General features: G+C 40.9%; 1 protein-coding gene and 1 pseudogene across 1 annotated transcript; both read right to left on the bottom strand.

The window, feature by feature from the left end:
- Window positions 1-79,411: 79,411 nt before the first annotated feature.
- Window positions 79,412-89,973, bottom strand: LOC124722400 (annotated as a pseudogene).
- A 1,774-nt stretch (window positions 89,974-91,747) lies between these two features.
- LOC124721671 (ATP synthase mitochondrial F1 complex assembly factor 1) lies at window positions 91,748-143,975 on the bottom strand. Its single transcript, XM_047246744.1, has 7 exons — window positions 143,679-143,975; window positions 133,903-134,056; window positions 127,035-127,097; window positions 108,923-109,021; window positions 108,292-108,387; window positions 98,026-98,130; window positions 91,748-92,164 (listed from the first exon to the last, which is right to left on the bottom strand). The coding sequence occupies exons 1-7, from the start codon at window positions 143,825-143,827 to the stop codon at window positions 92,009-92,011; spliced, it is 822 nt and encodes a 273-aa protein (XP_047102700.1). The 5' UTR covers window positions 143,828-143,975; the 3' UTR covers window positions 91,748-92,008.
- Window positions 143,976-144,179: the final 204 nt, after the last annotated feature.

The following is a 144,179-nucleotide window of genomic DNA, read 5'->3' as shown; positions in this document are numbered from 1 at the left end:
TAAATCTTCTCCAATTTCCAAGCGATCACGAAAGCTATCCAACACATACTAAGTATTAGTTCGCTATTCTGCCGTCTAGCGGACAACACACTTCAATCAGCTACACTCCTACACTCCAACAGGCCTCTCCATTCGGACAGCTCCTACAGTTAATGGGAAACGTGAATCATTCCCCTGGTCACCGGCGCTGCACGCCAAGCACGCATAGACAGAATCGTACTAGGAAAAAAAATCAGCCTCATATATATTTTATCCTTGTACTTACAAGTAAATGCTACGATTGAAGTCTCAGTTGAATGACATTTGACAGTGAGTGAAGTGTCAGAAGTACACCCTGCTGATGGCTGTGGCTCTAGAAATAGAAATATCGGTACCATTGTTATGACTTTCCTTTTGCTATCGCAGTACTCCACGTCAAATCCATATCTTCCTTACGAGTGGACATTCTAATTTCCTTTGCACATGCCAGAACACAAACAAATACTTTGTAAGCCTGATGCTCTAGACAAACATATCATGCACACCCTACTACTAAGTATAATACTTCGTCAATAACTGACTGCTGGCGGTACGAAATAATACTGACCGAAAATCAACGATGGATGGACATGTCACCTAAGTTTTTCCTGCGAGTGCTACCACCGTGTCTTAGAAAGGGAGGCATAATCGTCTTACAAAAAGCTATATTTAAAAAAAAAGAACACAACCATCACAAGTGATCTTGGTTCTACAGGTGCACACAAGTATCCATGTTAAAAGCTATACCGGCTTTATAAATCCACATATGGCATTATGTATGAATGATATGGCTTTTCCAGACAAATACCATGACACGGAATATAGATGGTGATCGCCAGAGTGTATATTATCAGACCAGCAGTGCGGTTACACGTCGCTGACGGTGCACCCACATAATAAAATTACTGAATTTTGAAAGTGATTCGGCTAAGAAGCGTGGTATGAAACCAGTATTTGCAACTCCCTCACACCACCGCCACTAGATATTTCTCCAGTATTTGTAATGCATTCTATCTCGATACCATGTGAGAGATTCTACAATGTATCCACTGAGTTAAAGGCGGTGACTGATTGAGAAGGATCACAAACAGTAGTAGATGGTGTGATGATTGAGGTAGTAAGAAATGTACATTAGCTTTTCAGATATCTAGTGTTACACTTTCGGTAGAAATGATGTCTATGATTTGGAGTCATGTCTTTCCATTCGACCACATACTTTTGTTGGATCCTATGGAGAAGTCCTTTAATGATTTCAGCCACTAGTGAATCATATTTCTGGCACTCTCATATCTCGAAACGAACCACCTTTCTCGAACCCATCTGCTACAGTAAAATTCCAACATGGTTTTAGGTAGTCCTGATGCATCTTGCAACTACCCCTCAGACTCTGCATTTCCGTCCCTGCAGCCTTGAGCATGTGATCATTCAAATGTAAGTCGGAACTGAGTAGAAGTCGCAGAAAGCTATATCTACCACTTTCTTCAACCCATGTAGAAACAGGCAAAGGTGAGTTACTGCGACAGAATTGTGTTTTGACCATTTGATGGAAACGAAGCCTGCTCCTGCAACACAAGTTAGTATAAAAGACAGTGTGGGAACTGATGGAAGGACGTGGATTTTGCTACTGCATTGTAGTGCTTTTCCAAACTACAAGCAGATACTCCAGATTCTCGTCCCTCAGGGCCCATTCACATCTATCATCCCAACATTCTATCATGTTTATTCTGTACCATCCACCAGAGAAAAATTATGAACTATAAAATCTGCACTAACTTCATCCAATAGAGAAATTGATAAGATTTTTACCGCATCTCTTTCCTCCCATACATCGAACGCAAATACCGCATGCATGCCAGCATCAGGCACACGTGACGATCCTATTAAATATACAGGTAATGATTCACTGCACGGACCAGTTTAAAGTTTCATCACCTGTACTGTAGGAGGGTGACTGTATCCCACAGACTATATTGTCTTATAAGATACGCTCCCTGTTACCCTGTGTCATTGTTTGAAACATTGTTTTTTCTGCTGTAACACACTTTGTACACTGACATATATTCTGTTTTTCCACCATAACTTCGAGGTCTGTGTCAAGTTCTGAACTGACATTAACACGTTCTGATCCATTGCCTCCCGCAGAAAGCTAGATGTCGCACGGTGTAAATCATGTTGTTACTGCAGCTACCAAAACACGCCACACAAACTGAATTATTTTAAATAAAGGACAGTTACCACATAAGGAATCTGGAAGAAATTGGCAGCATTGAGGAGAGTTTCCAAACTGCTGTCCCATTTAAACTTATCTGTCACAGTGACGGAATAGCTGACGGCTCTGCGTTCCACATCGACTGATTCTTCACATTGCAGTCATGTACGCGATCACTGTTTCAGTGTTATCCATCCCCAGAAGGTGATGTCCCTCCACCAAAACTCTTTCTCCAACTCAAACAAGCGATGTCATTCAATCATTATGTGGTAACCAACAGCGTACCAATGCCCCCCCCCCCCCCCGCACTGTCTTTGACCAGCCCACCCTGCAACACCATCACCGATTTAATCTGCAGCTGAGCAGAATTAGACCTCTACATTCCGCATCTCATGAATAAATGGAGCTAGCCAATTCCAAGTACACAAGATTTCTCCAGATGTGCCCATGTCGAGGAGGTTAGCAGATCTTATTGGTGTATAGTAACAGATTTGAAAGTGTTGTGATGTAATAGCAGACGGTTAAGAAGAACAAGAAACGGGTGATTTTTATGCATGATGGAGCTCCGGATGGAGTTCGAAGCATTTTACGTAAATCAACTATGCTATCAACTCTAAAAGTGTGTTCTAGAGTCTAGGACCAGTACCTGGGAGGTATGGGTAAGAGAGGCCGAAACACAAGCACTCCTAAGGCTACAACATCCCGCACTTAAAACAGGCTATCATGTTAGATGGCTTGAGTTTCTGACCTATCAGTCGTGTGGAATGCAGTGCTGTTAATGTTCCAATGTAAGAAATATATTTCCAGGGGAGGACATACATCCTTCTTGCAGGATTCTCTACGATAAACTATGATATCAAACCGTAAAAGAGGGAAAACTACTTCCTTAAAACAGTAGCTCTGTGTTATACATACACAATATAGCTTTCCAAAGATGTATAGCGTCCACTGTCCACATCTGATCACGGTTCAAAAATTATACTACGCCCACATCAGTTCCATATAAAATGATCGTTAGTAACGGAGAATAGGTGTTGGCAGCTGTACTACGTTTACAAGCAATTTTAGAACACGGAACGAGAGGTTATGTCATCATTGCATGGGTAGAACTGACATTAAAAAATCGATAGAACTGCGGAAAATACGTAAATATTGATGGAATATACACCAAAATGCAGGGGAAATTGAAGTACTTGCATGTCTTCTGCTTGGCGCAGAACAATTTGTACATGGGAACAAGCATGCGATAACAAGAGGAATGCGAGAAAATATCGACATGGGTCTGAAGGGAACCAGGAAAACAGTCACTTTTCTTTTCCATCGAGACAGCATTCTACTGCATGTCTATTGAGGTAACAGTGATACACACGAGTTGACTACTGTATTTGACGCTTTTCAGGAAGACTGAGAACCATCTGCCTCTAAACTTACTTGCATCTGAGTTAAAGGGTGACATAGAGTGGATGGATTGGTCGGTTGAGATGGAGTTGTAACAAGGTACGATTTAATAGTAGACTGATGATGCACTCTAGAGAGATAGAGAAGGAGAAGTTGCTGCATGTCATTCGACCATTTTTTTCCTGACGTTCCATCACGATGAATCAGTTATGTGACATAGCCTGTGTTCGACTTGTATACGACCGTTTTTTCTGTGTGGGTATTGTAGCAGTGTCTACTTGCGATCGTTAACAGTAAACCTCTCGGTCATCAGAGGACTTCCATCTCACACGTGATGAAACGTGACACATTCCTCTAAACGAATGAAGATTTATGCGATTTACTCCATTCCCCTGTCGCATCTTAAGTGTAAAATCAATACTTCAGTTTCACAACTAAGTTAGCAATAAATGTTTGTGAGACACTGCAATCCCCTGTGTATACATCTGTCAAGCAGATGTGCTGTTTACAGAGTTAGTGGCAGCATGACTTGTAATTTCACATGTCGGACGCCGCAGCCATGCGTTTATGTGTTTCCTTGCAAGAGGTATTCCCCGTTACTAACAATCATTTTATATAGGACTGATGTGGACATAGTATAATTTTTGAACCATGATCAGATGTGGACAGTGGACGCTTTACATCTCTGGAAAGCTATATTGTGTATGTATCACACAGAGCTACTGTTTTAAGGAAGTAGTTTTCTTGTTTTACGGTTTGATATCGTAGTTTATTGTAGAGAAACCTGCAAGATGGATGAATGTCATGCACTGAAGATATATTTCTTACATTGGCATATTAAAAGCGCTGCATTCCACACGGGTGATAGGTCGGAAACTCAAGTGATCTAACATTATAGCCTGTTTTCAGTGCGGAACGTTGTAGCCTTAGGGTTGTGTGTGTTTATGTCCTCTCTTACCCAAACCTTCCGGGTACTGAACCTACTGATACTTTAGAGTTAATAGCGAAGTTGATTTACATAAAATGCTTTGAACTCCATCCATCTAGAGCCCCATCATGCATAAAAATCACCCATTTCTTCTTCTTCTTAACCCTTTGCTATTACATCACAACACTTTCAAATCTATTACTATACACCGATAAGGGCTGCTAACCTCCTTGATATGGGTGCATCTGGAGAAATCTTGTGTACTTGGATGGGCGAAGACTCGGCTAGCTCCATTCATTCACAAAACACGGATGTAGCAGTTTACTTCTGGTCAGCAGCTGCAGATTAAATTGGTAATGGTGCTGCAGGGCAGGCTGGTCAAAGACAATGCGGGGAGGGGGGGGGGGGGACATTTCAGTCTCTAATTCTATCCTAAGACTGCGAGAATCCTCTGTGACTCCCATCCGCATAGAGATAGACTGTAAATTATACACTATGCTCGAGGTGCCAGAAAACTCTCTGGTATACTTTGTTGATTTATGTGTTCGACAATTAACAATGAATGGACATACTGCACAGTCAACTATCTACATTCGCAATGATACAAAGTAGAGAGGGAGATGTTTAGCTATGATTCTGAAATTCGGAAACATGCTGTCGCATCTTTGCTCTGTGTTGGAATTACTGTAAAATTGATAAAATTGTTCATACTATCAACTGCGATGCTTATTATTAGAGTACATCGATGGTGTCTTTTCCATCCCATCTGTCCATTGATACGCAATTGGTTACCACACAATGATTGACTGACATCACTTGTTTGAGTTGGAGAAAGAGTTTTGGTGGCTGGACGTCACCTTCTGGGCATGGGTAACACTGAAACAGTAATCATTCACATGACTGCAATATGAGGAATCAGTCGAAGTGGAACGCAGAGCCATCAGGAACTCCGTCACTGTGACAGACGAGTTTAAATGTAGAGGTCGTCAGACACTTTCGGACAGTAGTTTGGAAACTCTCCACAACACCGCCAACATCTTCTAGCATCCTTATGCTGTAATTTTCTGTTATTTAAAATCATCCATTTTGTGTTCAAAAATGGCTCTGAGCACTATGGGACTTAACTTTTGAGGCCATCAGTCCCCTAGAACTTAGAACTACTTAAACCTAACTAACCTAAGGACATCACACACATCCATGCCCGAGGCAGGATTCGAATCTGCGACCGTAGCGGTCGCGCGGTTCCAGACTGTAGCGCTTAGAACCGCTTGGCCACTCCGGCCGGCCCAGTTTGTGTGGCATGTTATGGTATCCGCAGTAACAACATGATTTACAATGTGCGACGTCTAGCTTTCTGTGAGAGGCAATGGATCAGAACGTCTTAATGTCAGTTTAGAACTTGACATAGACCTCGAAGTCGTGGTGGAAAAACAAAATATATGTCAGTGTACAAAGCGCGTTACAGCAGAAAAAAAACAATGTTTCAAACAATGACACAGGGTCACAGGGAGCGTCTCTTATGACACAGTATAGTCTGTGGGATACAGTCACCCTCCTACAGTACAGGTGGTGAAACTTTAAACTGGTCCGTGCAGTGGATCAATACCTGTATATTTAATAGGATCGTCTGCTGTCAAGAGGAGATATTATCTGTACATCGATCGGTGTCGGACTGCAGCAGGAATCTTAATATTTAATTGTAGTTACACTGGTAAATATGTTCCTGTTTCCCAACATTCTTGCCGGCCGGAGTGGCCGAGCGGTTCTAGGCCCTTCAGTCTGGAACTGCGCGACCGCTACGGTCGCAGGTTTGAATCCTGCCTCAGGCATGGATGTGTGTGATGTCGTTAGGTTAGTTCTAAGTTCTAGGGGACTGATGACCTCAGATGTTAAGTCCCATAATGCTCAGAGCCAACCCAATATTCTTGTGAATCTTGTACGTATTTGACGATCTATGGAGAAGTTTTGCAGGGTTAAACTGTCAGTGCAACGTAGCGATCTGTACAAAATAATGTTACCACTGAAAGTCTCGTCTGCAGAAAACAATGGTAGATGGTGCTCCCACACTGGCAGCAGCAGCATCAGCAGTTTGACAGGTAAATTCAGTGATGAATGGGCTGTCCAGCTGGGATCGCTAGGAACAATGCACCGTATGCTATTCTGGGGAGAACTGGAACATATCTCTTGGCCCTGGACCCGCACCGCAATTATGCGTCGGCGTGCCAGCAACGGTAACTAGGTGAACGCGTATTTCGACAGGAATTTCTCAGGTGTCAAGTATGAAAGAGATGCCGCCGCCTCATCCTTGTGGCACCCGAACAGATACCTTGGCATCACATGGCAACTGACGACTGAGTCGTCACTTCGCGAGGAGCCGCTGGTGCTACCGGACTCCAACGCCAGCGTCGGGTATCGGGTGGCGAGATGTGTTTTTTACTAGCGAGATTTTGTTTAAACTATATTCCATATCCCCAAGCAAGAGGCTGAGGGACGCTCTAAGGGCGAACAAATTTAAAGAATTCATTCAAAAACTCACGCAAACAAGACCTCTGGTGACAACAATGAAAGACGTTTGCATACAAACGGACCTATGTGAAGAAAACGCTCCCTCTCCTCCCTGCTGGGGACCTAGGTCGAACCAAGAGCATTCTCGACCACGCAGGCATCCTGTACTTGGGAGTTCACAACCTCACAACAAGGAATTAGTAACCACCGAACAGGTCCAGTATAACGAAGTGAGCAGCTCAGATTCATCCTCTGACTCACCATCCCAGAGAGGACTGGGAATTGATCCCCAACGAATATACCCCAACCTGGAGCATGCATTGCAACTATCAAGACTAGAGGAGCCGGCAATCCTCACTGCTGCATTGAGACATGTGGTACGTGTCGGCCACGAGTATGGTAGAGATGTCACCGTTCCAGTAATGCAGGCTGTGGACAGAATCCAGCTCAAGACAATGAATCTCCCCACCGATTTCGGAGCCCTGCGAGATCTAGTAAAAAAGGTTTTCGAAAGAAGAAATGAGAAATTTGACATGGAAGAATTATACTATCAAGCAGTAATATCTAATGGCAGAGTAGCCCACGACTGGTCCAAAAACTGGCCAAAATCGCATATTCATACTTACTTCCCACGTGAGCCAACTAAACGTGGGTCAGATAAACACCCACAATAGTAAACTAGTCTTGCAGGAACTCCGGAAGGTGGTGGAAGAGAAGAGTCTAGATGTACTCTGTTTACAGGAACCGTACTCCCAAGCGGGGCGGATCCCATTCATGGCTGCCAATTGGCAAGTAATACACTTTGACATAGAGCCAAAGCTGCAGTAGTAATTACTAAACTAACAGATCATTTAGAGCCACAGTCCTTGCGCAGTTTTCGGGCGAACACTGCAATGTCGTGGAACTGCAAACACCTACAGGAGTGTTATACATTTCCAATATATACTTCCAATATGGAAGGGAAATAGATGAGTTCTTGGAGACACTCACGCAAGTCGCCACGGCATTGCGGGGGCGCAGGATGCTCGTGACGGCGGATATAAATGCTAAGTCCCCCCTATGGTTCAGTGGCACGCACAACGATCGGGGGCTAAAGGCTGAGGAGACAATCATGGCATTGCAACTGGTGGTTGCCAACCAACAAGGGAACCCCCCCACCTATTCTGGAGGCGGGGGAGAAGGCACAAACATTGATGTTACGTTAGTAACACCAAACCTTATTACAAAAGTCAACAACTGGAAAGTGTGGGACAGAGCAACCACCAGTGGTCATAACCTGATCACATTCACTATTGGGGACAGGGAGTGCCACTGGGACATGGGGTGGGAGCTGCAGCTCAATTATAACAAGACCAACTGGGACCGTGTCGTGGAAGAGTGCAACATCCCGACATTGCTGGAGGGTGACGAAAACGTGGAAGAGTGCGCCGAAGAACTGGTACAGGCGATCACCAGGGCGGAGCGAGCTGCTGTACCAACCAGGAGGAGAGCCGTTGCGGCCACCCCCACACCATGGTCGGTCGAATTAGGACAGATGCGCCAGGCTGTGAGGAGGGCGAGGAGGTACTACCAGCGGAGTGTCGTCTGGAGAGAAAAACAAAGATGGCTGCAGATCTATAGAGAAAGTAAGGACCAATTTCAACAGGAGCTTAGGGCAGTCAGACTTAGAAGCTGGGAAAACTACGTAAAAAGCCAATTGGCTACAGATCCATGGGGAGTCCACCGTCAGGGATGGGGACCAGATGACGGGCATGTGGCAGGAAACTGCTGAGGCCCTCCTTCTGGTTCTGTTACCTGACGATGTGGAGGAAAACGAGACAGAAGAACAGAAAAGAATAAGGAGAGAAGACCGAAGGGACTACAACAATAACATTAGAACCTACCCCTTCTCTGAGGAGGAGGTTGCTGTCCAGATCAAGGCCCTCAAAAGGGGAAAAGCTCCTGGCCCGGACGGCATTACTGCGGAAGTGGTGCAATTCCTTGCCCCCCAGCTCGTAGCTCCTCTCACTAAGATATACAATGAGTGCCTGAAACTCGGGAAATTCCCAGAAATATGGAAGAAGGCAAATGCAATCATCATCAAAAATGGTCCAGACAAAGATCCCACAGAAATTAAGTCTTACAGACCCATCTGCTTGTTAGACATACTGGGCAAACTTTTTGAGAGGCTACTGGCAAACAGGCTGACAGCACACCGCATGCTGTGCGGGATGAGTGACAGACAATTCGGTTTTCGGTCTGGGCGTTGTGCGTCTGACGCAGTCGCCCTAGCTGCCGAGGTCTGTGGCTCCACCCCGCACAAGTATGTCGTCGGCATCATGGTGGACATCAGTGGCGCCTTCGACAACCTGTGGTGGCCCTCACTCTTTTCCTGCTTGCGGGAGAAGAACTGCCCAGGGCAACTATACGGCTGTCTGAGGAGCTATTGTGCAGACAGGGAGGTCTGGCTATCGGCCCCTAGCGGCATAGTCAGGAAGACTGTGACCAAAGGATGTCCTCAAGGCTCTGTCCTAGGACCTCTCTTTTGGGACATCAACATGGAGCCACTACTTGAAGACCTAAAGAACTGTGACGATGTGCTAGAGGTCATAGCATACGCTGACGACCTCCTCCTGCTGGTCGGCAGCCGAAGCCGCGAGGACTTAGAGCCGAAAGTGGAGAGAGCCTTAACCGTACTTACATCATGGTGTCATAAAAGCAAAATGACGATTGCGCCCAATAAATCCACATACCTACTTCTCAAAGGCCAACTGGTCAGAAACCCCACTGTCAGAATTAATGGCACACCAGTTCTTCGGCGCCGCGAGGCCCGATACCTGGGTGTAATCATCGATGAGAGGTGGAACTTTGCATCACACATTGATACTGTAGCTCAAAAATCTTTGGTTTTATTAAACAATCTCATTGGAATTGGTCATAAGCGGTTTCACCTTCCACCCAATTTAATCAAATTATACCACAATAGTATCTTGACCTCAATAGTAGGATACGGATCAGGAGTCTGGGCACACAGACTCACGAGGGTCATGCCTGCCATGGCCGTAAGAAGAGTGCAGCGGAACATGCTTCTACATTCAGCAGGGGCCTACAGGACAACACCTGGGGGAGCGCTGTTAGTGCTAATGGGGATCTGTCCACTGGACATAAAAATTCGTGAGCAGGCCGCTTGGTACTGTGCGAAGAAGAACAGGGACAAAATCAGGGAGATACTTGGGGTTTATGCTGGGGATAAGTACGCCATCAAAAAGAGAGGGATCGAACTGTGGCAGGAACAATGGAACAATGAGGATGCGGGACGCAGAACTTATGAGCTGCTACCGGATATAGAGGAAAGGATAAGACTTATATTTTTCACACCTACGAGAGGAATGCTGCACTTTCTTACTGGACATGGACCATACCCAACATATTTATGTCGGTTTGGGAAGCAGGCTACACCAGCGTGTGACTGTGGTGCAGTACAAGGTACCCCAGAACATGTGGTGTATGAGTGCCACCTCTTCGATGACGTAGCCCATGATCTAAGACAACAGCTACCAAATAATGACACGTACCACTTATTAAGACACGACAATACTTTTAACACCCTAAATAAACTCACTGATGAAATATCCAAAAAAGTACTTAAGAACTTTTTAAGGGACAATCATCAGTAAAGGCAAAAACTTTTCACCGACTTAGACTTCGTGTACCCTTTCTGTACCGCAGGGTAAGGACTTGGCCAGCCGCTTCACGGCTGGAAACCGCCTTGCCCTGGACTAGGAGGGAGGGGGGTACATAAACACCGGACTGGAACGCACACTGATTATGACATATGTAATTAAATTAGATCAGATGTAGAAGATAGGACAACATTTTAGAATAGACTGCAGCGATACTAAGTGAAGGGCCAGCTCAGTGCCAGGGGCATGCCCACTGGGATTAGCTCAGTGGGCCTGGCCAAGACCCAGTAGGTTTATAGTAGCACTGGCACACCTGTAACGCTGCAGGTAGCATGTAGTTTCCTTGTAGATTAAGTAGCTTAGAACCTCATAGAGGTAAGATTAGAGTAATAACAATAATAATAAAATTACCTGTAGTGTAGAAAGATAGCTGCATTTTCTCTGTATCATTATTAGGACCCACTAATGTAGTCAGGTAGTGGGTTATTATGTATAATGTAATGAATTGAATAAAGATTTTTTTTTTAAAAAAACTATATTCCATCGATTTCACCGACCAATAGGATGCTGCGAATTAAGAAAAACTACCCCATACAATTGAAGAATATCGACTTAATAAATTTGCATAAATGTTTTTTATATCAGCGTGATGCTAGCGGTACAACAGTTAAGGGGATGGTGTGCGTGAGTGGATGATATAGAGCAGGTTAAGTGCAGAACAATAGGTTAATTTGCCTAATTTTTATGTAAAACGCTGGACAATAGTTTAAGGGGTGGGTGACAACGAAGAATGCGCCAGAAATGGCGTTCAAAAGCATCTGAAATTCGAAAGTGTAGTAGAAAATGGTGGGAGGGCAAAACTAACTGTGGTGTCACCGCCAGACACCACACTTGCTAGGTGGTAGATTAAATCGGCCGCGGTCCATTTAGTACATGTCGGACCCGCGTGTCGCCACTGTGTAATCGCAGACCTAGCGCCACCACAAGGCAGGTCTCGTGATACGATAGAGCACTCGCCCCAGTTGTATGGACGACCTAGCTAGCGACTAGATGTGCGAAGCCTTTCTCTCTCATTAGCCGAGAGACAGAATAGCCTTCAGCTAAGTTAATGGCTACCAACTAGCAAGGCGCCATTAGCCTTACAGTGATTGTAATTAAAGTCTCCTGTGTATAGTCAAGAGAGATGTACCACAATTATTGATTAAAGATAAGTATTAATCCAGCTACGTACTTTTCTTCATAGCATTAATTACGTAGCCTGTTCCAGTACTTCACGCCCGTCTGCGTTAGTCTAGCGTGCATTTTCAGCCATCTCGATCTACAAGGTGTTGGCCCAGCTGCCAACACATCACATGGCGACGAGTCTACAAAGGATCTTGTGTTTTAATTTGCCCTAATTTATTTGTGTCATGGCTTCGCCACATTCTCCAGATGTACTGTCCGAATTTTATCGCTTGCGGAATCAGCAGACACAGGCGTTATTGGATGCCCTTGGACAGCTCGTCCAGGGTCAACGTGCCATTCAAACCGATGCGGCCGCCGCCGCTTCACCGGTACCGCAGCCACAACCTGCCGTTGCACCACCATTTCGAAGTTTTGATGAAACCCACGAGACTTGGCGGGAATGGTCCCGCCAGTTTGCCTTCCACCTCGCCGCCTACAGAATTCAAGGTAATGAGCGGCAGCCGTTTTTGCTTTCTTGTGTCGGTGTGTCCACCTACCGTGTGATAGTGAAATTGTTTCCCCGACGCGACGTAGCAACTCTGTCCTACGAGGAAATTTTGTCTGCTTTAGATGCCTATTTCAAAGAAACAGTTAATGTGGTTGCAAAACGGTATACGTTTTTTCGTACAAAACGTACGGCCGGTCAAACTAATAGGGAGTGGGTAGCAACATTGCAAGGACTTACTAGGGAGTGTTCTTTTGACTGTGACTGTGGTCTTTCTTATTCAGATACAATGGTACGTGATGCTATTGCACAGAACGTTTCTGATGTTCGCATACGGGAGCAAATTTTGAAACTAGTTAATCCCTCCCTTCAACAAGTGATAGACATATTGGATAGACAAGACACACTTGACTGTGCTCAGGAATCTTTTGAAACTTCGCCAGCAGTGTGTAACATTAACCGGCCCGCCGGGCGAGCTGCGCGGCCCGGTCAACTGCCCTCGCGCAAACAAACGCAGCTGCCGCCGCGCTATAAACCGAGTGTGCCGCGCCAGCCCACAAATGCAGTGAAATCATGCCCGCGGTGTGCTACTAGACATTCGCGTGAACATTGCCCGTCACGCCAAGCTATTTGCTTTTTCTGCAATAGGAAAGGACATGTTCAAAGTGTTTGCCAGAAAAAGCTCCGATCAGACAATCACAATCATTCCAGGCCCTTTGCTTCGCGCCGGAATCGAACCAAGGACACTCAGGATCGTGGACCTTCGCCCATGGACATTCATGTCGTTAATTCCACTTCGTCCAGTGCTACTTTCTCTAACAGTGACTGTGTTCGTCCCACAAAAACTCTGCGTCGACGTCGCCGGAACTCACGTCAATTAGCAAGTGATTCTGTACCAGTGTCTGTTCAAATTGCACAAAACAGTCGCTCTTGTCGTCGGCAGGACAATAAACTTTTTGTGGACTTAGACTTTGAAGGCAAAGTGATACCATTCCAGCTCGATACCGGAGCTGCAGTTTCATTGCTCAATCACGACACGTACAAACAACTGGGCGCACCTCCGTTGCGTGCCGCAACTGTTCAGTTAAAAAGTTATTCCGGACAGACAATTCCTGTGTTAGGGCAGTGCACTCTTTTTGCAACATATAAAGGACAAACAAAACTTGTGTCGTTTTACGTTCTTCGTTCTTCTTCTGCAGTGAACTTGTTTGGCTTAGATTTATTTCAGTTGTTTAACATATCTATTGAAAATCAGGTCCTATCAGTGAATCAAACTGTGCCTTCCGACAGTGTTTCTCGCTTATGTGACGAATTTGCAGACATTTTTGCACCAGGCTTAGGTTGCGCTAAAAACTATGAAGCACATTTGGAACTGAAGGTCAACGCGCAACCGAAATTTTTCAGAGCGCGCAATGTTCCCCACGCATTGCGTGATGAGGTCGCAAGAACATTAAACGATCTAGAATCACAGGGTGTAATTGAACGTGTGCAAGCTTCTCTCTGGGCCTCACCCTTAGTAATTTTGCCAAAACCTTCCGGAAAATTGAGACTTTGCGTGGACTTCAAGGCCACAGTGAATCCACAACTAGTGACTGCTACTTTTCCTTTGCTCCGCCCGGAAGATCTTTTTGCTAAACTGTGCCCGGGAAAATATTTTTCGAAGTTGGATTTAGCCAATGCGTACTTGCAAATACCTGTGGACGGCGAATCCCAGCGCGTATTGGTGGTTAACACGCATCTTGGATTGTACAGGTTCAAAAGACTGCCGTTCGGGTGTGCATCTGCCCCTGCATTGTTTCAGCAATATTTACAAACTATTTGTGCGTCGGTCCCTACTGCAGCAAACTATCTGGACGATATAGTGATCTCCGGACAGACAGAAGAAGATCATCTTGCGAACCTACGAACGTTATTCAGGTCTTGCAACAAAATGGTCTTCGCTTGAGGAAGGACAAATGTGTGTTTTTTGCTCGTGACTTACCATACCTGGGCCATGTCATCAATGCCCAAGGCATACATCCGAGTCCAGAGCACCTCCGTGCCATACAAGATTTACCTTCCCCTCGCAATGTGAAACAGCTACAGTGTGTGTTGGGTAAAATTAACTATTATCACAAATATATGCGCAATGCCTCTTCCATTTCAGCTCCGCTTCATCGCTTACGCCGTAAAGGTGTTCCGTTCGTCTGGACGACGGAATGCGAACGCGCCTTTCGCCAGTTGAAATTGGCGTTGCTTTATAATACTTGCCTCACGCCTTTAGATCCCCAGAAACCCCTTTTGTTGATGGTAGATGCATCGGATTTCGGGATCGGTGCTGTGCTTGCGCACAAAGTTGGCTCGCATGATCGCCCTATTGCCTTTGCGTCCAAATTGCTCTCGTCTGCGCAACGCAATTATTCCCAGATAGAGAAAGAAGCTTTGGCTCTCGTGTTTGGTGTTACTAAGTTCCATGATTTCTTGTATGGTCGTCACTTTACCATCATCACAGACCACAAACCTTTGACATCGCTTTTTCATCCGAACAAGCCTGTGCCTCCGCGTACAGCGCAGAAATTCATTCGCTGGTCTATTTTCCTCTTGCAGTACCGCTACGATATCTTGTATCGGTCCACTGCTAAGCACGGAAACGCCGATGCGTTGTCCCGTTTGCCGGTTGCTGAGGATAAAGCATTCGATTCTTCCGAACTTGCTTGCCTGTTCATTGATTCGGAAACCGATGAAGTGGTCGAATCGTTTCCGATTGATTTTCGTCGTGTAGCTACAGCCACAGCTGCTGACCCTGTCCTTGCTACTGTTTTGCGTTTTGTTGCTACGCAATGGCCTTTGTCAAAGTCTCGGATCGAGGATCCGTTGGTTCGCCGATTTTTTGCTCACTGGGAGAGACTTTTTGTTCGACGTGGTGTTTTGTTGTTGCGTTCTGATAATGATCAGTCCCGAGTCGTGGTCCCACGTTCGTTACAGTCCTCTGTTTTACGGCTTCTTCACCAAGGACATTGGGGTATAGTGCGAACGAAACAACTTGCTCGTCAGCACTGTACTTGGTTCGGAATCGATGCTGCGATTACGAATATGTGTTCTTCTTGCATGGCGTGTGCCGAACAACAATCCGCACCGCCGCGGAAAGTCTTTGCATGGCCAAAAGCCACTTCCCCTTGGCAACGCTTGCACATTGATTTTGCTGGTCCATTCTGGAATGCTCGATGGTTGGTTCTGGTCGACGCCTTCAGTAATTTTCCTTTTGTTGTCCGGATGTCTTCCACGACGTCCTCCGCCACCATCCAAGCGTTGTCTGCTATCTTTTGTATTGAAGGTCTTCCGCAGACTATTGTTTCCGACAATGGCCCACAATTCATGTCCGCAGAATTTCAGTCATTCTGCCAGGCCAATGGTATTCAACATCTGACATCCGCGCCGTTTTCGCCTCAGTCAAACGGTGCCGCTGAACGATTGGTCACAGATGTTGAAATTGAAAGAGTCGCATTCTCGGGAGGACGCATTGTTGCTCTTTTTGTCTTCGTATCGCTCTCAGCCCCGCGATGGTCGCTCGCCGGCTGAGTTGCTCCATGGTCGTCCTCATCGCACCTTGATGTCTTTGCTGCATCCGCCGCATCAGGTTCCTGTGCAGCGGCAGACTCCTGCTTTTGCTCCAGGCGACGTTGTATTTTATCGCAACTATCGAGGTTCACGGCGTTGGCTCGCAGGGCGCATTCTTCGCTGCCTCGGCCGCGCGATGTATTTGGTTTTGGGGGCCTCTGGTGAGGTGCGTCGGCATCTCAATCAGCTGCGCCTCTGTCGTCGCACGGGTTCTGCCGCTCCCTGTCTGCTTTCAGCGACGGTGCCGTCCGGTCAGCGCCCTGGGGACCCATCTACTGGCTCGCCTCATCCCCAGGTGTTACCGACGATGCCGTCCATTTTGCCCCATGGCGACGCGCCGCCGCCGCCGCCGCCGCCGCCGCCTGTTCTCCCGCCGGCGCTGCCCGCATTCGACGCTTCGCTGCAGTCGCCAAGCGCCTCCCAGGGTCACGCGCCGCCGATCGCTTCCCGTGACCAGCTGTCCTCCGCCATGGAACTCCCGCCCGCTCCGGACCACATGACGTCATCGCGCGTCGGCTACCCCGACGCAATGGAGGTCGACCCTTCGGCCCCTCCTGTCTCTTTACGGGCACATACACCGCATGTTGACGTGCACCCTGGACTAGGTTTTCAGGCGTTTCCTAGCTCCCCTCGGACTGAATGGCCGGGTGCGGGTGGCACGGCCTCGCCTGTTGTTAGGCTCCCCACCTCATCGCATACGTCAACATGGGGTCCTCCCCACGGCGGGCGGAAGCCTTATCTCACGACCGTTCGCCGATTTGCGGGGGAGGAATGTGGTGTCACCGCCAGACACCACACTTACTAGGTGGTAGATTAAATCGGCCGCGGTCCATTTAGTACATGTCGGACCCGCGTGTCGCCACTGTGTAATCGCAGACCTAGCGCCACCACAAGGCAGGTCTTGTGATACGATAGAGCACTCGCCCCAGTTGTACGGACGACCTAGCTAGCGACTAGATGTACGAAGCCTTTCTCTCTCATTAGCCGAGAGACAGAATAGCCTTCAGCTAAGTTAATGGCTACCAACTAGCAAGGCGCCATTAGCCTTACAGTGATTGTAATTAAAGTCTCCTGTGTATAGTCAAGAGAGATGTACCGCAATGATTGATTAAAGATAAGTATTAATCCAGCTACGTACTTTTCTTCATAGCATTAATTACGTAGCCTGTTCCAGTACTTCACGCCCGTCTGCGTTAGTCTAGCGTGCATTTTCAGCCATCTCGATCTACAAGGTGTTGGCCCAGCTGCCGACACATCACTAACAACTTAATTTGGTATCAAAGGCGGTACAGTAGTTTAAGGAAATGGGGGTGACATGGAAAACCACTTACCAGAACAATAGGTTAAGTGCTGACAAAGGCCCAAACATTAGTTTAAAACTCCCAGAGTACGGTGACGAACATTAGGTTATGCAACATGTTTGCCCCATGTAATTGCTTCTTACGAGACCTACATATTTCCAAACAGCAGAGAATGATGAGCAAGAGAAATCCCCCCCCAAACTGATTTTTTTATAAACAAACAATAGACGCTTGAATTCCCTGTTATGACATCCTCTCCACCAATTTCCATGTATTCTATTCACTGCCTTGAATCCTCTAAATTGTTGAAATAAACAATATTCCACACATTGTCTAAATTGTTTAAACAATATTCCATACACAGCAATCGATTTCCCTCCAAATGACCGATCAAGTGAGTCTTTTCCCGCCATTTTCCGAGATGGAGGGTGGGAGGGAAGGGGGGTTTACCAGAGGGGGGGAGGTTAATTAATTTAATTAAGTGGGCAATCAAATTGATAAGAGTGAGAGGGGCCTATTCCGACAACTCAGACCTGAAAGTGTACCTGTAGCAGTGAGGGAGGAGGGGGTTGTGGGAGGGGGAGGGGGTGCGGAGGGGGTGCGGAAACAATAGGTTAAGTGCCTGTCAATCAAAATGAAGGATCTACTACTACCGGGGACTGTCAAACTGGCCCTTAGTAGTGTAGCGATCCGGCAAAAATTTTCTGTCACAATTTCATTTTATTGGTTACACTGAGACGATTAACATGTAAACTTTCTTACCTTTTATTACTGTTAGTTGTTTATTTCCACTCTGATACTCTGTGCCTACGGATTTCGCTAATAATTATAAAAGTTGATCATTCGCAGTCCGCAGCTCGTGGTCGTGAGGTAGCGTTCTTGCTTCCCACGCCCGCATTCCCGGGTTCGATTCCCGGCGGCGTCAGGAATTTTCTCTGCCTCGTGATGACTGGATGTTTTGTGATGTCTTTAGGTTAGTTAGGTTTAAGTAGTTCTAAGTTCTAGGGGACTGATGACCATAGATGTTAAGTCCCATAGTGCTCAGAGCCATTTGAACCATTTTTTGATCATTCGCACACCCAATCAGCCACATAAACAAACAGCGATTGGTATTCACCCATTCGTGTTTTATTTTGCTTAGCTCGTATAGCCCCGTCCCCTTTTGTCTGCTCTGCGGGAAAGCTTTTTATTTCTAGTTGCCACGGGGATTCCCCTGGCAGAAATATCACGTACGGTATGCACACATTCAAAAGTCAACTTATGATTCGTTCAGAAATCACTTAGAATGCGTTCAAAAATATTCAAAACTAACAGGGGTGCTTTTGCAAATCATATAAATAATCAATAGATTAACGTGCGCTAGATGCTAGGCGCTTTGTGAAACAGGGTTTTTTCTTCAACAATATGAATTTGGCGCCGCCTGAAATTGCCGCCGGAGCAGATATTCCGGTTTGCCTTCCCCCCCTCCCCCCCGTTCTAGATCTGGCCCTGCTTCTAACGTTTTGAAGTTGGCGACAATGCCCTATCTTTGAGCTCTCCGTAATATTGTCTTTCAACACAATAACGTAAGACCTCATATTACCTATGCCGTCCTGACCTACCTTGATTCAGATAGTGTTCAATTGTTGCCCAGCCATCGCGTTCTCCAGATCTCTCACCCACTGAAAATATCTGGTCATGGGTTGCCAAGAGACTGGCATGCAACCACCTACAAGCCACTACGATTGATGACCTTCATTATAAAGCTGAAGCAGCCTGGGAAAAGTTACCAGTATGCGTCAACCAATCTGTCTGTCTCGATGCAAAGCTGGATTACAGCTTTTGTTCCTGTCAAAGTTGGCAGTTCTGTGCAATACATATTGCTTTATGTATAACCCTGTATCATGTTCAAATGTAATCATTTGCTTTTTGTACTATACTGTATACACATAATAAGTAAAACTTTCGTTATTTGCTATCTTTCCTTTTTTCAGATTTAATCCCTGTGAGCACCAAAAACAAGAAGAGAGCTCCATAGGCAAAGAATTACAGGGCAAGCTGGAATTCCAAAACATCACATCAGTGATGCAAATGCCCACAAGAGGAAAACGTGATGCGGAATCCATAAAAACTGGACTATGAAGCAATGGGAGTATCTCATTTCGTTGGATGAGTCTTGTTTCACGCGTTTCCAAGTTGTGGCCGAGTTTACTTTCCGAGAGTGACACATTGCGGCGGTTTGGTTAAGATTGGGCACCCATATCATATTATGTCATGAGCGCCATGGTTACTTTGTAACGTCACATTACTGCCAAGGATTATGTGACTGTTTTGGCTATGGTACAATGTATGCTCCCCAGTGGCTAAGCTGTGTTCCAAGAAGACAGAGCCCCTATTCACACAGCTCCCATTGTCTAGAACTGGTTTCCTGAGCACGAGGATGACTTGTCCCATCTCCCCCGAGCACAACAGTCACCAGATCTCAATATTATTGAGCCTTTGTGGTCCACTTTGGAGAGAATGGTGCGTGATTGGTAGCCATCTCCATCGTCGTTCCCTGAACTCGCATCTGTTTTTCGGGAATAATGGTATAAGATTCCCACGAAAGCCATACAGGACCCTTATTCATCCATTCCGAGACGACTGCGAGCTGTTTTGAATGCCAGCGGTTTTCCTACGCTGTATTAGGCGTGGTAATGTGTTGTGCTTTTGGTGTTTCCATATTTTTGTCCACCCCGTGTATGATGATTAGGCTGGAACTGATAGGGGTGAAAGTAGACGATATTAAAGGCGAGGACATTCCTGTAAACATGGGTCCGGAAACATGCCGTTTCTGAGATAACTGCGAATGTCTAGTTACAAGCCGCCATAGGGTTCAGTATTAAATATTGTACAAAAGTATCTGAAATGTTAACTTTAAAAAAAAAAAAAAATAACCCCATCTTATTGCAGACAGTTTTCATCTCTGGACCATGGGTTGGGGATGTGGTAGGTACAATGGTGCTCAGGTATATTTTGCTGCTGTTGTAAGACGGTATCAAACGTGCTAGTATGGTCGAAGATGGATAGGTCTAGCAAGGCCTCTATACCTTGGCCTTCAGTGTCATCTGAACTCAGTCCTCTGTATTTTTCTGACTGGAGTCATCTCAAAACTGTAGTGTATAGCACTCTCGTTAGTAAGGTTGAAGAACTGCAGCAGCAGATTGTACCATCTTGTCAAGATTTACTAGACGGTTCGGGGACGTTTGAAAGAATTCTTAACTCACTACAAAGAAATGTGCAGCATTGCAGCCAAAGGCGAGGACAAAATGTGGAACACCATTAACATGTAACGATCTAAATCAGTGCTGCATATCGCGTTAAGGTAGGTCGTAAGTGAAATTTGAGCCCAACTATTTGGGGACTTAATCAAGAAGTTTACATTTCAAGTATGAGGGTATGCTGTAAAGTAATACCTCCGAATTTTTTATGTGAAACCTCTCAAAAAATTTTTAAGTGAAACAAACTTTATTGACATTCTACATTATTCTTCATATGTATATATTTATTTAACAAAATAGTCACTCTGGCGACGAACACTTCTCGCAACGAGAGACCAGTTTGTTGATACCGTCACTGTAGAATGTTCGACTTTGTTGACAGAGCCACAACCTCACCTCTGCTTGCACCTCTTCATCACTATCGAAGTGAAGTCCTCGAAGGTGTTCTTTAATTTTTAGAAACAGATAAAAATCGCCGGCCGATGTGGTCGAGCGGTTCTAAGGGCTTCAGTCTGGAGCCGCGCGACCGCTACGGTCGCAGGTTCGAATCCTGCCTCGGGCATGGATGTGTGTGATGTCCTTAGGTTAGTTAGGTTTAAGTAGTTCTAAGTTCTAGGGGACTGATGACCTCCGATGTTAAGTCCCATAGTGCTCGGAGCCATTTTTTTTTTAGATAAAAATGGGATGGGGCCAAGTCGGGACTGTGCGCAGGATGACCTATGATAGTGAACCCAAGGCATCGAATTGTTGCAGATGTCACAGCGCTCTTGTGTGTTCTGGCATTGTCATGCCGAAGGAGAGGGTTCTCCATGTGTAGATGAACTCTTCCAATTCGAAACTCGATTACAGCACGCTGTTTCTTATGCACAGACAGAGTTACGTTACACACTGCCATGTTACACGCTACAATTTGGGGCTTTCTAGAGGCAGAAAGCTGCAAATATGTAAACATGAAAAACAAAGATGTAGAATGTTACCAACGTTTGTTTTATTTAAAAAGCTTTTACAGTTTCCACATAAAAAATTCAGAGGTATTACTTTTCAACACGCCCTTCTACTTCTGCACTATCTAGGCAATATTTGGTGCTGAAGTCAGTGGCAACTCGTAAACATACATTCGCACGGTTCGTTTGCGGATCCATGTTTACTGAAACGGTTATGCTTCTGTTGTCATACACTTCACGCATCATGGTTTTCGCTGTGTTACTCTCTATAAACTTTTCAGTACAAAAGAGTGCACGTTGCAGCCTTGCGAACAAGGAAATGCTACTGACTGAGTACCGTAGCGGGCACAGTGAGCTATATCTTTCAAGAGATGCAAGCGGCTAGCCTTGATTGACAGACTGAAGCGGAAACCGGTAGATAAAGACAACGCAACAGTGCGAGAAGGTCAGCGCATGTTTCATGGCGCAGGTGTACGAAGCACTCTGAATACGGAAGAGGTAGATGTCTCTCTACCTCTTGTGAATGACTCCAGGTTAAACCAGTTAGACGTCAGGTACAGAATACCCAATCCCTTACTGGAAGCAGTACCTCCCATTTTCCGTATGCCGTTACATGGGATGACAGTATTAAAGCGGAGCGCGCCATCACCCCCCCCCCCCCCCCCCGCCAAGCCACTGCAGCCGCCTCCCACCACCTCTTTCAAAAAATGGTTCAAATGGCTCTGAGCACTATGGGACTTAACATCTGTGGTCATCAGTCCCCTAGAACTTAGAACTACTTAAACCTAACTAACCTAAGGACATCACACACATCCATGCCCGAGGCAGGATTCAAACCTGCGACCGTACGGCTCGCGCGGTTCCAGACTGTAGCGCCTAGAACCGCTCGGCCACTCCCGCAGGCCTACCATCTACAAAAAAGCATATATTTACCCAATTATGTTTCGACATCTAAATGTAATGCTCTTTGGGTCTCGACCTTTTCTTTTTTTGAAATATCATACAACTTTCATGGATGTTTTTCTGGGAATATTTTAGGCCTAAAAACTTTAACATGTGCACTTTATTTATTTTGTTTCGATTGCTCACCAGAAATTACGTTACTTCTGAAAGTGGGTTTCTAGAGGTCGGCTTGTTTTTTAAGCCTTTTATCGTTTGACAGCAGGTCATTTGCAAAGTAGTAGTAAAGAATTTCTTATTTTTGAAAATACTGAATCGTGAGTAGTAGTTTGTGTCCTGCATTTATGTTTTTCATCCAGTTGTACATCTTCGATTTGTTTTCTTTTTCTATTGTAATTACACACACAGTTTTCCACCCATTTTTATACTCCACACTCACCTGTTTTCAAACGATTTCTACACAAAAACGATATTTGAGAAAACACCTATGGTCGCCGAAATAACATAGCGGCCCCTGAATTTTCCTGAATCTCGTTTCGTGTAAAAATCGCGTGAAAATGGCAAAAAGTGCGGTATAAAAATGTGTGTGTAACGGTGTATACAATTACAACAGACAAAGAAAACACCCCAAAGATACGAATGGACGAAAACCCTAAATAGAAGACATACACAACAACTATTCACAAAAAAGTATTTTCAAAAATAAGCAAATTCTTTACGAGTACTGTGCAGATAATATGCTGTCAAGCGATAAAAGGCATAAAAACAAGCCGACCGGGTGAAATCCACTTTTGCGAGTAATGTAAAATAAATGAAATGTAAAATAATGTAAAATAAATGAAATGTACAAGTTATAGTTTGTAGAAATAAAATAGAAAACAAGCATGAACTTTGTACGATACTTTACAGAAATAAATCGAGACGCACAAAAGATGATACACAGCCGTCGAAAAACGTTCGGGTTAACAGAAAAAAATATATATTGCGTTTTCCAGAAGGCGAAGTTTAAAAACCCAAATTTAATTCGCAAACACGGGAAAAGACGTCAATACGAACTTCCAACCCAGCATAATTAGTATCTCAAAGCCATGCCTTTCTCTAATTTCTTCATTTCCTCCGAATTGATATGGATTCCGGAACGTCGAGTAGTACTCGAATATGGATTGCATGAACATGTTGCAAATGCTTTCATCGTACAAAAGCTACACATTTCCGAGCCTGCCCAATGGTTCGCAGTTTGCCTTTTATACTGCAAGATTCACAGAGTCGCTGCATTTCAGCTCCCATTGAGCCTTCAACTTTTACCTTTAAACGAAGTCATTGTTTCTAGCACTACATTCTAGCAGGACTACTTCCTCTCGTTATTTGGCGTATTTTGTGTTCAAAGAGCGTTGACAGTCATCGCACCAAGAGCTGATCCCCCCCAAATCCTCCTGAACGTCACAGCAGTTCTCACGAGAAGTCACCAGCCTCTGCGATCAATTTGTGTGACGCCTTTTCCGCTTACTGATTTGTGGCAAAGCTTAGACACCTGTAACGCTAGTACATAGTACTAAGAAAGTCTTCTACATTTGGTGCTCTGCGGCTTGTAGAAACTGTACAGTGTCATATTAATAATTAATTATTTGACATAAGCTGCTTGGTGGTAGCAGTTTATTATTTTACCGGACAAGTTTCGTGCGTTGCCCGTCACTGACGTTATCTGTACTGCAAAAGACGCATATTTCTTATAAAACGTTACTTACAGTGCACACAGTGGTGTTTTAGGCACAAGTGATTTTTCGAATTACTGCAATGTGACTTGCCTTACACGAATTTTCTAGTGTATGTCATTGATAATATTTCGTAATATTCATGTAATAATGGTTCAAATGGCTCTGAGCACTATGGGACTTAACTTCTCAGGTCATCAGTCCCCTAGAACTTAGAACTACTTAAACATAACTAACCGAAGGACATCACACACATCCATGCCCGAGGCAGGATTCGAACCTGCGACCGTAGCAGTCGCGCGGTTCCAGACTGTAGCGCCTAGAAACGCTCGGCCACACCGTCCGGCCATGTAATAATACGATAATATGATTTATATAGGGTGAACCACCTTAAAGTTGCACCGCAAATATTACGAAATGGAAAGTATTATTGACGTGCGGTTTTTGCGTAATAGACTGGTAGTCAGGCGTTCGTATTGTTAGCCAATCAACAGAGTGTAATAATACTTAAAAAGTGTATTTTTTGTGCAAAAATGCACTTTTTTAAATGTAACAATGCCTATTGCCATTATCGGCATAAAAGTAGGGTAAATTAGAATGTCACTGGTGTTTGTTGCAGGATTCTAGTGTGAGTCGTTTACGAAATATCGTATTTTGAAAAGTTGCCAAACTGCCACTTGTATAATACTTGTGGCAGCAAACACTAAAGGACAGCACAAGTGCATACGCTGGTTATGTGGACTCTGGCCTCTAACGAGATAACTGACCATCACAGGTTTTGTTAAAAATGACCACCGGCAACGGCAATACACGCTTCCAGTCTGGTGGAATGACTGCTGCAACAGTTGCTAGCTTTCAGCAGGATTGTCTGAGCAGACTGCAGTAATACGTCGTTGCATATCATCGGTGTGGTTGATGTGTCCTTGTAGACAGCGCCTTTCAGCTTTCCCCACAAAAAAAATCTACAGGCTTCAAATCCGGGGAATGGGTCGGCCAAGGTAAAGGTCATCTGCGTCGAATTCAACGATTTGGAAACAATTTGTGAAGACATGCTGTAGTACTTTGTGAACTATGGGCTGGACAGCTATCATGTTAGTATCACAGGTTCCTTCTAGTCTGCATAGGAACATCTTCTAGCATCCATGGAAGATGGTCCGTTAGTAGGCTGCGGTGCTTGTGTGCGTTCGGTGTTCCGTCTATGAAAAATGAGCCTATGAGGTGATGGTTGACTGTCCCACACCACACACTTACTCTCCATAGACGTTGACGTTCCACCTGACGAAGCCAACGGGAATTGTCAACAGACCAGAAGTGCATGTTTTGGCGTTTTACCTGGACATAATTGGCAAAGGTGGCTTCATCACTAAACTAGATACATTATACATCTTCTGTACTCTGTCTTACTGCCCGCCTACAGAAGTTAACACGAGTCTCATAATCGTTTCCATGCATCTCGTGATGGAGACATGTGATAGGGGTGAAACCTATGTCGCTGGAGATTGGGTAGGACACTTGCCTGAGTCATGCCACTTACTGTTGCGATTGCGCGGGGGCTAACGTGCAGATCAACAGCAGCAACAGCAAAAACATTTATTTCACCCTCTTCTGTCGTCACTTGTTTCCTTCTGTTACTTTGCGTAACTACCACTTTCACGTAACTGGTTGAAGAGATAGATAAATAGCTGCCGAAATGGTTGACATCTATTACGATATCTTGCCACATACCGTACAAGAACGAACTGCATTCTTCCTACGTTCTCCAAACACCATGAGCGAGTCGGTTATTTCTGCATTGGTAAATCACATCGTTCACTGAAGGAACACTCAAGCACACTGTAAGCAAACGTAATAGCATCGTTCCTAGAAGCTACACAGGTTGAATGACACAAACCAGTGTCGGTGCCCAAACTTTTCAAAATATATCTTTTAAACGACTCGCACTCGAATCCTGCAAAAACCACCACTGACTTCTAATTTACCCTATTTTTAGTTTGTTAATATCAATAGTCATTGTTCCACTTAAAAAAGTGTATGTCTGTAAAAAAAGTACCCTTTCTAAGTATTATTACAATTGGGTTATTGGCTAACAATACGTGCCCCTAGATATCAATTCATGCTGTGAAAATCGCACATCAATATCATTTTCCATTTCCGCAATATTTGTGGTCAAATTTTATGTGATTCATCCGGTATATACATATATGCAATATTGTCATTGGCAAGTGCTGTATAGGAAAAGATTATGGTCCTTACGACAAATGAACGTTGGCGACAGTAGAACCGTTCTGTAGTCAACTTCATATGCACGTTCTCTAAATTTTCTCAATAATGTTCCGCGAAACGGAGTACACAAAGCATCTCTATAATACTCGTGTACTAAAATGGTTCAAATGGTTCTAAGCACTATGGGACTTAACATCTGAGATCATCAGTCCCCTAGACTTAGAACTACTGAAACCTAACTAACCTAAGGACATCACACACATCCATTTCCGAGGCATGATTCGAACCTGCGGCCGTAGCGGCAGCGTGGTTCCGAACTGAAGCGCCTAGAACCACTCGACCACTACGGCCGGCACTCGTGTACTAATCGAACCTATAGGTACCAAATCTAGCAGCCAACCTCTGAATTGTTTCGATGTCTTCCTTTCATCCGACCTGAGCAGTACTCAAGGATGTGTCCCACTAGTGTCCATACGCGGTCTCCTTTTACAGATCAATAAAATTCTCCCAATAAACCAAAGTCGACCATTCGCCTTCCCTACTACCGTCCTTACGTGTTCGTTCCATTTCACAAATCTTTGCAACGTTGCGCATAGATATTTAGTCGACGTTACTGTGTCAAGCAGCATACTGCTAATGCTATATTCCAACATTACCACATTGTTTTTCCTACACATCATATCTAACTTACATCTTTCTACATTTTAAGTAAGCTGCCATTCACCACACCGAATAGAAATTCTGTTTAAGTCAGCCTGTATCCTTCCACAGTCACTCAACAACGATACTTTCCGTATATTACAGCGTCATCAGTAAACAGTCGCAGATTGTCAGTGTCCCAATCCATCAGATCATTTACGTACACAGAAAAAAGAGCGGTCCTATCACACTTCCCTGGGGCACTCTTGAAGATACCCCTGTCTCTGATAAACACTCTCCGTCGAGGACAACGTACTGAGTCCTAAACGTAACCGCCCGGGAGCCGTGCAGCACATTAAGTTCAAATGTTCAAATGTGCGTGAAATCTTATGGGACTTAACTGCTGAGGTCATCAGTCCCTTAGCTTACACACTACTTAACCTAAATTATGCTAAGGACAAACACACACACCCATGCCCGAGGGAGGACTCGAACCTCCGCCGGGATCAGCGGCACAGTCCATGGCTGCAGCGCACATTAGGTGATGGTGTTAGGTCGTCGATGTCAGGAACAGGCCGTACAGTCACCCCTGCCGTAGCTCCTTGGGGCGCCCGGAGGCACTAATGATACATCTTTAACAATGAAGCGTTTATTGTTCCAATATACATTGTTCTCTTCATATCCGCCAGTAATAGCGGCGTGCAGAAGGGCACTAGCCACTCCGGAAGTACTGACACCCGCGCTAAGGTGTCCCTTCTTCCCCGCCTTCAATATTTTTGAGCGCTCACCTTTCAGCATTGTTTGAATAATTCTAAAACACGTCTGTAAAAAATTTTGTTGCTCTCGAAGCATTGTAACCCGCGCCGACTTGATCACGAACTCGCTTGAGCAACATGATCTTTCTCATTGTTCACAGATGTCGCGCTGACGTCACTTCAGTTAATTGTACGTCCACGTGCAGTGCAGTCAGTTGTTTATTTGTTAACGATCGTATTACACGTATTTTCAAGTCGCTATCTAAGATGTCACTTCAATCACACAATGCCAAGAAGGTGTGTTTTTAATGGGAGATATTAACTAAAAATCTGGACACAAATTTCTATCAAACAGACAATGCTGGAAGTTTTATTTTATAAAATAAGGTAAATAAAATTAACAGTTAGGGAAAGTGCTATTTTTTTTTTTTGGTCGTGAGTGCGTTGTATTTTGGGAGAAAGCAAGAATTCCGGTAAGAGTTATTGACCATTGAAACTTCCTGGCTGATTAAAACTGTGTGCCGGACCGAGACTCGAACTCGGGACCTTAGCCTTTCGCCGGGAAATGCTGTACCACTTGCCCGCGAAAGACAAAGGTCCAGAGTTCGAGTTTCGGTCCGGCACACAGTTTTAATCTGCCAGGAAATTTCATATCAGCGCACACTCCACTGTAGAGTGAAAATTTCATTCTAATTATTGACCATTGTTCACAAAAACTTATTTATTTGCATTTGGACTGCTGGAAATTGCAAAAGCAACGCAGAAATGTCTAAATGTGTTTGAGCCGTGAAGAGACGTTTATAAATAATTTGGACAACTTATGTGATACTGCACGTGCCATTTCTCTACAAATATTCCAGTTGGAAATAGACAGGATGTTTCTGCTTAGACAATGAGAGCCAGGCCGTAAAGACTAACTTGCAGGAGTAGACCAAATGCTTGTGGGTAAAGTAGAAAGGACGGGGCAGAGAAATTGGAAGAAAAGAAAAGGCAAGAGAAGCAAAAGTGCACAATGGCTACTTCTATATCTTCTGCTATACTGCCTTCTTCGTCATCTGAAGAATCAGATAAGGCACTTTCAAGTTCAGATGAAATTGACGTTAGTGATGCTGAGCTTTTAGAACGTACTTCTGAGACTAGTTGACTGGAGCCTGCTGCAAGGCGACGTACCAAAGATTTTACTACTGAAAAATTAGTGGCTGCTTTGGATAGATGCTAGCTGAGTGTAAGAGATTTCGTACATATTCTTCAGGTAACATGAAAGACACTTGGTTGCAATACTGAAGAGCTCTGTGTTAATAAATCTTCCTATCGTATAATCAAGCAGAAGAAGAGAATCGAGCGTTCGGTTGCAACAAATTCAGCTTGCAGGAATGATATCCCTGCTGGTAAACTGATTGCAGCATTAAATGTCAGATACTCAAAAGAAGAAAGAAAGACTTCCAGTCATTGTTATATTTGTGGACAACTCATTGGCTTTCCAAAATTACGCAATGGTTCTGGTAAAGCGCAAGCGAACGCTGTTTGGAATGCATTAACGTACTAAGTTGTTGAAGACAATGAACAAATTCTCTGCTGCGACATAACTGCTTTAAACACTGGCCGTCTTTATGGAGCATGCATCTTACTTGAACACAAATCGGGCAAGCAGTTGTGTTTTCCTTGCCATCATCACATACATGAACTTATTTTTGAAAATTTTGTTTCAATGTACAGTACGTGGTGTAACAACCAGTCCTGACATACCAGTTCTTAAACATCTGAGAGAAAACTGGAAAAACACCGATGTCAGTAATTTTCACACTCGTAAAAAGATTATGGATTTGTTTTTTAGCTTGTCAGAATTTAAGGAGATGTTAGACTTTTACGAAAGTGAATGAGATATACCAACTGTGAGAGGTGATTACCGTAATCTCATAGAGCTCTGTGTAATATTTCTGGGAGGAGACTTTGGAAAAAAAACTGAAAATATAGCCTCATGGAGCAATGCATCAAGCAAGATCGGTGGCAACAGCAATTTATAGCTTAAAAATGTTTCTACTATGATCACAACTTGAACTAGAAAACGCACTGAGAGATGTCTTTCTTTTCATTGTAAGTGTTTATATTAGACTGTGGCTTCAGTGCAGTAGAAATGTAAAAGCTCCTCATCTCGATTTTTGCTTCTTAAAACATTTTAAATTATATGAAAGAGCAGCTTCCACCACTTCAAGAGCAACTATAAGGAAATTTAGTCATAATTTGTGATATTTGTGAAACAGTTTCTTATCTGTCTTTGTCTCTTTGATGATGTAGACATACAAATCAAAATCAAAATGGTAGCAAATTTGTACAGAGGGAATCTAGAAATGGAAAAGAGATATATTCCTTTTGGTAGAAAATTGGATTTACCATTAATTATGCGGTAAGGCTAATATTATCCTGATTACCATTTATTACTGATTTTAATTCGTTAATGTACATCTCATAATCCACTCTCATCTTCATTTCAGAAAAAACATCAGCCAGCTTCGTGTCAAACAAGATGAGAGTTCTGTTCTCTCGTCTCAAGATTATGGATAATGGTTTTATTCAAGAATACCCTTCGGCGTGGACGTACAGCACTTCATAATTAGACACTAAGAGAATAATAATGAGTCAGAAGCTGTTAATGACACTGCTAAAAGGTATGTTACATCAATGTAACAGTTTAACGAACTACTGACCATAGATGAGAAGTAAAAGCAATTTGTATTACATTTTGTTCAAGAACATCGTATACTGGTAACCAGGTGGTAAGAAAAGAAACACTGAAAAGAGAATATTCGCAAGAACACTAAACTCATCATAAAAAGAACAAATGTATTTAATTTTCATGATTTCATGCAGTCATCAATAACATTTAAAATGACTAAAAACTGTAAAACCTAAATGGGTGAGCATAAAATTTTTCGAAAAATTTTTTTGGAAAAATAAGGAAACCCTAACCTGCACACAGAACCGTCTCGACCACTGCAGCAGTGGACACTCCTACTCAGTTCCCTGCAATGTCACAGCACGTTGGCCACAGCCTCAGGTGTTAGTTTCTGGGGGCCTGCGTAACCAGAGTGCTCTCATTAACATCGCAGACAGCATTCCAGTAAGCTCCCACTGTCTCTGCATGGAGTGTGAGATGCCGGGTTGTGTCACACTGCGGCCTTCGACAGGTGGAAGGCCCACGGCATATGAGTACGTCTACAGTAACGGAAGGCAGGTAGCAGCTGCAGCATGCCCCTCCATAATGACAATTGTTAACTGTTCTGTGGCCTCATTGGTGAGGCATCCAAAAGGCCTAATGGTGGATGTCATCCACAAATTCCTATCAGTCTTCACTCGAACAGTAGCACTGTGGCTTGGAGTAGCAAAGTCCTCTTGCTGTTTCATCAGAGTTTGAAGACATTCTCTATGAAAAGAGGATGGATTGATCCACGTTCTACCTCCAGGTTAATAAGCTGTGAACTGACCACAAGTAGATCAAGTCACTGGATAGGAGTAATATGCAAGAATTATCTTGTGTATGTGCTGTTGTGAAGTGACAATGACATTACTTGCCCTGCTTTTCTTGACTGCTCAGCTTTATGGATACTTCAGCTGTAGATGAAAGGTGTCTTAACTTTGCCTTTTATAAGCAGTGGTGGACATATTCTCTAGTGCTGGTGCTCTGGATAGCCATTCTTACATCAGATTTAGGTCTTGTTGCTTCACTCTCCACGGTCAACACAATGACTGCATCCTCCTATTTCTCTGGACACACAGTTTCTACAGTGCGTAGCAATGAACTCTGTCTTATAGCCGTATTACATGTAACATCAGCAGTCCTTCCTTGTTGGAATTCCCCCTGCCTGTTGCAAACTGTCCTGCTTTGCTTGCCTCTTGTGTTGCAAAATGAAGACTTCTAAAATTCTCTTATTTCGGGATACTGCATACTACTTAAAATGTCCTTGAGCCACTCACATTTCAAGGAATCTATTCCATATGCTCAGACCTTCGTTAACAGTCTACATTGGGACGCCATGTCAAATGCTTTTTGGAAATCTAGGAATGTGGAATCTGCTTGTTGCCCTTTATTCGTGGTTCGCAGGATATATGAAAAGAGGGCAAGGTTAGTTTCGCATGAGCAGTCTATTCTACATCTGTGCTGATTTGTGGACAGAAGTTTTTCTGTCTCAAGGAAATTTACGTGGAACAGTCACATTAATGTGAGCACCATATATGTTCGACGTCAACTTGCAATAACCAGTCACAGACGGCAAGTGGCAGCACCAGTAGTGGAGGCTATATAAGATGGGTCAAGGGGGGACATGGAAGACAATGCAATTGTTGTCGTAACGCGGAAATGGAGCAATTTATCTAGTATCAAAAAGGGCTTAATCACTGGCTTTCATGCCAAGGATGGAAACATTTCTGCAATGGCTATTTTTGTAAACTGTTTGCGTGCTGCCATGGTTAAAGTATACAATGTGTGGCAGAATGGCATTATCCAAAACCGGGGCAGAGACAACACTGATGAACCATGGGTCATAGATGACATGAGTGAACCACAACTGCACAGACGTCTATGAGCGAATAGACGTGCAAATGTTGATCGATTGACTGTCAAGATGAACTGAGGGGCTGTCAACAGTGTCTGCTCACTGAACGTTGAGCGAATGTTGTTGCATATTGGCTCCCATAGCGGGTGCCTGGTTCACGCACTCATGCTGACTGGTGTTCATCGGCGACGAAGGTTGGATTCAAATGGTTCAAATGGCTCTGAGCACTATGGGACTTAACAGCTATGGTCATCAGTCCCCTAGAACTTAGAACTACTTAAACCCAACTAACCTAAGGACATCACACAACACCCAGTCATCACGAGGCAGAGAAAATCCCTGACCCCGACGGGAATCGAACCCGGGAAACCGGGCGCGGGAAGCGAGAACGCGACCGCACGACCACGAGCTGCGGACGACGAAGGTTGGAATTTGCATGGCAATACTGCAACACGAGGTCCACCGGGTGGACAGGAATGTGTCACACAGCTTGCAGCATACATGCGTGGTTTGAAGAGCACCATGATGACTTTATCATATTCCCCTTGGCACCAAACTCCCCAGATTCAAACTGACCGAGAATCTATAGGACCACCTCGATCTGGCTGCTCGGGCCGTGGATCCTCAACCGAGAAACCTAGTGCAGCTGGTCGGCACGGCTCCACATTCCTGTCTGTACCTTCTAGAGCCTCACTTACTCTCTTCCAGCACGTCTCGCACCTGTCCATGCTGCAAAAGGTGGATACTGAGGCTTCTGGCAGGTGGTCACATCAATGTGCCTGGACAGTGTATTACATTAGAACTTATTATATGCTCAATAATTCTGCAGAAAACCGATCTCTCTAATTCTGTGGTCGTTCTTTTGCACTTCTTATATACAAGTCACCTACACTGTTTTTCCAGTCGTTTCTAACTCTATGTTGGGTAAGAGATTCGCAATAAACGCTATGTAAGGGGCCAGTAACAAAGAGTACTCTCTGTAAAACAGAAATGGGATTTCATCCAGACATTACGACTTCCGTGTTTTCAATTCTTTCAGCTGTTTCTCAGCGCCACGGATACCGACTGCTATGTCCTCTATAACGGAGGCTCAGAGACAGTCAATCGACAGCGTATTTGTGCAATTTCTCTCCTGCATAAATGATTTCTTAAACTTCAGATTTCTTTTTGCTGTCGTCTATAGTCACATCACACTGGCCGGCGAGTGACTGGATAGAAGCCTTCGATCTGCTTAGTGATTTTACATAGGACCAGAATTTTCTCGGGTTCTCGGCAAGATCTTTCGCAAAATTATGGCGGTGAAAGTCGTTTCCTTAGTGCATCGATCTTTTTATAGATGCGCATATTTCTACAAACTTTGGACAGTCTATATCTCCACGTTCTCTTTTGAACTGAGAATGCTATAATCCCCGCTTCCTCAGCATTTTGTAAATGTTCTTACTAACAAGGGGAGGCCACAACGTTTGGAATGCAGATTTACTGCAAACTTCGTACACTCGTAGTACTCCTTGAGGACAACAAAATGTGTAAACAGTAGTGCGTACTTCTCAAGCGTTATTGAGAAAATCGCAAGATAATTTCGGTCGTCAAATATATACCTGTGCGTGGCCATTTTTATCAGGAAGCTGTGGCAGCCGAGTGGTTAGCGTTCAAGCCTCGTATTCGGTGGATCACTGGATCGAGTCCCATTCGTCAGTTTTTTTTTATTTTCAACACAGTTTCTGTACTATTTATATTACAATTGATATAATGGAAAATACGTGTAATCGGATGAACTTCTATTAAATTTACAATGTTATTTGGCAGTCTACAAATTTATAATATCACGAATAATTTAATACTCATAACTATAGACTAGAAAACAACCAAACGCATAAAGTGATACTGAAAATGTATGATTGTCCGTGTCTTCAAAATTGTTCGTATTTAATCAAAAGAGAACGAGAAATTGCTTCTCGTGAAGACGCTATTAAAATATACTCGATACTGCATGACCAATTATCAGCGCCGATATTTAAGGAAATACTGCGTTATGCATGGTTTGCTTCTAAATTATCGGCTGAAAGAGAGGTTTTTGAAAATGTTAACGAAGTTTGTTTTTCCACGGAAAACCTCAAAAGACCTTGCGTATGCGGAAACACAGCATTTATTCAACGCAGCTGGTGCCGTTTAACTTTGTTTTCCATGTTTTTACGAAACATACCATCCTGCAACTTGTACTCCTAATGTCGAAAGCGACGATTAATTGTACATCTTTCGAAAGTCGTCTGTGCCGGTCAAAACTTGGAGGTAACAAGTAGTTTCGGGCTCCTTCCAAGTATAAGGGATTGCTCAAATCACGGACAAGCATACATTTTCAGTATCACTTCATGCGTTTGGTCGTTTACTAGTTATGAATATTATATTATTTGTGATCATAAAAATTTGTAGACTGCCAAATAACATTGAAGATTTAATAAAAGTTCATCCGATTGCACGTATTTTTCCCATTATGTCAATTGTAATATAAATAGTAAAGAAAATGACTGTGTTGCAATTTAAAAAAAAATTACGAACGGGACTCGATCCAGCGCTCCAGCCATTACGGTGCTTGAACGCTAACCACTTTTTTTTTCATTCTGTTCGTTGTTGTGTTTGGTAGTTGCGGACGTCACATGACATCCGCGTAAGTTCGTTGTTGATCCTTTCACTCAGTTTTTTTTTATTACAGAAACGAACCAGCTCTCTGACCGAACACTCTGAGCTACCGTGCCGGCACCACTCGGCTGCCGCCGCTTCATGGTAAAAATGGCCACGCACAGACGACCGAAATCATCTTGCGATTTTCTCAATAACCCTTAAGAAGTACACGCTACTGCTTACACATTTTGTTGTCCTCAAGAAGTACTACGAGTGTACGAAGTTTGCAGTAAATCCGCGTCCCAAACGTTGTGGCCTCCCCTTGTAAGTCACGGCGGGTCTTTTCCGTACTTAATCCACTTATTCGATGGGTACTTCTATTGAGCACCATTTACATCAGTCTGAAATTTGCCCATAATTCCTCTACGTCCATCATATTGGAACTAAATGATGTCCATTAGGATACTAACAACTGCTTATCTGTTCTTCCAGCAAAAATTTTCTTCTAGCTCTCTTGATGGATTTATTAACTTTGACAACCGTCCTCGCTATTGTAATGGAACTGATCAGTGCTGTTGTTTTTGTCACGTAGTCTACGATATTCACATTAACTTGATAACATGATCGAACTGAATCAAAATCATAACTTGGTAATTATTGTAAGTCTGAATAACATAACTTAGTCTTACATTTTTACAAACAGAAACTACTCATAAGAATTGACATAATATTTATTTTCAGAAGTCGCAATTATCTTCCATACTTCAAATTAATTAAAAATTATAATCATATTTCAAATTATCAGTGTCAATCTATTATTTGTTTTCAGTAATAGTTTGACAATATTTGAAAAAGAACTTATTGCGTATTAATTTCTTCGAACGTAATATCGATGCATTGCGACTTTTTGTATTACATCTTTGTTTCAGTCGGTCAGGTGTTTGTCATTTATGGAGTAATAAATTGGCTGTCATAGAGTTGCTATGACACTGTTATGCTAAAATGAATGGACTGTGCCGGCCAGAGTGGCCAAGCGTTTCTAGGCGCTGCAGTCCGGAACCGCGCGACCGCTACGGTTGCAGGTTCGAATCCTGCCTCGGGCATGGATGTGTGTGATGTCCTTAGGTTGCTTAGGTTTAATTAGTTCTAAGTTCTAGGGGACTGATGACCTCAGCAGTTAAGTCCCATAGTGCTCAGAGCCATTTGAATGGACTGTATCAGAATGGAAATCGATTCGCGACATTATACTGAAATATGAGACGAAGAAAAAAAAAGGAATGACGAAGAAATGGAAATCAGCAGTGTTCAAATTTTTAAGTGCAACCCTGATCGTACCATCTAGAAAATTATTGCTTCCAGTGAGCCATGTTTTCAGTGAGCCATATTTTCTAATAAGAGCCACGAGAACCAGATGAGAACATCTTAGTTTTAAGTATTATTTCGAACTTCTTTCTCACATAAAATGCCTGCACTGACTTAGAGCTATTATTCCTAAAAATTGCACATGAGCAATTGGTTTATTGTTTAGGAGTAACTGAGGGAGAGTTTGTAATACCGTGACATCATGATCACTAATTCCTTTCCGTGTACGAATACTGCCGATGAGGTGAGGCTTGTTTTTAGCTATAAGTTCAAATATAATTCCATTGTGTATGGGCTGTTGAATTATATGCTCTAAACAGTTTTCGGTAAACGTTTTCAGAACTGCTTCACAAGACTGTCTCTCTGTCCGTACCATTTATAACCCATAGGCATCCCATTCTATTCTCGGTAGAATTTCGTCCAAGTAAGGCGCATACCTGTAATGACAACGAGCACCAAACGTTTAGAGGCGTTGCCTCAACATTATGTTGTTATTCGTTTTAAAGCTCAGCAATTATAAATTTATTGTTTGTTAGTGTTATTTGCAATCATCCATTAATATCGAGTTGCTGTTCTGCCAGGCGTCACTGATTATGTGGTAATAGGGATTTCAAATTAATTACAGAAGAAATCCATGAGGTATTATTAAAAATAGTGATACCGTGAGAATGGTAGTGAGTGTGTGTTAATTGTTGATCTCTGTGGTCGTTTTAAGAGTTCGTTCAGTTCCCAATACGGAATTAAGAATGCTGCTAACAATTATGTCGTCTTATAGAGCTTAAAATTACTGATCTTGTTGGATTACCTTGGTCTGTAAAGGAGCCTAAAGTTTCTTATTTGATAAGACACTTGAAATCGTAGAGGCAGGAAGCGTCTTAAAATTGCCTTAACAATCTGATAACCGATACCGGCTTCGCTCAGCTTGTAACTCTGGAAAGTAACGTAACACCGTTAACTCAGCAGTCCCTACACGCTTGAAAATCTTTAAACGTTGAGACATTTTTATATCCATTTCGACATCGTTAATTTACGCTGCAGGTCGAAGTGGGGAGGCACTATTCCAGTAGTTTCTGCCAAAGACTTTCGAGTAAGGTTAAGCACTAAGGATAATGCCATCGTCATATTCCATTAAAGAAGGCAAGATTCATTTCGCATAGAAAGGTTATCACGTAATGAGAGAGAACGGGAAAACGTTGAAAAGCACAGTGAGCTATGAAATTCAAGTTAGTTGTCTGGGATTGTGTGGCCTTTAACGTTCCGAAGTTCAGCCATCATGTTCCAACGTACTGGTACGAAAAGTGTTTGCTGCGTGCTGAAAAACGTTAAGTTCTATTCAGTATCAACTCTGAAGCTGTGACCGGACATTTGTTTCTTTTCTTTTTATGCTGCTCTTAATTTTTAGCAGTTCTGCGGAGCTTAATATTAGCAGACTTAGGCTGAAGTCACAGTGGCGTCCACATCGTGGGATTCCGCCTGCCACTGACATCGGCCGAAGACAACCTATCTTTTCAAATCAATGCACCTGTATGTGCTCGAACTCAGTGCAACCGATCTCAACGGCCGAACATACAAATTTCGGACGATGGTCGGCGGAACTCAAATCCATTAGTTTTCTGTGGTCGAAACGACCGACATTCCCGTGGACTGTGAGGATTTTTTTCTAAGTTTAGTACTAGAAAGAAGACGTTTGTAGGATCCCGAGGATGAGAAATATGATATCAGGGATATGTCTCTTAATCTATGGTCTGAAATCGCTACGTTATTGGCAACCACAAATTTCGAACAACTTAAGTAATTAATTAACGTTACCTTGTACGCGGTCGAGTCACACTTATCTGGCCACCGCTTGTGTTCGACGTCAACGTGTAGGAACCACTCAGACGACAGGTGGCAATGCCAGCAGTGGAGGGTATATAAAGCACGTGAAGGGGATGCGGGGAAGAGTGCAGTCGTTGTTGTAACGCGAAAACGTAGCGATTTACCTGACGTCCTAAAGGGAACGATCGGTGGCTTTCTGGCCAAGGGTGGAAGTTTGCAAACCGTTCGCGTGCCGCTGTGCTTAAAGTACAGGGTGAGCACAAAGTCTTGGCCTGATTATAACAATTTATTACAGAATAACCGTTTGACATAATAATTTACATTTGATGCCATTACATAGGTTAGTGTTACTAGTTTTTTTTAAGACCATTTCCGTTAGTAAACCTCAACGTGTGCTCCCTTGGTAGATCGGAGAATTTCGAGGAGGTATTCCAGTTCCCACCAGGTGTTTCGTAACATGTGTTCTGCCACATTACCCACAGCAGCATGTATCCTCACCTTCAGTTCGTCGACGTCACCAACTGGTGTGACGAAGACTCTGTCCTTGATATAGCCCCCCCCCCCCCAAAAAAGCCAAGGGGCGTAATGTCTGGAGAGCGGGGTGGCCAGGGTGTTGGACCGTTCCTTCCAATCCACCAATCCGGAAATGTTTCATCCAGGAAATCACGCACTATCAAAGCCCAGTGGTGGTGTGTTTTTTTTATGGGGGGGGGGGGGGTGCTCCATCTTGCTGGAAATTTATCCATGGTTGATATTCTTCTAACTGTGAAGCTTTGGTAAGGCGTGATTTCTTGGATGAAACATTTCCGGATCGGTGGATTGGGAGGAACGGTCCAACACCCCGGCCGCCCCGCTCTCCAGACATTACGCCCCTCGACTTTCTTTTCTAGGGCTATGTCAAGGACAGAATCTTCGTCACACCAGTTGCTGACGTCGACGAACTGAAGGCTAGGATACAAGCTGCTGTGGGCACTGTGACAGAACACCTGGCAAGAACTGAATACCGCCGCGACATTCTCCGAGCTACCAAGGGAGCACACGTTAAGGTTTACTAACGTAAGTGGTCTTTAAAAAAACTAGTAACACTAACCTATGATTTCGTAATACTCTCAGAAAACCTGACAGAAGCAGTTACTCAAATAAACATTCTGGAAAAGTTAGCAAACAGAACTGGTCTGAAAATTTCAGCTGAAAAAACAAAATTCATGACAAATATAAAAAATGCACCAAAATACATAGAAACACAAATAGGTAAAATAGAGCGAGTAAATAAATTTAAATATCTTGGAGAAACTATACAACAGAACGGACTAGAAAAATCTGCAATAGATGTAAGAATTAACAAAATGGAAAGAGCATATGGTTTGACCAAAACTATTTATAACAAGAAATGTATATCTAGAAAAACAAAACTGAAACACTACACCACAGTGGTACGACCAGAATGTTTATATGGATCTGAATGCCTAACGATGAACTATAAAATGGACAAACTAGAGGTACTGGAAAGAAGGATTATTAGAAAAATAATGGGTGCAATAAAAACTGCAGATGGTTGGAAAATAAGAAGTAATGAGGAGATCTACAAAAATATAGAGTAAATATCTGAAGTAATGGCCAAACGAAGATTAACCTTTTTTGGACATCTCTACCGAATGGATGGAAATACACTAACAAAACAAATACTCCTATATTTCTGGAAAAAGAAATCGACAATAGCATGGATTACAGAAGTAAGAAAATATCTTGAAAGAAACAGCATCAAAGAATCAGAAATAGCAGAAAGAAACCGTTTTAAAAACAAAATACTAAATTTGGAAGGCTTCCAAAGCAGAAGAAATAAAAAATCGGTAACAACATGGACAAAATAAAGGAAGAGACTTCATGGGGAGAAAATGAGGGAATATAGGAAAAATATGAAACAACAACAAAGGAAGAAGAGGAACTGAAGTTGTTAACGTGATCCTAGTTGGTCAATACGATAGCAAAAAAAAAAAAAAAAAAAAAAAAAAAAAAAAAAAAAAAAAAAAAAAACCCCTATGTAACGGCATCAAATGTAAACTATTATGTCAACCGGTTATTCCGTAATAAATTGTTATCACCATGGCAAGACTTTGTGCTCACCCTGTATACCATGCACAGCAAAACGGGGCTATCCAAAACCTGCGCCGAGGCAACTGTGGTGCGCCACGAGCCTCAGATGGCAGGGGTGAGCCATGGCTGCGGAGACGTGTACGGGCGAATAGACGTCCAACTGTTGAGCAACTAACCACCCAGATGAACCGAGGGGCTACCAACTGTCTCCTCAACGAACGTTCGGCAAACGTTGCAGCGTATAGACCTCCGCAGCAAGCGCCTGGTTCACGCACTTATGCTGCCGATGAAGGCTGGAATCTGCATGGCACTACCGCAACTGGACGTCTGCTGAGTGTCGAGAGGTGACCTTTTCAGATGAATCACGTTTTATGCTCTATTGGACGGATGGCCGTTGACCTTTCCTGGGTGACCTCGTTATTCTGGAAGGCACAATGCTAGGCGCTCAGTCAGGAACCGCGCGACTGCTACGGTCGCAGGTTCGAATCCTGCCTCGGGCATGGATGTGTGTGATGTCATTAGGTTAGTTAGGTTTAAGTAGTTCTAAGTTCTAGGGGACTGATGACCACAGCTGTTAAGTCCCATAGTGCTCAGAGCCATTTGATGTCTACCAATTATTACTCGCATTCGGGAGGACGACGGTTCAATCCCGCGTCCGGCCATCCTGATTTAGGTTTTCCGTGATTTCCCTAAATCGCTTCAGACAAATGCCGGGATGGTTCCTTTGAAAGGGCACGGCCGACTTCCTTCCCCATCCTTCCCTAATCCGATGAGACCGATGACCTCGCAGTTTTGTGTCCTCCCCCCAAATCAGCCAACCAACCAATTATTACTATTACTTACTGGTGTTTTCATGCTATAAGTGAGGTGATTGTTGTATGAGGTGGTTTGACGATGTGATAAAGGTGTTTCCAATGTTCAATTCTTTAAGTTTTCAAAGCATCTTACTCTACAGTCTATGTTTATCTGTCACACATACGCTGAATGAAAATCAAGGAAGGTTAATTAACGTATGTCTGTTTTGCTAGTTTATTTGAATTGTGCAGAGTGTTTATAATACTGTATTTCAATGTCACCACAAACCATCTCGAGTATGTAACAGAAGATATGTGTTCATTTCATATATTTGTAAAATTTGTCTAGTTATTCGAATAACTGAGGAAAGAGTCTACAGTGTTCGCCACGTTTTTTCCAGTCAGATCTAGGTTATAATCTTCATGATCTAGTCACATTAATGTGACCACCTGTTAAAACATGAATAACTACCTCTTGCATTGTAGACATGCAGGAAGAAAGTCAGTGAGGTTCTCGAACGTACTGATCGGGATGTGGAGCCATGCCGACTCCAGTATCGTGGCCAGCTGCTCTAGGTTTCACAGTTGAGGACTCACTGTGCGAACAGCCCGATCGAGATGGTCCACGGATTCTCGATTGAGTTCAAATAAGTGAGGCTTGATGGCCAGGTGACTGTTGTGAACTCATCCTGGTGCACGTACAGCGTGAGATTGTGACACGTTGCCTTGTCCTGCTGGTAGATGCCATCGTGACAGGGAAAAACAAACTCCATGTGGGAATGGACATGGTCCACAAGGGTATGTGTATACTTGGTTTGATCCATTGCGCCTTCCAGAACGACGAGGTCACCCAGGAATCCCACGAATCTGTCTCCAGAAAAGAATGCGCCCTCACTGTTGCAGGGTGTTGGCTTTGAGGTTTCATGCCATACATGCCAGCGGCTACCTTCGCAGTGCAACATAAAAAGTGACTCATCTGAAATGGCCTCCTGTCGCCACTCAGTGAACGTGTAATTGCGGTGATGACGTACAAATTCTAGCCTTCGTCGCAGATGAACTGCAGTCAGTATAGGTTCATGAGCCACACACCTACTGCAGAGGCCAATACTCAGAAACATTCACTGAATGGTCGTTCATCTAAGTGGTCATTTACTCAACAATTGCATGTCTCTACGCCCGCACACATATCCAAAGCTATCGTTAACCCCTGTCGTCTATGGTCCTTGGTGCACCACTGTTGCCTCGGTGCTGGTTTTGGATAGCACCATTTTGCCATGCATGCTATACTCCAACCACTGCGGCACGCGAGCAGTTTACAAACTTAGCCGTTTTAGAAATGCTTCCACCCTTGGCCCGAAACCCAATGATCATGACGTTTTGGACGTCAGATAAATCGCTAGGTTTTCGCATTACAATGACGGCACTTTTTTCTTAGTCTCCCGACATGCTTTATATCCCTTCCACTGCTAATGCTGCTCCTGCTCTGTGTGAGTGGTTATTGCACGCTGACGTCGAAATTAGGCGGTGTTCACTTTAACGTGATTATCCCGAAGCCCAAGACCAACTGCAGATTGCCCATCGAATGGTATACAGTGCCAACATAAATCTGATTTTCAATATTTCGCGTAATCATTGACCAAATTTAAAATGCTGTCATAATCTACTCATTAAGATGTCTACTCTTATGTTAAAAGCCTAACTCAATAAGACAAGTATTATAGTTAAAAACTGCGTTTTTCTTGAGGTAGCGTAAATCTCGGCTCGCAAATACCCGAACTTCACTCACCAAGTGTTTGAGAAGGTGAGCAGTTAGCGACTTCCAACAAACTTTCCACATAATTTTAGACCTTTACTAAGCTTTTTCTCGCGGCCACGTCCCAACAAAATTATGAAAGGAAAAAAGTTTGTTGCTTACTACGTTTTCGCTGTTCTGCACTGAAACTTCAGAAACAGACATGACGTATTAATTTACACACACACCAAGAAAAGTTTTATATCACTCTGGTTCCCAGAACTCCTGAAGATAGACGTTGACCGTGGATATTGTATAACAGACACAGTCCCTTTGTTCAGAATGTCACTAAACCCTCCCAAAGATGTAAACAACCATGCATGAGCAGCGCCTTTTAGACGGAGGGGGTCCGACAGCCGATCACTTCGTCATTCCACCAGGAAGGAGATACACGGCTCGGATTATCTGTAGTTCAACAATGCCTAAACGATCAGTACCGTGGTTCGATCGCGTCCACATTGTTACGTTGTGCCACGAAGGGCTCTCAACAAGGGAAGGTCCAAGCGTCTCGGAGTGAACCAAAGCGATGTTGTTCAGTCATGGAGGAGATACAGGGAGACAGGAACTGTCGATGACATGCCTCGCTCAGGCAGCCCAAGGGCTACTACTGCAGTGGATGACCGCAGTCGTGTGAAGTTAGCACCCCTTTTTCGAGAAATATAAATTTTTTTCAGAGTTCTTGATAGATATGGCATAGTTCTAGAGTTCTTTGTACAAAATTTCAATAGTTCTGCAGAATTTAGCGAAGAAAACAACAATATTCGAAAAAATTTTCGTATCGAAAACGTTCTATGGCAATTTCCGCAAAATGTAAATAAGTACAAGAGTTCTGAGCACAGTTCTGAACAGAGCTCCAAGAGTTCTTTCGAAAATCCAAGTAACATTTTTTTGTGCAGCTAATAGTTTACGAGATAATTGCATTTTAATGAGAAAATCTTTTCACTTACTGTGAAGTTGGCACCCTTTTTTTTAGAAATATATATTTTTTTCAGAGTTCTTGATAGATATGGCATAGTTCTGGAGTTCTTTGTACAAAATTTCAATAGTTCTGCAGAATTCAGCGAAGAAAACAACAAAATTCGAAAAAATTTTCGTATCGAAAACATTTTTTGTCAATTTTCGTAAAAATTAAACTTGTACAACAGTTCTGAGGACAGTTCTGAACAGAACCCCAAGAGCTCTATCGAAAATCCCAACAACATTTTTCTATGGCGATATTGGTTTGAGATAAATTGATTTAATATGGGACACACTTTCTTTACGGAAAATATAAATATATTCGTACAAGAGTTCTGATGACAGTTCTGGACACCACGTGAAGAGTTCTATCGAAAATCCTAGTGAAATTTTTTTGTGCAGGTAATAGTTTAAGAGGTAATTGCAACTTAATTAAGAATTCCATAAGAGCTCCTACTGTGAAGCTGGCACCCTTTTTTTCACAAATGTATACTTTTATCAGATTTCTTGATAGATATGCCATAGTTCTAGAGTTCTTTGTACAAAATTTCAATAGTTCTGCAGAATTTAGCGACGAAAACAACAATACTCGAAAAAATTTTCGTATCGAAAATATTCTTTGTCAATTTTCGCAAATTGTAAATAAGTACAACAGTTCTGAGCACAGTTCTCAACAGAACTCCAAGAGTTCTATCGAAAACCCAAGTAACATTTTTTTGCGCAGCTAATAGTTTACGAGATAATTGCAATTTAAGGAGAAAATCTTTTCACTTACTGTGAAGTTGGCACCCTTTTTTTCACAAATGTATACTTTTTTCAGATTTCTTGATAGATATGCCATAGTTCTAGAGTTCTTTGTACAAAATTTCAGTAGTTCTACAGAATTTAGCGACGAAAACAATATTCGAAAAAATTTTCGTATCGAAAATATTCTTCGTCAATTTTCGCAAATTGTAAATAAGTACAACAGTTCTGAACAGGACTCCAAGAGTTCTATCGAAAAGCCAAGTAACATTTTTTTGTGCAGCTAATAGTTTACGAGATAATTGCATTTTAATGAGAAAATCTTTTCACTTACTGTGAAGTTGGCACCCTTTTTTTTAGAAATATATATTTTTTTCAGAGTTCTTGATAGATATGGTATAGTTCTAGAGTTCTTTGTACAAAATTTCAATAGTTCTGCAGAATTTAGCGAAGAAAACAACAAAATTCGAAAACAATTTCGTATCGAAAACATTTTTTGTCAATTTTCGTAAAAATTAAACTTGTACAACAGTTCTGAGGACAGTTCTGAACAGAACCCCAAGAGCTCTATCGAAAATCCCAACAACATTTTTCTATGGCGATAATGGTTTGAGATAAATTGATTTAATATGGGACACACTTTCTTTACGGAAAATATAAATATATTCGTACAAGAGTTCTGATGACAGTTCTGGACACCACGTGAAGAGTTCTATCGAAAATCCTAGTGAAATTTTTTTGTGCAGGTAATAGTTTAAGAGGTAATTGCAACTTAATTAAGAATTCCATAAGAGCTCCTACTGTGAAGCTGGCACCCTTTTTTTCACAAATGTATACTTTTTTCAGATTTCTTGATAGATATGCCATAGTTCTAGAGTTCTTTGTACAAAATTTCAATAGTTCTGCAGAATTTAGCGGCGAAAACAATATTCAAAAAAATTTTCGTATCGAAAACATTCTTCGTCAATTTCCGCAAATTGTAAATAAGTACAACAGTTCTGAGCACAGTTCTGAACAGAACTCCAAGAGTTCTATCGAAAACCCAAGTAACATTTTTTTGTGCAGCTAATAGTTTACGAGATAATTGCAATTTAAGGAGAAAATCTTTTCACTTACTGTGAAGTTGGCACACTTTTTTTCAGAAATGTATATTATTTTCAGAGTTCTTGATAGATATGGCATAGTTCTAGAGTTCTTTGTACAAAATTTCAATAGTTCTGCAGAATTTAACGAAGAAAACAACAATACTCGAAAAAAATTTCGTATAGCAAACATTCGTTATTAATTTTCTCAAAAAGTAAATTCGGACAACAGTTCTGAGGGCAGTTCTGAACAGAACCCCAATAGCTCTATAGAATATCCTAATTACAATTTTTTGTGCAGCTAACACGTTACGATATAATTGCAATTTAATTAGGGAACCGCTTCACTTACTGTGAAGTTGGAAGCCGTTTCTTCAGAAATATATATATATTTTCAGAGTTCTTGATAGAAATGTCATAGTTCTAAAGCTATTTGTACAAAATTTGAATAGTCCTGCATAATTTAGCGAAAAAAAACAACAATACGCGAAAAATTTTTCGTATCGAATACATTCTTTGTCAATTTTCGCAAAAAGTAAATTCGTACAACAGTTCTGAACAGAACACCAAGAGCTCTATCGAAAATCCTAATAACATCGTTTTGTGGCGATGATAGTTTATACGGTAACTGCTTTGATGTTAGACCCACTTTCTCCACAGAAAAAGTAAATTCGTTCAACAGTTTTGATGAACAGTTCTGGTTAACACGTCAAGACTTCTATCTATAATCATAGTAACATCTTTTGTGGTTGTAATAGTTTGTATGGTAATTGATTAATTGTGGAGCACTGTTACTCAACAAAAAAAAAAAATTGTCTGTTCGTATGCTCTGATGCCAGCTCTGGATAGCATTGTAAGAGTTCTATCGAAAAAACTAGTAACATATTCTGTGCAGGTAATTGTTTACGTAGTAACTGCCATTATTAAGGAATGCTTATGAGCATTTCCCGTGAAGTTTGAACCCCTTTTACGATAAATATAAATTTTATTCACAGTTCTTGATATATATGCAATAGTTCTAGATTTCCCTGCTCAAAACACGAATAGTTCTACAGAATTTCGGGAAGAAAACAATAACACGGCAAAATTTTGGTATGGTAAAAAATTATTTGTCAGTTTGGAAAAAATAAATTTGTATAACAGTTCTGTTGGCAGTTCTGGATAGCACCGGAAGAGTTGCATTGAAAATGATAAGAACATTTTTGTGGCGACAATAGTTTATACAATAATTGTTTTAATCTGATACTCACTTTATCTAATATAGCAAAATTCGTAGAATAGTTCTGATGACAGTTCTGAATATCACCCACAGAGTTCTACCAAAAACTATAATAACATTATTTGTGACGATGACATTATATGAGATAATTAATGTGGGACTCACTTTTGTCATGTAAAAGTAATAAATTCGTACAAAAGATCTGACGGCATTTCTTAATACGACCCTAAGAGTTCTACCGACAACTGTAATAACATTTTTTGTGGGGATAACAGTTAATGAGATAATAGCATTTTCGAGAGACCCACTTGGTCTACATTATAATAAATTGGCACAACCCTTTTGCTGCCAGTTCTGGATAGCACCGAAAGAGTTCTTTTAAAAACCCTCATAACATTTTTATGGTGCCAGTAGATTATGAAATAGATTGTGTGTTCACTCTGCAGTGGGTGTGCGCCGATGTGAAACTTACTGGCAGATAAAAACTGTGTGCCAGACCGGGTCTCTAACCCCAGGCTGTGACCAAAGAATATCGTCACAATATCCTTTCGTCCAGGAGTGCTTCTTCTGCAATTTTCGTAGGACAACTTCTACGAAATTGGGAACGCAGGAGATGAAGTACTGCTGGAAGTACAGCTATGAGTACGATCGTAAATTCTCACTTTTATTTTGGAAAACCGAAAATCGAAAACCGGATGTATATTCTACTAAATACAAAAAGTCTAAATGTTCAGCACTATACAAATGCCAGTACACCTTCTTAAGACTGACTGTAGTAACTGTAGGTGGAAGCGTGGGATGTGCACGCTTAGATGATTCAAGGAGAGAAGGCTCGTCAGTGCAAAACAAACAGATGGTTGAGAGAGCAGATACATTCACACGCGCCACTAACCAGATGGTGTCACACCTGTCGAGAATCGCACCAGAGGTACAATGAGCTGTGGTGGAGTGCTGTTGGCGTGGTTACTATGCAACTTACTTGATGGGCATCAATACACCGTTATATTAATGTACAATACTTGAGAGACAATGTCATTCACACACTCCGAGTTTCTTATCACTCAGTACTAGACTAAATTACCGGCCTGGTGATAAGCAGCCTATGTACCTCACAGACTACACATCTTCGTGTTATAAGAAAAAAAAGAGAAAAATACCAAGGGACACAAAATATGAATCCGGATAAACCGGAAATCCGGATTATTGAGGACCAAATAAACGAGGTTCTTATTTACAAATTTCGAACTTCTTATTAACTTTAATACTGTATCCCCTCAACATTATAACACCTCTATCAGTCATGTATTGAATTAGGATTTAAACATACTACTTAGTTCGTTTGTACGATATATTCAGTAAATATACTTACATTTCTATACATTGTAAAGACTTTTAACTCTCGCTGTAGTGTAACTCATCAAACTTCCACACTTCCTTTCTAACTAGAACAAATGTTTGCAACAATATTAACGACATCAATTTCAAATTTATTCGTTACACACAGCACATGTTTTTATGTATCCTAGCGGCTGGTGATGTTGCAATATAACTTTCATCCATGAGGGTCCTGGGTATATTTTTAGCTGTTAGTGGGTCCTGGATGTCATGAGAGTTCAAAACAATTACTGTTTTACGTGATAAAACTCATCTGGTTCTTCCTGATTCTAAAAATATACACTTCATATGTGCCTTTCATTGTTGTATGTATGATTCAGTATAGACGCTAACGCTCTCTTGATGAGATATGAGCCGATTGCTCGTTTTTATCCACTGTGCCCTTTCGTATTTCATTTCAGCGATTAGTTTATTTGTTTATCAACGTAGTAAGTAGTACAAAGCTAATCCAGAATGTAAACTGCACTTAAATTCTGTTTGAACTGTTTAATAGTCAGTGTCCGCTGTCTGAACGTCAAATATCAGATTAATACACTGCGCCTGGTTGCGTTATTTTATAGGAATTTTATTATTTTAAGTGGGAAGTACTACATAATGTTGAAGAAATTCGAAGCATATTGTTCGAAGAGCATAATATTATTCGAAATTTACCTGTACCAGTAGGTGCAGCCAAAGCAGCATTTGTGATGCTGTAATTACCTCATAGATAACGATATTTGTCTATTGTAGTTTTGTATTCCAATCAGAATTTTGAGAGCATCAAAGCCTCATTTCAGCGTGAGAGAGGGGTAAAATCAATAGATGATATTGAATTGAAAGCCTTCATCAGTCTCTTGTTTTTAATTGTTGTTAACAAAAGTAACAGATAAAGCCTGGAAGATCTGTGTGGAACTGATGGTGATGGCATTGAAAAATTTCACCTCGCAAACGAACATAAAACGTTTCAAATTTATTCTAGAGAGCCTTAGATTTTACAGTCGCGCTACTCGTGATGAAAGGAGACAATTAGACAAGCTAACAGCTATTCGGGAAATATTTACTGTGTTTGTACGCAACTACCACAAATCTTACACCCTTGGAGAAAATGTTACAGTAGGCAAGAAGCTGGAAGGATTCTGTGGAAGGTACAGTTTTCGCCAATCTGTATCAATCAAAACAAACGAGTATGGATTCTTAAGTGTGGATTCTTAAGTATTTTACCTGTACAATTTGGAAATATACGCTGTGTTGCAACCAGAAGGATTTACCAACTGAGCAATAAACAATTTGAAGTTGTTCTGTGACTGTGTAAACCTATATATCAGTCAGGTCGAAATGTGAAAGCGGACAACTGGTTTACTAGTACTGGAATGATAATAGAGCTATGAAGGGAGAGTTTTTCTTTTGTTGGCATGATGAAGAAAAACAAGTGTGGAGATTTCTCTAGAGTTTGCTATCAGTAAAAGAAGGGCTGCCCACATTTCCTTTTTTGACTTCCACAAGACTGAACTCTAGTTTCCTCCGTACCTAAAAGGGGAAGTGAGTGATCCAGGCATCACGTTTGCATGAAGATAATTCGATAGATGCTGACATTGTACATAAACGGAAGCCATCCACCGTAAATTTTAAAATAGCGTTAAGTATAGTATTTTCACAGCGGATAAGCCGAATGCTTTGCACAACGCTGCAAGAAATGTGCGCCGCTGGTCAATGGTTGTATTTTTGTAATGATCAGTACAGTTGGAATCTATGCACAAGTGATTTATTGTGGCAACAGGAAGAATTGTATCAAAAGGAAAGGGTTCCTGAATCAGCTTTGTTATACAATGTTGTTTTCTTCGCTAAATTCTGCATAACTATTGAAATTTTGTACCGAGAACTCTATAACTATGACTTATCTATCAAGAACTCTGAAAAAAATATATATTTCTGAAAAAGAGGGTGCCAGCTTCACAGTAGGAGCTCTTATGGGGTTCTTAATTAAGTTGCGATTACCTCTTAAACTATTACCTGCACTAAAAAATTCTACTAGGAATTTCGATAGAACTCTTCTCGTGGTGTCCAGAACTGTCATCAGAACTGTTGTACGAATATATTTATATTTTCTGTAGAGAAAGTGTGTCCCACATTAAATCAATTTATCACAAACTATTATCGCCATAGAAAAACGTTATTAGGATTGTCGATAGAGCTGTTGGGGTTCTGTTCAGAACTGTCCTCAGAACTGTTGTACCAGTTTAATTTTTGCGAAAATTGACAAAAAATGATTTCGATAGAAAAATTTTTTCGAGTATTGTTGTTTTCTTCCCTAAATTCTGCAGAACTATTGAAATTTTGTACAAAGAACTCTAGAACTATGGCATACCTGTCAAGAACTGTGAAAGAAATATACATTTCTGAAGAAAAGGGTGCCAACTTCACACTAAATGAAAACATTTTCTCCTTAAATTGCAATTATTTCGTAAACTATTAGCTGCACAAAAAAATGTTAATTGGGTTTTCGATAGAACTCTTGGAGCTCTGTTCAGAACTGTGCTCAGAACTGTTGTACTTATTTACAATTTGCGAAAGTAGACGAAGAATGTTTTCGATACGAAAATTTTTTCGAATATTGTTTACGTCGCTAAATTCTGCAGAACTATTGAAATTTTGTACAAATAACTCTAGAACTATGGCATATCTATCAAGAAATCTGAGAAAAGTATACATTTCTGAAAAAAAGGGTGCCAACTTCACAGTAAGTGAAAAGATTTTCTCCTTAAATTGCAATTATCTCGTAAACTATTAGCTGCGCAAAAAAATGTTACTTGGGTTTTCGATAGAACTCTTGGAGTTCTGTTGAGAACTGTGCTCAGAACTGTTGTACTTATTTACAATTTGCGAAAATTGACAAAGAATATTTTCGATACAAAAATTTTTTCGAGTATTGTTGTTTTCGTCGCTAAATTCTGCAGAACTATTGAAATTTTGTACAAAGAACTCTAGAACTATGCCATATCTATCAAGAACTCTGAAAAAAATATATCTTTCTGAAAAAAAGGGTGCCAACTTCACAGTAAGTGAAAAGATTTTCTCATTAAAATGCAATTATCTCGTAAACTATTAGCTGCACAAAAAAACGTTACTGGGATTTTCGAAAGAACTCTTGGAGCTCTGTTCAGAACTGTGCTCAGAACCCTTGTACTTATTTACATTTTGCGGAAATTGCCAAAGAACGTTTTCGATACGAAAATTTTTTCGGATATTGTTGTTTTCTTCGCTAAATTCTGCAGAACTATTGAAATTTTGTACAAAGAACTCTAGAACTATGCCATATCTATCAAGAACTCTGAAAAAAATTTATATTTCTCGAAAAAGGGGTGCTAACTTCACACGACTGATGACCGCTACCTACGGATTATGGCTCGGTGGAACCCTGACAGCAACGCCACCATGTTGAATAATGCTTTTGGTGCAGCCACAGGACGTCGTGTTACGACTCTAACTGTGCGCAATAGGCTGCATGATGCGCAACTTCACTCCCGACGTCCATGGCAAGGTCCATCTTTGCAACCATGACACCACGCAGCGCGGTACAGATGGACCCAACAACATGCCGAATGGACCGCTCAGGATTGGCATCACGTTCTCTTCACTGATGAGTGTCGCATATGCCTCAACCAGACAATCGTCGGACACGTGTTTGGAGGCAACCCGGTCAGGCTGAACGCCTTAGGCACACTGTCCAGCGAATGCAGCAAGGTGGAGGCTCCCAACTGTTTTGGGGTGGCATTATGTGGGGCAGACGTACGCCGCTGGTGGTTATGGAAGTCGCCGTACCAGCTGTACGATACGTGAATGCCATGCTCCGACCGATAGTACAACCATATTGGCAGCACATTGGCGTGGCATTCGTCTTCATGGACGACAGTTCGCGCCCTCATCGAGCACATCTTGTGAATGACTTCCTTCAGGATAACGACATAGCTCGACTAGAGTGGCCAGCATGTTCTCCAGGCATGAACCCAATGGAACATGCCTTGGATAATTGAAAAGGGCTGTTTGTGGACGACATGGCCCACCAACCACTCTGAGGGATGTACGCCGAATCGCCGTTGAGGAGTGAGACAGTCTAGATCAACAGTGCCTTGATGAACTTGTTGATAGTATGCCACGCCGAATACAGGCATGCATCAATGAAAGCGGACGTGCTACTAAGTATTGGAGGTACCGGTGTGTACAGCAATCTGGACCACCACCTCTGAAGGTCTCGCTGTATTTTGGTACAACATGCAATGTGTGGTTTCCGTGAGCAATAAAAAGGGCGGAAATGATGTTTATGTTGATCTCTATTCCAGTTTTCTGTACAGGTTCCGGAACTCTCGGAACCGAGGTGATTCAAAACTTTTTTTTTGATGTGTGTATTACTTGATTACTTCTTTATCACAGATTCTATTCGCTATAGTTTGCAGAGAGTATACCACTGAAGGTACTGTAACACCAATATCGATTGTAAGTAGTTTATACTGTGTAATTATGTGTATGTAACTATGAAGTGGTTGTTCTTTACTAATGAAGGTCATTGAACTGTCAGAGAGAAAGTGGAAGTTTGTGATATATGTATTACGGAAACTAAAATGATGCTTAAAAATAATGAAACTTTATAAAATATGCATGTTCAGAAAGAGAAATTGCACTTTGAAAACTGGTTCATGGTTAGAGATCTTGTATTGTATGGTACAAAAGGTGTAGGGAACCCCTCCGCTACGGAAGTGGCCTGGCGCGCGTTAGAAGATGGTTTTGACGGTCAATCTGGGCGGCTACTGGGTGAGCACGTTAAGCAGTCAGTGGCTAGCCGTTGTACGGTTAACATCGAGGATGCCAAATAGGCATTTGAAAGCCAATTTATATTGAAATTGTTTCGGATGTGGTTTTGGCTGTCGTACGGTGCTCTTGTTATTTTGGAATGGCTCTAAAACAGGGATAATATGTCACCAAGAAAAATAGCATTCAACATCAAGAGTGTGAGACCAGATAGCCACCACTGTTGCGCCACTGTTCCGTCCACTTCAGGAACTCAGATATGTATCATAGTATGAACCAGTATGTTTGTGTGAGTGTTTTTCAATAATAATTCCAGCGATAAAAACGTGTTTGAACCTTAAAATTGTCCTGGTCATGAAACCAGTGCAGGGTCCCTTCCTAAATGTGCAGAAACCGAGTATCCTGTTTCTAATTAATTAATGGTTTGCTTCTGTACTAAATGTGCTCAAGTTCAGTGCCAAAGTGCGTAGCGTTACTGTAAAAATACCTGTTTCACAGGTAATGGATAAGGCACACAAATTGAACCTATATGAAAAGTAATTTTGCTTTGATTATTACCATGAACTATTTTATGAAGTTAATTGAACTTAATATTTGAATTACTTGCTTTAAAGTATGAACACACAAACTATTTCAAGTGGGGTTGGAAATCAATATCGGCAAATTGCAATTTGTTTCTGAAATAGTCACAGAATTTGCCTGTAAAGACAGTTTCAGTTTATGGGTCCCCACTATATTCTTTTATATTATAAGAAAGATAAACCAAATATTGCTTTTGCAAAAAAAAAAAAAAAAACTGAAGCATTTCCATAAAGGTGTGAGTATAAAAAGTGTGTAATGTCATTTAACCTCATTTGTGGTATCTGTATGTTAGTTAAACCAGGACTTTTGTCATGCCCAATTTTAGTCTCATGAAGTCTTTAATAGCATCTTAGTGCTGAGTTAGCTATTGATTGCTACAGTAACTATTATTACTACGAGTGAAATAACTTTTAAATTTCCTATGATTGCTGATATGTGTAAACAGTAACTACTGCTACCCACTACTCAGTTCGTCCGGTAACCGTGTGTATTCAAAAGGAGTGTTAATGGAAGTCAATTTAGTAACTCATATTCATTTTTCTTAAAACATAATGTTTCAAATTATTATGCCTAATTAGGCTGGCGACCGTTTATAGTTTCATTTGTATGAACTTTCCGACTTTCGTTACTCCCAAAGCAAAGCCTGTTCAGTTTTCTATTAATTGTCATAAATACGAAATTACTGTTTGATACCCTCTGCCCATTAGGTAAACACACGGTCAAAACATTTCTAAAATCCTCCCAGAGGGTAACGCTAAACTGTGAGCATAGCGTTATACTTGGCGCTAACTTACGGCTTTCGTGTTATAGTACCTGCAAAAGTATGTCGTTGTATGACACCTAGTACAGGAGATATGAAGTCACAATCATGGGGACGCGTGAAAAATTAGCTTTTTCATGAAATGTAGCGCACATTACCCACACGATATTGATTCAGTATTTCATCATGAGAACACTTAGCGATTTCCAACACCTTTCCGAAAGCTTTCCTGGCTTATAAGCTTACCGTCAAACATTTAACACATTAACTAATTAAGTCATTTGTAAAATAATTAGACTTTGAAACTCCTTTACACGTGAGAGTTAGATTCTTGAATCGGGGTTTTACTGTCAGATTCTGACCTCCTTGATCCCTTCAAAGACTAGCGAGAGAGGGCGGACGCACTGTAACCATCCTGTCGGCCAATGTTATCGGGTGACGTCTGGCGACATTGTCGGAGCCACTGTGAGAGCAACTTTGGAAGATCTGTATAGAGAGGTCTGGACACCAATTTTCCTCACGAAGCCGCCACATTGTCGTTAAAGAGGACGATACAGTATAACGTTGTTAACAGAGACTGTACTATCATGTTCAAAAGTATCCTAACGAATTGCTTTTCGCCTGATTTTTGTGCAACTCACATAACGTAAATGTCTAGCTGGTCCTCTGCACTCTTTTCTGTACAGTCGTTTGACTGTACAACATGGTTTTACGAGAGGCCACAAGAGATAACTGACACGACGAAAAGTTCTATGTCTGGCTGGAAGTCGAAACTTGTACCAACCGTTATTGTTGAAAACGCACGGAGAGGTGTTAAAAATCATAATCATTTGCCGTCTGTAGTTTGCTGTGCGCGTGCTACAACTAGAACTAAAACGATGGAAACTTTTGTACCAGACCGGGATTCGAACTGAGACATGTATTCTTCATGAGGAGGTGTGACAGCAGTGGATGGTTTCCCCGACCGCTGCAAATCGTGGAGCTCCACCGAACCGCCTTCTGATGACCTCGCTCTCCGTGCCCAGCGACTAACTGTACGTCTGTCGACAGCAGATACTCCATAGACTTGGCGCCAACGCTTGTGAATATTCCCCACAGTTTCTTTCTCTGCAGTGAGAAATTCAATGACGGCACGTTGCTTATAATGTACGTCACCTACAGACGCCATTTTGAAACTGTTCCGCAGCTATGCTATTTGTCGGAAGTGACAGAAACTTGGCGCGCTCACTCGGGAGACTTCAGATGATACATACGTAACGTTTCACATTCGTAGCATTGTTTTCGGATGAGAAAAAAATGTGGTACATTACTTTCTGGGCAACTCTAGTAAATTAATATTACCGTCAGTTTCTCATGTGTTCATTTTCTGTATAGAAACCACAAATTTAAGAATTATGTTCAAAGTTATTTCACCGACATTTCCAAAAAGCTGTATTCTCATTTCTTTGTCAATGGTTGAACTGACTGCGCGTAAAGTCAAACGATCGTTAGAAAATGTTTCAGAATCACGACAATACAAGACTGTCGTAATTTCAGTGAATGTTAGCAAAGCCAGCAAAAACAGCTTCAAAGATGTAAGAGTATTAAACATAAAAACAAAGGTCACTTTGCTAAAGTATTCGCTAAGAATTTTCTTGAGATTAATTTTACTTATTTAAAGTTATAGAATTCTCATTTCTTAATAACTGCCCTATTTCAAGACCGTAGCCATTGTGCTATGTCACAGTCTCACAGCTTGCGTCCATCTTGATTCCAGGTAGGAAAATTCAGACAAATTTTATTAAATTAAATTCATTACATACTGAAGTAAAATAATTTCAGAAACAGTAAAGTTGTATTGCTCCTTCAGAACTGGTGACCGCTTATCTTCGTAGAAATAACATTTTTTGCAAGAAGACCGTCGTTGGATAGGATAAGAACCAGTCTACAACCCAGTGCAGAGGTTTGGATGAAACAATAAGGTAGACAGTGAAGTCATTGTACAGTATGTTTCCCTACGCTGTGTGCCGAAAGAAGTGCAAATCGAGCTTCGTTATTCACATATCGCTTTGGAAAGAGATCCATAATAAATTAGCAGCCTTAAAATTAAATTTACATTCTATTAGGTTGCGCATGGTCACAAATAATTAGACATCCTTTGAGTCAATATAAAATTAACAGTTTTGAAGTGTAGATTAGACGCCGATGCTCATTTGATCGGTAAAAGTTTTCGGTTCCGCTGGGAGATGGGAGCCATTTTTATTGGAGTCGGTGGGTTCGGTTACACGTGCCGGCCGTGACAGGACTTTTAAGTCTTTTTTGGTGAGAAAAGGTACTTAAGTTCTGTTCGCAAAAACACCAGACGTTTGTTATTACTGCCCATTAAAATTGCTACACCAAGAAGAAATTCATTGGACAAATATATTATACTAGAACTGACATATGATTACATTCTCACGCAATTTGGGTGCATAGATCCTGAGAAATCAGTACCCAGAACAACCACCTCTGGCCGTAATAACGGCCTTCATACGCCTGGGCATTGAGTCAAACAGAGTTTGGATCCCGTGTACAGGCACAGCTGCCCATGCAGCTTCAACACGATACCACAGTTCATCAAGAGTAGTGACTGGCGTATTGTGACGAGCCAGTTGCTCAGCCACCATTGACCAGACGTTTTCAACTGGTGAGATATCTGGAGAATGTGCTGGCTAGGGCAGCAGTCGAACATTTTCTGTATCCAGAAAGGCCCGTACAGGACCTGCAACATGAGGTCGTGCATTATCCTGGTGAGATGTAGGGTTTCGCAGGGATCGTATGAAAGGTAGAGCCACGGGTCGTAACACATCTGAAATGTAACGTCCACTGTTCAAAGTACCGTCAATGCGAACAAGAGGTGACCGAGATGTGTAACCAGTGGCACCCTATGCCATCATGCTGGGTGATACGCCAGTATGGCGGTGACGAATACACGCTTCCAATGTGTGTTCAACGCGATGTCGCCAAACACGGATGCGACCATCATGATGCTGTAAACAGAATCTGGATTCATCCGAAAAAATAACGTTTTGCCACTCGTGCACCCAGGTTCGTCGTTGAGTACACCATCGCATGCGCTCCTGTCTGTGATGCAGCGTCAAGGGTAACTGCAGCCATGGTCTCCGAGCTGATAGTCCATGCTGCTGCAAACGTCGTCGAACTGTTCGTGCAGATGGTTGTTGTCTTGCAAACGTCCCCATCTGTTGACTCAGGGATCGAGACGTGGCTGCACGATCCGTTACAGCCATGCGGATAAGATGCCTATCATCTGGATTGCTAGTGATACGAGGCCGTTGGGATCCAGCACGGCGTTCCGTATTACCCTCCTGAACCCACAGATTCCATATTCTGCTAACAGTCATTGGATCTCGACCAACGCGAGCAGCAACGTAGCGATACGATAAACCGCAATCGTGATAGGCTATAATCCGACCTTTATCAAAGTCGGAAACATGATGGTACGTATTTCTCCTCCTTACACAAGGCATCACAACAACGTTTCACCAGGCAACGCCGGTCAACTGCTGTTTGTGTAGGAGAAATCGGTTGGAAACTTTCCTCACGTCAGCACGTTGTAGGTGTCGCCAACCGGCGCCAACCTTGTGTGAATGCTCTGAAAAGCTAATCATTTGCATATCACATCTTCTTCTTCCTGTCGGTTAAATTTCGCGTCTGTAGCACGTCATCTTCATGGTGTAGCAATTTTAATGGCCAGTAGTGTAGATGACGATAACTTGTAAAGTATTGGGACAATAGCAGTTTAGGACCATACGACAGTTCGTATTTGATAGTATAAAGGTATGATTGAGGCATTAAGAACAATTTGAGAGAATCACGAGTCCTAACAATAATCAGGGGCCCGAAAAAAATCAAGATGGAGCCTGTAGCGTAACAATCAAGATGGAGCCTATAGCGTTCGCAAAAATGATGCGATTGCTGATAGCACTGGCACGAGCAGAGATAGTGGAAACGTTAGCCAACAGTTGGCAATACCAGTAGCAAGTGACAGTGCGCTCAAACTTACGTGACCGTAAAGTGGATCCATACCAATGGTGATCAAATTAGAGGATGAGCCAACAATTTTCTATCAGCAAGAAGATGAACAGAATCGAACTATGGAAGTAGGATGGGAACCTTCTGCTTCTGAAATCATGGAAATCTTGAAAAACGTGGCGACTAATATGACCACAATGAAACGCAACATGCGGGTGCTACAAACAGATATTAAAACTGATAACCAGAGTTTGGAAACACAAGTGAAAACGGAGACCCAAAAGCTGGATGTAAAAATCTCTGATCTAGATAAGAATATCTCTGATCTAGATGCGAACTTAACGAAAAAGATAGATGCGAACTTGGCTAACTGAAATTACGGAGACAGAGGATTACTGGACTCAGTACATCCATTTCTTCAGTAAAAATTGAATTAGCAAAAGTAGAAAGTGAAGTAGTAGGTATTAATTAAAGGTTTAATACCTGATTACAAAGAATAGAAGAGGATGTAGAACCGATAGTAGGGAATACATTACATGCACTCCTTCCATGAATAAAGACTGAAATTGCGGAAGAAAAGAAAGCTGACGTCGTGGCATTAAAAGATCATTTCACGAAGGTACAAAGCACTTTATCGCAAGTACAAAGCAGTGTAGGTGGTGTAACAAATATGACTACACAATTCTGTGGTGAAATGGAATCATCACGCCTACAACTGCAAAACAAAGGAGTAGTATTCCTTTGGTTATGCATAAAACGGAGTTTTTGAATAAGGAGGAGAGATACTGTCCACAAGCCAAATCAAGAGGCTGGCACCTTGTTGATTTTGTAAAGAATTGCGAACGAAATGCTACCAAGGGAAATTAGACAACAGGAAAAGATTAATTTAGCAATTGATGCTATGACAGGTAGTGCTAAGACCTAGGAGTTAAACTTAGACACGACAAATATGACGTTCTCTGAGTTAAAAGAGAACTTTTTAGAATAGTGTTGGTCTATCCAAAACCAGGATAGGTTGTGGCGAGAGTTTGTTGTCGCGAAAATGTCAGAGAATCAGTGATGCAGTAACATGAAAAGCTACTGTGAATCCTGGTTTAAGAGTTTGGTTCAAATGGCTCTGAGCACTATGGGACTCAACTGCTGTGGTCATAAGTCCCCTAGAACTTAGAACTACTTAAACCTAACTAACCTAAGGACATCACACACACCCATGCCCGAGGCAGGATTCGAACCTGCGACCGTAGCGGTCGTGCGGTTCCAGGCTGTAGTGCCTTTAACCGCTCGGCCACTCCGGCCGGCTGTTTAAGAGTTTGGAATATTTGAAAGACAGGCGTTCAGAGGCAGAGATAGTGTGGGAATTATGGAAGAAATTGCCCGATGATTCAAAACGATACACCGGTAGCTGTCACAAGACGGTCGACGATTTCTTAGAGAAGGTCGAAGACGAAGATCGGTGGCATCAAACAAGCGACCAAAGAACTTTCAGGGACGAAAATGTGCCTAGAAGAAGTGGCCGAAATGGGCATCAAATAAATGTGATGGAGAGGACGTGGTAGAGGCGGTTTTGGAAACTGTGGAGGGGGCAACTCCAACAATTGTAGGTGGCATGGAGAAGCGGAAAACTAAAGTCTGTGTTCATTTAGAGTCTGTCAGGCGTGGAGTGTCGAAATTGGCACAAGAGAAGAAGATGGAAAAAATACTATTCGCACGAAGATAGGGGTAGAGAGGTGGTGTATTGTCCAGTTGGAAACTCATTTCGCAACCGAGACAATAAAATGATAAACGTCGGGATACATACGCATGGAAATAAAGAAGAAACGATCGCTACGGAGCTAAATGGAATTGGAGATCATCAGCCGGAAGAGGGGTTAGTGGCAGGAAGGGAGGTAGAGCATGTGGTTCAGGGAAAAGGTGTTTTGGAAGTACCGAATGAGGGGCATATTGTTACAGACCGATCGGACGAGAAGGAAAGGAAAAAGCTGTGCACAAAAATGCAAGAGCTAATAGATTTTGATGAGATTATCCTATTCTCCGAAACCGACCAATTTTTAGAGAAGATATTCAAAAGGAGGGTAGCTTTCGCAGAGGAAAATGAAGAAGATCCTAGAACAAAATTAGTAGGAATCGATTTCGGTTTTGATGTGTATTCAAATGGCTCTGAGCACTATGGGACTCAACAGCTGAGGTCATAAGTCCCCTAGAACTTAGAACTTCTTAAACCTAACTAACCTAAGGACATCCCACACATCCATGCCCGAGGCAGGATTCGAACCTGCGACTGTAGCAGTCGCGCGGTTCCGGACTGAAACGCCTAGAACCGCTCGGCCACCGTGGCCGGTTGATGTGTATTCAGTAGAGGCTGATGTTCATCATGATGTAAGCGATTCTGAAGATAGTAAGGAGATCAGAAGATGTGTAACCGATGAAGAGAAAGAACAGGAAGCTGATAGTAGTTTTGGTGAAAACGTAGAAAATCGGGAAGATTCATTGTCAGTGCAGGATGACGAAGAAAATTTCTTATATGATTCCGATGGGAACTTGTTACAAGAAGATGAAGACGAGAAAGACATTTACCGATTAACTGCAGAATTTCTAGCAGCATGTCAAGCCAAAGGAGAGAGCATCGTTTTGCCTCAAGTAATCGATGCAGCGGAATGTAGTAGCGATGGCGAGTTTAGTTTTCCTCCAGAAGAAATAAGAAAGACAACGTTAATGGAAAAAGCTGCCAATGAAGTTGCTGAAACGCCATGTGATACTAATTTAATACTGGACGGAGATAGCGAAGAAGGGGGAGAAGATATGTATCAAGGGTAAAAAGTAGCCAAAAACGCAGAAAAGAAGCGGAGGAGAAAATCTAGAGACATCAACAGGAGGCAACCGTAGGTCAGATATCATGTTCAGCATTTGGCCGAAAATGACCTCAAAGAAAATGAGTTTAGGAGGATATTAGACTCAACTGGTGGAATATCAGCCGAAAAAAAGAGGAGTTATTCAAAGTTCTAATGAAGAATTAAAAGGTATTCTCAAATCACCAGGAAGCATAGTAGATTACGAACGTCATTTGCATGTAATAGAACAAAAACCTTTTTTTCAAACCACCTTGCGTTATTCCAATATCAAAGAAATCTGTAGCCAAAAAAGACATAGAATGATGTAGTGGGGAGTACTAGAATGCAGCAATAGTGCTAGCGAATGAAAAAGATGGTAGCGTAAGACTAGTTATTGACGCAAGAACACCAAACAAAATACTAAAACGGGAGACGGGAGACAGATCGTCCTGAAGCTCTTGACAAATTACTCCAGAACTTCCATGATATACGTTACATGACCAGTCTCGATTTGACAGCTGGGTATTGGTAGATAGCCTTAGGTAAAGAATCGAGAAAGTATACCGCGTTTCTTTTTGCTGGAAGTGTTACAATTAAAAAGTTGTAGCCTTTGGGTTGAACACTTCGGTTTCGGTGTTTATTAGAGCACTAGATAGTGTACTGGGCAATGAGTTAAATTCATAAATGTCAGCATACGTTGACGATCTGATGATTGTCAGTAAAACCTGGCAGGAACATTTAATTCCATAAGGTAAGGTGTTTAAAGCTTTGATAGAAGGGGGCATGACGTTGAAACCGAAGTGCGATTTTATGAGGAAACGAATATAATTCCTGGGGTACACTGTTACAGTCAACGGTATTGAAAAGGATCCTGATAAAGTAAAGGCTATCCGCAATTTTCAAGAGCAAGGTCAAGAAAGCAATTGAAGTCTTTTCTAGGAATGTGTTCATTCTGCCTTAAATATGTAAATGACCAAGCATTTATTGATCCAAATTTAAATTAGTTACTTAAAAAGAACAGTGCATTCATTTGGACAAATGAGTGTGAATTAGCCTTCAACAATTTTAAAGAGTGTTTGGCTAGAGAGATTAAATTGTGTCAACCAAGTTTAAGGGAACCTTTCCACATGACAACGGGCAGTTCGGATTACGGATTAGAAGTGTGTTTGTTTCAGGAAAAGGAAATAGGTGCCAAGCTAGAACAAGAATCTGTAGCTTTTGTTAGACGAACCCTCAGTAAGTCTGGACGAAATTATACTGAGTCTGAGAATGAAACATTGGTGATTGTTTGGGGATTCTAAAATTTTAAGAATTACTTATGGAGAAATAAAACCGTAATTCACACCAATCATCGGCAGTTGACCTTTTTAAAAGATAGCCGAAATTAGATTTATGAAGAGCACAGAGAACTATGTATCTGATGCTTTACATAGACTACCCTAAAATGCAGATTCCCAAATAATATGGACGAAAATAATATACGTTCCAGATTAGCAATTTAAACATGTAGAATGCAAAGATGTAATAAAAGATATTTGCAAAAATGTGAGATACTTTCAGAACCAAACGAAGATTTAAAGTCAGTGAAAGTCAAATTTGACGATGCCGATGCGGTAAACATTAGAGTATCTTACAAGACATACAAGGAATATTGCACTTACAAAAAACAGTTAACCCAGGAATGTGGAGGGTATTTTGGCCTTCACAATTTGTGAATGAAGTTATAGACTATTTTCATTTGGCATATGGCCACTGCGTAGCTAAGAAATGTGCAGAAAAATTTTAATAATCTGGTAAGAAGGTAGCGCGATACCTGTCAAAAGGCTTAAGTGGTGAATGCCACCAGTAGAGGTCCAGTGCAGATTATCAAACCAGATGATGTGCTGGATACAGTCGCTTTGGATATTTTCGGCGCTTTACCAACGACTCCAGTGAACTTTTCGTACATTTTGATAGAGGTAGAGCTTTTTTCTAAATTTATATAGCTACATCCATTAAGAAAAGCAATTGCTAGAGGAGTACATAATGAAATGACCCTAGCCTATTTTGGAAAAATAGGTAAATCGAAAAATGAATTATCGGATAATGGCGCGCAGTTCTGTTCAAAGTTATGGACAGATGGTGTGGCAAACAACCAAATACAGGTTATACGTATGTTTCTGCCTACCACCCGTCAAGTAATCTGGTAGGAGGTATATGCGAGTGATTGGGCGATTAATTCGAAATTATGTAACAAAGTTCGAACAAATAATGAACACGTTAAATCATGAGACTACAGGTTTTACTCCAAAAATGGTTCAAATGGCTCTGGAAACTATGGGACTTAACATCTGAGGCCGGACGGGGTTGCCGAGCGGTTCTAGGAACGACAGTCTGGAACCGCGCGACCGCTGCGGTCGCAGGTTCGAATCCTGCCTAAGGCATGGATGTGTGTGACGTCCTTAGGTTAGTTAGGTTTAAGTAGTTCTAAGTTCTAGGGGACTGATGACCTCAGATGTTAAGTCCCATAGTGCTCAGAGCCATTTGAACCATTTTTAACTTCTGAGGTCATCAGTCCCCTAGAACTTAGAACTACATAAACCTAACTAACCTAAGGACATCACACACATCCATGTCCGAGGCAGGATTCGAACCTGCGACCTTAGCGGTCGAGCGGTTCCAGACTGAAGCGCCTAGGACCGCTCTGCCACAAGGTCGGCTGGCTTTACTCCAGAAGAGATATTGGAAAAAGAGAAATCAAATTGTCCGGTAGAAGACGTACTAGATTTGGCTCCTCGTAATGAAATTACAATAGACGAGAAAAAACAAGAACTTCGAAACAAGATGAAAAAGCAAGCTGGGGATAGGATTCGTAGGCATGCGGAGTATCTGAAATTTCCTAACTTCAAGACAGGCGATTTGGTCCTTGTGAAAACTCACAATAAACATTGTGAAACTTATTATGATATTAACAAATTTTAATTCATTTACAATGGACCTTACAAGACTGTAAATATTCCTCACGCCGATGCTTATTTTTTGAAATTTCCTAGATTTGGTAAAAGACTAGGTTTGAGGAACATAGTCGATTTCAGAAAATATGAACTAAGAATTCAAATTAATAACTTACAGACGGAAGAAAATTGCCGGAGATATATTGATAAAACCAATAGTGAAGTTATTAACATTGCGTCACGAAAATAATTTTGTACGTTTATGTTATATGTTCATCAAGTCTCAGAAAAACCTAATATTTTATAAAATGTAAGTGTGCGAAGACTGAAAAAAAAGGAATAGCTTAGGGAGTTGAGATAACAGACTCACAAAATAGTGAGAACAGAGACATCAGACAAAATGAGAAAAAACTCACTAAGTTCAGTAAAGAGGTGAATACACATAGTAAAAATGAAGTGTAAGCAAGGGATGATCTAGGACGCACTGCCTCCTTTTGATTTTAAATTTCATATTTAGAACAGTTTATTTCCGTAGCTGCGAAGGATCTGTGTGTACATGTAGATAAACAGAATTAGCAACTAATAACTTAGTCAGTAGATTTTCGAAATTGATAATTTATGATGGACGTTGTTCAGTGAACGATTTTTTTTTACAATAGGTTGCCCTATGTAATGATAAATAGGGGCACTATTATGAAAAAAAGGTATTGGTTAATGAGTTTCTTAATTACATTGTGAGCAGTAGAGTTTTTTGACTGGGTATGTTATCTTGTTGGAAGATGTAAAAAAATTAACGCCCTAATGATTCAATGAGAGTTAAGTTGTCTGAAGATAAATTTTCTTGAACTGATACTCAGGATAATTCAACGGAATATATGGCATATGTAACGATACAACGTAAATTTGATAAAAGATTTGTAACTTTTTTTTCGCTAAGAAAACACTTTGAAAACCTATCATTAGATATCAGTTGTAGCGAGATGTTAAAAGTATGGGCCTAACAGTTATAAGAAGCAGGAAAGAGTATCTGCTTATTAAACTAAGACTAAAATAATGAATGTTTATTATGACTGTAAAGGCTGTAATAATCACGAGTTAATTTAAAAATGTACAAATATTTGCCAACGTAAATATTAAACAAGAGGATCCACTACAAGTTTTCAACCCGCGGCTGTGTGAATGACCTTGGCGCCCAGGGTGCGTGGGCAGAGTGGAAAAAGAGGTAAGTAGAAGAGAGTTACAGCAGAGCCGCAGGCGAGGAAGCCTGCTTTGAATTCTTAGCTGTCATGTCGGCCGATGTTAAGTGCTACAAAGCGCTAAAATTGTGGTTATTGGTGTAGGGCAGCGATATTTGTGTACTAAAATCGACTCTGGAAATTACGACTCTCAGCAAGTAAGATTATCCAAAGATAATATATAACGGAATTTTGGTACATCAACAAAACGACTACAGCAAGTGGCGTGGTAGCAATATAGTAATTCCATCTTAGTGGAGACATGGAGAGCCTAACCATTTCTCATACTGCAGTCTACAACTACAGCACAACCACCGCTAGGTTCACTAAGACAAGAACTTTTTTTTATTAAATCCAATTGAATAGGATTGTAAACGAATATTACAGTCAATTTCTCATGTGTTCATTTTCTGTATAGAAACTGTGAATTTAAAAATTCTCTTCCAAGTTATTTCACTGACATTTCCAAAAAACTATATCCTCATTTCTCTGTCAATACTTTTAACAGATTTTGCGTAAATTCAAACGATCAAAAGGTCGTTAGAAAACGTTTCAGAATCGCGACAGTACAAGATTGTCGTAATTCAGTTAAAGTTAGCGAAGCCAGTAAAAGCAGCTTCAAAGTTCTACGAGTATTAAACATAAACACAGAGGTCGCTTTGCTAAAGCATTCGCTAAGAATTTTCTCGAGATTAATATACTTATTTCAAACTATAAAATATTACTTTCTTAATAAATCATATTTCAAGATGGTAGCCATTGGGCTATGTCAGTCTCACAGATTGTACCCAACTTACTGTAGGTAGGAAAATTCAAACAAATTTTGTTTAAGGAAATTCATTACATACTGAAGCAAAACAATTTCAGAAACAGTAGAGCCGAATTGCTTCTTCAGAGCTGACGAACGCACATCTTCGTAGAAATAATATTTTTTGCAGGAGGACTGTCAGATTGCGTGTGGCCACAAATAATTAAACATCCTTTAAGTCAATATAAAATTAAGAGTTTTGAAGTACAGAGTAAATGCCGATGCTCAACTGAGCGCTAAAAGCTTTCGGTTTCACTGGGAGAAAGGAGCCGTTTAACCGGTGGGGCGGAGCACGCGGAGGGTCGGCTCGCTAGCATCTCGGTCGCCGCAGAAGGTGGCCAGCGTCAGAAGTTCTTGGAACGCTAAGTCAGAGAACCAAGTTTTCCTCCAGTGACATAACCTATTATTCTACATGTGTCAGGCATTTCAAGAGCAAACACGCCTCTCCTATCAGCTAAAACTTGAGATTTTCATGGTTAAAAAGAAATTCTTTCCCGGCTCCGAAAATTTTCATAAAATTTGATTACAGGCGATTCGTGTACTTTAATAAGTTATGCGTATCGGTCACACGTTGCAATCAGTGGGTTCGGTTGCAACACACCTTTAACCACCAATCTTACGTTTGTTTGTAATTTTGTTACAACAAATTTTACCAATACCGACGCGTTTTCGGGAGGTCCTCAGTGTTTAGAAATAGTATTTATTCATTGGAAATAAAATAAATAAGCTACAGCTTTAATTTGACCCCTGGAATGGCTACCAATCCTTTCTAATTGCAGACAAACTCCTCAGACTAATTTTCATAGTTTCTAAAAACAGGCTTATTTTGTTGAGGCGCCTTAATGAACACTGTTGAATATATGCGTTATTGGATTCAATGCTGACTGTCTCAGCTTTTTTTCTTCTTGTAAATCAGTAAGTCGTCTCACTGTCGGGGTTGATGAAGGCGTATTAGGAAAAATAGTAAAACTTTTTCAGTAAGTTTCAGAGTTAATTCTTGCTAACACTTTAATTTCTCACTGTCCACATGAACCCATAACTTTCCAGATTTATAAATAATGAAACTTCGAGGTTAATGTACCCTGCAGTAAACAAAAAGCGTAACCTCCTGTTCTCTCTACTTTAGGTGAATGTTATTGTTTTGAACGTCATTTTCGCCTCGCATTTTGTGAATCGAACAATCACGAAAGTCAACAGAAGCTCTTTTTGTCTTCGATACAGCGAGTGGCGACAAAATGATGTCAAGTTTGCACGATGTCTTGTGAATTGTAGGTTACCCGAGCGGGCGGATGCGGTGCAGTGGCGTCCTCGTTCAGGGCGGTCATATCTATTCTGCACAGTCCTGTGCTAAGACAAGGGTACCTGGGCAGTCTTGAATTTCCATACGTGCACGTCCCTGGTAATTCAGGGGCGAGCAGCAGCCGGTCGAGAGCATCTGGTGCAGAGCCGGGAGGGCGAGGCGCGGATCGTTGCTGACCACAGCTGCGAGTGGTCGTCAGATAGCGCTGGTTGCGGTACGACAGCCCGATATCCTGCAGCTCGTCCACCGCATCGCACCGGCTGTCATCATCGTCACGTAACACCGACTAGTGTGCCATTTATTTTAAGATAAGTAAAATTAGACGCTTAGGAATCAATATCGTGTTGTTGTTGTTGTCGTGGTCTTCAGCCCTGAGACTGATTTGATGCAGCTCTCCATGCTACTCTATCCAGTGCAAGCTTCTTCATCTCCCAGTACCTACTGCAGCCTACATCCTTCTGAATCTGCTTAGTGTATTCATCTCTTGGTCTCCCTCTACGATTTTTACCCTCCACACTGCCCTCCAGTACTAAATTGGTGATCCCTTGATGCTTCAGAACGTGTCCTACCAACCGATCCCTTCTTCTGGTCAAGTTGAGCCACAAACTCCTCTTCTCCCCAATTCTATTCAATACCTCCTCATTAGTTATGTGATCTACCCATCTAATCTTCAGCATTTTTCTGTAGCACCACATTTCGAAAGCTTCTATTCTCTTCTTGTCTAAACTATTTATCGTCCATGTTTCACTTCCATACAAATACTTTCAGAAACGACTTCCTGACACTTAAATCAATACTCGATGTTAACAAATTTCTCTTCTTCAGAAACGCTTTCCTTCCCATTGCCACTCTACATTTTATATCCTCTCTACTTCGACCATCATCAGTTATTTTGCTCCCCAAATAGCAAAACTCCTTTACTACTTTAAGTGTCTCATTTCCTAATCTAATTCCCTCAGCATCACCCGAGTTAACTCGACTACATTCCATTATCCTTGTTTTGCTTTTGTTGATGTTCATCTTATATCCTCCTCTCAAGACACTGTCCATTGCGTTCAACTGCTCTTCCAAGTCCTTTGCTGTCTCTGACGGACTTACAATGTCATCGGCGAACCTCAAAGTTTTTATTTCTTCTCGATGGATTTTAATACCTATTCCGAACTTTTCTTTTGTTTCCTTTACTGCTTGCTCAATATACAGATTGAATAGCATCGGGGAGACGCTACAACCCTGTCTCGCTCCCTTCCCAACCGCTGCTTCCCTTTCATGTCCCTCGACTCTTATAACTGCCATCTGGTTTCTGTACAAATTGTAAATAGCCTTTCGCTCCCTGTATCTTACCCCTGCCACATTCAGAATTTGAAAGAGAGTATTCCAGTCAACATTGTCAAAAGCTTTCTCTAAGACTACCAATGCTAGAAACGTAGGTTTGCCTTTCCTTAATCTTTCTTCTAAGATAAGTCGTAGGGTCAGTATTGCCTCACGTGTTCCAACATTTCTACGGAATCCAAACTGATCTTCCCCGAGGTCGGCTTCTACCAGTTTTACCATTCGTCTGTAAAGAATTCGCGTTAGTATTTTGCAGCTGTGACTTATTAAACTGATATTTCGGTAATCTTCACATCTGCCAACACCTGCTTTCTTTGGGATTGGAATTATTACATTCTTCTTGAAGTCTGAGGGAATTTCGCCTGTTTCATACATCTTGCTCACCAGATGGTAAGAGTTTTGTCAGGGCTGGCTCTCACAAGGCTGTCAGTAGTTCGAATGGAATGTTGTCGACTCCCAGGGCCTTGTTTCAATTTAGGTCTTCCAGTGCTCTGTCAAACTCTTCACGCAGTATCGTATCTCCCATTTCATCTTTATCTACCTCCTCTCCCATTTCCATAATATTGTCCTCAAGAACATCGCCCCTGTATAGACCCTCTATATACTACTTCCACCTTTCTGCATTCACTTCTTTACTTAGAACTGGGTTTCCATCTGAGCTCTTGATATTCATGCAAGTGGTTCTCTTTTCTCCAAAGGTCTCTTTAATTTTTCTGTAGGCAGTATCCATCGTACGCCTCGTGAGATAAGCGTCTACATCCTTACATCTGTCCTCTAGCCATCCCTGCGTAGCCATTTTGCACTTCTTGTCGATCTCATTTTTGAGACGTTTGTATTCCTTTTTGCCTGCGTTTTTTTATTTTCTCCTTTCATCGATTAAATTCAGTATCTCTTCTGTTACCCAAGGATTTCTACTAGCCCTCGTCTTTTTACCTACTTGATCCTCTGCTGCCTTCACTATTTCACTCCTCAAACTTACCCATTCTTCTACTGTATTTCTTTTCCCCATTCCTGTCAATTGTTCCCTTATGCTCTCCCTGAAACTCTGTACAACCTCTGGTTCTTTCAGTTTATCCAGGTCTCATCTCGTTAAATTCCCACCTTTTCGCAGTTTCTTCAGTTTTAATCTATAGTTCATAACCAATAGATTGCGGTCAGAGTCCACATCTGCCCCTGTAAATGTCTTACAATTTAAAACCTCCTGCCACCGAACTTCACTAAATTGCCACTATATCTAACTTTAACCTATCCAGTTCCCTTTTCAAATTTTCTAGCCTACCTGCCCGATTAAGGGATCTGACATTCCACGCTCCGATCCGTAGAACGCCAGTTTTCTTTCTCCTGATAGCGACGTCCTCTTGAATAGTCCCCGCCCAGAGATCCGAATGGGGGACTACTTTACCTCCGGAATATTTTACCCAAGAAGACACCATCATCATTTAATCATACAGTAAAGCTGCATGCCCTCGGGATAAATTACGGTTGTAGTTTCCCCTTGCTTTCAGCCGTTCGCTGTACCAGCACAGCAAGGCCGTTCTGGTTAGTGTTGCAAGGCCAGATCAGTCAATCATCCAGACTGTTGCCCCTGCAACTACTGAAAAGGCTGCTGCCCCTCTTCAGGAACCACACGTTTGTCTGGCCTCTCAACAGATCCCCCTCCGTTGTGGTTGCACCTATGGTACGGCTGTCTGTATCGTTGAGGCACGCAAGCCTCCCTACCAACGACAAGGTTTATGGTTCATGGGGAATATCGTGCTGTGGAAGGAAAAGAGAAGGAAAAGAAAAACTTCGAGAGAGTGAGACAGGATCAGAGGACTCATTGGTAGGTGAACCAAAAAAGTAATCGAGGATATGGGACGGAGGAGCCGTCTAAGTGTGTTGCTCGGAATGATCAACCTGCTGCAGGCATTAAGAAATGAAATTAAATCTGACTTACGCACTAAACCAGAATATAAATTAGATACTGAACTAAATGCTGAATGTAAGGTACGAGGGCGTGCTGAAAAGTAATGCCTCCGAATTTTTATGTGAAAACTCAAAATCTTTTAAATAAAACAAACGTTATTAACATGCTACAGCTTTATTCTTCATGTCTACGTATTGATTTCACGACGTAGTCACACTGGCAACAAACATTTCTCCCAATGAGAGACCAGTTTGTCGGTACCGTCACTATAGAATATTTGACATTGTTTGTGGAGCCACAACTTCACTTTTGGTTGCACCGCTTCATCATTATCAAAGTGAAGTCCTCGAAGATATTCTTTAAGTTTTGGAAGCGGATGAAAATCGGATGGAGCCAAGTCGGGATTGTATAGGGGATGATCGATGACAGTGAACACAAGGTGTCGGATTGTTGCTTATAACGCAGCGCTCGTGTGTAATCTTGCATACTCACGCTGAAGATCAGGGGGCTCCACGCGTTTACAAACTCTTCGGTTAGAAACTCGATTACACCGTGTTGTTTCTCACGTACCGACATACGGGGTGACAGTTATTGGACTATATGGAATAAAATCGTCATAATTTGTGAACGGTTTGCTTTATGACGTTCATACTGCACGGTAGACCGCGGGGCATGATGGGAATTAGTATGCGCATGCGCACGCGTCTTTTTGTTGGCCACTTGCGCGTGAAAATGTCACGGTACAGCGTACCTGAGCGTATAGTGCTTGTGAAGGCGTACTATGCGAGCAATAACAGCCCACCTGCGGCTCAAAGGAAGTTTGCGAGCGAGTTCAAGCTGAAGACAACTGGTCCAAGTGTGCTAACAATCAATAATTTGATTCCCATGTTTGAGAGAACGAGTAGTGTTGGCAATGTTGGTCGTCCAAAAGGGTGAAAACGCGTGAAAACATCGAGAAGACACGCGCTGTGTTTTAAACCAGCCCTAGGAGATCGATCAGACGAGCTGCACAACAGGTGGGAATCAACCGGGAGACACTGTGACAAATTGAAGTTGAAGACCTGCGTCTCTTCCCATACAGATTCAAACCAATCAGCCGCTAAGCCCCCGGGATCATGGAACAGTGGTCGTGTTTCGCCACCTCTATTGTCCACAGAATTGACGAACAGGAGTTGTTGTGAATACGGTTTGGTTTAGCGACGAAGCCCACTTTCATTGGATGGGTTCGTCAATAAGCAGAATTGGCGAATTTAGGGGACCGAGAATCCACATTTCGCGATCGAGCAGTCCCTTCACCCTCAACGGGTGACTGTGTGGTGTGCAATGTCCAGTCAAGGAATAGTCGGACTGAGTGGCTGTCGTAGGCTGGGCAGCTTTCTAAAACAAAATAGGCGGTGGACTGTGGCGGAAATAACATCAGATTTTAATGATGGGCAGAATATAAGTGTCTGAACGCACAGTGCACCAAACACACGTAATAATGAGTCTCCACAGCCGACGACCCATGCATGTGCCAGTGTTAACATTGCTACCATTATAGACATGAGAACACATGTCATACAGGTCTGTAGAATGGAATGTTAAGTAGTTAAACCTCACATATGGCTCATATAATGTGGTGTGAAACAACCAGATGCAATGGTCCTTTGGAATGCAGTGTACTGCTAGCAAGATGTGTTTTTAGCAAGCATACTTAATTCCATAGGATTTCTACCCCATTTTTGACATATTCCATAAATTGCAGACATCCAATGGCTATTTTGATATGCCTCCTTCAAGGAGGTCACTACAGATTTATATTGTTGTCACTGTGAGATAGCATTTTGTCTCTAATAATATCGATGTAGACAATATGTTAAACCCCAGTCAACCCTCCTATAAATAGAGATCTAGTGTTCAGGTGAACATTGCATTTTTACGTGATTCATAATATAAATACTAAGTGTTTCATGTTGTACATAAAACATCTAACATTTCCAACAAATTTCTATATGGAGACAGTTGAGCACTCTAAAAGTGTGAATGGTATATAAAATGTTTTCATTGTCATAATCAATTGGTGGGATAGTGGGATGTCTATTGGCTAGAAACTTATTGTTTTGATGAGCTTACACATTTCCACAGGATTCCTAAATAATTTCTAACAAATTCTGGTATGATTCTTTCAGCAAGGGCACTTGTGTGGTAGGTCTTTTGCCAGTCACATTTCTGAGTATCAGGAGATAAGTGGTGAAACAACTACACATGTGGACTTTGGGAAATTCTGCAAGTCTGCTAGTTTGTGGAACACTGAAATATGTTCAAATGCAACTAGACTTTGAAATACAGGGCTATTACAAATGATTGAAGCGATTTCATAAATTCACTGTAGCTCCATTCATTGACATATGGTCACGACACACTACAGATACGTAGAAAAACTCATAAAGTTTTGTTCGGCTGAAGCTGCACTTCAGGTTTCTGCCGCCAGAGCGCTCGAGAGCGCAGTGAGACAAAATGGCGACAGGAGCCGAGAAAGCGTATGTCGTGCTTGAAATGCACTCACATCAGTCAGTCATAACAGTGAAACGACACTTCAGGATGAAGTTCAACAAAGACCCACCAACTGCTAACTCCATTCGGCGATGGTATGCACAGTTTAAAGCTTCTGGATACCTCTGTAAGGGGAAATCAACGGGTCGGCCTGCAGTGAGCGAAGAAACGGTTGGACGCGTGCGGTCAAGTTTCACGCGTAGCCCGCGGAAGTCAACGAATAAAGCAAGCAGGGAGCTAAACGTACCACAGCCGACGGTTTGGAAAATCTTACGGAAAAGGCTAAAGCAGAAGCCTTACCGTTTACAATTGCTACAAGCCCTGGCACCCGATGACAAAGTCAAACGCTTTGAATTTTCGGCGCGGTTGCAACAGCTCATGGAAGAGGATGCGTTCAGTGCGAAACTTGTTTTCAGTGATGAAGCAACATTTTTTCATAATGGTGAAGTGAACAGACACAATGTGCGAATCTGGCGGTAGAGAATCCTCACGCATTCATGCAGCAAATTCGCAATTCACCAAAAGTTAACATGTTTTGTGCAATCTCACGGTTTAAAGTTTACGGCCCCTTTTTCTTCTGCGCAAAAAACGTTACAGGACACGTGTATCTGGGCATGCTGGAAAATTGGCTCATGCCACAACTGGAGATCGACAGTGCTGACTTCATCTTTTAACAGGATGGTGCTCCACCGCACTTCCATCATGATGTTCGGCATTTCTTAAACAGGAGATTGGAAAACCGATGGATCGGTCATGGTGGAGATCATGATCAGCAATTCATGTCATGGCCTCCACGCTCTCCTGACTTAACCCCATGCGATTTCTTTGTGTGGGGTTATGTGAAAGATTCAGTGTTTAAACCTCCTCTACCAAGAAACGTGCCAGAACTGCGAGCTCACATCAACGATGCTTTCGAACTCATTGATGGGGACATGCTGCACCGAGTGTGGGAGGAACTTGATTATCGGCTTGATGTCTGCCGAATCACTAAAGGGGCACATATCGAACATTTGTGAATGCCTAAAAAAACTTTGAGTTTTTGTATGTGTGTGCAAAGCATTGTGAAAATATCTCAAATAATAAAGTTATTGTAGAGCTGTGAAATCGCTTCAGTCATTTGTAATAACTCTGTATTTATGACATTCACCAAATTTAAGAATTACTCAATGTTGTGGGGACTTTGATTTTATGAAGGCTGGTCTCAAATATTTCAAACAAACATCAGACTTTAAATATAATTCTGTGAAGTGGGAATATGGTGGCTTACTGAACAATTCGTGTGCTGCTCAGTAGTCATTTAAGTTACATAAAATTGGTTTTGTGTGATTGTGTTGAGGAACTAATAAATGCAATGCATTAATAATGCTAACTTATCTTGTTGCACCATGGAGACTACATGAAAATTTACCCCATACATCTACTTTTACAACAAAATTTTAACTAATTGACCCATGTTACAGCAAAGTTGTAACAAATTAGCCATGTTACAGCGAAATTATACCAAAATGCCCACATTACTGTGAAACTGTAACATATTACCCCACATTACAGTTCAGTTGTAACAAAATGCTCCATACTACAGAAAAAAAAATCCCAACAAGATCCCCCTTGTTGCAGTAAAAAATTGCAACAAAACGCCTCTGTTACAGTGAAATTATACCAAGCTGCCCCATGTTACGGCAAAAATTGTGATATAATGCCCTACGTTACAGCAAAGTTCTGACAAAACGCTCTTGTTGTAGCAAAAATTGTAACAAATTACCTATACGCCATTATGTTACACTAAAATTCGCTGGATGCACACAAGCTGTAGAGTTACGTGAGAGCTGTAAGGTAAACCACAGACTTAACACAACAAACTGGTACAAGGTCTGCATCACTCACATACTCATCATGCTTAGATGGAGCTATTATTAAATGCAATGTCAAAGTTTTCCTGAGTGTTCAGTGCTGTAACCAAAGACCTCCTCGCTCCAGCACAGTCGTATCCTATTGGGCTCTTTCCTGCATCATGCAATGTAACAGTTGTGGGATGTATTTATAGCTCACAAACATTCCACAGCTGGTGTGGTCTGCATGGTTGCCAAATTTCAGTTGCCCTACTAGGTTTTCTTAAGACATCGCAGTGAAAGTAAATCATGTGTGCTAACTATAGGACTCAAGTGCACCCTTGCAAAAATCCAAGTTGACCACTAAGTTTAAAATCCAAGATTTCAACACAAGATGGTGAACCTTATGAATGCCATACATCATCACAAGCCAAAATGGTGATTCAAGACGTCATCAGTGATGTCAGAATCCATGATGGTGATCCATTGTGGCTCATCTGGGGATACAGGCACAGCCTTTTTTGCTTTACCAGTCCAAAATACTCTATGACAAAAAAAGTGATGCTCCATGAAGGAATTATGCAAATGGGACAAAAATTGGTAGAAGTGATGTACATGCATTGACAAAATATTGCAATTTTAAAAAAAATTGATAATTTATTCAAGGGAAAGAGCTCCACAAACTGAACAAGTCAATAATACACCTGTCCACCTTTTCCCCTTACACAAGCAGTTATTTGGCTGGCACTGATTGATAGAATTGTTGGACATCCTACTGAGTGATATTGTGCACAATTATGTCCAGTTGGTGCGTTAGCTCATCAAAATCCCAAGATGTTTGGAGGGCCCTGTTCACAACACTCCAAACATTCTCAATTAGGGAGAGATCCAGAGACCTTGCTGGCCAGAATAGAATTGTCCTCAGTGATGAGTCTCACCTCAAACTGAGCTCTGATGACCAGCAAAGACGTGTCTGGAGATGCACCAGACAGTGAGGACCTACCAATTTGACTGTAACCTGTTATAGAGCCTGACAACCAGTAGTGATGATGTGTGGTGCCATTTCCTTTCATAGTAGCACCCTTACAACACAGCATTACGTTGATGATATTCTATGCCCTGGTTCGTTGCCCTTATTGGAAGCCATCCTGGGCTTACATTCCAGCAAGATATGTCCACCCACACACGGTGAGAGTTTCTACTGCTTGTCTTCGTGCTTTTCCACAACCTATCTTGGCCAACAAGGTGATCAGATCTCTCCCCAGTTGACAACATTTGGAGCATTACGGGCAGGGTCCTCCAACCAGCTAGGGCTTTTGGCGATCTAACACATCAATTTACCAGAAATTGGCACAATATCCCTTAGGAGGGCAGCCAACGACTCTATCAATCAATGCCAAGACCACATTATTGACTTGCTCAGTTTGTGGAACTTTCTCTTGAATAAATCATCTGATTTTTTAAAAATTGTAATCATTTGTTTGTCAGTGAATGTACATCATGCCTACCAAGTTCTGTCACATTTGGGTAATTTCTCCATGGAGCATAGATTTTTTTTGTGTATGTTAGATTGTAGTTGTTCCAGTTTGCATGGCACTGCAATCACCTACCCCCACCATTTGTCCATAGCATCCAGGCTTCTAGCCATCACGTGGATTCGACACTCATGTTGCGTACACCATAGTGAAAGGTTGATCATTACAAAGCAAGATCCACCACCTACAGACAGAGAAAACTGACTTGCACAGTCAGTTGCATCAACCCATTTCTCTCTCTCTTAATGTTTATTGTTATCCATTGTATATGTGTACTTATTTTATGGTTTTCATTTAATCCTCCTCCATTACAACAGCCCCCTGATGTAGATGATGCGGTGCCTGATACCTCTGACCAGCAGCGTGTATCAAGTCAGTGCACCCACACAAACTCCTTGGTGCAGCTCCCATGACACTAGAGTGGAAATCAAGTCAGCACACAAAACTGTTTCCAGACGTTAAGTTTACACTATATCCAAGGTCTGCACCACACATCAGGCTACAGGTAATTCATTTTAGAAAGCTGTTGTTCACCCCTACTTATCAACAGACTGCTAACATGTTAATCTCAGTTTAGCATGTGACGTAGATATTGAAGTTATAGCAGAAGTAGAGATCATCAGATGGGGTACAATAATGGAGTTCACTTTGTGTACTGCAATATTCATTTCCATGGACAGATTCAATCTATGGCAAGCATATGTTAAAGCACTCTTCAGTGATGTTGCCAAGTATGTGTTGGAACAAAAAGTTTGTGAGGAGGATGAGGAGTTAGATAAGTGTACAAGTGCATACATGTGTGTGATATCCAAATCTGCTAGTATTACTCCTATGAACAGAAATTCCATACACGTGAAGTTAACAGGTGGTGTACCTAAGCCTACACTCCTGGAAATGGAAAAAAGAACACATTGACACCGGTGTGTCAGACCCACCATACTTGCTCCGGACACTGCGAGAGGGCTGTACAAGCAATGATCACACGCACGGCACAGCGGACACACCAGGAACCGCGGTGTTGGCCTTCGAATGGCGCTAGCTGCGCAGCATTTGTGCACCGTCGCCGTCAGTGTCAGCCAGTTTGCCGTGGCATACGGAGCTCCATCGCAGTCTTTAACACTGGTAGCATGCCGCGACAGCGTGGACGTGAACCGTATGTGCAGTTGACGGACTTTGAGCGAGGGCGTATAGTGGGCATGCGGGAGGCCGGGTGGACGTACCGCCGAATTGCTCAACACGTGGGGCGTGAGGTCTCCACAGTACATCGATGTTGTCGCCAGTGGTCGGCGGAAGGTGCACGTGCCGGTCGACCTGGGACCGGACCGCAGCGACGCACGGATGCGTGCCAAGACCGTAGGATCCTACGCAGTGCCGTAGGGGACCGCACCGCCACTTCCCAGCAAATTAGGGACACTGTTGCTCCTGGGGTATCGGCGAGGACCATTCGCAACCGTCTCCATGAAGCTGGGCTACGGTCCCGCACACCGTTAGGCCGTCTTCCGCTCACGCCCCAACATCGTGCAGCCCGCCTCCAGTGGTGTCGCGACAGGCGTGAATGGAGGGACGAATGGAGACGTGTCGTCTTCAGCGATGAGAGTCGCTTCTGCCTTGGTGCCAATGATGGTCGTATGCGTGTTTGGCGCCGTGCAGGTGAGCGCCACAATCGGGACTGCATACGACCGAGGCACACAGGGCCAACACCCGGCATCATGGTGTGGGGAGCGATCTCCTACACTGGCCGTACACCACTGGTGATCGTCGAGGGGACACTGAATAGTGCACGGTACATCCAAACCGTCATCGAACCCATCATTCTACCATTCCTAGACCGGCAAGGGAACTTGCTGTTCCAACAGGACAATGCACGTCCGCATGTATCCCGTGCCACCCAACGTGCTCTAGAAGGTGTAAGTCAACTACCCTGGCCAGCAAGATCTCCGGATCTGTCCCCCATTGAGCATGTTTGGGACTGGATGAAGCGTTGTCTCACGCGGTCTGCACGTCCAGCACAAACGCTGGTCCAACTGAGGCGCCAGGTGGAAATGGCATGGCAAGCCGTTCCACAGGACTACATCCAGCATCTCTACGGTCGTCTCCATGGGAGAATAGCAGCCTGCATTGCTGCAAAAGGTGGATATACACTGTACTAGTGCCGACATTGTGCATGCTCTGTTGCCTGTGTCTATGTGCCTGTGGTTCTGTCAGTGTGATCATGTGATGTATCTGACCCCAGGAATGTGTCAATAAAGTTTCCCCTTCCTGGGACAATGAATTCACGGTGTTCTTATTTCAATTTCCAGGAGTGTATTAATGCTCCAATTGATTTAAATGAAATACGAGTTTAATTTGAAGCATGTAAAAAACAGGTATTTGAAAAGTATTGCAGAGTAATAAACGAACCTTGTGTAAAAAAAAAGGATGGCAGTGTTTTAATAGCAGTCATTTATTTTCCACAGTCAATTAAGCACAAAAGTGTATATTAACACTGTATGAAAGTTGTATCACAATAAACAGTAACAAATAATATTTTCACAAGTTGCAGTATGTTCTATTCCTCATACATAGTTCCCATGAGACTTAAAAAAATCAAGGAGGGAGGGAAAGAGAGGTGGACTTTCATTATCAGAAGAGAGAAAATGTGTGTTGAATGTGGCTGCTCAAAAATTACGGTGTCTGTGGGAGGCACTTTCCTGGATATGAGTTATGACCTTGATATAAAAGCAGTGACAGCTCATAGCTAAAAGTTATGGAGGTACTGCTTCAGAAAATTTTTAGCATTATTTTAAAACCATGTAAAAGGAAACAAAAATTTAGAAAAAGGAATTTTTTCTGGAATTTGACAACAATAAAAAACAAAAACAAATATTTTTAATTACTTTAACCTAAATTGTTACAGTTCAAGCTTGATCTACTCATTTAAAAATGAAATCCTATCTTCTTTTGTTAATTTACACAAAAGGTCAATAAATTTCTCTTTGAACTCTGGATGACAACTGAGTAAATTTGTCTCCACTGAAATAACTGCAAGTGCATTTGGTCTTTCCAAATCCTTAGTGCCTCTTAAAATTTCTTTTATTCTTTTCAATGTAAAAGCAGTGGTATGCCTGTGATATAGTGATAGGAAATGTCATGAGGATTTTTATTAGTTTTGTAATTTCACTGAGAGCATCATCTGGATTTCTATTTTTTTCAATATAAATTTCTGCAGCTGAATTAATTTGCAATATTCACGAACATCACTCCTGTGACAGAATGTTTTTAGTTCCATTTCAAGCTTTTCTTTGTCAGTCATGGAATATGCTTCACTGGTCAGCGCTATCTCTTCTGGAGGATGTTCATCCTTATACCCAGTGAAGCATTTCTTGTTGAACAATTTAGCACATACAAAGTGTTTAGTAGAAGAATATCTGTCCATTACATCAACATCTATAAAGTCACATACTTCCTTAGCTTCCTTTGAAGGACTCTTAGAGTACTTTGAGCTTCTTAATTTTAAAATAGCAGTTTGAAATTTGTAAAATGTTCATCAATTTTAAACATACTATTTTCTGAAATTGCATTTAGTTGTGAACTACTTTTAACATGAAACATAATCTGAGGAAAAGCTCTAACCAAAACTTAAAATAATCAGCAACCAGAAATTTTAAAGTTTCTGTTGCTTCTGCAATGGTTTGATCTGCATTTGATGTTGAATGAATTTCAGTAAGTTGGTTTTTTAAAAGGTTAAAAATTTTGTTGAACTTTGTTTATGGGTCATATGTCAAAGTACCACCTTGTAGGGGATGGATGTGGAATGCTGGCATCAATATGCTTCTTTAGAATGGACACATATTGTGATCTCAAGCAGGGTATTGGGATACAGTCAGATTATTACAGAAAAATATTCTTACATTCCATATAATACTTGTATTTCTCATTACTAAATTAAGTGGAGGTGCATAACAATGAATAATATGTCCATTAATATAAACTGCTTTTAGTTTTGCTTGAACTTCTGCTTTTCTCCCTTTCATGATATTTGCACCAGTAAATGTCTGAGGTGCCAGTTTAGTCCATTTACTTGATGGATTATGTCCTATTGTTCAAAATATGTTTTGGCATGCCATCTGCAGCTTGATTTTCTCAGAAAACATCCCCAACACACTCAGATATTTCTCCATTCAATACATAGCAAAAGAAAGAGGATCATTTCAATGTGTTCTGAAAGATCTGTTGTGTCATCAGCCATGACAGCTACAAAGAATGCTTTTTTTAGTTTCCATTATTACCTCCTCATGGTATATTTGTTTCAGGCGATCAAGTATCTCATTCCGAATGGTCTTAGAAACATCTTTGAAGACTTCACTGGTTTCTAAGTGAGTCTTCAAATCTGAACATAACTAGATGCAAAATTCATTAATCCTCTAAATGTCTCTTAGATTTACTGGATCGCCTTTTTCCATCACATCCACATAACAGAGTTTCAAAGTTTCCACACAAGAAAATGCCATCTATTGTTTTGGGCAGAATTTAATGGTTCTATTAACCTTCATATTACGCTCAATAACTAAAAATCTCAGTTTCTCCTTCATACTTACTCATTTTTAGAGGCAACTTTTTTGAGTTAATTGTGTTGCACTGCTTTAGGATACTGATGTCTGGGGACAGACTATCAAATCTTACAAATATACATACATAAAATCAAACATGGCCCATTCATATCTAATGTTTTTATAATATTAATAATAATGACCATAATAGTATTATTATTAACATTATTGTTATAGGTACAAATAACATTAAAGCTCATATACAGGGTGTTTCTGTAAGTGTGCAAAAATTTAACAGGACATAGAGAATATTCCACTGAACAATTTGAGGTAGGGAAGCTGGGTCAGCGAAGTCAGCTTATTAAGATGATAAGGATAAAATTAGATTAAGGTGTACTTTTTTATTTACATTATTTACAGTTAACTGCAAATACCATCACTGACACACTGAAGGGACCATTTCTACTGTACCTTACAAAATGTGCTGAAACTGATGGCCATCAACCTCAATGCAAGCATGACAGCAGCGAACAAGATTCTGAAGTACATTTACAAATATCCCTGGTGTATTTCAAATCACATCATGGGCAGCTACAATTCTGGCAACTAATTCTATCCGTATCCACTGGTGTCTCATATACAATTGACTTTAGAGATCCCCTTAAGAAATAATCAAGGGAACTCACATCAGGTGACCTCGCAGGCCCTGGAAAAGGATCTCCCCTTCCAATCCAGTGACCAGGAAATAGAGCATTGAGGTGGTTGAGGGTATTCACACTGGAGTGCGGCCGTGCACTGTCACATTGTATCCACATCATCCCACAAACAACTAAGGCTACATTCTCCAAAAACTCAGGCAGAACTCTTTGCACAAACCTGAAGTACAGGTGGCCATTCAGACGGCGAGGTAAAAGATATGGCCCACTGAGACTGTTGCCTACAATACCGGCCAAGATATTCACAGGAAAACATACTTGGTGGTGTGACTACCACAGCATTAAGAGTTTTTCTCATCCCACACATGGCTATTCCTGCTGTTTGAAATATCATTACCATCGAATGAGGCCTAGTCAATAAACAGTACGGTTTGGAGGAAATCTGGTCAGTGAGTCCATTGTTGGAACAACCACTGACACAGTATGACCCTTGATGCAAAGTCAGTGATAAGCATTGCATGGACTTCTTGTGCATGATACGTGCGTAGTTATTGTTCGTGGAGTACTCACCACACGCTAGTATGTGCAGTGCTCATTTAAAGTGCAACATCATGAGTATTTGTAAGGGAGCCTGATACAATTCATTCCAGTACCACCTCCGCAAAATCTGGTGTGCTAGTGGTCATCGCATTTTCAGGGACCTTTCCAAAGAACCAGTTTCTTACATTCATTTATCGAGAGAAATAAACACTCACTATGATGGATGATGCCTGTTAGGGTATCGTTCCCTGTATAGCCTTTCAGCAGCGAGAGCATTGCAACGTGCTTCCCCATACATAAGGTGCATGTCAGTGAGTCCTGCAAAACTGTACTGATACTGATCCACTGTATTGTACTGTACATCTCTGAATAGCACTGAGTAATGAATGGGTCTGCCATTGATTCATAGCATGTTCTGTCATGGGACAATGTAAATACAACACAGCCACATTATGCGTAAGTAAAGTAAACAAAGCCTGTATCACGACTTCCTAGTAATCAGGCTCATCCTCCTTGTTTTCTTGCAGGAAATAAAGAATGTACATGCAAATAAACAGTACAGTATGTGTTAACTTGTACGCATATTAATTGTACGTAATCTGGAAAAAGAGTAATGCTAGACAAGGTAGTAGACAAGTTTACTTCAGTTTCTCCATAAGCTGGCTTCTCTGACCCCAGATTCCCTACCTCAAATTGTTCAGTGGAGCATTCTCCATGTTCTGTTACATTTTTTTGCAGCTCTCATAGAAACACCATGTACATGCTCACAGGCATAAAAATCTATGGAACCTGCTGTCCGGCCCAAGTCCAAACATACAAGAGTGCATAACAAATCCACCAGTGAGTCAAATACATTGCTGTCATTTTTACAAGTTTTGGAAAGAATGACTTAGTGTCAGTTACTTCATGGTCTGGCATCACGAGCTGCAGCCCCAGCAAGCTCAAGATTTAACATCAAGTCTTATTCTTGGCTGAGCTGTTAGACTATTAAGTGTTGAATGACCTCTTTTCTTAACCATAACTTTCTCATGGAGAGACAGCTGTGAAAACATATGCTGCTGACGTCTACTTATAGTCACAGAACTTATTAAATGGGGATGCAAAACAAAGGTGAAAACTTCCTGTAAAATAAAATAACAAAAAAAAAAAAAAAATCACCAAATAGAATAGTTGGAAGCAGAATAATAATCATATTGAAGAATACGGTACAAGGCTTTTAAAAAAACACTCGAAAAGTAAAACAAAAACTACATACCTTATGCAGTCAGTACACTACTGTTGTCACCACAGAATACCAAATTGTAGGAAGTGCAAGATCCATGTTACAATACAGAAATGGAGAATGAAAATATCACTCCTAGCGGCCTGGCAGTAAACTCAGAATTCGAAAATATAGCACAAAAATGCAAAATATGAGTATGAGATAACATTTTTCATTTATACTTTATGGATGGGACTGGTTCACAACCATGTGGAATTTTATAAATGACATCGTGGTCTCTTTTTGAGCCAAATTCTTCAGAGAGAAAAGGAGTGTAACGGCGTGGGACTTGGCAAGAATGCTTGACACTGTAAAAAGGGTCACTTTTAGCATTATGCTGACATAGCATTGCATCACAGCACCCATCGTGCCAGTCAGTGCCCAGATAGTTACCAAAACCTGGAACACTTTGGCATGCAGTGTACATGACATCTGCAGCACTGACGCCACAAAAAACTAGCTTTGGCATGTGTAAATACAGGTCGCTGCCAGGCAGATCATCAAATCAGTGAGTCATGGAGTTGGTGTCCATCACAATATCAGTCTCCAATATGAGGTCACTCAGCCATAGGGTCCAGCTGTCACCAGACATGCTGAGGGTCAAGCTGAGATGCTCCTAGCCACTGAGCTATTGGGTCATCCACCAGTGTCCGTAACCACCAGCCAGTCCCTTGACCTGTTTACTCTCCAAATGTGTAGACATATCACCTGCCTCAGCTGGGCATATTTGGCCACCTAGCAGTGTAACAACTCCAGACCACCAATCACAACATTGCTGAGAAACACCAACCATGCAAGGTCATGGCACTGCTGGGTTACGCTGAGCATAGCAATTATTCATGTCTTCAAGACAACACTTCCTGCTGAAGTCCACAAGATCAATGACTGACAATGCTCATGGAACAATGAATGCTATATACTGATACTTGGCTGTGCCACATGACAATTGCGCACACCTGTACCTACTGTAAGCTTGTTGGAGCAATAAAACATTTTCATGAGTGTCGTGTATCTTGCTGAGCCACCTTACTCCTCCAATGGACTCCTGCAGCCCTCGCTAACCCTTTGAACCCTCACTGCCCAAGTGTGAGAGCTGAATGCCATCCTGCTACATCTCAAACAAGCTTGATAGGCTTGGGCAAAAAATTTGTCATCCTCAGGAGACATCAAGCTAATACCATGTAAAACTCTTAAGTCACTGAGAACGTTGAAATAAACATACTGGTTCATAGTTGCAGTAACATGAATGAGTGGTCCCAAGTCATGGTACAAAACCACCACCAAAAGATCACAGAATCACCTCCAGCCTGATCTGCACCCTCTCCACACTGTAGGTCAAATGCCCATTGGGTGGTCAGTGCACTTGGTGCCTTGAAAAAAGAGAGAGAGAGAGAGAGAGAGAGAGAGAGGCAAAACAAAAACTCATTAGATCACACTATACCTCTAGTCACACTGTGAGCAACAGCTGGCTGTGTGGAATTTGACTTCAAATGTCTATTGCATGCACAGCGCTCCCTCAAAAACTGGTAAGTTTGAAACCAGTTGCCATTGAGGAGGCACAACACTAGCCTCCAGTTCTGACATTAACACCTTCCTATGACCACTGTTCTTACACCAAGTTACATGACTACAAGTGTTCCTATTAAACATACTGGACGGTCCATACTGAGATATTAAGAAATCAGGCAACCCCATTCACAGCGTGATCATGGGCACATCGAAACATGATATCTTATTTCTACCATTCTGTCATGCCTCCATGTTAACCCACAGTATTGTACGACTCCAAACAACCAATAGGCGCACAGACAGTTCACTGCCATGACTTTGGCCAAAGGTGCAAAATCACAGGTTAGCCTGATACCAGTTATTCACCATCTACAGCACTCCAAAGCAACAAAAATGCTCTTCTAAAGGTGGTGATTAATATCTTCCTTTAACCTTAATATATTCTTTACTGGTTTTAAGTACAATAAAATAACGATTTACGGAACTTTGTGACAATAGGTTCACCTACCTGTTTCCTCCACACTTGCCACTGATTTTGTTAATTCTTTGTGTTAGCAGTTCTTTATTCGACAGGTAAAATCTCAGTTTCCTGTGTAACATTCACCAATTTATGGATTGCTTTGTGAAAGGATGATTAGCTTTCCTTTATCATCTGCCACTTTATTTAACACGTTGATTGCTAGCAGACACAGCAGAGGTTCACACCTAACACTGTGCCCACTGATGGTCACAGACTCCACTTCGCCTTGTACAGTAGACATACATACATACATACATACATACATACATACATACATAAATTAATCCTTGTTCCATAGATCATGAATACGACATTTCGTAATGATGTGGAATGTGTCACTTTAACATAAGTTTCCTTTACACAAAATTAATTAATTAATTAATTCTTTTTTTTACAGTTACTACTTCATATCTAAGAATTCATCTATTGAGTAGAAGGAGTTGTCATTCAGAAATTCTTTGAATTTGCTTCTAAATGTTGGTTGGCTATCTGTCAGGCTTAATACTATTTGGCAAATGACCAAAGATTTTTGTGGCAGCATAATTCACCCCTTTCTGTGACAAAGTGAGATTTAATCCAGAATAGGGAATATCCTTTCTTCTAGTGTTGTAGCTATCCACTTTCCCGTTATTTTTGAATTGGGATGGGTTATTAATGACAAATTTCATAAGTGAATATATGTATTGCAAAGGTACTGTGAATATACAGAGTTCCTTAAATAAATATCTTTAAGGTGAGCTTGGGTGGGCTCCAGCTATTATTCTGATTACACGCTTTTGTGCAATGAATACTTTCTCTCTTAATGACGAATTGCCCCAAAATATGATGCCATGTGAAAGCAGTGAATGAAAATAGGCATAGCAGGCTAATTTACTGGTATGTTTATCACAAAAATTTGGAATAGCCCTAGTAGAATAAGTAGCTGAACCTAACCATTTCAGCATATCATTGGTGTGTTTCTTCCAATTCAATTTCTCATCCATGCACACACCCATGAATTTTGAGTATTCTACCTTAGCAACAGACTTCCGTTCATAGTCTATATTTATCAATGGTGTTATGCCATTTACTGTACAGAATTGTATAAACTGTGTTTTCTCAAAATTTAGTCAGTCCATTTGCAGAGAACCACTTAATAATTTTATGAAAGACATTATTTGCAATTTCCTCAGCTGATTCTTGCTTCTTGGGTGTAATTACTATACTTGTATCATCAGCAAAAAGAACCAACTTTGTATCTTCATGAATATAGAGTGACAAGTCATTAATATACACTCCTGGAAATTGAAATAAGAACACCGTGAATTCATTGTCCCAGGAAGGGGAAACTTTATTGACACATTCCTGGGGTCAGATACATCACATGATCACACTGACAGAACCACAGGCACATAGACACAGGCAACAGAGCATGCACAATGTCGGCACTAGTACAGTGTATATCCACCTTTCGCAGCAATGCAGGCTGCTATTCTCCCATGGAGACGATCGTAGAGATGCTGGATGTAGTCCTGTGGAACGGCTTGCCATGCCATTTCCACCTGGCGCCTCAGTTGGACCAGCGTTTGTGCTGGACGTGCAGACCGCGTGAGACAACGCTTCATCCAGTCCCAAACATGCTCAATGGGGGACAGATCCGGAGATCTTGCTGGCCAGGGTAGTTGACTTACACCTTCTAGAGCACGTTGGGTGGCACGGGATACATGCGGACGTGCATTGTCCTGTTGGAACAGCAAGTTCCCTTGCCGGTCTAGGGATGGTAGAACGATGGGTTCGATGACGGTTTGGATGTACCGTGCACTATTCAGTGTCCCCTCGACGATCACCAGTGGTGTACGGCCAGTGTAGGAGATCGCTCCCCACACCATGATGCCGGGTGTTGGACCTGTGTGCCTCGGTCGTATGCAGTCCTGATCGTGGCGCTCACCTGCACGGCGCCAAACACGCATACGACCATCATTGGCACCAAGGCAGAAGCGACTCTCATCGCTGAAGACGACACGTCTCCATTCGTCCCTCCATTCACGCCTGTCGCGACACCACTGGAGGCGGGCTGCACGATGTTGGGGCGTGAGCGGAAGACGGCCTAACGGTGTGTGGGACCGTAGCCCAGCTTCATGGAGACGGTTGCGAATGGTCCTCGCCGATACCCCAGGAGCAACAGTGTCCCTAATTTGCTGGGAAGTGGCGGTGCGGTCCCCTACGGCACTGCGTAGGATCCTACGGTCTTGGCGTGCATCCGTGCGTCGCTGCGGTCCGGTCCCAGGTCGACGGGCACGTGCACCTCCCGCCGACCACTGGCGACAACATCGATGTACTGTGGAGACCTCACGCCCCACGTGTTGAGCAATTCGGCGGTACGTCCACCCAGCCTCCCGCATGCCCACTATACGCCCTCGCTCAAAGTCCGTCAACTGCACATACGGTTCATGTCCACGCTGTCGCGGCATGCTACCAGTGTTAAAGACTGCGATGGAGCTCCGTATGCCACGGCAAACTGGCTGACACTGACGGCGGCGGTGCACAAATGCTGCGCAGCTAGCGCCATTCGACGGCCAACACCGCGGTTCCTGGTGTGTCCGCTGTGCCGTGCGTGTGATCATTGCTTGTACAGCCCTCTCGCAGTGTCCGGAGCAAGTATGGTGGGTCTGACACACCGGTGTCAATGTGTTCTTTTTTCCATTTCCAGGAGTGTATATTAAGAACAATAAGGGACCCAAGACTGAACCCTGTGGGACACCATTCTTGATACCTCCCCAGTCAGAGGACTCTGCTGTTTTTTTTGTAGACTGTCTGTACTGTTAATTTCAACCTGCTGCATTTTTCCAGTTAAGTATGAATTAAACCATTTGTGCACTGTCCCACTCATACCACAATACTTAAGCTTATCTAGAAGAATTTTATGATTCACACAATCAGAAGTCTTTGAGATATCACAAAATATCCCAATGGGTGATGTTCAGTAATTCCTTGCATTTAATATTTGATCAGTGGAAGCATATATACTGCAGTACTCTGCATTCATCTGTATTTCTTGAGTTGATGCCAGTGTACAGTACATCAGGTACAGTATCTTGATCACCGTTTTGAACTTTGTTTTTTTGCAACTTTATACAATAAACAAAGGTATACTGTACTAAACAGAGTGACGTGTGTTCACCAGTGGGCACACATCATCACCTGCTGTGTCCGCTGGGAGCCTCACAGCAGTCAATGTGTTAAAATATACCAAGTGCCTTCTTCTTCTTCTTCTTCTTCTCCTTCTCCTTCTCCTCCTCCTCCTCCTCCTCCTCCTCCTCCTCCTCCTCCTCCTCAACATTTTCACATCATCGCTTACCTCCTGTTCTGTTAAGTGTTAGTTGCGATCCTCAGTCTTTGCCATTGTCTCTTGCAAAAGAAGAAATTCAGAAGTACAGAAAAAGTTTTGTTCACTGGACAAGAATGTCAATAAATTTTAATTTTTGTATGTGGTGTAAAGACTTTCATTGTGACACCTTATGGAGCACCTAACAGCTTTCTTACGACCTTACTTTTCTTTCCACCTTCTAGTCACAAGGCTTTTGCAAAGCTATTAATTCCTCTTCTCTCTTCTAAGAATTCAAATGGTTAATCTGATACATTATCGGAGGTAACTCGTCTCCATTTTCAGTCTTCAAACCACAATACTTTAGACCATATTCTCCACTTCCTTTTTGACAAACTTCATCACATTTTCTTTTATTTGATCTTTTTTCTCTACTTGTCCTTTCTATCAATTCCATTACCACCAATGACTGAACTAGCTCCTAATTAGAATATAAGTTTATCTTGTCACTGGATCATTGAACATGTTTGTGTAAATATAAGGCTTGTGAATTTTGTCTTAAGTTCATTCTTAAATTCATTTCAGGAATCAACAGAAAATGGCATGAGCTATATTCTGGTCTCCTGTATATTTTGATACCAATTTGAAACACTCATGCTATAAGTCAACCATAATATAATTACTCTGGTTCATACTTTTTCTGTCTGGAGGACAATTCTTTACTTGCTTATAATTTTAGAATATTATAAATAATTTATAAAATTCCATCAAGAAACATGAAAATCTTTCCTTGCAGTCAACAACATGAAGATAGGTTACACACATAACATATAATTCATGAGCCCTCTTTGAGGCAATGTAATTTAAGACAAACATGAAAGACCACCACAGTGAGAGGAGGAATTTTCATTTTAAATAAGTTAAGATATCTGGCACATTTCTGGAAGACATGGCTGGAAAAAGTAGCAGTCATGCTTCCTTTGTCAAATCCCCTAAGCTGATGAGCCCCATTTAACTGTGACATCAGTGGTTCTTTTTTCACCATTGGGATAGTTAATAACAGTACCACAGGAGAAAGTGGTTCACCATTAGTGAAGGGCACATCCAATGGGAATATCTCTGATGGAGGCAGAAGATAGCTAATTGATGATGCAGTCATAATGGCACTAACAGGTTAATCTGGTATCTACATCTACATACGTACTCTGAAAGCCACTGTATGGTGCATGGCAGGAGGTACCTTGTACCACTACTAGTCATTTCCCTTTCTGTTCCACTCATATAAAGAGCGGGGGAAAAAATGACTATCTACATGCATCCATACGAGCCCTGATTTCTCTTACCTTATCCTCGTAATCTATATGCGAAATGAACGTTGGCGACAGTAGAATTTCTCTGCAGTCAACTTCAAATGCCAGTTCCCTAAATTTTCTCAATAGCGTATTGCAAAAAGAATGTCATTGTCTTCCCTCCGTGAATTCCCATTTGAATTCACGAAGTATCTCCACAATGTAACTTCCTGGCAGATTAAAACTGTGTGCCCGACCGAGACTCGAACTCGGGACCTTTGCCTTTCGCGGGCAAGTGCTCTACCATCTGCCAGGAAGTTTCATATCAGCGCACACTCCGCTGCAGAGTGAAAATCTCATTCTGGCATCTCCACAATACTCGGGTGTTGATCGAAGTTACTGGAAACAAAAATCTGGCAGCCTATCTGTGAATTGCTTTGTTGGCTTCCTTTATTCCAAAGTGGTGGGGATACTAAACACTCTAGCAGTACTCAATAATGTGTCACACTTTTTTCAGATGAACCACACTTTCCTAAAATTCTCCCAATAAACTGAAGTCAATCATTTGTCTTCCTTGCTACAGTCCTTATATGCTCATTCCATTTCGTATCACTTTGCACTATTGTGGCTAGTTATTTAAAAATGTGATTGTGTCAAGCAGCACACTGCAAATGCTACACTCAAACATTATGGGATTGGTTTTCCTACTCATTCTTGTATCTGGCTCCACGGAAGGCGGATGCTTGCCAAAGGTAATGAGCCTAGATGACCATTAGAGGGCACAGTCTCATCGCAGCACTGCACTTGCAGCATGAACGCGCCCCACTCATCTCCCCACGTGAATACGCTGGCCCATAGTGTTCATCGTAGCGAACAGCCAGTCAGTTCTATGGTCATGTCTGATATGCTAGTATCCACAGAAAAGAAGATATAGTAATTAACTGAATTACTGTTCTAGCAATGGCTATTTATACATAAAATGTATTATTCAAACAGGAAAGAAACTTCAGCATTGGAATCCACTTCAAAATAACATGGCTAAATAATGGGATTTCCCTTTCATACTGGAGTATATAAACACATTTAACAAGCGACTGCTTCATTTGAAGCAGCAAACATAATATACATAAGTGACATGAACGAACATGTAAGTTTCACTGAAACGTGAAAACGAGGAAACCAAATACAAGCATTACTTTTAGAATTTTTTTCTGTACACTTGCCATCAAAAATATTCAAATGGAGTAATGATGCTTCATCACCTTAGTCATGTAACAATATGCAATTGATTGCAGTATAAAAATGAAGACAAAGTACAGTTATACTGATGCTTCCTGTTTTACACAGTCTTCGAATGAACCAACATTAACAGTGTTTTACAGTATCAAGTAACTCATTTAGTGAAAAGTGTCCTCAAAACTTTATTTATGACAAATCTAATCCAGTTTCATGCAATACTTAGGACACCATATCAAAGTGAAAGCAGGAAAATCTGAAGTTTCATCACACCAATAATTGGGAAGCAGTAAAATTTTCCTACCTAAAGAATTAGAACTGTGACACTAAATGAAATAGTAAGAAGTATTTTGTGGCCTATATTGTACTGCCAGTTTTCAACTCACATAGTATTATTTCTTTTTCAAGTTGGCAAAAAAGATGTGACATTTAATTCCATGAGATCCTGACATTCACAACCAGTGGTAACATTAAATTTCAGCCATGGTGATGCAGTAGACCTCCTGCCATTTCCACTGCACCATCACAAAGCACAATACACATTGCATATGATTCTCATCTCAATTAGCAGTGTATTTAAAGTAGAAACTTTAATTTATTTGTCAAAAATAGGAAAACAATTTCTAAGTGAAACTATCACAGCACTGTTGAATATGTTTTCCTCCATATCTATAGACTAAGACATTCTAATTCTGCAATAAGATCCATGTGTCTGAAGTCATCTGGTCTTGAAGTAAATCTCTCCAATAGATTTAGCCGTTTCTCATTGTCCTGGCCATAATACATCTGTAGCTGATTTGCCAGACATTGGGATTCCTTTCCATTCTGAAAACAAAATTATCATTATGGTCTTTATAAATTGCACAAAAAATTTTATTATTCTCACATTCACTAGATTAAACACAGCACCCCAGTATGTAAAAAAAAAAAACGAAATGTTCAAATCACAATCCAACAACAGGCACACATACAAAAACAGCAAAACAATGGATAAAGTAAAGACAACACTCCAACATGTCGAGCAGTAAGACTCAATGACTAGCAAACATGCTGAACAGCAGCGTCCATAGGAAGGCGACGTACAGCTTGTTCAACACCACTTACGAGATTTATAAGAGGTAATGCACTTGGTGTAGGTGTAAAATTAAGACGAAATTTTTCACAGAGAAGATTTTACGTGATGTGACACTGTCAGTTTTGGGCAAAAGTCTAAAGTTTGCACCTACACCAAGTGCTGTCAGTACCTCTTATATGTTTTGTAAGTGGTGTTGAACAAGCTGTACATCGCCTTCCTATGGATGCTGATGAAGAAATAAGAAGGGAAACTGGTCGGGTTCTCCTGAAAGCTCCTCCCCAGCGCAGTAATATAACCGTTAAAGAAAGGGCTACCGTTTTGTTACCTTGTAGGTTGTATTTGGAGAAGATGTATAGTCTACTTAGTGATATTACGTACAGGAAGACTGATCAAGACCCAACAGCACCTGTGCAATGGGAGACGTGCGCACTTTTGAACTCTTCCTCGTTAGCTCCAGAGACCACATGGCAGCATACCACCGAGACTGTATGGTATTCCTAAAGTACATAAAGAAGGTCTTCCTTTACGGCCCATAGTGAGTAATATTGACGCACCCACACATGATTTAGCCAAACATCTGGCTTCTTTGCTGAGACCATTGGTTGGCAGATGTTCACACCATATACGGAACTCTGCTGATTTTATCAACAGACTGGGGGCTCTGCACTTAAGTAGCTCGGATCTTCTAGTGAGTTTTGATGTAGTTTCCCTTTTCACAAAAGTACCTCTTGCGGATTCCTTGACGCTAATTCGTCAACAGTTTGAATTGGACATCACTGCTTTGTTTCTAGACGCTCTTTCCTGCCTAAGGAACCTATTTTATGTTTAACCAGGAATATTTTGAACCATCTGACAGTGTCACCACGGGCAGCCCTCTGTCTCCTCTGGTGACTAACTTTTTTACGAAGGATTTTGAGGAAAGAGCACTTGAATCAGCAGTTTGTAAACCAACTGTTTTTTGGAGATACATCAATGATACTTTCATAGTGTGGCCCCACAGAGAAGAAAAGTTAATGGAGTTTTTTCATCATCTTAACTCCATCCATGAGAATATTCAATTTACTATCGAACTAGAGACAGATGGTTGCCTTCCTTTCCCGGATGTTTTGGTTAAATGGAAGAGTGACGGCTCAGTGGGACATTCTGTTTATCCTAAGCCCACTAACAGTGATTTGTACTTGCATTCTTCAAGCTGCCATCACCCATCCCAAACCCTTGTGCACAGGGCACATACGGTGTCGGATTCAAATTAGTTGCCTAAGGAACTTGCACTTTTAAGGACGGTGTTCAGAGACAATGGATACTCAATCTGGCAAATTAACAGGGCTTTCTCAACTAAAGCCAGGAACAGGGAAGTGGATAAAGAGGAGAACGCACCAAACAAGTCCCTAGCTTTTCTCCCCTTCATTGGAAATATCTCCTTCAAAATTGCGAGTATTCTTAATCATTTTCATGTGAAAGTGGTTTTTCGTCCACCTTCTAAGATTTTGGATCTGCTGGGATCGGTGAAGGATGATTTGTTACCGTGGAAGGCGGGAATTTATAAAATACCGTGTAAATGTGGTATGGGCTATATAGGACAGACAACACATACAGTGGAAGAGTGTTGTACAGAACATCAATGTTGCACTCGCCTACTCCAACCCATTAAGTCTGCAGTTGCAGAACATTGTATTTCCAACGGACATTCATTCAATGGAGTATGACAAAACTTCGATTTTGGCCACAGCAACAACCTTTTGGGACTCCATTATCAAAGAATCCGTTGAAATACGCATTGCGGACAATCTAATGAACCGTGACAGTGGTTACCAACTGAATAACGTGTGGATTCCCATCATCTCTGAAATTTGCTCGAGACGAAGATGTCAGAAGACTTCAATAGCTGCAGCCAATGACAATACTGATGGCAGCTGAGTTTTGCAGTTCCACCAGCGAGGGTGCTGCCGCCCGGCAGTGTGGTCCTTCTGTCTCCGCGACTTCAACACATGTGCGGCAGTACCATCAGCGCACCATATAAGACGGAGCAGAGAACGTCTTTGTCAGTCCTCGTTCAGCTCACCTGAAGATGGCTGGCAGTTGTCCCGCCAAAATATCATGGAATTAAGTTTATGACAAATGGCTGCAATCCCAAAATCTCTTTGAACAGTTGATTTGCTGGGAAATTTTTAAATTTTACATGTGATATATTAAACTTAATACAGATGGACAAAAAGTTATTAAATACAGTGTATACTACTCATCATTCACTTCTCATGTGGTGTTTGTTTATAAGAAGATGAACACAAATTACCAAATACACGACACAAACACACACAAACATCTGGCTGGCACCTGTACATAACAGCAGAGGCAACCATATCCCCAAAGTCCTACATGAAATTCAATTGCTTCCTAAATTGCTGAGCTCATCCCAGAACACCTATGCCTCCTATCTCTCCCACTTTCCAATATTTGTAAGTGCAACCAACCAATCCATTCCATCATGGCTGATTTCTATGCCCCCAATGAAAGGATCTCTTCCCATATGGGCCAACAGCAAGTCATTGCCTGCAGCCTATCCTCTTACATGATCATCATCTTCAACTGTTGTTACACAGTCACTGTGCCTTTATCACCGTGTCTTAAGAGAGTTGGAAGCTTGTACTAGCTCACCTCACTGGCATCAAATGGCATAAATTAGCATGTCAGTGAGTTCAAATGAGGTACTGGGTAATGAGTTTGATAGAGTGTGATATGGCAGTGATGCATGTGCGGAACCAATGGATAGAAAAGGGTCACACAAACTGACAAGGGAATGACATGAAGGTTATGGACTGTGTACCAAAGCGATCATTCCTTCCACTCCAAACAAGTGTACACTCCACAGCAAATGGATGAAGCCTCTAACACAAATCACCATTTTAGAACCACTGTCATCAATGACTAAATGTATTTTGTTTTGGTCAGTAACCCAGAAATCTGTGATAGTATTAATCTCCAATGCTAAATTTTCTCCTGTGTGAGAACCTACAAAAGGCTTCATAATAATAACTTAGTGCTCCAGCTGGAATTCAGTAGGAAACCAATGAGCCGTAAATCTCAGGACACTGGCACTGTTTTGAAAACAGATGCATGCATCAGAAGTTACAGAAATCAAGAGAGCACTTGAAACATTCCTTTTGATTTTTTCAGAAATTCTGTCATAGATGCCAAGAACAATTTTTTGGCATTTTATAGTCTGGTAAAGTTTATTCAAAGAGTGTCATAAATCCAGTCCTTTCCACAATAGATAATGACTCACTGTCTAGTGCAATAATTGCTGCTGTTCAACAATGATATTTTTGGCTTTTGTGTCATTTACATCCCAAAACAATTCTGACAGTCTATTGCTTTTCTGGTGATACTGAAGATGAGTGTTTACTGGAGGTGGCTAAAGACGGTGTAGGCACAGCAGCAACTGTGCCTGTATTAATTGCTTGGACTGGAGGTGGTGTAGGCACAGCAGCACCTGTGCCTGTATTAATTGCTTGGAATTTATCTGGATGTTTCATTTTCAAATGATTTTTCATAGCTGAAATACCTGTAGACAACAAATATTATACTGTGTTTAAGGTATGTTAGATATTTTCTATCAGTTTCAATGGTTTTTCATAAGTTTCACAAAAACATTCATGTAACCCAAACAAGCATAATTAAAATGAGTATTCAATAAATAAGCACCTACTTGAGGAAGTGACAATTACTATCTTTGCAACGACATTTTGTTGATCGATTGAATAAAACAATTTAAAATGAAATAATCAAAGACAAGTCAAAACAGTTATTTTTCCTTCTGCACCATGAGAAATTTGAACTCGGCACAACAAACAAACATCAAACTTGTTACTGCCACACTTTACATACAAATATTCCCAGACAGGCGATATTTTGTTTACTGTTGACAGTTTTCATAATTTGTCATACAACTAACAAATTATTTTCAGTAGTAACCTCAAATAACAAGTGAAAGTGATCACAATTTGCAACAAATTAAACAGTCAAGTCAACCAATCAGTTAGTCAATCTACATGTCATTTGCTCATTTCACTCATAACAACAATGCCCAAACTTAAGTGAATCTGCCTGCTCATCCACACCTGCCCTCTGCAAGTTTGTTCAGACCTACAAATTAAGACTGCTCCATGGCAATGTTCAGTTGAATACCTGGGTTATAGGATGGAGACATCCAATATGTGGCTAAACAACAATCAGTTTCATTTCCAATATATTCACTGTTTAGGTTGAGGATAATATTTTCACATGTATAGCATTTTATGGCAGTTACGGACACCAAAAATTGTAAATCTTAATCAATAATATTAATAAAAGAAGGGAGACTATATGAGTTTAGGGGCACCAGCCAAAAGAGAGGAAAATTCGACTGAGTTGAGGGTTTATGAACGACTGGCAACTTGAGAGTTTTTTTGTTGGAGTTATTTGACAACAACAAGACAATTTAAACAATTCATTATGCAATAAATATATGCGTAACGTAAGTGTTTGGTGCTGTTGGAATCAACACTCAAATGCAAATTTTAATAGGTTTAGTTTCTCTATACACTTAAGTAGTTGTAGGAGTTGTGACACAGTGGGCAGCAAGCTGGCCCTGCATGGACTTAGAATTTTGTCAAGTCAGTCCATGAACTCACAAACAGAACACAGATAATTGTTGTCAAACTTTATTTCTTTGTGAGATAGTGCCTGGAACTTAAGCAAATGAGCTTTGACATTATTTCTTAAGCTCTATGCTTCCATGGGAATTAACTTAGTGAAATATAATTTGCTCCACTACTGAAGAACTATAGCTGCACATATAGGCTTAGGTGTTAAATAAACTGAGCATTGATTGAACTTCAATAAAGCAAATGTCACACACTGTTATTTAATAACAACTTATATACATTTATTTCAGCTTGAAAACTGATTAGTTACTAAAACATATTAATTCGGTGTTGTTGACTCTGTACCAACGACAAACAATACCCCAGGATGGAGTGTCATGCCCGACCCTCTTTTGATCATTCTTTATAGACCATCGGTTTAAAGAACACATAAAGAATTTAAATTTGGATGGCCACATAGAGAGGTGAACCTTGTTGCTCCTGAATTTGAACATCTTAACCACTGCACCAACTCAGTCTGTGACAAAGAATGGGGAATGGCAGCATACAGTCCCTGATGATCACAATTTCTCCATCATTGCTGGACTAAATTCCAAATCCCATAACAGTTTCTTAAGGTATAAAGGCATAACATGAAGTTAGTATCACTCTGTCTGTCAGATGGGGATTTCAGGCTTGGAAGTCACTTTGGAATTATTTGAGAAGAGCAGGTTATGTGATAGCATCACAAGTCACTCTCTCCTTGTCACCTCAATCACAATACTTTATTTTCAGTCATCTCAAATTAAAATACATACTTCTTAAAGAAAAGGCACATTTGAACACAGAAAAAATGTTTAAGTCTTTCCACTAGGTGGGTCAGGTAGCCTTCAATGTCTCCAAGCCAATAACTAACAATTACTCATTAATCATGTAAGTGGTCACATGCTAATGTTTAAACCTGAACATGATCACTTCATGATACATACCAAAATATCTTTATTGTAATCTCCGCGCATTAGTATAATCCCCTTGGATTGCAGTTCTGCATAATGAACAAGTGTAAGACATTCTGGTGCATTTTCTTTATAGGCCTGCAAAGAAAGAGAATATGTATGAAGCACACAAATAGCAAAATGATCATGCTTGGCTGCTGAGAAAAAGAAAAAATAATATGAACTGACACCTAGCACTGTAATACTTAGTTTCCAGGATTTTCATACAATTTTATTATTGTTGTTGTTTTGGTGGCTGTTTGAAAACTGGTCTCAATGACATATTAGATGCAGCTATATTCTATATCTAATATTACAAATGCTGTTGTTCTAGTACAACACCACTAAGATGTGCATTCCAAACCCCATGCTTAAGTTGTTTGTTTTTTATTATTATTATTTTTCACATATATCATTAAACGGATTTCATAAAACACAAAGAAGTTACAGACATTGGCTGCAAGTGGGCACTGATAAGCAGATCTGGGTTCAAATCCTGGTGCAGCACAAATTTCCAACTTTTCCCCTTGATTTAAATAAATTCCAAAAGAACACACACCACATATATATTTATTAAGACTGAACATTTAATTTCCTTTGGGCAATAATTACAGGATAATATAATAATAGGTGATGCACCTTCACTCATGAAGTGTGAGGTTTTAGAGCCACCAAAGAACCAGTATTACTTAAGCAATTGCAAACAAGTGCTCGTCCTATTTTGTAACCTGCATTATTGCTGTCCAGTCAATGTGTTCAGTGCTATGCACAACCTGTACTTCATTGTATGTTGCATATTGCTCTATAAAGTACTGTGTTCCATAAATAGTGTTGGTTCTTGCTATAACAAACTTGGTGATGAGTGAGGGTTATAATTTCTCCATGTGTTAGTGTCAGTGCTAAGTCACCCAACAAACATCTAGATGGAAGAAATACTCAAACCTATCATTATCCAGCAGCAAGATTTCGCAGAGCGACAGCAGGCTCTCACCACTGCTCTCAGTCAAGTGGCATCTGCACGTTTGCGGTAGGTTACTCTTCCATCAGTGCAACTGTCACTCTTCCCAGCATATGATGAATTGGCTTAAGATTGGGACTCCTATGAGATGCGGTTACACAAACATTTCCAGATTTTTTGCACGGGTGATGCAACCCTGTGTAGGGATTTCTTTCTTTCCTGGATTTCACCTTGCATGTGTCAGTTGTGGGCCAACTTGCACTGATGCAAGAACCAGCCAGCTTATCATTTGATGAAATGTGCAAGCTTTTCTCAACCTATTACTGTGACAGAACATATGCCATTGTGATGTGTGTAGAATTTTACCATTGTCAGAAACAACCAAACCACTCTTACAATGCCTGGACTGAAGAATTACATGGGTTGAGCCGTTCTTGTAAGCCCATCACAATTCATACATTGATCACAAGATGCCTGATATTATTTGTCTGGCCATGGATAGGGAAGTCCACGAAAAAGCACTTCAATGTGAAAATCCAAGGCTTACAGAAGTGCTCAATACAGCACAGTCCTTTGAAGCATCATGAGCCACAGACGATCAGATTGCTGCATGGGGGGACGTATCTGAAGTTGCTCAGTCAACCCATGTTTGGTACGTTGCAAGTGTTCAGGATGACGGGGAAGACATTGCAGCAGTACAACCTTCAACTCAGCATTGCATGAGGCAGTGCTGGTTATGGTCACAGACTGCCTCACAGCAGCTGCTGCGTGCCCTTAGCATTCCGCTGTTTGCAACAAGTGACAAAAGAAAGCCCACATTGCACCAATTACCTTGACAATGTCATCGTTTCGGGTTCTTCAACCAAAGACCACCTTAGCAGTCTCTGATCATTGTTTTCTGTTTAACTGTCGGCAGGTCTAAAGTGCAATCTTGCCAGATCTCAATGTTTTTAGCCATCAACTGAGTACCTAGATTTTGAGGTTTCTCACACAGGGGTCGAGTTGTTGCGTCACCACACTGAAAAAATCATGGCTTTGCTGCAGCGACCTCCATTAAGGAACTGCAGGCCATTTCTAGGTAAATTTATGTTTTACTGTAAGTTTTTACTGGATGCATCTACTTTTGCTCAGTCCCTGCAAATGCTACTGCATAAAAATGTGCCTTTTTTCTGAACCCTAGCTTGTGACCATTCAGCCAGGTCAGCATCTCATTTTGGCTACAAATGCTTTTCAGCATGGTCTTGGCATGGTGTTGGCCCACAAATACGTGGAGGGGCCTGAACAACCCACTGCTTATGCTTCTAAGACTTTAACTCCCATACAGCAGTGGTATTCTCAGACTGAAAAGGAGACTTTAACAATTCTGTTCACTCTCAAGAAATTTCACATCTTCTTTCATGGTTGTAAGTTCCATTTAATCACTGATCACAAGCCACTGGTTGCACTTTTTAACCCTTCAGCTTCCGTGCCACACAGAACAGCAGATCGTTTGCAGCAGTGAGCTCTCTTCATCTCCCGTTATCTTTACCAGATCCATTACCGGCTGATGGCATAACACGCCAATCCCAGTGCCTTATCTTCCGATCGGGCTGGACCTGACATTTGATCAGGACCAGTTGCTTTGTTTCTATTTAGATATTGAGAACCAGAATGCGATCATTAGTTTTCCCATCACTAGTGCCACAATAGCATTGGTCTTCATCGCAGATCCTGTACTTAGTCAGGTTCTGTCTTTTGTGCAGTACAGGTGGCCGGAAAAATCCTAGGGCCGTGCCTTGGATCCCTCATGTTATTACTTCTCCTTCCAGCACCACCTCTCTCTTTTTGATGTGATTCTTTCATTAGCTTCAGAGGACACTCATATCTGGGTTTTGATTCCCACTTCATTATGTCATAATGTATTGTAGCAGCTGCATGTTGGCCATTGAGGGACCTCTCGCACCAAAGCTTTGGCCTGTTATGTATATTGGCCAGGCATAGATGGGGGACATTACGTGGCTTATTGTCGCTTGCACTCACTGTATTTAACAACAGGCAGCCCCTCAGGCGTCATTTTACCCCCTGGCCAACTTTGTAGTGCCCATGGGAGCATCTACATGTCGATGTTGCAGGGCCCTTACTAAATCAGTATTGGCTCATTGTAGTGGACACCTATTCGAAGTTTGCCTATATGGCACATTGTCTGTGGTGGCTACTATTTCAGCCTACTCTAAGATTTTTGCAACTGAGTGACTTCCGTATACCATGGTTATCGATAATGGTCCTCAGTTTGTTTCTCAAGAATGTGCATCTTTTTGTCAGGCTATTGGCATTCACCATCCATAGCCCCCTCCCTCCCTTTCATCCTCAATCTAATTGTGAGGCCAAACGCATGGTTTGGTCATTTAAAACTTGGATGCAGAATTATGTATGCTGCAGGTCCCCTGAAGCTGTTTTAGACAGTGGGGGGGGGGGGGGGGGGGAGAGGGGGGGGGGCGGCCAAGAGCTTGGCAGAGCTGTTACATGGATGCCAGAGACCCTCCTTCACCTGCTGCATCCATCACTGCATCATCAGCTCCACGACGGTTCCGGCCGGGTACTTGTGGACTTGTGGTTTTGGCTGCAAGCCAAACTGAGTTCCTGCCATCATCGAGCACTGCCAGGACCAGTGCCTGCGCATCGTCTGCACTCCCAACAGGCAGATGTCCCATCACTTCGACCAGCTGTGGCCACGCATAACAGGGTCTGTTCCGGAAGGCCCACTGTCTTCCCCGCCCCGCCGATGGCTGTTCCTGTGTCGCAGACAGCCCAGTTCACACCATCATGGGGGTTGCTGTCTGGCAGATCGCTGTCTGGGGTCCCTGCCTCCGCTCCCACTCCCTGACTCCTGTCAACAATGCAGACAGTGCTGCCCCTGATGCTATAGCTGTCGCCGCCACCTCCACCTCTGTTCTTGGGTCCTGTGTGGCCATCATCTCCGACGCCTCAGCTGAAGCCCCTAGCACACCCCCTGACTTCAATGGGGACATCACTATTGAGACACTATCCCCTGTCCTGCCCTAAGGCCTCTCACGAGAGGGGGGTTGCCATACCAAAATGCCCTTTCATTACTTCTGCCCCTACTCACTGATTCCTTCCTGACACATGCTGCAGCATGTCAGGCGTCAGGCGTTGAAATAGACTTCAGCGCCATCATTGGTGTTTTCCATGGCCAGTAGTCTCAGTGCTTTTTTTTCCAGTGCTTTTTTTCCTTCCCAGTGCTTTTCTTCAACACCTAGTGTTTTTATGTATGTATGTATGTGGTTTTCCCACCCCATAGAAGAGTGGAGTGATTTACCTTCACTCATGAAGGACGCAATTTCAGAGATCACACCCATACAGTTCACAGGCCCACTTATAGAGGCCACCTGGGTCGGCTCCCTGGCATGCTCTGGTGAGCCACCAAAGAAACAGTATTATTCAAGTGATTACAAATGAGTGCTAAGACTATTCTGTAAAATGCATTACTGTTGTCCAGTCGATGTGTTCAGTACTACACACAACCAGTACTTCAGTGTATCTTACATATTGCTCTATAAAGTAATGTGTGCCATAAATCATGTTTGTTCTTTCTATAACAATAGGTATGAATAATACAATATATTGTTATAGATGATTGTAACACACATTGTTTAGTATTGCCATTCAGGCATCTGTTACCACTAACTAATTACACATGGATGTGTTTCATGAATATAATCAAAGCTTTTTTCTTTGAGTAACTGTTATGCAAAAGAAATGTGCAGGCACTAAAGTGCCTTTTATTCAACATGCATGGCATAGAACAGGGCCGGCCACAGCGAGCCAAACTTTACGTGAGCCTGGTGTGCGGCCGTGCGTGGGCCACACTTTGGCCTGTCTCAGCTTTGTTAGTAACTTCCTGTAAGTGCTCGTTACAGTGCAACATTTCATTCAGTGTTGCAGTGTGGCGTATTTCAGTCGTCACAACTCTCTACAGTTCAGCAGACTCATGTTAGCACTGCTTTCCCTTTGCTATTTGTTCGTGAAATGAAAATATGTATTATGCAGCCACAGAAGTGATGGGTACCATAAATTTGCTATAAAACAATATTACAATACCATGCAGAAAGAATTTAAAGATTTAGTTGGCAATGAAATAGCAAAATATTACAATGTTTGACAGACATGATTCACTGTTCAGTACATCAAGAAGCACTTTGTGCTAAATTTGTAGGTGTGCAGCACGATATGAAATTGGTGGTATGAATATTAATATCTAGGAAATCACATGCATTATTCTACTGTTGACTGCAATGGTTTTCGATGGAAATGTATGAGAATGGAGGCTTTATATATTACTGCAAAGCAATTTTATTGACCCATGGGGCATGCCAGGAATGATTTTTCGATTTAAAACTTGGTATTATTGAACTTGTGAAAGAAAAAGTAGTGCAGAAACAAAATTTATAACATCCGGAATGGATTGAGAGCCTCGCAATTGAAGTGGACTTGACTGCATACTGCCCAAAGTAAGACAATGCAAGGTAAGAAACAACTTCTTTCTAGTTTGATGGGGAGGCATTGAAAAAGAAAATTCGGTTATGGAAGGGACACAGTCTGACAGAAGTGTCCAATTCCCTAACCTCACTGTCTTTAAAGAAATGCGAGGTGTGGCCTTGAAAGAATTACAAGGATAGTCTCCTAAATGTTTTGAGGACACTGCCACTCTTACATCTGTTTTCAGGCTCATTTGCCATTTCAGCTGAAAACGTCCCTGTGCATGTACATGTGCAGATGTAGCTGACTGACCTGCAAGGTAATTCCCGCTTTAATGACAAATCCTTTAACATTAAAACTACGCAGGACGTCTACATTGATATTCTCAGATAGAGTATCCATGTCTCCGTAATGAGATCGCAAAAGAGTAACAATATTTTGATCAACATATCTGTGTGAAAGATATTTTTTCAACTATGAAATTAAGTTAGTCCCAGTTGTGGCAACTTGAATGCAAAAATCTGTGAAACTGTAGGCATCTGTTTGTATGCTGACAATTTGTACCAGATACAAATTATGTTGTGTCTTCAGCATACCAAAAGCAATTGAATAATACTGAAAATGTGTTTTGTTTGTGATATATGTTGTTGAGAAATGCGAAATACAAAACCAAGTCCTATTCAGTGTGACTGTATAACCATATAAACGCAATGCGTTCACAGTTTTCCCATCTTCCCCCTCCTTGCACTCACGAGCATCGCTTGGCAGTAGGGAAAATGTGCAGCAAGGCTGAGCACTATGGCACTGGTGCCCAGGCATGGCTCACAAGCCAAAATCTTGGCCGCCACTGATGGTTTTTGCATTTTGATTTGTTTTGTGAAATTAATCACTGACACACTGTCAAGGTGAAGTTCAAGAAGCGACCACTTTTTTGTAATATTTCAAATAATAATCAATATCCCACGTATTCTCTGTGGTGTCACCGCCAGACACCACACTTGCTAGGTGGGGTAGACTTTAAATCGGCCGCGGTCCGTTAGTATACGTCGGACCCGCGTGTCGCCACTATCAGTGATTGCAGACCGAGCGCCGCCACACGGCAGGTCTAGAGAGACTTCCTAGCACTCGCCCCAGTTGTACAACCAACTTTGCTAGCGATGGTTCACTGACAAAATACACTCTCATTTGCCGAGACGATAGTTAGCATAGCCTTCAGCTACGTCAATTGCTACGACCTAGCAAGGTGCCATTACCAGTTACTATTGATACTGAATCATGTACAGTCAAGAGCGACACTCATCATTAATGGATTAAAGTTAAGTATTCCATCAGCTACGTCCGTTTTTCTAAAGTCTAATTTCCTTGTCCTGTTCCAGACCTCACGCCAGCCTGCGTGAGCTAAAACGCGTGCCTTTCGGCTTCCTCTAGTACCCGGTGTTGGCTCTCCTGCCAACCCACAACATTCTCAATGTACAGGGTGGTTACAACTAAATTTCCACTATTTGAGCCAGTGTATACAGAAAACTATTTACAGTACAGATACCCAACTTTATAGGAATGGTGCTCACACTATGCGCAGCAGAATTTGCATGTAGTGTCATGACTTGCCATGAGGCACCTGTTCTGGTATGGCGACATATGGTTGAAATGTGACCATGAAGCGGGCATTACAGTAGCAGACAGTCAACGTGAGTCTGGAAAACGTGAGGAGGGCTTCACTCATAAAGTTGTTTTACCAAAATGACATCAATAGTATTGCTGCTCTTCTTAAGTATTGATACATTAAAGGGATATGGAGAGGTCCTCTTTCTGTACCGGAGTTGAAGAACATGATTAAGAAGTTTGAATTACTTGGTGATTTGGAAATTGTTCCTGGGAGAGGCTGATGGTCAACTGCACCACAAATTGTTGAAGAAATTACTCTTCCCATGGATGAGTATGCTTCGTGCATTATGTGATCTTCAAGCAATGCTCGAGTTGTATCACAACAGCTGAACATTTCATGGCCCACCATTCGAAAAGTTTTGTGAAGAATCGTAAAATGGTATCTCTAGTGCAGTTCCAAGTTGTCATGGTTGCAGATGGTTGTCACATTAAGCAACTTCGCAGTTGGAATGTACGCATTCTATGAAATTAACAAATGTTAACATCTCATGTTGAAATTAAAAACAGTTTCTTTCAATGGTTTATTCATTATTTATCTTCTGACAAATGTCTCCACAAAGTGTCATTGTCCTAAGAGCACTTGCTTTTCATACAGGCCCTCTTTAGTAGTGAAAGTTTAATTATAACTACCTTGTAACCCAATAAAATGACATGCATTTCATTTTTGTACGTGCTGTACCGGATCGATTTCCTGTCTACACTTTTTGTGCAGTCAAGTGTACCTAGTCACCGCATAATGCCCACGTATACGCAAGGATATGCATACTAATAAGAAAACAACAGAAGGAATGTCTCACATCAAGAATAGTGTCTTTCAGTACCATTAATAAGTGCAAATTAACAAACATGCATTAAGCTCACTATCTACTGATAAGCCAAAACATTAGAACCACTGCCCACCGCGATGCTGGATGCTGCCTAGTGGCATTGCGACCACATGACACAGTAACAAAAGTACGTAAGCGGAGCAGATGTGGACGAGGACTACCCTAGTCAGATATGGGCTCCAAATGGGGACATACATTAAAGTAAATGACTTTGAAAAAGGTTAGATTATTATAATGCAGAGCCTATGAACAAGTATCTCGAAAACAGTGATGCTGTCGAATGTTTATGTGCTACTGTTGTGAGCATTAACAGAAAGAGGTAGAAGAGCAGTGAAATGGTTGGATGTACACAGCTCTTCAGAGAATGAGGGGTTAGGAGGCTTGTCTGCTCTGTAAAGTAGGATAGATGGTTATCTGTGACATCTCTGCCGAAAGAGCACAATGCTGGCACATGCAAAAGTGTTCTGGAGCACATTGTTCATCGTACATTGTTGAACATGGAGCCAGCAGCAGACCACCCCTGTGTGTTCATATGATCAATGGAAACATGTTGGCTCTTTGGGTGAATCACATTTTTACTACACTAGGTCAATGGTCGCCTCCACAAACATCATCATCGAGGTGAACGGAAGCTCGAAACTTGCAGGACACCACAGACATAGGTGGGTGGGAGTATTATTATACTATGGGAGACATTCTCCCGTGCTTGCAGGGGACGTCTGGTAGTAATTGAAGACACCCTGACACCTGTGAACCACATGCATTCGTTCATGCTTAATGCCTGCCCCGGTGCTGATGTCATCTTTCAGTAGTGCAACTGTCTGTGTCTGAAGAGGCAGAACCATGCTACAGTTGTTTAAGGAGCATTATAGTGAACTCACAATACTGTCTCAGTGACCAAATTTGCCTGATGTAAATCCTATGGGACCCATTTTGGTCACTACCAGATGCCATCACCACATACACAAATCTGCAGCCTGTTATTTATGCGAATTACATGACCTGTGCACAGACATCTAATGCCACATCCCTCCACAAACCTACCAACATACTGTTGGATCCCTGATACACAGAATCAGTGATTTATTTCATTCCAAAGATGGACAAACAAGCTATTAAGCAGGTGGTCATATTGTTTTCGCCCATCTGGGTAAGTAAAATAGAACAGGTCACCACCAGACAGTGCCAAAGAAAATGGGGATAAGCAATACTGCATGACTGTTCTAGGCATATTTTCTAGTTGAAAATGTTTGCTGTTACCTTACTCCCACCAGTTCTGAAGTGGTAAGTATCTGTGTCATGCAGATGACAGTGATAAGTGCTCATAAAGTGTAGCATTGGGCATGTCTTGTCATGGGTGATGGGAAGCGAGAGGATCAAATGCAGGGCTGGCACATAGACCACTCCTCTCGAATAACACCTAGAGGACTACCGAACTTCACATCCCCAACCAACAGACAGATCACCATAAACAGTGTCACATGACCTCACTTCATGAGACACTGCAGGGATGTTTGGAATTTAATCTAGGATTGGCTCCAAGACTAGTGATCACCACCTCTCCTCCCCTTTCCAGCCAATTACTGGCAGTGAAAATGTTCCACCACCAGGATTCAAATTGGTTTATCTTTAAGATGAGTGCCATCCACCACACAGGTGTGTGTGAGCAACCTCAGCTACAGATTTGGTTGACACATAATATAAAAGTCAAAGTGATACAAAGGAAACATACCCACAGCAAAGTAGGAAGATCTTTCAATTAAGTATATCAGCAAATGAAAAACTTGAATCACAAGCAGATAATACTGCAAGTCACAGTGTGTTAATGCAAAACTCCCATACATGTATGTAAGTTCATTGCAAACATGGTTCTGGTTTACATACATAACAAAAATAAACCACATAAGGCCATATAAAAAAATAAAAGTTTTCACAATAAATTTCAGGATGTGGTACTACCCTCACCTAGAAACATTCTGAAGATTTACTAATATATACCGACAGTATATCACACACATCAAGAAACTGCATGTTACATTGCTGACATGCTTTACTCTTTTAAAGTTATGCCCCAGATTTACTTTGCAAGCCCTTGATGGAATATAAATGGTACCAGGAAAAGCAATAATTCATGTGAGAGCTGACAAGCAATGCCAGTTCTATAGCTGAACTACAATAATCAACTATTTGCTTATGTACCTGTCTGCAGCTCAAGGTCTGTGCCATATTGCAGATGTCCATCATACTATGAGTTATAGTAAATAAATACATATTTAAGTAATTTCACATAATCACATCCTATAAAGAACAAATGTAAGTTATTTAAGGACTGACCTGATAGGATATCAATGGAGTGAAATGTACTTCATGCTCAGAAATTTCTGATACAATGAACTCATACCCCTGCCCACGTGGCAATGGAAACAGAAACTGCAAAAAGAAAGTAATATATTTCTGAGCATTAAATTAATTTCATACATAAAAATAACAAAAAATGACAATTTTATTTGGTATTACTAGATAAACATTCCCTATCGCTTATGCCATCTCTAAAATAAAAATACTTGTACCTAAATTAGTGAGCTCTCTTGCTGTCACTCTGTATTTGGCCTGTACTTCTAGAAGCTTTCCATACACATTAATTCAGTTACATAGATAACATTAAACTGGGGGGGGGGGGGAGAGAGAGTGGGGCGGGGGGTGAAGAGGGGTGAGAGGGGGAAAGGGGGCAGAGGGGAGAGGGGATAGGATAGGATGGGGGAGGGGGAGGGGGATGGGGAAGAAAGGGGAGGGATGGGAGGAGTGGGAGTGCTACACTAACACATGTAGTGTGGTTATCACAGTGTGAAATTCAGAAAAGTGAATATTCCCCCTTCTACAAGTCATCCCATGTGAACACCCTGGCTGGCAGCTCGAGCAGTCTAAAAGCAGACAATAAGAAGCTTTTAACAACACGCCTACTTACAACAGGGTACTGCTTGCCTCTGGAATATATTTTTGTATATAGCTCTACTGGAATAACAGCTGCAATCACTTCCTTTGTTTTGTGGTAATCCTCCCAAATCTGAAACAATTGAAAGTATGTTACCAATTGGGTAAATCATTTCAAATGAAAGTATTAATTATCTCCAAAAATTTTGGTGTGTTGACAAAACATAGTAACTACACTGAAGTGCCAAAGAAACTGGTATAGGCATGCATATTCAAATACAGATATATGTAAACAGGCAGGATATGGTGCTGCAGACTGCAATGTCTATATAAGACGACAAGTGTCTGGCGCAGTTGTTAGATTGGTTACTGCTGCTATAATGTCAGGTTATCAAGATTTAAATAAGCTTGAACGTGGTTTCATAGTCGGTGCAAGAGCGATGGGGCACAGCATCTCCGAGGTAACAATGAAGTGGGTATTTTCCAGTACGGCCATTTCACAAGCGTACCGTGAATATCAGGAATCTGGTAAAACATCCCTGACATCGTTGCAGCTGGAAAAAGCTCCTGCAAGAACGGGACCAACAGCAACCAAAGAGAATCGTTCAGTGTGACTGAAGAGCAACTCTTCTGTAAATTGCTGTGGATTTCAGTGTTGGGGCACCAACAAGTGTCAGCCTGCGAACCATTCAACAAAATGATATGGGCTTTTGTAGCTGCAGGCCCATTCATGTACCCTTGACGACTGCACAACACAAAGCTTTACACCTTGCCTGAGCCCGCAAACCGTAAATCAGACTGTTGATGACTGGAAACATGTTGCCTGGTCAGACGAGTCTTGTTTCAAATTCTATTGAGGTTGTAGGGAACCAGCCTACTCACGCTGTATGAAATTTACATGTCTTTCCATTGTGTGCCAGCCAGTCTGCTGTAACTAGCTCCGACGTCATAAATGTTGCGCAATACTTTAAAAATCAAGTAAATAACCTGAAACATTTCTAGCATGTCAGGAGTAATACTAAATCAATATGTGTTGAATATCAGTTCAATAACTTTAACCATTTTCGAAATTTGGATGTTTTCTGCAACAGAAAAGAGCTAGAAACTTAAAAATTTATATTTAGATTCCTTTTGCATAATAATTTAGTAGAAACAGTATTCTGGAGCTCACAAATTAAAATTTTAATTGAAATTCATTATTTTCTGGTCTTTGTCTCAGAAATTAAGGAAGCAAGATAGATTAAGTAGGCGAATAAATGAGGCTAGGATGTATAAATTTAAGTAGAGGGGAGATCCGCTATAATCATAAAGATGTGAGAAGTTTCAACAGAACAACTATAAAACTATAGCTATAGCGTATCTCCAAAGGGCAAGTTCAGAGCTTGTCTACTGCGTGTAGTGTAATTAAATTAATTCTCTCGCCCAAAATATTTGACTTAGCCACGTCAGACTTTTATTACGATTACTTACCTGTGTGCTGATTGCACATTTAAAGTGAGAGCTTCATCGGCCATCAGCAAAGGAAGCAACGATTTATTCGATAACTTAAAGTGGTGCATTACTAGCCCAGTGGCTAGTCGGGAGAGCGGATCTGATCAGGTGGTCCCTTAGCCGTCCGCACCGTGGCTTTATATATAAGAACGCTGCGCGAGAGAAGAATGGTCCAGTTCTCTCCAGACGCTGATTAGCACACCACCTGTGCCGGGAGTCGCGTCGCGTCTGTATCATTGCTATAAACAGCCTCGGATGCCGTAATAAGTTACTCGGGATACGCATAACCATGAAATCGTTTTCGAGTGAAGTGTTAATTCTGGGATGACTTTAATGATCTATCTTCAGTTTGTGTATGTCGTATTTTCACGTGCCGTCGCGGGACAGACATTCTACCATTATTTAGTGTGGCGTTTGATGAACATTATCATCAAATTATGGCGAGCATTCACTTAAACATTTAATTTGAACAGTTATAGTTGCATCAGCGCATTAGACTCTGAACTGCTCTGGTAGTTTGATTGTGTGGATTCTTTTTTGGTCTGTGACTTCCAGAGTATAGTGAACATTTTAGAGAGAATTGTTTTTGATTATGAATCCCAGACAATCTCCTAATTCCTCAGAGCTATAAGCTGTAGCTATAAGTGTATTTCTCAGATGAAGTGGGCACTAGGAATTCTAATTACAGGCTTTTCCAGGCTTCACGTTTTGCTAATCACTTTCTGGTTGCCAATATTGTAGTTAGAGAGCCAGTGTTGAGAACGGCAACCAACAGCATTAAATAAATAATAGGAACATTTTTATTAACAAATATATCCACCCGCCGCCCCACATATGTTCCTAATCGGCCGGGAATGCATCTTATCTACATTACATTCTACACATTTCTTAACAATTATTCCACCCACAGCCCCACAAGGGGATGGACAAGTATGGGTATGGAGACAACCTCTTGAATACATGGACCCTGCATGTCAGCAGTGCACTGTTTGAGCTGGTGGAGGTTCAGTAATGGTGTGGGGCATGTGCAGCTGGAGTGATACGGGACTCCTGATACATCTAGATATGACTCTGACAAGTGACACGTACGTAAGCATACTATCTGATCACCTGCACCCATTCTTGTCCTTTGTGCATTCAAACGGAGTTGGGCAATTCCAGCAGGACAGTGCAACACCCCACACTTCCAGAATTACTCCAGGAATACTCTTCTGTGTTTCAACACTTCCGCTGGCCACCAAACTCCCCAGACATGAACATTATTGAACATATCTGGGATGTCTTGCAGTGTGATTTTCAGAGGAGATCTCCAGTCCCTCATAATCTTATGAATTTATGCACAGCCCTGCAGGATTTGTGGTGTTAGTTCCCCCCAGCACTACTTCAGACATTAGTCGAGTCCATCATCATGTCATGTTGCGGCATTTCTGGGTGCTCGCGGGGGCCCTACATGATGTTAGGCAGCTGTACCAGTTTCTTTGGAACTTCAGTGTATCACAATAATAAAATATAATTTTCTTAGCATTCTGCAACACTATTATTTTAACATGAAACAGTTTGCAGCTTCCCATATCACTGTCAGCATTGCAGAATTCAAAGAAAGTGTGTGTGGTTTCAATGAGGTAATAACAGCAGTATCTGAGTCATCATGAAATCTATAGTGTCTAATTAGCTACATAATTAACATTTTGCATCAGTTTCCTTTCACTCAAAATGGTTCAAATGGTTCTAAGCACTATGGGACTTAACATCTGAGGTCATCAGTCCCCTAGACTTAGAACTACTTAAACCTGACTAACCTAAGGACACCACACTCATCCATGCCCAAGACAGGATTCGAACCTGCGACCGTAGCAGCAGCGCGGTTCCAGACTGACACGCCTAGAACCGCTCAGCCACCGCGGCCAGCCAAAGGAAGGAAAAGAAAGATTAGGGTTCAACATCCCACTAAAGAGGTCATTAGAGGCAGCATGCAAACTCACTTGGAAATTTTTGTTATAATGTGTTAAACCATGGGATACCTGGATGGTTGGAACAGAGATGAATCCTCCTCCAACTGAAAGCAAGTATTAAACTTTAACCATTGCACCATTTCATTCTGCCTGATACACAGCCGTCTTGTAGCACATACTATTATGAGACACAAGGAATGAGGTTGCAAATTTAAACTATACTTAGCACCTGCATGCATTCCTTTACTTCTTGACTCTCCAATCCTATATCAGTAGAAATAGGAATATCATCATCATCATCATCATCATCATCATTAACAATAATGTGCTCACTTGCCTTTAACACCATTTCATTATGATGTAAATGGTCCCATAGGGTCATTGTTGAAGGTTGTATTTCATTTGTTGTGCTGTGTTTAAATTACCATAATCATTGCACATAAAGGGTCAAGAAGCAATTTTTGGTCCTTACACAACTCCTCCATAGAGGAATTTCATTTGTTAAAGTATTTATCTGTGCACTGCCTCAGTATCTCACTTTTAATGCAGTAAGTGGAAGCACAAAACAGTACAAACTTGGTTTGTTGCCAATATTACAAAGAGGTAGTGAAGTGCACACTTACCTCTTAGCACACACTTATGGACTTATTGTGCAAGTTGAAGATTACTTATTTTTTCTCCCTATTACACCCTTCTGAAAATGGCTCAGAAGCAGTGTGCAGACAGTACTTGTTTGCCATCAGCATTTGGTTAATTCACTGGATATGAAGTCAAAGTGAAAAATTAATGCCCTGGTACAAAGGAAACATCAATATCATAGGCATTCTGTCTTTTGTGTGTCTATAATAATGTAAATAAAATGTCAACATGATCTGGGGAATAGTTTTGTTTCCAAGGTTTTTAATGTACCCATGTGTGTGTGTGTGTGTGTGTGTGTGTGTGTGTGTGTGTGTGGGTGGGTGGGTGGGGAGGTGCGTACGAGCACACACATATGATGGTGGTGGTGTTATCAAGGGTTAGCTTGCACAACACTGAGGTCATCAGCATATGTACAAAATTGTTTTTGGACGAATGAGTCCAGAACTTGTAAAAACTTTGTGTCAGTATCTCAAATCAGCATTACAGCATTAATACTCTGCACATGAAGTGTCTCTTAGATGTATGCAGCTCCCAAAAATAAATAAATAACCAAACAGGTAAGTCACTACATTACATAAAATGTCTGGGTGCAAATGCACACACACACACACACACACACACACACACACACTCTCTCTCTCTCTCTCTCTCTCTCTCTCTCTCTCTCTCTCTGACATGCCTAAAATCTTAGAGAATTTGTGTAAAATTAAACATGCAGATGTATGTAGCTTGTTGATCATGCAACACGTAAGATGAAACCTCAATACAGTGGCACTTTCAGTCTCCTAATGTTTTTAGAGTTCTGACAATTGACAAAAGTTTAAAATACAAACTACATTCCTCCTGTCATTACCTCAAATTGCAGGCAAGACCTCAATTAAACTAAGGGTATCTAGTCTGACAATGTCTAAAATACTATCAGTTAAAATGTGTTTCACTGAAGAGAGTATGTTTACAAGCATTACAAACAGTTGGTTCCATACATTAAAGCAGAACGACCAAAATGCAAGCACATAAAAAGAAATTTCAGCTGCTCTTCATGGCTGGATGGAGGTTGATTGTGGTCTTGTGGGCTTCATACGTTGCAGCTTTATCTCACTCACAGCCAGTCAAGCACGTACACATGAGTATCACTATAAAGACGACCAGCACAGCAGTAGTGTGCAGGGGGCACTGCCCTATTGTCAGTTCCGCATAGGGCTTCTCACTACTGTATCCACTATTTCATTTCCCTGGTTCCCCACACAGCAAGTTACCCAACAGACTGCCACTACCTTTGCTAGCTGATGTAACTGGTACATGGTGATCTGGATTCTACAGACAGTTTTGGTTGCTAAGTACAAGTACTGGTGGAACTATACACCATTTATGAAATCAGACTAAATAAAAAATTTCGTGTCTCTATTACATCTTAACTGCTCCAGTGTCTACAGGATTTTACAGTGTTTAGTGTTTAAGGTAGTAAATTCCTTCAGGAAATAAGTCCAGAACATATTATCACAGAAAGTGACTGCACAGTTTAGGTTATCACCTTTCTTCGACCCATCTGTGTACATAATGTTAAAATCATTGTTCTCACTTAAATTGTCATTTTTTAAATATAAAGCACAGGACTTATCAAACTTCATTAAGTTTAAAAATATCCTGGGTCTTTTAAATAACCAGAAATGAAACCTAATCCAGTACTAAGCTAGAACCCTTGTGCTTGTGACATCGAAGTCTGTCAGAGTCTGGAGAGTTCAAGTCATAAATGTCCACGCATAATGTGGATGTCACACATATAAGTGCTGCATACACAGATGGGCAACAGACTGACATGCAGGTGACCAGCAGCTCAATGAAATGGAATGGAATTTGTAGCCACGTCACATGAGGAAGAAGCTGCTGCAGCCTCAATGCAGAGGTTGCAAATGAAGTTTATTCTCTGCATCCAGAAGCTAACCTAATGCCCTCATGATAGACTGCATCTAACATCTCTAGATGTGACAATAGTGCAGATCAATATATGCTACAACTGTAACAGATGTGGGTAAGAACAAAGTTTCTATAATTGCAACAGAGGTTTTCTGCCTGCCTCCCAGTTTTGGCATTCAGGCATTTTAATATGTCAGTTATTCCTACTGATTAACTGTAAGGCCTTTCAATTATGGTGGCCAAGCAAGTCTCACTAAAATGAAAAGCGCATTAAGAGGGGTAGGACGTCAAACGGGCCAACTTGGAGCAGGAGAGGCACCACAGGACATTACAATTTCCACTGTCTATACTTTTACAAAAAAATTTATAAACCTTTGTCAGCATGACGAGGAAGGATTCAGAATTTACACTCTTAGCAGTGAAAGATCGAAAACATAATGAAATAATTTTTTTACATGTGAAATTTAATCATTTTTTTCACTTACTAATGGCAGCATTTGTTGCCATAGGTACACTTTTCTTCATAAGCAAGACAGATTCTTCCACGAATTTTGCACAGCATAATAACCATACTTAAAGGTGTATGAAACTCTAGAATTTTCCAAATCTATTAAAAACTGTGGTAAAAATTGAGGTAATGAACTACAAAATTTGTGTTTTATCTAAACGTGAAGTTTAAAATACAACAACTCATTCGTTTTTTCATAAATTAAATAAATTCTAGAGTTTCATACACCTGTAAGTATGGTATGTATGCTGTGCAAAATTCATCGAAGAATCTCTCTAACTTATGAAGAAAAGTGTACCTACAGCAACAAATGCAGCCATTAGTAACTGAAAAAATGATGAAATTTTGCACATAAAAAAAAATATTTTGTTATGTTTTCTAACTTCCACTGCAATGGGTGTGAATCCTGAATCCTTCCTGGTGATGCTGACAAAGTTTTATGAATTTATTTGTAAAAGTATAGACACTGGAGATTAAAATGTTCTGTGATGTCTCTCCTGCTCCAAGTCGGCCCGTTTGACGTCCTACAGGCAAGAGGGATACTAAAAACACAATGTGAGCAACTGAAACTGATGCACACATTTTTGTCTGCAGAAAACTTTAAATCAGTATTCTCTACACACTTCTTTGGCCTCTTGAGTGTCGGCTCAAGTTAATGACAAGTAGTTGCAAGACAGAGTATGGGCAGAAAATAGAAAAACCTTCCCCATACAGAAATAACTAAACAAGACTTTTGTTATGGATGAAATACTATTGCATGAAACAGCAAAAAGGGTAACAAGTAAAATAATGCCTTGCAGACAACATTATTCTGCAAAAAATGCTCTGAGTAGATGCACCCTATTCTGTACATAAAATACCTATCATTTAGGAAGGATCACACGAAAAATCGGAGGTGCCAGTGGAATCAACAGTTGTGCAGCAACAATCCTGCCCTCACTTTAGGAGATGCTCAAGATAGCTTCACTCCTGGAACTGGGATATTGACCTAAGCAGGTTAAGAAGTTCTAGGAGGATTTCTCTTGATTTGGGACTCAGCTGCTGCAGCAGCAGCAGCAACAGTGGTATTTCATACAGAATCTGTCTGGGTCAGACTCTGAGTTCTTTGCTACAAAAAAGGCAGATTCTAACTCCCTCATGGAAAATGAGTGATTATAAACCTGTGTAATGGACTTTCTAAATCTGGTCTCCCATTCTTCACAGCTACACAATGATATTTGCAGGTAGAATCTTATCTTGTGGTAGACATTACAGTATAAAAATAATCCATCACTATCTGCACAATAATGTTTGGCAATGCTGTAAGTACACAATTTTGCTGCACAGCTGCTACTGTAACACTACCCTTCCTTCCATATCAAATTCAGAAACTCTTGTCATGACTCCTTTCTACATTCTTTAATTTTTCACTGAGCCTTTGCCCTTGCTATGACAAAGACTGACAGGTCATAATATAGCAAGCTGGAACAACACCACCTGCTATGATTGCACTCCTGCTAACAATTAATATTTTTCTTTACTGATTTTTCATTTATTTATGCAGTCTATACGAAATATGTACCTGAATCTACCAAAACATAAATCAGACTTTGCCTCATCTGCATTTATCATTCAGGTTATTATTTTCAATGCTCTGATCCCATTAGTGTATCTAGTTTCACTAGAAACCAGGTTAATAAATGATATTATGCACAGAACTTGTGGGAAATGCCAATTTCAGGCAGTGATTGAGAACACACAAATTATTCTTTGGTCGATTGGCCAGAGTTGCATCATTATTTTTACTTTTAGTTCTAGTTTGACAGTTCTCTGCGTACTTTGATTATCAAGCACCATTCTGATCAATCTACATCTACATCTACATCCATACTCCGCAAGCCACCTGACGGTGTGTGGCGGAGGGTACCTTGAGTACCTCTATCGGTTCTCCCTTCTATTCCAGTCTCTTATCGTTCATGGAAAGAAAGATTGTCGGTACGCCTCTGTGTGGGCTCGAATCTCTCTGATTTTATCCTCTTGGTCTCTTCGAGAGATATACGTAGGAGGGAGCAATATACTGCTTGACTCCTCGGTGAAGATATGTTCTCAAAACTTCAACAAAAGCTCGTACCGAGCTACTGAGCGTCTCTCTTGCAGAGTCTTCCACTGGAGTTTATCTATCACCTCAGTAATGCTTTCGCGATTACTAAATGATCCTGTAAGAAAGCGCACTGCTCTCTGTTGGATCTTCTCTACCTCCTCTATCACCCCTATCTAGCACACATCCCACCCTGGTGAGCAATATTCAAGTGGGCGAACAAGTGTACTGTAGCCTACTTCCTTTGTTTTCGGACTGCATTTCCTTATGATTCTTCCAATGAATCTCAGTCTGACATCTGCTTTACCAAGGATTAATTTTATATGGTCATTCCATTTTAAATCACTCCTAATGCCTACTCCCAGATAATTTATGGAATTAACTGCTTCCAGTTGCTGACCTGCTATACTGTAGCTAAACAATAAAGGATCTTTCTTTCTATGTATTCGCAGCACATTACACTTGTCTACATTGAGATTCAATTGCCATTCCCTGCACCATGCATCAATTTGTTGCAGATCCTCTTGCATTTCAGTACAATTTTCCATTGTTACAGCCTCTCGATATACTACAGCATCATCCGCAAAAAGCTTCAGTGAACTTCCGATGTTGTCCACAAGGTCATTTATAAATATTGTGAATAGCAACGGTCCTACAACACTCCCCTGCGGCACACCTGAAATCACTCTTACTTCGGAAGACTTCTCTCCATTGAGAATGACATGCTGCATTCTGTTATCTAGGAACTCTTCAATCCAATCACACAATTGGTCTGATAGTCCATATGCTCTTACTTTGTTCATTAAACGACTGTTGGGGACTGTATCAAATGCCTTGTGGAAGTCAAGAAACATGGAATCTACCTGGGAACCCGTGTCTATGGCCCTCTGAGTCTTGTGGACAAATAGCGCGAGCTGGGTTTCACAGGATTGTCTTTTTCGAAACCCATGCTCATTCCTACAGAGTAGACTTCTAGTCTCCAGAAAAGTAATTATAGTCGAACATAATACACGTTCCAAAATTCTACAATCAAGTAATTAAATCTTTTTAACTCAAGTTTGTGTGTGTTTCTGCATATTTATGACTGAAATGATGGACGCTGTCTATAAATTGGTGACCCCAAAATTACAAAAGACAGGAGACACCTAAAGCAATGTACAGAGTGAAACAGTTACTTCGCATTGTGATGTTGCGTGAAGTCAGATACAAGGGCAGTCCTTATGCCTAGAAGAGGACCTGCAGAAGCAAATTGGGGATCTGCAAAATCGAGAAGAGATGAATTTATACGAACAGGTGTTGAATATGACAGACAGCTTGCCCACTGAGTCTAATGTGGTTTCCACTATGAAGATAAAAACACAAACACCAGCATTCCTGTCGGAGAAGCGTGAGCTGTGGTTCACAATGCTGGATTTGGTGTTTACACAAAATAGCATTACTAGCAATTATTCCATGTTTCCTGTAGAGGTTAACAGCTTTGATGCCCTAGCTGTCAACATGGTGTTGGATATTATGTTGAAAACACCCTCACATGAAGGAGACACTAGTCAGACGGATTTGTTGAACCAACAAATGCAACAAGTAATTCAGATCAAGTGTATCAGCAATAGAACACCATCTGAACTCTGGCAACATCTGAGGATCACTGTGGAAGAGGAAGCAATGTGAGATTTAACACTACAGCACATATGGCTAATACAACTATCACTTTCAGTGAAAATGGCAGTGGTGACATGTGGGAAGTGTGATATCAATTCTGTTCGTGCAGTTGCAGACAAGGTGCACACTATAGTGGAGCAAACAAGTACCTCAGCAGCGAAACAGGTAGTAGCGACGTCAACACTTGGGATAGTGCAGCTATACGACATGAGCAAGAGATGAACATGAATAAGCAGTTCAGAAGTCTGAAATGAATAAGTGGACCCGCACAAGAAAAGGTAAAGAAGAGGGGTATCCACCCAGTCATCAGAATCAAACAGACGGCCATGGTGATCAGGCCACAAGATGCACATCTCGCTTTGAATTTCCAGGCCCCAGCAGCCTACAGTAGGCACAACCAGTCATAAAGTTCCACAAAGGTGCGAAAGCGTTGATGAGGGAGTTGCCACTACTCCCGTAGATGCCAACAGCAATGTTATCAGAGGTAGCCAAGACCCAGCACTCACAATCGGCCATGTTATTTGCATCAGATCAATCACATCCACACATACAGCAAAGCAAGTGTGCTTGCTGACATTATCATGCCATTTGTATGTAAAAGACAGGAACACAGATCAGTGATACCTTACTAATTCGGGCTCAGATACAAAGATGGACTGCAGTGGTGAGTGCACCCTCAACCTACAGCAGTTAACAACTCACCCATCACAACTTACGGTCAGTGTGAATCGACAGTGGACCTGGGCTTTGTTAAAAAGCTCAAATAAAGGTTCGCACTGGCAGGTGGTAGAGAACTGATATTAGGTGCAGACTTCATACCCCACCAAGGACTGGAAAAGTTAAGAATGGTATGAATTAAGGTGTACAGTGAAGTGGTAATAGGTACTACAGGCAGAAGTGCTAAAAATTCCATGGCCTCACTGAGTAGTTTGGTTGGTACATAAGCTAGACAAGAGGTTGTCAGCCACTTCACAGAAAGTATTGCATACCATGGTGCATCACATTAAGACAACACCCAGCCAACCAGTTTCTAGACGGCCACAAAGACTAGCACCCAACCATTTCTCAACGGCAAAAGCAGAATTTGAAGAGATCATATGAAGATCCCACAGCCCACAGGCATCACTGTTACACCTAGCTAAAAAGAAAGACAGCATCTGGAGGCCCTGTAGAGGTTACCGCACTCTAAATCCACAAACAATCCCCATCTGCTTTCCCATTTCTACCCTAAGGAGAGCTACAATATTCAGTGTGGTGGATTGTAAGGAGGCTTATAACCAGGTTCAAGTTGCAGAAGAAAATATTCCTGTCGTAATAATGCCTTTTAGTCTTTTCAGATACCTATCATGCCATTTGGTTTAAAGAATGCAGCTCAGTCACGGCAGAGGTTCGTAGAGAAATACTAAGGGGCTCGGATTTCTGCTTCAACTACCTTGATGATATTTTGATATTTTCAAAGACAGCTGAATAACAAAACAAACACCTTAAGGCAATGTTCGACAGTATATATAAATATGGACTGGTGACAAATGAGGAAAAAGTGTTCTACGTCAAAAACAAATTGACATTTCTCGGTCATACTGTCTCAGCTGCCAGTATTTGTCCTCTCTAAGAAAATATAGAGGTCATTAAGACCATTCCTCTGCTGATGTATTGCCAGAAATTAAAAAGATTCCTGGGGATTGTCAACTTTTCCCAGTGTCATATATCCAGTGCACTAGAATGCTGCAGATTTATACAGCCCTTAAACCAGAAACTGGAGCATCTACTGCAAAGATGGTTTATGGAGAGATGCTGCACCTGTTCTCAGAGATTTTTTTTCCGGGAAAATCAATGCAGATTATGGTATCTTGTGCTATTCATACCATGCTGTGCCAGTCCACGTATAGAAGTTGGTGGTAGCCCGTGTGATTTCACTGCCAATCTGCAGCTGGCTCCATGACACACCCTCCTCATTCCATGCGGCCAGTGTTGCCACAGAGCAAATATAAAGGATGCTGCACAAAAGTCTAGTCTGTCAGTCAGTTCAGTTCTGCCTATGTAGGCCATGAGTTGTCATTCAGTATCTGTTGTTATTGTAGATATTGAACTGGCCTCTCTCAAGGACTTACTTTGGGCTGCGCTCTGGACTTGTTGCTATTCAAGTTAAGTAAAAGAAGTTTCTTAAACACTATGTGTGCACCTTATTATTTTGTGCGCTGTCTCTGTACCCACTAACTCCTTAGGATCCACCATTGGGACAAACAAACACAAATGGAACCAGGGCTATATGCTGCAACATGTCAAGCTCTTTCTGCTTAGCAAGAGCAACAAGAGACAAATATCAACTTATCTGTGCAGTCAGCACAAAAATTTCATCTTCAGCATAAAAATTTCATCTCCAGCACTAACAATCTGAGTATCAATGGACAAAGTTCAAGAGCATTATACAAAATGCTGAAGCAGGTACATGCTGAGCAAAATTGTGAGGGATGGAAAAGACCTGCCATGATTTGACACCCATGTCAGAAAATTGCTTTGAAAGCAAAGAAAGCATCACTTCACAGATAAACAAAAATTAAACAAAGCCAAAATTACTGTAGGGAGAACCATGAGTGAAGTTTCAACAAATTTGAAAGTAAAATTCTGTCTAACAACTTGACAGAAAATCCTAAGAAGCTTTGGTCTTATGCTAAATCAATAAATGGATCGAAGCCAGCCATCTGTCCAGACACTGTGATGAAATGGGATTGAAACAGAGGATGACACAGAAGAGATTGAAATACTAAATGTCTTTTTCCAAAACTGTTTCACAGATTAAGATCACACTGTAGTTCCTTCTTTAAATCATTGTATGAATGACAGTAGATACAGATGCCCAGATAGTTACTGTGTCCTTGACTTCCAGGAGGCATTTGATACAGTTCTGCACTGCCACCTAATGAACAATATACGAGCGTATAGGACATCAGACGAACTGTGTGACCATACTGAAGCATCTCTAGCAAACAGATCATGGTATGCCACCCTGAACGGAGGGAAGTCTTCAGACTTGAAAGTAACTTAGGGTGTGTCCCAAGGGAGAGTTGCAGGACCATTACTTTTCACAATAAATAAAAATGACCTAGTACATAATGTCAGAAGTTCCATGAGACTTTTCTTGGATGATGCTGTTGTATCCAGAGAAGTCACAATGCTAGAAAATTGTAGCAAAATGCAGCAAGACCTGCAGAGGATCGATGCTTGGTGCAGGGAGTAGCAATTGACCCTCAATATATATGTAATATACTGTGAACGTATAGAGAGAAAGATCCTATGCTGTTTGATTGCACGACTGCACATAATCACTGTCAGCAGCTACTTCCATAAAATATCTAAAAGTATGCATACGGAGTGATTTAAAGGGGAACGACTACACAAAATTAATCGCAGCTAAGGCAAATGCCAGACAGATTCATTGGCAGAATTCTCAGGAAATGTAGTCCATCACGAAAGGAAATAGCTTACAAAACACTCATTTGACCAATACTTGAACATTGCTAGTCAGTCTATTTTCTGTACCAGACAGCATTAATAAAGGAAATAGAGAAGCTCCAAAGAAGAGCAGCATGTTTCATTACAGGTTCATTTCATAATCATGAAAGCATCATGGACACGCTCAGTCAACTCCAGTGGCAGATGCTGCAAGAGTGGTTTTCTGCATCACGGTTTGGTCTACTGTTAAACTTTTGAGAGCGTACGCTGATAGAAGAGTCAACCAATATACTGCTTTCTCCTATGGATAAATTGGGAAAAGACCATGAAGATAAAATCAGCGAGATCTGAGCCCACATGCAGTATTACAAGCACTAGTCCTTCCCACAAACAATATGTGAATAGAACAAGAAAAGGGGCAAATGACACTGGTACACAAGGTCCTTCTGACAAACACAGTAAGGTGTTTTGCAGGGTATAGATGTAGGTACATACAGCATACTGTGATGATATGCATTATGTGAATAGCCACAGTACGAACTTTTTAGAGTGAGTGGTGAAGATAGCGTGGCTGGAGTGGAACGTCTCGCTGATGAACACAGCAACATTGTCTTTCATTCTCTCTCCTGTAGTGGGCAAAGCCTCTTAGCACAGGAGTGTTAGATTCTTTAAGGAGTAGGCACATGCCGATGGTCTTTCCACTGCTACAAGTTTTAGCTCCTCTGTGTAATTTCTGAATCCATTGATGTTCCTCTGTGGGATAGGATCCATTTATTGATAAGGATTTTTTCCTTCTTTTCTCTCTGACTTGGTGAAGTGAATCTGCCACTATTGGGAACAGTGGGGGATTTCATGGTTCATCCATATACTGAGAACGGCTTTTCTTTTCCTTTCGTTTCTCCTGTATGTTTCTCCAACCGTCTGTACAATTGTTAAAGAAAAACTTCCATAATTAACAGTTCAATGAAGTGACTTGATACAGCCTTAGGAATTTTTATGAACTGTAAATTTGCCATCACCTGTAAAATTTATTCTTTACTTCGTACAGGTTTCAGTTGTAGTGACCATCTTCTCAGATAGGAAAAAGCTGTACATTACATGCTTACACAATTCAGATTCCCATTTGACAAGTTGAAAACTATCACAATCCTAAAATGTTTAGAGAACCCCATGTAACAGGACACAATTTCAGTACCATCACAAAACTGACTTCACTATGATTCACAGTTTACAGCATCAAATGCCTATGTCTCATAATACCAGTAGACTGTAAGCTGCAACAAAATGTTGGAAAAAGTGGGAAAGTTTATCAATTCATCCCACCTCCCCTCCCACCCAATCCCCCATCAAATTTCAGATGTAATGTCTGGTCACTTCGCATTCTTGATTTTGTTTTGCTATTGAAAAATTGGAGTTACATTAGTACACACTGCAAAATTTCCTAAAACAATTCCTCATGAAATTCCACATGAAATTTTCTAAGAGTCACGAAGCCTTTTCATGTCAGTCTGCTTTTTTTATACTCAGGCTAAAATAATACACTGAGATGGAAATTTAAAAAATTCTGTTTAATATAGATGAATCTGACTTATAAAAAGGGTGTAAAAACTGTGTGTACAAAATTTTTGAGTTTTTAGAGAAAATACAAAGAAACCCAAAAGGGTATATCCAAAAATATCACAGGTACGCCATTTCCTTGCTAGCGTTCACTGAAGGTTTTGACACTAGTGACATTTAGGAATGGTGTTTAAACTGCCATATGATGAATACAGTTTTTGAGATGCTGCTAAAAATGTAATTTGTTAACATTAATGCATAACTGGCATCTACATTCTAATGAGTGTCGAACATGCTCAAAACAGCCAGGTGTTTCATGAATAATGGCTGTAGTTTCAGCCAAACATGCAACAAGCTCTTCTGGAGTGTGTATTTATGTCTCATACACCAAACGCTTCATCTCTCACCACAAAAAGAATTCCACTGGAGGTCAGCAACATCTCTAAAACAATATTTATCACACAGCAACTTGAATATCACTAATGTCAAAACCTTCATGGAACCCTAGAGGGTAAACAGAGCACCTATGGCATTTTTGTCACATAACAAACTGTTTCTTTTTATATCTTCTAAATTGGCTGGCTCTGAGCACTATGGGACTCAACTTCTGAGGTCATTAGTTCCCTAGAACTTAGAACTACGTAAACCTAACCAACCTAAGGACATCACACACATCCATGCCCGAGGCAGGATTCGAACCTGCGACCGTAGCGGTCCCGCGGTTCCAGACTGCAGCGCCAGAACCGCACGGCCACTTTTATATCCTCTAAACACTAAGATATTGTGCACATAGTATTCTAACCTACCTGGAAAGCCAATTGCATTAAAGTGCTTGCTTCCAGGACACTGGGAGGCACACCATCGCTGTATTAACTCTGCCTTGTGGATTAATGATGGGGGCTGGTGTGTTGGCCAGCCTGAATGTGGTTTTTGGATGGTTTTCAACATCCATCTAGGTAAATACCAGGCTGTTCCCTACATCCCACATCAGACGCACAATGTACAAACACTTCAAAACATAATGTCACACTAGATCATGCAATTACACTAGATCAAGACAGAATAGGTACTATGATTCCACCATCCCCCCCGCCCCCACCCACTCCTTCACACAGCAAACGTGTCACAGCTGAAGTTTTCCTGGCAGACTAAAACTGTGTGCCAGGCCGAGACTCAAAAGCGGGGCCTTTGCCATTCGTGGGCAAGTGCTCTACCATCTGAGCTACCAAGCACTACTCACGGCCCGTCCTCACAGCTCTACTTCCACCAGTACCTTTGTCTCCTACCTTCCAAACTTCACAGAAGCTCCCCTGTGAACCTTGCAGAACTAGCACTCCTGGAAGAAAGGATGTTGCAGAGACATGGCTTAGCCACAGCCTGGGGCATGTTTCCAGAATGAGATTTTCACTCTGCAGTGGAGTGTGCATTGATATGAAACTTTCCTAGCAGATTAAAACTTACCCGCGAAAGGCAAAAGTCCTGAATTCGAATCTCGGTCCGGCACACAGTTTTAATCTGCCAGGAAAGTTTTATATCAGCGCACACTCCGCTGCAGAGTGACAATCTCATTCTGGAAACATGCCCCAGGCTGTGGCTAAGCCATGTCTCTGTAATATCCTTTCTTCCAGGAGTGCTAGTTCTGCAAGGTTCGCAGGAGAGCTTCTGTGAAGTTTGGAAAGTAGGAGATGAAGGTACTGGTGGAAGCAGAGCAGTGAAGATAGGCTGTGACTCGTGCTTGGGTAGCTCAGATGGTAGAGCACTTGCCCATGAAGGGCAAAGGTCCCGAGTTCGAGTCTCGGTCTGGCACATAGTTTTAATCTGCCAGGAAAGTTTCATATCAGCACACACTCCACTGCAGAGTGAAAATCTCATTCTGTGGCACAGCTGGTTTGAACATGTTCATGTGAGCTGATGCTTCTCCCACCCTGAGATCAACGGGCATGGTTATATGTCTCTCAGTCTCGCTGTAGCAATCATCCATTGAAGTCCTTCCACAGAAAATGCAAAGTGTTCTGACAGAGCAAAAAGCTAACCTCAATTCTCATAAGAAACTTGCATAAATTACTACAGAAGCTCATGGCAGTTATGCATGATTATCGGAACACAAGTTTTTGAGTGGTTCAAAAGGTTTAAGGAAGGACATGAAACGATTGTATATGATCTCCATACTGGACGAGCTCCAACATCAAAATCAGAAAACAACATTGACAAAATTGATAAACTGATCCCTTAAAATCATTCTCAAAGATCACAGTCAATCAACATTATTACATTGAGAATCTGACTGCCATTCGTAAATGAGTGAAGAGACATTCTACATGTGGAACACCAAATCCTGGATGCTTCACCAAGACAATTTAACCATTCCATCCTGCCTTGTCTGCAAAGGTGTCCTTTGTGAAATATAGCATCACCAGGTTGGACCACCCCAGGCTATTCACACCACCTGGCCCCCTATGACTTTTTTAGGTCAAACTGGCACTTAAAGGGACAAGATCTGACAGTGTGGAAGCTTTGTTAGCAAAAGCAAACTTCCAGAGCTGCTAGGAACAATGGAAAATTTGTATGAAGCATTGAATGGTTTGGTGAGGAGAGCACACTGAAGGTGATAAATTTCATAATGCCACACATTGTAAGGTTGGTTCTCCATTAAACTCAAAAAGAATCATACCAGCCCAAAACTGGTATTGGCTAGAATCAGGGCACCACAGAGAAAGGCAGTAAGACCTTTTTTACTGCACTGGAGTCTACATTACATAGCATTGTCTTTTTCTAGAAACTTTCTGCAATGAATTTATACTCTTTATCTAGGGAATGTCATTCAAACAGTACTCATACACATGTTTTTTTAAAAGTATTTTTGAAGAAAGAATACTATTATTATTGCTATACTTACATGCTTCACTTCATCTGCAGTTTTGTTCTCAATTAATTCCATTTTCATAATATCGGATAATTTCTGGAACAACAGATTTTTTACTGTTAAAAAAAGTAAACAAGTGGAGATCTCTGAAAGTGTTGAATACTCAACAATATTAATGTACATACTGCAGAAAGATATAACTATGTAAATACTGGTTCCAATAGAGAGAGAAAACATTGTGTGATAAAATACACTATTCAGGTGTGAAAGTCTTAACACGTTAATTGTTTGAACAGAAATCAATACTAAACTATCCTCCTTCACATGTATAACTGGTCCCAAAAGTTGTAAGAGTTGAAATCAGTTATCACACACACAATTTGAGCCAGACATGGATCCTTATTATGGTTTGACATGTATCAGACATGCCCCACGATGGCTCTTTGTGAAACTTGTGCAATTTTATATCATCACTGACTGATAAACTAATAGAAAGTTCTCCAAAGAGATGATAAAGGTCAAGAACATTTGTGTTTCTACATCTACCTGCAGCCTGCAAGTTAGTCGCACAACTCACCGAAATATAAGTTTTCACGAATTATTACTTTGTTACAGTTTAAATGTATGATAGTGCTTTTTAGTCTACTGTAAAAGTAGGTTGATGTTCCACTGGGATTACTGCACTAGGAAATCCAGTAAAACGTAAGATGAGGCTCTCACACAGAGTTGTAGGTTATGGAGCCAAGACAAGAGAATCACGGAACAGGGAAGAAAAATTAATGCGACTTGGGTGGAACTAGAAATGGCACGTTTTGATGGGAGAATGGGAGCTGGGAAAAGGTGACAAGTAATAATCAAAAGGAGTAAACCTCAGAAACCAAATTTCAAACTCCGATTAGCAATCCATTTGATTTGTTACCTGAAATAGCAGAATAGCCTCAATAAGTTTTTGAGCAAAACAAAGAGTAGCAGCCTCATAGTAACAACTAGTTCGTTAGGTCAGTAGAAAAGTAGAGCAGAAAGAAAAGAGTCCTACTGCACCATAGCAGGGTATGGCCAAATGCTACAGGAAAACCTAGGTGTTGAATACCAGATAACAAGTACCATGAAACATAGTGCTAAGCTTAGCCAGGTGGCAGAGGTTTACTAAGGAGAACAGAATAAACTGTTTTTAAGAGTAACTTAAAAGATGTGGGATGGGAGGAGGTATATGCACAGAATGAACCACAACTCCACTAACAAACTCTCAGAGGTTGTTCAAGGATACCTTCTGAGTATTATGGTATAAGGGACCATGATCTTCAGTATCTCATTACAAATTTATTGCATTCATTTGATTCCTTGACCCAATTGGATTTGTATCTGTATGGCACTGAAAATAGTGCACAACAGTGCAAAAGTCAACATTATGTGCTGTGTGTCTTGTTTGGAAACAAACTTGTACTCACAGTACTTGCTGTTGACAACAATTGTGTTCCCTTTACTCTTCACTCTCAAGCTTGCATTCACTACTGCACTATTCTATCTCAGATTTGTTTTTCTGACAGTGTTAGTTGCACGTTATCATTGATACACAGCAGTACGGACTGGTTTACTGACGAAGAGATGACTGATATGCACTTCATGTTAGGTTCCGCAGAATGCAGTCAAAGAGCAGCACAACAATGCCTATGTTGTGCTGTTCTCACTGTGATGACAACCACATCACAGTTCTTTTGCATCTATACATAGGCATCTATGAAAAACTGGATGTGTTGTACATTTTGGTAATTGCATATTACAGTCTTTTTCATTGTTGTGACAGCACCTGCAACAAGGTAAATGGGGCAACAATGATAATTATATTACTACTCTGCAATGAGCCATGTGCAGCCAAGGGTCCCTTACACCAAAATACTCAAAAAGCAACCTTGAAAAACGTCTGAAAGCATGTTCGTAGAGTTCTGGTTCACCCTGTAGAAAGATGTGATGTTGAATTCAATTTATTCTGCAGCAGATTTGTGTCACTATTTGAAAGTTGCTTTTCTCAAAAGGTTATACACAAAATCCATTAAAAAAGTAAGCCTCTGAGAACTAAAGAAATTAAAATCTCATGTACAAGGAAGAGTGAAATTATATAATCACCAGAATAAATTGAGATCCAAAATTACTTGCATACTATGAGGGATACAGTAATATTTTAAGGGAAGCCCCCAAAATATCAAGAAGTATGTACATTCTGACAGAAATTAACAATACAGGCAATAAGATTAAAACCACATGGGATAGAGACAAAACAGCCAGTCAGAGTACAAGATATCATAACAATTAAACTAAATGACACTGTTGTGACTCATAATCACAAGTTGTGAGTACTTTTCACAATCACTTTCTACATGTAGCAGCAAAAACAGGATTAAGAGATTCAGTTGAGAAGCCAGAGAATGTATTTAAAATGTCACGCCACAAAATTTTAAGCAGCTAGTAGTAGCACCAACATCCATCATTAAAAGTAATAAAATTAAAAACATTCTAAAGAAACTGTAAGTTCATATGGTGTTGAAGGAATTTCACAGAGAATTATGAAAGGTTGTTCTGTCTTAAATAAATAATGTCCTTAGCGAGATATGTAATCCACCACTGGCACAGGGAATTTTTCCAGACAGATTAAAATAAACAAGTGTTAAACCTTTCCACAAGAAATGTGAAAAGACAGACTTGTATCATTATTGTCCAGTTTCCTTACTGATATCTTTTTCCAAAACATTCAAAAAAGTAATATACTGTACTTAACATTAGTATCACATTTAAGCTGAAACAATTTACGTTACGAGGGTGGTTTGAAAAGTTCTCGGAACGGAATAGAAAAAAAGTACTTACATCACTGATTTTTTTTTTTTTTTTTTTTTTTTTCAATGTAGTCTCCTCCTAGATTAATGCACTTGGTCCAATGATGCTCCAGTGTCTTGATCCCATCTCGAAAAAGAGTTTCCTCCAGGCCTGCAAAATAGTTGTCAACTCCGGCTATCAGTACTTTGTTTGAAGTGAATCTTCGTCCACCAAAAAAAATTTTCAGCTTTGGGAAGAGATAGAAGTCTGACAAAGCCATATCAGGTGAATAAGGTGGGTGTGGCAACAATTCATACCCTAGTTCGTGTAATTTTGCCATGGCAACGGCATCAAGAGTCGTGGCGTCCATCTTGCAGATAATTTTTTTCATTTCTAATTCTTCAGTTAAAATGTGATATACCCTTTCAGATTACATCGGGCAAGCGTGAGCAATTTCACGCACTTTGAATCGGCGATCCTTCAAGATCATTTTGTGCACTTTGCAATGATTTCCCGACCACTGCGCAGATCATCATCTAAGCTCTCCCAACCAAATTTAACTTGACAACAGTTAAATATGAAGGAGCAGAGTCCCCTAGTGTATTCTGGAAATCAGCATGAATTCCCTTTGCTTTCATACCTTTCTATACGAAGTACTTAATCACTGCTCAAATCTCGATTTTTTTCCATCTTCGCAAATCACTATATGGGAACAACAACAGAGCCACATCACTGCCACAGCTCTCTTCCAAGAGCACTCACGTGGCACGAGTTTACAGGCAACAGTCCAATAAATATCACGTGAACAACTCGTTGTACTAGCACTGACCTCTCATGGCGACTCTGAGAACTTTCCAGGCCACCCTCATAGCATATAATTTTTTGGATTTCAGAAAGGTTGCCTGACATTGAATGCTATTTATACATCCACTCAACAAACAGTACAAGCCTTAAATAATAAAACGTTGTCAGTTGGCACTTTTTGTGATTTTTCCAAAGCATTTGACAGCTTGAAAAACTCAAATTTTATGGAATTTATGGCTTTACACACAACTGGTTTTAATCTTACTTGAGCAGAATGCAAGAAGTTGTGATGATTAAGTCCAGCAATGTTGGAAGGGTAAAAAATTTTAGTGGACAGGGAGAAGTCAAAAAAGAAGTCCCTTTGGGTTCAATGTTGGGGTCTGCTCCAATTCTTTTTATATGTGAATGATCTTCTTCTTAACATTCAAGAAGAATAATTGGTTCTTTTCACAGAAAATATTAGTGTTAAAATGAATCCCATTGAGAGGAAGCAATGGAAGGGATTGTTAATGATCTTTTCACAGAATTGTTAAGTGGTTCTCTGAAAATGGATTCTCCCTCAATTTTGGTTGGTTGGTTGGTTTGGGGAAGGAGACCAGACAGCGTGGTCATCGGTCTCATCGGATTAGGGAAGGATGAGAAAGGAAGTCAGCCGTGCCCTTTCAGAGGAAACATCCCGGCATTTGCCTGGAGTGATTTAGGGAAATCACGGAAAACCTAAATCAGGATGGCCGGACGCGGGATTGAACCGTCGTCCTCCCGAATGCGAGTCCAGTGTCTAACTACTGCGCCACCTCGCTCGGTCCTCAATTTTGAGAAGATACACCATATTCAATTATGTACAACAAATAGAGTCACGCCAAAAACTGAAGCATCATATGAACAGGAGTCAGTAAATAGGGTAGAATGCTATAAACTTTAGAGTGAACACATTGATGACAGCTTGAACTTGGAGAAGCATATTACCAAGCTCCTGAAACTATTAAGCTGAACCACTTTTGCTCTTCATATACCTGTTAGCCTTGGAGACAATTGACTCAACCTCCGAACATATTTTGGATACTTCCATCCTATAACATCTTATGCAATAATTTGCTGATGTAGCTCATCACTCAGAAAGAGGATACTGATTGCACAAAATCAAACAGTAAGACTAATAAGTGGTGGTCATCTGCAGTTGTCACGTCGGTACCTCTTCAGGGAGTTAGGCATTTTCACTGCGCTGTCACAATACATATAGAATTGTTAACAAAATTCATAATAAATAATCCCTTAAAATTTGAGAAGAGCTGTGAGGTCCACACCTATGACAGTAAAAGAACGGACAAAATGACCTGTATTATCCAGTCAGTGGTTCAGAAAGGGGTTGAATAGGCAGCAACAAAAACTTTTTGAACATTTACCCAGTAACACAAAATTTCTGATGGGTAGCAAAGCAAGTTTTAAACCTAACCTAAAATGATTTACACTGGGCAACTCCTATTCCACAAACAAATTTTTATTTGAAAACTGGTACCTTGGATAAAAGAGGATGCCTTGCTTTCAAACTTGGCTGCCTGATTTTTAAATAAGAACTGGAGCCCCTCCATGCCCGCATTAGCACAGTGACCATCACAAAAAGTTCTACTATCACCTCTGCAATATGGTTAGTATTTTAATCTTGGAGTCACAGGATCTGGGTCTGTGATGATGTCTGCACATCTGGGTGCAATCACCCACTAATATGGTCCCATGGAGGAGATAGCTGATAGGAAAAACCTACTATATGCAGTTCAGAACCTGTAAGGTATTTCCTTCCAGCATGTGTATAAAATGTGAAGACATGCAGAGCAAAGAAGTTGACAGTGTTAAATTTCTGGGATTACAACTTGATAATAAATTCAGTTGGGAAGGGCGTACCACAGAATTGCTGAAGCGTCTATCAAGTCTGTTTTTGCAGTGAGAATGATGTCAGATGTAAGAGATATAAATATAAAAAACTTTCAGACTTTACCTACTTTCATTCTATTACGTCACAGAGGGTCATATTCTGAGGCAACTCATCAAACCAAGCATGCAAAAGCATGTAATAAGACTCATTTGTGGTGTACATTCAAGAACATCATGCAGAAACATTTTCAAGGAACTTTCTATCCTAACCACTGTGTCTCAGTTTATTTATTCCTTAATGAAATTTGTTGTAAGTAATATATTTCTATTTCCAACCAATAGCTCAATACATAGTATCAATACTAGGAATAAGAACAATCTATATAAACACCTAAAATCAATGACCTTGGTCCAAAATGGGGTCAAATATTCAGGAACACACATTTTAGTAAACCGTGAGCAACCATAAAAAACTTGGTTTCAGATAAAGCACAGTTTAAATAGAGTTTAAAAGACTTTTTGATAGGAAACTCCTTTTACTTTACACATGAATATCTTAACAGGGACTGTTAGGTGAGCTTAACTAAAAATGTGTGTTAGATTTCAGTTTTGACAGCACTTGGTCACAACAGTCAAGATTAGGTATTTACTGTATGATAAATCTGTTAAAAGTGCATAACTATGTTTCATTCTGACAGTGTATTAATTCTGTAAATATTAGCAGTTCCAGTTTACTGTGATGTATTCACCTATCTTTACAAGGTCCTAGAAAATTATCAGGGTAGTGAGTTTTACATTCAGATGTTTTATGTTTTTTTATGTTATATTTTCTGACTTGTCCACACCTACGAGAATCATCTCATTTTTGGGTCTCTGGAATGAAAATTAAATCTAATCTAAAGAAAGTGATTGAAGAGTAGTGGTTTTAAGATTAGAGGGGAAAAAAGTGTCACGGCAGCTGCAGTGGAAAGAAACCTCAGGTTGCAAGAGAAGGACTAAACAATAATGTTTTCATTAATGTTAACACTGATCACTTATACACACACTAAAAACTGTCCCATTCCACATCATTTTGACAAACGAGGCAGTAAAATTAGATATGGAACATGTAACTAGTAAGTAGAGATGTGAACAATAACTAAAGACAAAGAAGTGAATAATGCCTAACTACAAGAATTTTGCAAAATACTGAAAATCACTCCTGTGATCAAATTACGTGTCACATAAGCACTGAGATGGCATACGTAAACTGGTTAAGAAATCATGCTACTTTTTTTGAAAACTCAAAAACTAAAGTGCTTCGTAGTAGCCATTTAATTTTATCTTTCCTGTCTAATTGTTGCAGGCAATATGTAGGACAAGATAAATAGTACTTAAACTATTTGCTGACTAGCTTACCAATGTTTATAAAACTGCTCACTTTCTGTTTATATGTGGTCCTTGCACCAGTGCTATCCAATGTTTCTTTTGGCGATGAAATAGCTGAGAACTCTCTGCCTTTAACAGCATCCTTCACCTTTTTAGGTTTACTTTTAAGAGCTTCCATTCGCTCAAGAAATTCATCGGGAGATGATCTACAACAATAAAACTCATTAGAAAAAAATGTGTAATCTATACTACTACACAAAGACAAAACATTGTTTTACGGTGTTAGCAAAAATGTCAAAAGTTCTTGTTTTACAGGATACTCTAATAAACATTCAACAGACATAAGCTACATGTTTTTTACAGGTTTTCCATTAAAAATGACTTTGTGAAAGTTAGTTCTGACTGTGATAGCGGGGACTTTAAACCACTAGACAAACTGCTTCTCCCACATATATTTTTCCCCTTATGTATAATTCTAAACAAACATTTTATACAAAATGAGTTGTTTTGTTTTCTTCCTAGCAGACAGTTTTAACAGAATACAGGAAAGTTATATTTATGGCTTATCAGCTTATTGTTAAAATACTACTATGGAATAGAGATTGTCAGAGACTTTGTAATACTACATGTACACAGATTTAAACAATGTGAAATACTGCCACTGAACCTACTATCCTCACAGATCCAGCAGCTGGAGAGGTCTCTCTTATAACCCCATACACCAATGATCCCAACCGATTTACCCATTCATTTTAAGTGACTCCAACTTCCAATCAAAGTTTCATTTGCAATAACAATAAACAAGGCTCGGCATCAGATAGACGGGGAGGAAGAGATGGACTGAGACAGGGGGGAGGGGGAGGGAGGTGGGGGAGATGAACAGAGAGAGAGAGGAGAGGAGGAGATTGATTTATCTTATTTTATTATGATGATCATTTCTTCCTATGGAGGCTGGCGGCAGTAAAACACTTTCACATTCCGAAGAGAAACTTGGTGATTGAAATTTCATAAAAAGATCTCACCGTAACAAAAAATCCCATTGTTTCAACAATTGCCACCCGAACTCACATATCATATCCAGGACACACTCTCCCCTACTTTGCAATAATAAAAAATGAGCTGCCCTTATTTTTGATGCAGATCTCACAGTGCGCCCAATACACTAGCATAGGACAGACAAGTGTAGTGCAGGTAGTCTCTTTAGTACAAACAAATCCGACTCCAGAGGACATGAAGAGTGTACTAGCAATAACTGATTAACACAGCAAGGAGATGGCCAACAGATAGGCTCCATAGCACTACCTCTTGTGTAACAATAAATTTCAGTGTTAAATCAAACTCAATCACTGAAGAGTTGTCAAACAATATATAAACATAAGAGAAAATACCTAAAAAAACTCAAAAGGTGCTATACCTGCATGTCAGAGAGTTTTAACAGACCAGAATATCAGTCTGCATGTATTGGGCCTCTATACCACATCATTCTGGCGATACAGACAACATGTCTACGATAATTATGAGTTCGAGTGTGGAACCAGAGTACAAAAGAAAGCCATAAGCTGAGATGAGTAATGAAATATGATTGTACCAGAGAATGACATGCACCTTTCCTGTATAACAATAAAGGACCATGAGACTTCATTCACAATGGTGGCTAAAAGACGGAGAAATGAGAGGCCTGTCTGTCATAATAATTTAATCCTGTCTGCTGCAGGATGGATTGGTAACATGAATCCCATTGCACCTGCTTTCACTGTCTAGGAACCAAAGATGCCCAAGATGCAGTGGGCACACTAATGCTTCCATTGCTATGCTGAGTGACAAAATGTATAGTCCAAATGGTAATTTTTATCACACTGGCTGGCACGGAATGGTATAGAACTTCTCTTCATTCCCTTTCAATTACTTTACAGCCTCAGCTGTTAATCCATCTTCAAATGGTGCACAAATCCCACCCATTAGAATGGCAATCCTTGGGGTCAGAGCTCAAGAACTCAACAATACAGACATATAATGGAGCAATCAAGCTTCACAGTCACTGGCATTACAAGTTTATCTACTGCAGTAGTTATGTGGCATACAACGCACATTGCACTACTTTTGCATTACTCTGTGTTCTCAGTTGTACGTTAGTTACTTACTTTCATGTACTATGGATCATTTTGCATAATAAATTGTCATGATGTGGAACGACTCATTTTACATTCATACTGCACATTAATTTGTACATCTATTTGTACTCTAAACATCACCATATAATTATTATTTTTTTCCCTGAAATAAGATCAAGATATACACATTGAGTTAACAATTTCAACCCATCACTTTTTATCCATTACAAACATAGAAATTCTACAGAATAGGAGGAGTTGTCAAAGAGAAACTTTTTCAGTTTATTTTGAAATTTTACCTTGCTGTCTGTTAAACATTTTATATCACTGGGTAAGTGGCCAAAAATTTTTGTTGGAGCACTGTGCACCCCTTTCTGTGCCAAAGACAACCCTAATGTTGAGTAATGAATGCCATTTTTTCTTCTAGTATTGTAATTATGTATCTCATTGTTCCTTTTGAACTGTAGTGGATTATTTATGACGAACTTCATGAGGGAATAAATATTCTGTGAAGCAGTAGCCAGAATGCCCAACTCCTTAAACAGATGTCAACAAGATGATCACAGGTGAGCACCACATATTATTCTTACAGCACAATTTTGGGCAATGAAGACCACCTTTCTTAAAGACGTGTTACCCCAGAACATTATTCCATATGACATTACTGAATCAAAATAAGCAAAATATGTCCACTTACTGATTTCTCTTTCCCCAAAATTTGCTATGATTCTACATGCAAATGTGGCTGAACTAAGTTGTTTCCAGAACTGAATATGATGTGTCTTTGTGAAATTCAGGGTGAGACCATTCACAGAAAACCAGTGAATGACACTTTGGAGAACTTTGTTCACCATTTCTTCCATTTCTGTATGCATACTGGTGTCATATACAAAAAGAACTAATTCTGATTGTTGTATATTAGACGGTAGATCATTTAGATATATGAGAAACAGTAGTGGACCTAAGATTGAGCCTTGGGGAACCCCAGACATGATTTCTCCTCAGTCAGAATTATGTCCTTGGATTCTATTAGCTGAATTACTACTAAGTACAACTTTCTGCATTCTTTTGGTTAGATATGAGTTGATCCATTGGTTGGCTATACCATCAATCCCATAAAACTTCAATTTATCTAGGAGTATACTATGATTCACACAATCAAATGCCTTGGACAGATCATAGAAAATCCCTACCGGTGTTATTTTGTTATTTAATGCTTGTAATATCTGGTGTGTGAACACGTAAATGGCAATCTCAGTAGAGCAACCATTCTGAACCCCAAACTGTGATTTGCTGATGATATTATTGTTGGCAAGGTGAGATACTATTCTAGAATTCATCACATACTATTCAAGAATACGTCACCTTCTCAAAATGTTTGGAAATTGATGTCGGCAGTGAAATAGGTTTATAGTTACTGATGTCTCTCTTATCACCTTTCTTAAAGAGGGGCTTAACAATGGCATATTTTAGTCTCTCTGGAGAAATGTCTTGATTTAGTGATGCATTGTATATTTCGGACTGTACCAGACTTATTATATGGGAACAAATCTTCAGTACTCCATTGGAATCAGCATCAAAACCAGAAGAGCTTTTATTCTTGAGAGAATGTATGGCCCTCTTAATTTCAGAAGTAGAAGTTGGTGGTTCATTCATTCATATGACGTAACTTTATGAGAGTTACTTCTTCAACATATATTTGGGATCTTTCTCTTGAACTGTTGGTCCCTATGCTCTCTACTGTGTTTAAGAAATGATTATTAAATACATCTGCTACCTGTGACTTGTCATTTATAACCCTTCCACTCAATTCAATAATAATGTTATCCTCTTCTGTGGTTGGTTGTCCTGTCTCTTGTTTCTCTATACTCCCTACTGCCTTAACTTTGGTAGTTGCATATTTCATGCTATTTCACTGTTGCTGATGTATTTTCACAGAAACAAAGATGACAGGGTATCAAACTGAATGAAACACAACTACTTTAGTACTCCACAGCAAGCTACTGGATACCACACGTCCCTTATACTGAAACACTCACAAAATATCATTGAGCAACACTCATAATTTTGTCAAAAGAGTTCAAGTGCTATATTCAGAAAAATAAATGTTACTGTTGTAAATTACATCTACCACATATGTGGTTTTTCTTCATTGAAATAACTTTACCCTTTCTTTAATACTCTTGGTTAAGAATGTTTCTTTTATTACTAGAACCACTTAAAATTTCATTTTTGTCACAGTATATTGGTTAGGATCTTTCTTAGTCATTCATTCATTCATTCATTCATTCTTTCTCCATTATGAACAGTTGAAGAGTGCATTTGGACTTGTTAGACTGTTCTGACAGTTATTTTTCTTATTCTCTTCCCAGAATCTCTTCATGAATTTGCTGTGTTGCCTCTTGCATTCCTCTGACCACTGTTTTACAGTGTATTTTTAGCTTTCTCGGCAAATTTGTAGTTTGCAACTAGGTTTCTCCAAAGACTTTGCATTCTGTGGCAGTATCCTCTGTGGCATATATTTTTCATTAGTCCTGCTTAACTTCCCCTCACAAATATAACAAAACAAAAAAAAAAACATCAATTCTATTTTCCCAAGTTACAGCCCATGCTTTGAGAATTATTTTGCAAAAAAATTACGGGTTACCACTTTTCTTTTACGTGATCTTCGATGGAATGGTGAACTATGTTTTTTCTACAAAATAAAATACAAAAAGTGAGTTTACATTTTTCCATGTTTTCATGGTTTTAATTAAGTATTTTTACAGTCCTTGTAATAAATAGTAGCTTCATGCAGTTTGGATCGTAAATAAATAAATGGTCATTTATTTTCCAAATTTTCACAGGTTTCATTTTGTGGCACCACAACATCAAAAACAAAATTTCCACATTTTAAAGTGCCATAAAATGGAATCAGAGAGATATATAATGCTAAAATATGGTGTGGTTACTTAGATCCATATGGAGAATAAATAAGCCAAGTTCCCTCAGAGTCTGAGTTTGTGGGTGAGATGCCCTGGTAGTGTTGCATAAAAATTACCACTATCCTTTGCACTGAGTCTTCTAATGACATTTGAAAGACACCATTTTATACAGCTGTGGAGAATTCATTACCCTTATCTGAGTGTCTCTGCATTGATTCTAATACTCCAGTATAATGGAGTTGAATTATTCACAGAACTCAGATAATCCTTCCACAACCATATAATATTCTTTTTAATACATCATCTAACTTTTGGCCTAAAAATTAAAGGGGGAAAAAATTTATGATTGAGAGCCATATTCAAGGTTTAGTAAACACAGCATGCCAGCGACTGCCTGTGTTTAAATTATTCACCCTGCCACAAAACTGATCGATTTCACGAGTAACTGAACAAGTTAGGAATAGATGCCTAAAGTAGCAAAATGAGTGAAGAGGTAATAATAAGTTAATAACTTACTTCAACATTAGAAAACAGTTAAATATCGTCATTAGTCAACTTGGCTTTGCTGAGGATCAGTTTACGTTTCTATCACTATTTGGCATTACTACAGGAAGTAGTAGTATTCACATACAAAAATACACAATGAAGAGCAGTTCCACAGCCACCTCCCACAGAGCAGCATATATGAGAGGAGAGGTCATGAAGTTACAAAAACCAATGCCTGCTAATAGGTCACTCTTTCAGCAACAAACGAGAGTTTTTACAATGACGTACTGCAAGCAGAACTTCTCTCAGTTGACCTGACAACAGTCACGATGTTAGATGGTAATGTGAAATAACATTACAAGGAGCACTATGGGCAGTGGTACTACAGTAGTCAGTGTACAAACCCTCCTCCTCATTGTTAAACTCAACAGTCTTCTGGGTGCTATTTGAGAGGTGCATACGAAGTAGTGGTGCTGGATATCACCCTTTCTCATAATCAACAATGCAAATACAATACTAAAGTTTTGTACACACTCGTGGTGGTTACCAACATTCAACAGGTGCCTCTACAACACAACACACATGTCACCACTGATTCAAGGTGCCAACATGTGTGAACAATGCGAAACTTCCCAATTAAGTACATGAACTTATCCCTTGGGGTCTCCCAGCAGCTAACAACAGCGAACAATCAACTTTTTTGTTAGAGGACTGAATAGATAGCAACAAAGCTTTTGACAGGCATTTCTAGGGCTAGAGCATCACATAGTATTGGCATTTTCAAATGTAAATTAACACTGTTTCTCCCTAAAAGCTCTTTTCTCACTGCACAGAAATTTTTGAACAGAAATTGTCAGTTCCACATAAATATATTTATTTTTTGGAAAATTTGTCTAACTTTTGTGCAATCAACATATTTCACATCAAAAAGTTTCTTCCTAATTGCGATGCATGGGTCATGTGACTAAGCATGTGTACTTGTATTTTTTCACTAAAATATTCTATTTATCAAAGAGACCCATGTACCACAAAAATATGATGACTGGTTTGTGGGGAACTCAACAGTACGGTCATCAGCACCCGCGGTAGTACCACAGAAACTCACATATCATATGGCCAAAAATGTTAAGGAAGATTAGGCTTCAACATCCCACTGGCATCAAGGTTATTAGAGATGGAGCACAAGCTCAGATTGTGTCAAGGCTGGGGAAGGAAATCGGCTATGCCCTTTCACAGAAATCATCCCAGCATTTGCTTGGAGCAATTTACAGAAATTAAAAGAGAATGTAAATCTGGATGGTCAGGCACATATTTGAGTCATCGTCTGCCCGAATGCAGGTCCAGTGTTATGTTACATAGCTGGTGTTTATTGTGAAACAATAAGTGTAACTTTCAGTTTTTCTGGTTGGCACAATAGTGGCAAGGTAACATTAGCACTGCATTCCCTAACAACAATAGTGTTAATAATTTATGGGTGCCATTGAAACTACAGGCTCATATGGAAATGCACAGATATTTGCTGTCCAAGCTGTCAGAATTTTGCAGAAATTGGGAAAAGTTTGACCATACAAGGGGATATAAATCTTGAAAATATGTTACAGGAAAATGAGTTAAAAACTGCCAAAGTTTTTTTTTCCCCCAGCTGTGATGAAAGGTGTGCTTTGGTAGTTCTTCAAGTGCTTTGCCTGCCACATCATCAGACAGGTTATTGTAACACACACTAATTGTATACAACAGTATTTGCAGTTGATGCAATGTCAAGTTTCATGGTGGAACAATAAGGAAATGTTTCGACATTAAAAAACTGTTTATTTAATTAAAAAATGTAACCCAGGCTATGGAACAGCTGACAGTTTTTGGAACCACTGCCTATACCGTTCTCACGATAATACCTATAATACTATCACAAGTAATGAGTTTTGCTCCAAGTTCTTTTTGTGCAACTGGACAATTTCCTATATGACCGTCAACCTGTGAAATCACCGTCAACAACCTGGCTTGCTCGCGGTGACATTTCCAACTACATACTGTTACTGTTTTGGTACTTACGAATGCACTAACACAGCTAATGATGCTTTCCAATGGTTATTCACAACCTTTTTCTATTTTCAACAACATGAAGATGGTTGCAAATAGCAACCGAAACCAGTTACCGAACTTTAATTGTGATAGAAAATTGCAATCTACCCATTAAAAGTTTTTACATTTAAAAAAAAATAATAATAAACCACACTAAGACTTGTGTCTCTGCCCCCATACATGTCAGGCTTCACTGGTTAAAATTATGTTTACTTAAAATGAAGGACTTAATTTATAGTAGTTTGACCACAAAGGACAACATTCACGTGAAAAAACTACATATTCCAAGTTATGAGAAAGGTAGTCCGTATATAATTGCTCAAACGAACTTGTGCATAAGAAGAGTAATGTAATTTCCTTACGTAAATGACAAACAAGAAAGCATTGGTGAGCTCACTTACTAAATTGCACCATCATCCTATGAAGCTCGCATCTTCTCCAATTATTTAATAATTCAACTAAAAAAAAAAATCTGAATTTTTGACGACATTCACGGTAGAGGAAATTCTACTTTTTGTCTATTTTTGCAAATGGGTTCCTTCAACTGAACTAGTTCCACTACAGCTCTACATACCGACGCATCTTTCTGTATCCATATGTCAATGTGCTTCCTCATACAATGTTTACAGCCATGCATGATGAGGCAGTTAGTGAACAACACGAGCTAACAGTATACTCTCCGAACTGTGACATCAAACGTTGAGTGGATGGATCTTTAATGTTTTTATTTCTATGTATATTCCAGCTGTAGATGTCAGTTCAGCACTTTGCTTACAGTGTTGTTTAGTTCTTGTGGTTGGTGGCTTAGATCATATTGTTCACTAGATCTATATGGAGCTGGAGAGAGTATTGAAGACATTTTCTTAAATTGAAAGTATCTATCTTCATGTACCACTCCTCCTGTGAATATATCAGGCACATCTATAAACATAAAGAAAACCATTCTCTCACATAAAATGAATGCAAATGGACAAGTTGCAAATAATGCTGGTACAGTAAGGTACCCCAAGTAACAATATATTGCCATGTGATAACTTGAAGAATGTGTGTTCATGCTAGATACAACACTATAGAGAACAAATACAAATCTCACAGAGAAACTCATCTAACGTAAGTCCAGATATACAATTGTTTCCAATTTCTTTAAAAATGGTAGCTACACATAGATCAGCGTATTGACTGACACTATTTGCACTGAATTGGCACAAAGTTTAGGATACTGGGCTCTTGCTTAAGGACCTGGGTCCTAATTTATATCCAGCCATCTACATTTAGGTTTTTCCTCTAAACTGCTTCATGTTAGTGTCACGAACATCTACACCCACATTTCATCAGCTGTTACACAGAGCCTACGCCAAAAACTACATAATGGGGGTATTATTTCTCTTCCTCTTCATTTCATTTGGAGATGCTGCATGGAAAATGCAACTGTATATCCAATTCTGCATATACTCCAATATCCCAAATTATATTAAACAATAACTGCACTGTTTGTACAAGGGAGAACTAACATCCTCAGCGAATTCCTTTGCTGAGAAATGTCTTCAGAAATGTTGAAAGGACAAAAATACTGCAACATGATTGACCTATAGTAACTATTAGGACTACTAACACTTTGCCGCTGGAAATTAATTCTCCTGCGACAGCCTTCTAACTGACTAAATATTCACTTTCCTCTTGTCTTAAAGCTATTATCATCATCTAGGCTTTAATATCAGAACTAACTAGCGTTTCAATAACTAAACTTATGATTTCGTTTTACAGTGACAGAATATTGACTAGAAATCAAGTTCTTAAGCTTTTATGGACGAACACGATTATACCATAACAGTTCATCGCAGTGTGCTACTCTACAGCTGATTAAAACTACAAAAATATTTTAACCTACATTACTTGGCAAATGAGAGTGATCCTAGTAAGTTATTAACGCACAACAATAAAATTATTCCCTAGAATATATATACGTGGTTAGTATCAATCAACAGCGAACACTTTAAACATCCGCATTATTTGCACTGCAATTACTGCGGATTTTACAAGGCGAAGAATTTGTCAAATGTTACTTCTGAACAACATAGATAGTTGAACCAGTGAACAATTAGCACAGCCTTTCCCGTAGTATTCTTCGTGTCTGTCGAACAAGTCTTAATAATAGTCAACAAAAGCCCGCAGAATACGTACTTTAAAAAATTGAGGCACAATAGTTACAAAAACTGCCGGTAACTTACTTTTGAAGTTGTTTTATTTTTTCTGCATATTTTTGATAGTGAGGATTGGATTTCAGGCTACCCAACGAATTTTCATCAGCCATAGTCCTCGCAAAAAAAGTTTTAAGAGCACCAAATCTTAAATTCTCCAGTCGCTTCAACACCAACATTCCAAGCCCTTAGCCCAGTGCATCAAGGGCGCCTCAGATTTAGTTTACAAACAACATCAAAGTTATTATATGCTAGCAGTTGGGTCCATAGATTCATAATATGCGTCGCTATTTATATAGAAGCGTCTCGCGGGCCCCGAGGAATCATGACGTCATATCATGGCATGACGTCGTCTCTCATGCAAGCCAATATCGCTGGTAGTTTTCGAAACGCGGATATTCTTTGAACATGGCATGCTGATGCCTTGTGGATTTGTGTATGATGGCGGGATTTGTGTGCGTTAAAGCTTTTCAATCACGGAAAAAAATTGATAATACTTGCTGCAAAAGCACGTGTTTGCAGACGAGAAAG

This window comes from Schistocerca piceifrons, chromosome X (assembly GCF_021461385.2).
Source record: "Schistocerca piceifrons isolate TAMUIC-IGC-003096 chromosome X, iqSchPice1.1, whole genome shotgun sequence".
Taxonomy (NCBI): domain Eukaryota; kingdom Metazoa; phylum Arthropoda; class Insecta; order Orthoptera; family Acrididae; genus Schistocerca; species Schistocerca piceifrons.
The sequence above is the reverse complement of the archived record's forward strand: the minus strand, read 5'-3'. Positions and strand labels throughout refer to the sequence as shown.

Bases quoted from the DNA above. Each gene is read 5' to 3' on its own strand.
- LOC124721671 (XM_047246744.1), bottom strand. From the start codon at position 143,827: ATGTTGGTGTTGAAGCGACTGGAGAATTTAAGATTTGGTGCTCTTAAA. The intron at 134,057-143,678 runs GTAAGTTACCGG...TTATTGTTGTAG, and splicing joins AAAATAAAACAACTTCAAAA to ATCATCTCCCGATGAATTTC. The intron at 92,165-98,025 runs GTATGTATCATG...TTTTGTTTTCAG, and splicing joins ATTACAATAAAGATATTTTG to AATGGAAAGGAATCCCAATG.